Source organism: Corvus cornix, chromosome 1A (assembly GCF_000738735.6).
Source record: "Corvus cornix cornix isolate S_Up_H32 chromosome 1A, ASM73873v5, whole genome shotgun sequence".
Taxonomy (NCBI): domain Eukaryota; kingdom Metazoa; phylum Chordata; class Aves; order Passeriformes; family Corvidae; genus Corvus; species Corvus cornix.
The window spans coordinates 70,403,383-70,525,278 of record NC_047057.1 but is presented as its reverse complement, the minus strand read 5'-3'; the positions used below and the strand labels follow the sequence as shown (position 1 = coordinate 70,525,278).

Sequence of the window (121,896 nt, the reverse complement as noted above, 5' to 3'; positions counted from 1 at the left end):
GAAAAAGCAAACGTGTTTGGCCTGAAAGGTACTGGTCACCTGTGACTTCAGGAACCAGCAGTAAGGACCCTGTCCTCTTCTGGCAGTGAACCAGAGTGTTCTAAGTGCACTCACGAGGCAGACACAAGCCATGGAGCAGCTCCCCCTCCATGCTGCCCAGCCCTGTCCCACCGCCTGAGAAGCTCCACGCTGAGGTCCAGCTAAGCAGCGCTCCTGAGGCCACTGTTGCTGCACAGTCACACAGATTCCAAGGGCTTCCACAAAGCCCAGCGTGCTGCAGAGGTACTGATGGCTTCCTGCTGCTCTCCAGGAAAACGTGCTGCAGGACAACCCAAGCCACTGGTGCCTGATGGAGGAGAGCAGCCCTCGAGTAGCAGGGGGAACAGAACACACACCCAGGAGCAGGCTGGTGCTTCATGCTGGGGGAGAGCGCTGCTGTGAGGAGAGAATTGCTGTATCATCCCTCAAATTAGTCCAAGAGAGAGAGAACAAAGATAATTACACAAAACATTAATAAGATTTGAAGTCCTTCTGGTAATAACCAGTGAAAGCAAAGCAACCACGGCTGATGAACATCAGTGTGGAGTTGCTGAGAAAAACTGCAGGGCACAAGGTGAGGATCCTCAGGCCCCAAATGAGTCACTGAAAATGAACTTACTGCTGATGCCCAGCCTGCTGTGTGCGCTTACTGCAAGCATGTGCTTGCAGCAGGTGGCTCTGGCCTCGACAGGGAGGGAAAAGAGTGTCCCTGAACAACTCCTTGGAGAGCCTCTCTTAAATGCCTGAAATTCCTGCTTGTTCTCTGCCTCCCTTTCAGTGAAAGAGCACAACTGTGCTGTCATTCCGTGGGATATTTATTAGACAACGGACAGCAAATCACTTTCATTACAGCAACCAAAGGCAAAGCTTCGACTGATGCAAAGACCTTTCAAGTTTACCGGCAGCACTTCCAGAGGAAGAGAAAGTGAGTGTGAATTTAGTTTTGCTCTTTGCATCCTGTCATCCCTCAACATCCAAAGGCTTCAAGCTTGCTGCAGTTGGACTGTTGAGGACCCCCACAGATTAACACGAAGCCAGGAGACGGCGAGAGATGATCAGACGGCAGCCGCAGAAACAGCTGCTTAAAGGAGCTTTTCATTTCACCGGGTGACAGACCCAAAATGCTAATTGAAACAATGTCTGCCTTTGCTCCCACCATTTTAAACCACCAAAGCTTCGTTTCTGACGCAGGCACAACAAACATAAAGTCCTCTTCAAAAGAGTGGCAGTGACCTCATTCAGACACATCCGTTTTCATGAGAGGTAAATACGGCAGACAAAGCGGTGATGTGAGCGGTTTGTTCCTGGCAAGTGAGGAAGGGGGGAAGAAAAATCATCACATAGTTTGTCTTTCCACCAGGCCGATTTCCTTTAGCAGCCTGAATAAGCAATTGGCCACTAGCCAGCTGTGGTGAATTTGTCCCATGTTTGCAAGATCAGTCAGTGAGCAAAGCTGTTTTCAGTTAATAAATATTTGATTTACAAGGTACAGTAAGTAACAGAAAGGGAAGGGAGTTTAGCTGCTGGGAGATTTGTTTAGCACTTTAGTGGGGATAACTAACAACCAGCTTTGGTTGTTTTTTCTCCTTCACATGGCCAGTAGGCAACCAACTTTATCAGTCTTGCTGCATTACAACTGGTAGCAAGCAGAACTAACACTGAGCAAAACAAGTGGACTGGGACATACACCGTGCCTTGACAGAAACACAGCTGAAGGGAACACTCTTAGATTCTCCTTTCTTCTTCTCTGCAAGTAACCTGTGATAAATATTGCATTTCTCAGTATCGTTGGGAAAAATCAAAACTGTTTGATCCTTTCCATATGATATAGGTAGCTATATATGAGAGGGGGAAAGATATAAAGTAGCAGGTACAGAAGAGCCAGCAGCATTTTATCAAAGGAGAAAAGACCCCAGAAGACACCAATCAGCCAACTACACAGTCCTGGGTATTTTGGATAGAGCTGGAAAACAAAGTGGGCATGCACAGAGAAAACAAGGAGAAGAAAAAAAAAAAGAAAATGAAAGGGCAGTGTTTAAAAAAGAAGCCCAAATAATCTATGATGGAAGAGGTAGCGTTTTTTTTTTCACCTTTTGATTTCTTCGTAGAGTACTGAACCTCTAGGTGGGGATGTGGTAATGTGGGCAAGGCAGGGAAGAGAGCACCAGGAGGCCTGAGGTGCAGTGCTGAGCACAGGTGAGCTCTGCATGCTGAAGGAGCCGACACTTCTGTTCTCGGTCTCAGGTGCAGAGCAGCCCTCCCTCCCTCCCGTGTGACACTGGGCACATCACCGAGTCTGTCAGATCTCCAGTTCCCCCAGCTGGAAGAACACTGACTATCCTACCCACTGCTCAGGCACATCAGGTTGTTTCGTGCAGGCTCTGAAAGGGAATTTTGAGTTGTGTAGCAGTCAGTAAGTAAAGAAGTGCAGATTATTATTGTCAGAGTTGTGGCTGTTCATCGCAGATCAAGGACTCCACCAGAAGAGTAAGAGCTTCCTTCTAGAGGCTCAGAACAGCAGAAAGTGTGTCCACACAGCCTCACCAGAAATGCCACGCATAGCCAGAGCTACTGATTTCCAGGATGCTGTCAGGAGTTTCTTCCCAGTAACTACCAGTAGGAGAGAACAAAGTGTTTTCTCTGACAAATAAAAAACTCCTCAGAGTTCTAACTCCTCAGTCTGTACAACTTTGCACTCTTTTGTACTGCTTTGCATTTGACCCCAGAGATATTCCTGGTATATGCCTTGCAAGAACACAAAGCCTGGCTTGGACAGCCTGCAGGGAGGGACAGACCCCAGGTCTTTCAAAGCAGGCTCTGGAAAATCAGCCCTTTCACCATTCTCTGCCATACTGAGAGGTCTCAGCACCTGGAGAGGACAGCAAAAGGCATCCCTGGATACCCCCACATTGCTGTGGAGGACACAGACACTCTGGACAGCCCAGCTGAGTGACCCAGGGCCCTTCACAGCCGTGGAGGAAAGTCCGTGTTCACTTTTCTGCCAGCACAGAAAGTCTGCCTTTAAATTCCATCCCACGCGTCAGGAAAACTTCATGCCAGGAGTTTCATCAAAGCATATGCTTCTGCAAAAGAGCTTTAATGAATCAATGTTTCCTGACAAAAAATGGCTTTTGCCAGAAATCCAGTCCAGCTCCCCTATTCAGTTATCTATCTCTAAAGACCACAGTCCTCGGTCTGCAAAACAAGGATGAGAATTCTGCCTTATTTTTATGAAGCACATTAGGATCTAGGGGCGAGCAGCTCACAAAATAAGGAGCTATTAAAAATCTGGTGCTTTCACAAACGGATCTGAGAGCTGCCTCACTCTAATATTGGACAATAGTATTCAAATGGGCCAGACATAGCAGCAATTTTGGCATGAACAAACCTACATTACATTATTTTAAGATATGCAGGCATTCCCCTGCAATTGGAGTCCAAGGGTGACGCCAAGTGCTTTGGGGAAAGCGGGGAGCAGGAGGAGGCTGTATTTCTTTCGTATGTGCTTTACTTTTTAATAGCTGTTGGGATAGCTGTTAAACTAAACTGCAATAGCTGTTTATTGTAATAACAGCAACATTATAAAACTGATCAGTTCCATTCCTCAGAAACAGGCTGTGCCTCTGTTTGTTTTTCTGTTGAGAAGGGACGTGTCCCAGAGGATCTCCCTTTGGGAACCCCTGTCTCAGCATGAAATGAGTAACACGATTTATGTAGACACTGCCAGCTTCTTTCCCTCCTCAGACAGAAAATGGCTTTATCTAGTCAGGTAATGTCACAATAAAGTAGTACAGTAGAAATTTCATCACTGAATGGTCTAAAAGAGACAGATCACCCAATCTATATTTTCACTGGCAAACAACGTGCTGTGCTCAAACGGCAGCAAGCAGCAAAGAGAGGGGGGAAAAAACCCCAAACAACCACAATACCAAACTCCTGATGCTAAACCACAGATTTTAAGCCCAATATTTTCATGAGGGACTGATTACAGCCTTATCAAAGTTGGATAAACAGGAATGAGATCAATGCAATGTGCTGATCAGATTTAGAGGCTCTATTAGGCTTGCTTTTGGTGAGGTTTTCAGAACAATTCTTGATTTATTGTCCGTTTAACCACGCAGGGTTTGAGTTCAGAGGACAGGGCTGACAAGCCCCTGCTAACAGCATTCAGTAGGATGCTAACATCTCTCTAGCACACCTGCACACATCCCACCTTTCCTCTCCAGCTCAGACTGGGGCTTGTCCCACTGTATTTGCAGATGCAGAGATTATTATTATGGGGATTATTAATAGCTGATTTTTTAATAAAGAGGGAAACATGGCAAAGTGGGGTTTTTCGCTACACTTGCTTTAATCACATTTTTCCTCAGTCAGAGCCTGATGGTGGGTACAAAGCACCCTGTCCAGGCAATGGCCAGCAGCGTCACTAATGCTCACCTCTTGCATCTAACCTGGCACATCCCTCTCATCTCTGTGACTAAGTAAAACACTGTCACTTTGATGTCTTCTTGTCTTTGAATACCTGAATACAGAGCCTTAACAAACCCCCTACAGCCAACACTAAGTACATAATGCTATTGTCACATCAGTGTCCTGAAGCTCCACTCACCATTTCAGCATAACAAGGTTTCTCAGCCTAAGAAAAGCCCCAGTGGATGCAGTTTTAGAGAAAAGAACACCATGTACGATGCAGTTGGTTTGAGCCACTTTTGCTCTGTCAGGAAAAGACCAATTAGTGCCTCAGAAAATAAGTTCCTTCCAAAAAATCCAGACTTTTCTTGCAGCTCATATCAGTAACTCTGTACCACATTGTCAGTGCCAAAGAGGGATGGGAATGCAGGAACTGGTGATGGGATTTAGTAAATGAAGGGAAAGGAGGTGTGTCACCACCTACAGAGACTTTTAGTTGTTTTCAGAGGTGTGAGTGTTTACAAGCTCCCTGCCCTCAAAAGTCAAAGCAGATATAAAACAAAACTGTGTAAGTCACTACTGTCTCCACTGATTTAGGCAGCTGTTGTTGCTGGTGGTATTTTTGCATCTCAACATTCATGAATAAATTCCTTCATCTTAAACCTTATAAACATGTAAGTTCATGAAAGAAACCCACATGACTCCTTTTATTTTGAGGAGACTGAATAAAATATTTATATCCCTCTGTGTCCCAAATATCAATTACTTCCTTCACCAAAAAAAGTATACATGCAACGTGATTAAAAATTTACCCTACTACAAAACAATATACAGTTAACTCATACATTTCCAACTTGCCTTGACAGACACGTACTGTACACATCCACATCCATCCTGTTTAAACCACACACACCATCAATTCAGCCTTTCAAATCTGACAGGTAAGTAAAAAATACAGCTATTATCAGACAATGCATCCACATGATCTCCTGACAGTGACAAGCACACACAGCAGCTACCACTGGAAGAAGTCAACACACTAATGTGTGTTGGATACCAGTCTGATTTTCCTAGATTATAAGATTCCTAAAGTACTTCAGTTTCAGAATTAATTTTTAGAGAAATTTAGACAAACACAAATTCTGAAATGTCCATCTATTTTCTTCTTTCTTGTGACAACTTCCGTCTTCCCGAAAAGAATATCCAGCAAAACTCCTTAAAACGTTGTCCCAGTAAAGCTTTCAATTTTTTTCTCTTCATCTGAAAGAAAGAACATGGAATTCAATAGCAACGTTTGCTTTCATCACTGCGGTTTACATGAGAGAGATGAGGAAATTAAAATCTTATTTAGAAATGGTTTTTAAATGCCTCTGCAATAATCTTACAATAACAGCCATGAAGATCAGTGGTATTAAAAAAAATTGCATAAAAAATACTAGTTAAAAAACCCAATCCAATCAACAAATCCAACCAGGAAATCAATGCTCACAAAGCAGAAGCAGCACTGAAAAGCTGTGTTGTTTTTTTTTTTAATCCTACATCATCCTCAAAATGTTTCTTTTTAGAAAGTGTCCTGAATTGCTCTAAAAATTAACTCTACTGATATGTTAATATTCAGACCTTAGGAGTCAAGAAAGGCAGAAAAGAATAATGAAATATGCATTGAAATGCTGTTTATGAAGACCAGATCCTGCAGCAAAATACAACAGCTAGCCAAAATTTGATTTGCAGCACAGAAAGCTGAGGGGTTATTTCAATTATTTTTTAAAATTAAATAGCTCTGATACAATCAAGCATCAACTGGTCACACTTAAATCAGCATAAACGAATGTAGATCTTCTTCTAGTGTGGAAAACCTTTTATAGCAGCAGCAGATTTTTGTTTGTACCAATAGGAAAGGGACCCTACAGCTCTCATATGAGACATACTGAAAGAGCTACACATTCTTGTCTTCAAAAAGTGCTCCAGCTTCATAAAAGTAAAGGTTTTGTTGGTCTTGGGTTTTTTTTTACAGATACTTAGTGACGTCACCTGGCTAAGCAGAGCCTCCAGGAAAGACCCAGTACTGCTTCTGTCACTTCTGCTGCCCCCTAAGATGTAACTTTTGTAGTTAATAAGGGCTCAGGCCAATGTTAGAGGAACCACAAGTTTCTCAAGCAGAGGAAAACAGAAAAAACATGGGAGAAGGAGAGAAGAATTTTTGAGAAAGTAACTGCCCAAGTGTCCCTGTTGATCTGCATCCATACAACCACCCACACCTGCAGGGTGTTGTGCATTTAATTCCTGAGTTTTCTCAGCTGTGGATCTGGTGTGGCCATCATTTCCAAGATGAGAGGAGCTGCCTGACCTGTTGGATACTCCCCCTGCAATGGAGAAAATAAGCATTAAAAAGTGGATCAGGGCTCACAGTAGAATGACTCTACAGATAGAACTGAGCTCCTACTGAAGTCAGGAAGCAGTAAAACTTCTCAAGTTCTCCTGGGAGGTTGATTACATTCCTCTTGTATTCATTTTTGGAAGATGGCAAGACTGTCTCCACTTCCCTATTTCTGGCTTCCTACAGCCTCTGCTAACATAAAATAGAAGGACTTCCCATCTGGATGGGTCTTCTGACAAGCAATAACAGCATATGACTTGATGATTTCCAGCAGGAGCATGGAAGAATGCACAGTGGAAAAATGTATCTTTGAATTCAGCATTTTGGAAGTGTTTTTCATTCTCATTCTATGAAAAATTCATTTGTGCTATTAAAAACTGTTATGGCGGAAACCCAAAAACCCAAGCCAATTTCATAATGGAAGGCAATTAAGTTGATTGCTGAATGATAAACACCACATCTTTCTTCAATGGGATACTGTTTTTGAGTAAGCAAACTGCTTTTCTGTTCATGATTTTAAGAGAATGCATCACAAATCTCTCTCTCAAAAGTTCAATGGGAAGCAAACATTCATTAGAGTGTTCTTTAAAATCTCAGCCAATTAAAGAGGTTATACACCAATACTGGAGGCACAAAAAAAGCAAAGTTACTCTTGTGCAAAACTATTGGAATTAGAAAAAGCACCTCTATGAATCATGACCTATATTTTTGCTTTCCAGGTGTCTAGTCATTTTTAAAACATCTTCCTCTAGATTCTGTAGGTTGATTTAAGATTGGAACGAGGGAGTTACTGCAAAAGAAGTAATTATTTCTTTGCATGTACTTAAATGGCAAAGTTTGTTTCTCAAGCAGGACCACAAATATGCAATAGAAGATGGCAAGGCTATCTCCACTTCCCTATTGATTTATTGATTTATTCCCTCGGTCTAGCCTATGTGAACTGTATAGGTTAAGATCCTTTATTCTGAAAATCAAACCAACCCCCATCAAGAATTGACTCTACCAAGCTAGGAGTTCATAAGGAGCACAGATAAACTTAGTGCTAGGCAAACCTGAAGAGAAAAATACAAGATCAAATCTGCAGTAGAGATTAGTTTTGAAAGCAAAGTCAGGTAAGAGTTGGGGGCAATAATTATAATTTGATTCCTAAACTTCAGGATTTTGCTGCTGCAGTAAAATCATCAAAGACAAAATGCCAGACCTGACTTTGCTTTGATCATAATAATCTAAGGTTAGTTCCTGTCTTCTGTAAACCATATACATTACAGGTAAAATGTAGGAATTGTAAAAAACCCAAACCCAACAGCAATAGTAAACAGAACCTTATAGCAATGTTAGGACTTTATATGGTTGAAAATCTCCATAGATCATACAGATAGGTTGGAAAAGACATCTTAGGCCATCAAGTCCAACCTTCAGGCACACCCAGATGCTCATAAATGACTAAGTCAAGCCAGGCAGCAGAATGAAACCAGGTATTAAACCCTAAACAAGGGCCCAGTGCAGTCATTATTCTCATGATCTAGAACAGGCAGCAGTCACCAGCAGCTGAGGGAAAACTCAAACCACATAGAGTGATGTTATCAAATGGCATTAGCTGGAGAAAAATTTCAATTGGTTGGGATACGTGAGGTTTTCCTCTTGTTTCTCAGAATTCTGGTTTTAGTGTTTCCTAAGGCACCGACAAGTTCCTGAGGTTAGAGATTCTCCATCTGTGGTATTTGAACAACACAGAGAAGCCAACCCTGCACGTGATCTGAATCTTTGGACACACTCAGGAAAGTAACAGTGACACTAAAAAAAGGTGACTATTCCCAGCAAGCTGCTCCTCCCTTCAACTCTCTTTTGTACAGGTGAGGCTAAATGTTGACTAAGAATAATACACTATTAAAAAAAAAAAAAGTATTTCATGGTTCCATTGGGAAAGCCCAAGGTTTTTGATGCTTTGAAGTGTCAAGAGAGAGGAGAAGCTCCTGGAATTATGTATTTAAAAAGAGACTAAATTAGAAATATTTTGTGAAGCTGTAAGTGTGGATGGAATGTGGTAAACAGTAAACAGTGCAAGCTCCAGCCAGGCTACAGTGTGTGGAAATGCCGGATGATTAAGCACAGCAGATTGCAAGGAAGGTATTCCAAGTCAGGAGCCCCAAAGCCTGCATGAGGATATGATCATTTTTAACACCAAGAAATCTGAAAATGTTTTGTGGGGAATGCTGGCTTACAGAGGGGTGGCAAATGGGATCTGGGTGTTCCAGGTGATATTTCACCAGAGCTCGACTTTCACAGGGTGCTGGTGACTCCTGGAGATCACACCTCCTCCTAAAGGGCAGCCCAAATGGGCATTTTGACTGGAAGGTCCTGCCAGAGCCATGGAAATGATCCTAGACCTTCCCCTCTTGTTGCAGCAGTCAACTGGCTGCGGTGAATTTGAGGAAGATCAGTACCTTCAGCAGTTGAACTCAATCTTTGAGATCTCTCTTTCAAAAGACTTGCCTCAATTCCATTTATTTTAACCAATGCAATCCTCTGCAAGCTGCAGCTCCCTCATCAGGCCTCCATTTGGGCAAAGACTGTGCTTAAGTAATTTGTGAAGCTCTTAAAAGACATAACAGTCAGCCAGATAATTAAAAAAATAAAAAAGTGGCAGCCTGACATGACTCAGCAGTCAAATATTTTCATTCAGAGATATTTAGCATTAAAATTCAAACAGACTCAGGTGCCATTAGTTATTTATGAGGGAAAGAATCTCAATTAAGTATCCTTGATTTGTTCAGAATTCAAGTTACAACGAAGCTTTTATTTCCTTTTAATTGTAAGCAAACAATATTATTAGTACTCAAGGCAGACAAAACAGCAGTATTATCATTACTCATTTCTCACTGTTACTAAAAAGTATAAGAAAAAGCAACAGAAGCCCCCCAACCTCAATCTCTTCCTCCACCCCTCAAGATATCCTTTCTAATCCTATAATAGCATCTGTCTTTGATTTCAAGTGGAGTACCTGCTGTGCAGGATGCAATGCCAATCCAATTTGTGTGCAACAAAACCAAATGGGTTGAAATGAACTCTGCATTTTAAAGATGTTTTTGTTTAATCATTACCATCACTCCTCTTTAATGAATACATTAATCAAGCAAAACTTCAAGCGCAAACGGAAAGGCTCATCTCGAGAAACAAAAAAACAAACAAAAAACCCTCCCCCAATCCTCACGACATCCGCTGCTACTGTCAAACCCTGCTACGCTTCCCCTTGGCAGAACTTCAAATGCACATTAGTGATGGCTCTTGGGAGGCACCAGGCAGGAGCAGCAGCTCCCTCCAGAAGGAAGTGGAGGAGGACACAGGTGAGCTGCTGCCCAGGCCCTGCTCCTCAGCTGATTAATGGCCCGCTGCACAGGATGGACAGCCCAGAGCTTTCCTGACAACCCCCCCAAATGTCCAGAATTCCACTTTATTTTGAGGAAATAATAACAGTCTCCACTGCAACACGGAAAGGCCACGCACATAGCGTTTATTCAGACCTTTGAAATGTATTTCGTTCAAAAGTTGGTATCGGTAGGAACAATTCAACATTCGAAAGATTTCCACCAGACAGTAAAAAGCACATGGCTTTGGCCTATAGACAAAGTTGTTTTTAAAAATTAGGCTTTGTAACTGCTCACTTCTGACATAAATTCGGTCACACCCATTGTTTAGCTTATAGATGTTCATCCACACTTTTGAAGCAGGGGTTGAAGATGATTTTGCGTGGGGAAATACCAGCAGAGAAAGTGAGAGAGCACCACAGCTTTTCCAGTCTGGTATTCCCACCATCTCCATCACCCAGGAAAAATTAAGGGTTTGTTGAAATTTAACCATCCTGGTACACTGGAAAAAGCAATTATTTCACAAATAAAGTAGAGGTAATTCAATAAAGTTTGCTTAAGGCAAATGCATATTAGATAATTATTTTTCCTTTATATGAGTTTGCCTTGTTGAAATTACCATACTCTTCCACCAAGGTAAAATTTAAAATCCATGACTTCTTTCTTGCTCTATTTGTGCATCATATTTTTTACAAATGATTCAAGCATTTTGGCTGGTCACTGCCACCATGCAAACCTAGGGAAAAGAATTGCTGTACCAAAGTTGCAGTGTTCCTTTGGAAGGCTTTGTTCCAGAGCTAGATCTTTTCCAGGAGGAAATATCATACTGCACTCCATTAAAAGATCATAAAACTTTTAAAGACATTTTATGATTAGGCCAGTGACCTTTGCTGGAATTTCTCCCATGGCCTCCACAAATTTTGTCTCAACGTGGGAACAGTAAACAGCAGAGGAACAATTGTGTTGTTTAAATTAATTTGTAATTTGACAACAAAATAAAGGCAGTGTTTCCACTTGCAGATAGACTAAAAGAAATGTAGTTTTATACAGGATTACAATAAATTAATTTTAAAATAAGTTAAGATATTTATGTGCTCTCTCAATCCCTGGAGGGTTCATACTCTTTTTTTTTTTAACATTTCTGAAAAAAATGAGGGAATAGATTTGACCACAGTGATGCACAGCAGAAAGACATTTTGCTATCCTGATGCTAAGATCAGCTTGTGCCATTTTTGGAGTCACCAAGAAAGCAAAGGACAGTTGGATCCTCTGCATGACTATAAAACAAATTAAATATATATATTCAATTAATTTAAATTGATTAAACTCAATTTAACAAATTAAATATATATATATACACATGCAGTACAAATTTAGCAGGACAGGATAAGAAACATCTTCCATCCTCTGATGGAAGGGTCTGGAATTCACAGTTATGCTATATTGTGACAACCACAGAACAGGTCTATTTTTATTTGTGTATTTTAAAATCTATCTTGTTCAGAATCATTCCAGAAAAAAACCACTCAGTGGGGAAAATGGGAGGCTCTGCTTCCGCAATGAGCAGGGACTGAATCTGATCACTGCCAAGCTCAGAAAAGGGAAGGAGACAGCTCCTCTCAGCCTCATTACAGACACCAGATGAACCAAGGTGCACATGCATTATGCATGAGGTAATTTGAAAAAGTTGTATAAAAAGTTTAAGTTGTGATTATTTGTCATCACTTTAAAAAAAAAAAAATCCCTGTCACCACTAGCAATAACATTTATTTACCAGTTATTCCAGTGTTATGCATTCAAAACAATAGCTATATTTTCTTTACTCTTTCTTCCAAATCCTCAATTTGAAAAGCAATTAAAAGATATCCCCAGATATTTGTCTGCAAGAGACTCAACTTCCTGATTTCTGCTGCTGATAGATATGAGGCAACATCACATAGGGGGAAGAAAAAGACGAGAGAAAACAAGTCATCCCAACCTTCTGTCAGACACTTTACAGCATAATGAGCTATGATGAAAAACAAGTCAAACGCTGAGAAAACAAGAAAGCTTGGAAATCTGATCTCCCTGACGGGATCGGGAGTAATTAATTATAACCCATGTGACCACTGGATGTCCCCACTGTTCCTGGAATGCAGCGCAGACACCAATTCCCTGGCAGTTCCAAACCCGAGGGACCTGACAAAGAGCAGTGAGTGTGCAAGGACACGGGCACCGACGATTCCTACAGCAATCGAATTCCCACTGCACACAGATGCACACGTGGGAGCAGAGCAGAGACCAGGGGAACAGCAGGTCACGCGCACACACTCTTGGAATACAGTTTCCACCAGGTTCACTTAGTGTCTACTTGATGGTTAATAATGCAACACCGAGTGAGGCTGGGTGACAGATCCTCAGAGGGAGCCAGGAAAGCAGAATTACTTCTGAGGAGATGTGAAAGAAGCCTGGATTAGAGCACTGCGTGCCATGGGGCAGACAAAAAAAGAGCCTTGTGCCATAACAGGTGAGAGGAAAGGTGAGCAGGAGCAGGGATGCCAGCACAAGGCCACCGAGAGCTGCCTGTCAAAAGCAGCCAAAAGAGCTGAAAAAACAAGGAGAACATCTGTAACACCCTGGGGTGCTCCTCATATCAAAGCTTTGAGGGCACTGGTGGATGAAAGCTGGGGAAGGCAAAGGAAAACAAAAACAAACCCCCAAATACACTAGGAAGACTACTTGTACACATCCTTCTTTTGAGGTCAGGTCACAAGAGGCTTAAGTTCATGTGAAGGAATAGAAGCCAAGGTGTAAGCATCAACTCATTTTTATTTATTTTCCCATGTGACAAAAAGCTAGACCTAATTCTTCCATCAAAGAAGACCCAAGTGCCTTGCTCGCTATGATAAAAAGGAAAGATCCCATCCTATTTTTAAAAGAAGGAATTTCCTACAAATGGATTCGAAAGCTAACTTCAAATCAGCCACGTGTCTATTTTGTGGACCTAGAAAGCTCAAGCTCTGATAACTTATGACTTAATTCACTCTTGAAATGAGAGGTTACACTGCAAAAAGCACCAGATCTGTCCCCAGCTCCTTTCATTAGCACAGCTCCCTGATGTTAGATGTTGAACTACAAAGCCAAGGGAAGGGCAGCGGAGACTCAGACAAAATAATATTTGAAGAGTGAGCACTCTGTGAAGGTGATGTGCAAGTTCATTCTCTCTCCTCCATCCGAAATCCCCTTCCTACTACTTGTAGAAACCTGATCAGTGAAGTGTCTGGCCCACAGCTGGTTTCACCTTGGACTTCAAAATGAAAGGCATAAAAACCCCAAGAGCAAAAGCACTAGCAGAAAGATACTAAAAACAGATGTAAACTGAGAACAAGTACCTGAATTGCACATTAAACTAGATCATGCCAAACTGGCAATTAGCATTATGTTCAGCTATTGTTTGTATTCTGATTAGTTACAGAGGCTATCAGGACAAGCGGAAACACAGAAGTAAAGGTATCTCCTTCAGCTTGGCTTCCTGGAAGGGTTTCCTCAGAAGGCTTTTGTGTTTTGTCCTTTATTTTTCCCCCCTCACTCTCTGTGTAAGAAGGATGACTGGTCTGACACACTGTGGATACTCTTTTGTTCAGATTTCAGATGTTCACAAAACAGAGCTGCACTGAAAAGGAAGGGGTTTTTTAGGGGGAGAGCCCTGGGGGAGGGAAGTACATGAATATATTTGAATAATAAACTAATTTGAGAATTTCATGGTTTGGAATTAAATTAATTAGGCACTCTGACTTGCTGGACAGTGAATCTTCAAGCTTGTTCTGCTTGTTTTGAAGTGATGCATATGCGCAAATGTGCCAGAAAACCCAGATAACTTTTGTTCCCTCCCCTTGATCTCATCTGTACTTTCAGATCAGTGGCTGACCACAATACAGACATTTCTATGAAGAATAAAATGGGTAAAGAGATTTGCTGAGATTTCACAATAATAAAAAAAATATTGTTACCTGTTAGGCTGACTTCTGGTAGTCACCACTCTCTTTTGCAGCATGTTGTCTGACAGACAGAAATCATTGTGTACATCTCAGCCTTCCAAAAAGTAGAGTTACTATCGTGGCTCTTCATCCAAAGATCTGAGATTGCTTAAAAATGTCAGGGATTCTTTATGACAGCTGCTCAAATTCTGAGTAGTTTCTTTATAGCTTTTGGCTCTCAGAGAGGATAAGTAACATATCTAATCCTGAGACCTGATTACTTTCCCAGGTGTGAAAGGGAAACTGTGCACTCTCATTTTCAGACTCACTGTTGGAAAGCTGGTTCTCTGGCACCTCCTTCACTCTCAAAACATTACATCTCCACTTGACTCCAAGCTGAAGTCAAGTAAGAGGGCTCTGAACTCTTCAGTGGTCAGCTTTTTGCATCTTAATCAGGTGCTACAATTACATAGGCCTTAATTATGGCTAACTTGTAAATTTAGGAGAAAATAGTAGCAAAAATAATTTCAAGAAACAGTCAAAATCCTTTGAGCCAAATATTTTGGACACAAAAGTTCAAGATTCCATCCAGTCTCTTGGCCCTACAGCCCAGAGAAGGAAGAGTTTAATTACTCTTATGTGAGGAAAACAGAGATTATTGATGCACTGCTAACGGTCCTTTCCAGTGCCTCCACAGGAAAGGTTTTGCCCATGCAAGCCAATGCCAATTAAATGGAGAAGTGTTAAAAGGTGTCCACAGAAGAAAAATAAAGACAAGACTTCGGCCAAGTTTATTCATACCTTTATTCTGTGGCATTTTTCCCTTATCAGTCATTAACTTAGCAGGGAAAAATTTGGTCCAGAGTTGCTACATTGTTCTCTGATTAATGTTTTAGCTAGTCATCAGTGATATAAAATTTGTGTCTGAAAGGGCTGTGTAGTCCAGCCCCAAACACTCACACTGCCTTCCTAGAGCCCTGATAAATCAGAACAAGACTACATAGTAAATCCTGTCTTGCACTAAGGAGTCTCACAAATTTGGTTTTGATTTTTATAAACAGATTGCTTCTTGAGTTGTCATTATTAGTGTGAGCTGGACAGCTTGAATTAGAGAATAATTTATTCCCTGTGCATTTCTAATTACAGAAAGGAGGTTCACTCACTGACACACTTGTCCGTCTTGTTCTTTCCTGTCTTTCAGGCATGGCTGATTGCAGCTAAATAGACAGACCAGCACAAACTGCACGAGAAACACAACTCTGTCAAAAAAGGACTGAAGTGTTACCATTAATTATTCTGGACCATGTGCTCATTTACAACAGATCTAACATGAGAAATATTCTCAGAGGTGTCAAACAGCCTCAGTTTCATAGGTGCATGGGGGTAGCACTGACTAAATGTTTGACTGACTGGTAGGATGTGACCTGCCAGAGACCCTTGAAGCTTGGGGATTTCATGTGCAATTTGTGTTTCAGCATTCAATAGATAATTTAAATTGGGCCGCTCTCTCTGAGCATTTCTGAAGGATCTACATGCCTGAGCCTGTGTCAGAACTGCACAAGTATCTAAAAAAACCCGCAGCAACCCCCCCTGAAAAGCAAACAAACAAACAAACCCACCCCAAAACACTTATGAACATCTGTGCAAGTGATTGTTTGGAACTCACTGCGTCTTGAAAAGGCTTGAAGAAAGTGAAAATGCCATTTAGTAAAGAATGCTGAAAAGTAGGAGTAACAATCACCGGGTGCATAGGAAGAGAGCTTGAAAATGCTAACTGGGGGAAAAGCACAAACCCCAATCACCTTGCTTTAGTTAACCCTTGCTAAAACAGAGGCTGTTGATTTAAATAACCGAGTAGAGAATAGTCCATTTCAGGCATTAATCAGATGAGCAAACTTTGCAAAGGCAAGAAGCAGTTGACTGGTAATTCACATTGGAACTGACAGGAGAAGCAGCACTGGATTTACTAAGTTATACCCTTCCACTACTTAAGCCAGAACTACAAAAGCACCCTTTTCTGGTCTTCTTTTTTTTTTTTTTAATTTAAATTTTTAAGTACAATATATATACTTTAGGTGTGCCCTTACTGCCACTGTGTTTAGTCTTTTTAACACCTGTGCAGTCTAACAGACAAGAACTCCCTCCACTCTCATGTGTTCTCATAAACATGAATTTCCTATCCCAAAGAGCAGCAATCAAAAGCTTCAAGGAATAAAGTAACACCATTTTCAAATGGCTAATAATCACCTCCCTCCCCTCTTCATACAGTTTGCTTTTTTTTTCAAGACCTGCACAATTTCTCTATTTGTATCTTTGCAATGAAGTTTCTTCCTTAAAGTTACAGGCATTCCCTAGTTCTTTTTTACAGAACATGTAAGGCTGCATAATATTTCTGCTGTTAAGGTGTTACACAATATTCTCACCTTTAAAGTTTAGTTTACAAACAGCTTAAGTTTAAAGAACGTTTCCACTAAATGACAGCTCCTTATAACCAGTGACAAAGCTTGTTGAGGGGGTTATCATCTGTCAGCATGATACTGAGATCTCTCAGGTTTTTCTCCTGAACACTTTAAAAGGGAACAATTTCAAGACAACAACAAAACTCTATGAACCAAGATGAAGAAATTCAGAATTGCTTGTAATGCTGGGTTCACTTTCAAGCAGCATCCTCTTGTAACCTTCGGTTTACTATTCAACATTAGCTTTGAATTTATGATTTTGCTTGTTATCAAAGGTTGCTCCATCCTGCCAGCTAAACAGGCAGTATCTTCATATCACAGTCATTGACCATGCAATAAATGAAACTGAGGTAACTCACTGTGCCTTTTTATTAAGTGCTACTCTGACTACTACCCCCACTCTCATGGCAATCTTGCTTCTGAAGTTCACACAGCATGACAATAAAACCATTCAGGATCTGGTTTCAAAAGATGCTTTTTACCAGGCTACAAAGCAGGTAGGACAAACATCAACTGCTTTAAGGTTTGTTGATGTCCCTGCTGACTCCTTCTCGGTGATTGGGTTTTTTGGATTGTTTGTTAAGTGTTTCAGCTTTCAAAACATGTCTTCTGATCCAAAAGGGAAAAGAATATATATATTTAAATAATGAAAGGAGAATCCAGAAAATATGTATAACCTGCATTCAACTCCAACTGGTCAGCACACACTGCTGGGTATTCAAGATTCAGTTTCAAAACCTCTGTTCAAAGCTAAGCTCCTCCAGACGTGACAGTGCAACCACTTGAACAGGAGTTTCCCATCTTAACAGGAAAGAAGCCTAACCCTCAAAAATGTAAAGCCAATATCTGCAGTATTTTCTAGACTTGAGCATTTTCTCAGGCGTGAGTTAGAAAGGAATGAGAATATTTCGGCTCTACAAAAAATTGTGGTGTTTGGAAAGGTGCTGGACTACTCCCCAGTCAACTGGAGATGCACATACTCCGGTTCCTTTATTTAAGCTGGGGAGAACAAACAACAGAATTCAGCCTCAAAACAAAACAAACAAAATCAAAGTAGGAAAAGATGCTGGTCATACAGTATGTTAAAAAAACTTCCTGCTAATTTTATTTCTGAGAGTGTGTATCTCCCAACAAAATATAACTTGCTAGTCTTAGGGTGCAACATCCAGCACTCTGTAGAGATAAAATATCTCCAAAACACGCAAAAATCCCTGTCAGAACTGTTTCTTTTGCTCTTATTACTACTATTAGAACACATTAACTTTAAAGAGTCAGCACCCACACAAGGAGACTTCATAAGGTTCAGATGTCAACCTTCTGTGATTCAAGGAAATCTGTATTTAAAGTTACAGACAGAGGTTGAAACTAGAATAATCTAAAGTACTACACCACCAGAATGTGACTTCTGTGGTGAGACTTTCTAGAGACCGGGAAGGTAGAAAGGAAAAGGCAGTTTTTATTCTGTTCAGAACAGAGAAATCACGAGGAAACTTGTGAATTTCCTTTTCTTTTCAGATGAAAAAAAAGCAGACTATCAAAACATCCTCTGGAAGGTAGCTGCATTTACCCTTGCCGAGGCAAATCTAGTACATGTTATAGCAAACAGACACCAAGCTTAAGTTAAAAGCTTTAGTTCTGCTCTGTACTTCTACTCTAAAATGCCACAAGGAAGGAATTCTCCTACCTCCCCTTTCCACTCACAGTTCCCACAGGACCTGAACAAGACTGATTTTCATGTCTAGTGGATCATGCACCTCTTTCCTCCATCACTGGCAGAAACAAATGGTTCTAGAAAATTTTCAAGAACTTTCAAGATGCGATAGTAACTTCAACTAAAAGAAGGGAAAAGCACAGAACAAGACAGCTCAGTTTAGTGCGGTAAAATTACCCCCAAGGTACTTTGATCAGACATTCTCAGAGTTCTTCACAAAAAAAAAAAAAAAAAAAGAATGTCATTCTTTCTTTCATACATTCCTAGGGAATCTGATTCAAACAAATTAAGTAACTTGCACAAGGACACTCAAAGCCTCTGTAATGTCTAATCTGGGTTCTACCTTCTGACTACCACTGCTGAGCCTTAACAACTCCCTCTTTCCTCCACAAAGCTGCAGGCTTCAGCAAACAAAGCATTCCTTATAGCTAATTGGTATTACATAGAAACTCAACTGCTCTTATTTACAAAACTACAGATTTATGTCAAGCAAAGCCAATTATGCTTAATGTTTAAACTATTGCAGGTGCTCAATGACATTGTTGCTAGGCAGTAGAAGTGAAATTGCTCTTTTAATGCATCTTGTTCCAACTGGGAGCATGTGTTTTATCATCAGTGCAAACTTAACAGATGGAGATCTTAATCCTTTCCATCGAGTTTTCTTCAGCCCCCCCCCGCACACAAAATGGTGTCCCATGCATTTAGGCATAACTGAGGTGGTCTATGAACTGTCTGGGACAGAACTTGCTTTTTTTTTTTTTTTTTTTTTTTTAATGTGTGTACGTGATTACAGTATAAAACATGCATTTAACCACTAAAAAGACACCCCCAAAATGTACCAGCAGTAATCAGCAGTACATCTGGTTATTCAAGGCTAGTAATGACCTCTGATGAGCACAGCACCTATTCAGTTATAACCAGAACTGCCCAAAAGCAACTTCTTCCAAAGTCAAGTCTGAATCTAGACTTCTTTATACTAATTCCACTCTGTGTTGGGAGAACAGTTAGAAAATTTAGGCAGTAATCAAACAGAAAACTGAAGTGGAATGTTTCTGGTCACTCCTAATCTCCTCTAGGAGGCAACTTCTTCCACAATACGTTTCAGAACTATAAACCTTTATGGTGAGGATTAAAGCATGCATATTCTGAATTTACTTTGTGCAGAGCAATGCAGAATGGCAACAGGTGACCTCAAACACAAGCGATCAGATCTGAGTGCTTTGTTAGCTCCCATGAAAACTGCCACATATCAACAAAAGGCTGAACAAAAGAAGGCTCTCCTAACGTTTTCCAGCTGTTTATTGCATCACTTTGTATGCACACACATCCTTATTTTTTCTGTCCTTTAATGGTTTTTTTAATGTTAAAAGTCTCTAAACTTTTCAGAAGTGAAGGGCAGCTTCCTTCAAAGTCAAGGCCAAACCTTTAGAGTTCTTTATGCTGATTTCACTGTGTGCTGGCACAAGACTTATATAATTTAGGCAATGCCCTGTATGTACAAAGGATTCCATCAGCTTTGACTGGAGTCCTAGATGCTTCAGTTCAAGAAAAATCCCTGTCTGTTGGTTTTAAGTGCGAAATTGCTCTGTCATAACAGTGAGATTGATTGACAGATTTTTGCATGTAGATTCCTCTGCTCCACCAACTGAGCTAAGCCAAAATTCAGCAACCAGTGCTCCCTTTTCTTCTGCCATCCATCTAAAAGGCCAAACTCTTTATTAAATCTGATAGAAAAAGCTTTTCTCCAGTCTGTGTGAAGAAGGCATCGAGCCTTCAGTAGTCAACTCTTCATCCCAAAGCCCATTCTAACTCACTGTCTTCCAGAGTACCTGTTTATGCAAGCTGCCCAACTGCTTCCTTCATTGCTGAAAGCCTTTCTTGCATGAGTGCATGCCAGGCAAGTCCTATCCAGGGAGTTAACTAATCCTCTTTTTCTTGCAGAATTATCTTCATCAGACAATTCAACTCAAATGGCTGCATTCTGTTATCAGCTGTCATCTATTCTCATGCTTCAGTTTCTGAGGAGAAAAAAAAAAAAAGAAACAAACTGGTCTCGGGAAGGTTGAAGCCTTTCAGCCTGAGAATGCAGCAGAGGAAACATTTTACCTTAAAACAGAGTTTCTTGTTCTCCTGTTCTTGATGTAAATGGTTCCAAACCACTGCTACTTTTGCAGTTTAAAAAAATAAATATTTATCAGTAGTTGTTAAAAGCATCTCCAGCCCAATCCTTTTCACTGGCCCAAATTTTAATTTTTACACCTTTATTACACAGTTTTTCTCCTTTGTATATAACTCTCAAATGCATTGAGAGCAATCACATCCCTCCTGTCAGCAGACTCCAGCCAGCGTTTTTGTAGCTTTTCTGTGCAAGGACAAAGGTCAAGTATTCAAGAATTTCTCAGGAAAGAAACTAGTTTTTTTCATGGCTTAAGCCTGGGTCTATTGCAGTACAAATATGATTTAGAAAATAATACCTTACAAGCAAATAACTCTCAGGTGTCATGGATAAATTTACTCAAATATGTAGAAATTAGCCTGTCTTGCACTTTCCAGTGCCCTCAGAGAATAGACCCTTCAGCCTTTTGCTTTCTCTCCTCTCTCACAGCCCCAGTTCCAGCCCAGCTTGTGGAGCCACCTTGGGAAAACAAGTCTGTCCCTTGCTGGGAAGGGGTGTATTCACTACATTTTTCTCCCACTCCCACAATGCCCAGCCTAAAGTTACAGCATTAAGCGTGGTTAATGGTGCAGAAGAGATTTCCTTTACCAGCTCTTTTACAGTTTCAGCTCACAAATTGTGTCCCTTCAGTACATTATATCCTTTTAATGTAACTTCTCCTGCGGTAGAGCATTCCTCATACCTAGCAAGCATTCTGACTTAGCTGCCCCTTCTGTTAGGAACATCTTGATATCAAAGTGCTCCTTTAGTTTTTTTGGGTTTGTTTCCTTATCACAGAAAAGACCCCACTTCCATCATCACTCTTTTTAGTAATATGACTTTTAAAAGACATGTTAAGTGTTAGATTATTATCTCCCACAATAACAAAATCAGCCAATTTTGGGAGTGTTTAACACTGTGTGGATCTTTAAACTGGAATGCATTTTACCAATAATTTTTTCCCCCCATCTCCAGATGCATCTACCCTTTCCCAATCTTCTTTCCCTAATTCCCTTCACCCCCTTTTAACCGGGCTGCAATTAGTAATTTTGATGTTAATATATTCCAGTCTCCTGTTCTCCTACTAGCAATTTTCTTTTTATCATCCTTTAGGAATGGCAAATCCCAGTGTTGCTGCCCAATAAGACTGGATGCCTCAGCATCCAGCATTTCAAGACACACTTTATGGACTGATGACTGGTATCTTGTTTCTAGGGTATTTTTGGTAGATCTCAAAGCAATTTGCAAAGAAGGTTGATATGCCTGTGTCCATTCCACTGACAGGGAAACTTAAAGGAGCACCTTGCTAAAGGCTGGGGAGTAGATCAGCAAGAGCCCAGAACAGCACACAAGACTCCCACCATTGCAAATATCAACCAGCCAACAGCAGATTCCAAAATTATTTGTAAATGATACTGTCACAAAGACATTTGCTAAACATACCTGCACATTTATTAATTTTTAACCATTCCTTAGTACAAATATATGTGCATGCCTGTTTCCATATAAAGATTAAAAGCCTCTCTCCATCAGCCATGACAGGCAGTGAGGTCTCATTGGCCTTGATGTGAATTATGACAGTGCAGCCTCCTTTGAGGCCAAACCCTATGAAGAATGCTATTTTGTTAACTTATAATAACATTATTATTCATCAGATAATTCATAAATACCAGGACATAGTTCCACTTAAGTACGCTGGGTAATTCATCATTAGAGAGCTGGTGGATAACACAATCAAAATTTAGTCCAACAAGGGTGACATTTTATCAGGTTTTCTCCATAGGAGACAGAATGGGAGAACTTTCCAGGACAGCATTATAATGCTTGATGGCTTTTTCATACTTCAAAAGTTTTTCTCCAGGAAGACATCCTCTGAATTCATTGGTGCAATCCTGATGCAGATTGTTGTATCTGGGGGAGATGATACAGTAGGAAAATAACAAAATAATCACCCTTTAAGGTTTTAGCTTCACCCATTGTTTATTAGACAATACTTTGTAAGTTATAGTGCCTTCCGAATCCTGGACTTCAAGGCAGCCAAAAAACAGGACAATGACATGCATTTTCCTAGAGCCTTTCAGAACTTCATGATGAGAAGTACCAAAGTGGGTGCAGATGTTATCAATACCTGTTCTGTGTCTTTTTAAAAAAAATTAATAATGAACATGCTTTCCCCCCCCCCAAGAAATTTTAGTGTATCTTTCCTAATTCAGAGTTTTAAAATATGATTTCCCCCCCCATGTCTAAATCAGTGTTTATCTCAATAGTCCTCACTTTTTTCTCCCCTGTGGGTTCTTATTCACCAAAAAATGAAACAATTACGTTTGACTTCAAAAACCATATTTCTTTTATGTTTTGGTTATCTTATTGAAAAATGAGGTACCATGAGATTCTGAAGAGAAATGTTGATTTGAAATAAATTTTTTAAACCGTTTGTTTTTCTATTTTTAGGAAGATTGGAGGTCAACATATTTCCTCATAAAAACATGTTAAGATGTGGTGGAAATTTTTTTTTCAGTTTAAACCAATTTTATGTTAATTTTTTGACAACCAAAACCTTTTCGTTTTCAGCAGTAAATGTCACAAATGAAAATTTCAATTTACAGAAGAATAAAATCCCATTTCATAAGGAGAATACAAAGTACATGCAGGAGAAATGTTTTAGTTGCTTAAACGTTTTTTAGTTGTGACCCAGCCCACATTCAAAATAAGGAAATCACATTGGAATAATCCACAAGATGCTACGGTAAACTTTGGTGCTGCAAAGCTGGTGCTCTATGCAGTAGAAAAAGCAATATTTTTGTCAAGAGTTCCAGAAGCGCACTGGCCTTGGAAGTTTTCTATTGCTCTCATCATCATATCCTTGCTTCATCAAGGTTCCTGCAGGATTCACATAGAACTGCCTCCCAAAGCCTAAGAGCCACTTGCACGTGACCCCTCCCACCAGTGGTGGCACAGGCTGCTTTCCCTCCCTCTTCTTGCCTTGAAGGGTTACTTTAACGCTGACAATAGAAAGTTAAGGGGGATTAAATGCTCCGGAGTTGTGAGGTCCTTGCATTTCGAAGGCAATACACAGGGATTAAACCTAGGCTCTATAGGTGGCATAAAGCTGCTTCCTGTGAGGGGGCTGAGAAATCCTGTTGTCTCTGGCTGGAAGTTGCTTCCATCCCATGCCCAGTGTCAGAAGATATCTGGGGGTTGTTGTGTTGAAACTGCTGCATGCAGCATTAACCTGCAGTGATGTGCTGCTTTCTCACCACCCCTCTGCCTGCTATCCTACACTCAGGATGTGAGCTCATTGAGAGACAGCAATGCTTTCTATAAATTGGTACAAAACCAAGGGCAGTGGAGCTCAGTTCCATGGCCAGTATAGCTTTAGGCTCCCCTCGAAACTCCGTGCCAACATATTCACACCCTTCTGTAAAGAATATGATGCTCTCCCTTTCTTTGAGGCTTTTTATAATAATGAGACTCCTTAAATATTTAAGGCTAATTGCATCAGTCTTTTTTTTTTTAAACCTCTCCGCATTTTTCCTGTGAAACCTCTTTCCACATATGATCTATCACTAGCAACTCTTTATTACACACTAGTTCACAGAGTTTACAAGAACTTCTTCCTGCACCTACAGACAAAACATCAAGCTTCCATTTTCTCACATGTACCTGTGTGCAATGGTCCAGAACCCCAGGGTGTTCACCATCATTAAGGAAGCCAAGAAGAAGAAGAATCTCTCCAATTTACCTTCATGCAGCAAGTGTGGAAACCAGTTGCCTGGTAAAGCAGATATTTGAAGCAGAATTAGTTTGCCTTGCAGCATGAGATGTGGCTCACATGGAAGATACAAAGATAACTTATTGTGAGACACAATCCCCACAGGTGCTCTGACCCTCCCATAGGTATTGGTACAGATTTCATTCTCACAGCATCCATTGGGGATTTTTGAGCCCCATGTACTTTTGCTCTTGCTTTGCAGACAGGCAGTAGAGATCTAAAGAAACTAAAGAACTTCCCTAATAAATCTGAAGTGTACTGGAAAACCTAATCCTGCACAGCTACTGCTGTAATGACTGGACCACTTTCTGTCTGTATTGTTTTGTGAACGCAGCTAAATGAAAGTCAACTGTGAACATTTTAGGAAGGGCTAGAATTAAGGTGGTCTGTAGAAATCCTTACTTGTATCTCTCATTCTTTCAATAGTCTCTTCTTAATAAAAATTAAGAAAAAAAATTAAAACTCAAAACATTAAAAACACTCACTCCATTACCAAGATACTACCTGACAATTTACTTTACCTTTCTTTATAGCTGCCTTTAGCCATGAGTCTGTAAGGTGTCCTTTTCCTTCATTCAGTGTTTATTTACACAAATCAGAGCTTTTTCAACCAGGGTTTTTGGCAGTAGTGTCTGGGACATTTGGGCACTCCATTCAGCAGAGGACAGTACCACCTATATGCACATTGAGAAGCTTCCCTGCCTGTCTATTCCTGTGCACTCCAGTTTGTGCTGTAATGGTTTCAGTGTTGCTCACTGGAACCAGTCTGCAAACAAGCTCAGGTGGCAAATAACTATAGAAATCAAAATGGTTAAAAACAAAGCCAGCCCCGTCAGTCTGCAATTGAAGACAATCAGTACCTGAAGTGCCATAATCAACTACAGCAAAACCATCAAACCGAGGTGAAAAAAAAAGTTACAGTAGAAACTGAAGTTACAGAATATCAGAGACCTCTACAGTGCTGTAATGGCTGTTTACATGATTTGGGAATACAGGATATTTATTGCCTTTGAAGAAGGCAGATAGACTGTTTTCATTAGCAATTAATGAACAAACACAGGGTGTGAAACAGCTGGTGCAGAGAATGTGATGACCACACTCTCCACAGCTCAGGAGGGTTCACATCAGAGCAGCTCCCACTAACAGCTGGAACATATTAGACATGAGCTTTTTTTTTTCTTAGTTCCATCTAAAAGGAATTCAGTTGTTTTCATGCTCCAAGATCATTCTGTGATGTAAATTGGAGATTATCAAGATATTTAGATTAAAAGCACACCTCTGGATCTGAACTACACCAGCATCAATGTGCCCAAAGTCACCTTTCTGTGCTGCATGAAAGTCTGGTGTCAAATCCTGCCCATCTAGTGTCGCTATTCACCCCTTGGGATGGGGGAAGAAGGAAACCCAGCCTTCTTACCCCAGCAGTATTGTAAAAACCTGATGGTCTTAACAGATCTTTTGGCCACTAATGCCACTTTTACCCACTGAATGCTATCCTCAGATTATTAATATTTTTCTGATTAGAGACAAAGAGCAGTTCCACAGCGCAGAAGAGACACCAAAAGATTACACCCTGCCAAACACACATTCACGTATTTACATTTTACTCTTCCCTCCACATTTCAGAGTTGTAAACACATTTCTTTTCAGAGCTGTTGCCTTTAGCTCTCCTGGGATTAACAGAGAACGACTGCTGTCAGTGCAGCAGTTTTCCCAAACTCCTCCACAGTTGTCTCCATGCCCTGTTACCTTTGTGCTTGTCACAGAGAAGAACCACCACACCTCTGCCTGCTCCCTTCCTTTTGTAGTGTTATCTCAGAGCCAGTTTTAAAAATCTATCATCTTACACTGTAAGTGACTGAGCTCCTAGGTGCTGTAACTTCATTTTAGTAGCTTATAAACTTTTACTGTCATAATTCACAATCAAGTAGTTTTTCATTTTGCATCCCCCAGGGCCCAATAGAAGGCAGAGAGAGAGCATGTGGATGCGATGAAAGAGAAAACATGCACGGGGGTCTGCACTGCAGCTTGCCAAAGCAGAGCTCACATTGTCTGCTGGGTTATTCACCTTGGCTGGGCTAACTACAGGAGCAGCAGGAGCTTCCTAATGGAATGGCATCAACAGTGGAACCTGAACAGAAAACATATACTTAAAAAAATTAATAAAAACCATTTTGCTGCTTCTGAGCTTCAAAGGTCCATTTGCACCATCCTCTGTCTTATCACTGATAAAGGCACCAGATAAAAGCACTGGAACTGGGCTTGTTGGTTCTATGAGGGTAGGAGGGCAGCCCAGCAAGCAGGAGATCTGGATTCTACTCCCGCTACACCATGGGTCTCCTCCACGGCCTGGGTCAAAGATCCTTGCTCTGCCTCCTCCCTGCTTCTTTCAGGAATTGCCATTGTTTAAACAGGGAGGCCAGGACAATGCCAGAGAGCCTCTGGTAAATCTAGATGAACAACAGCAAGGCAGGGACAAAATCAGATAGGATATGGCAAGGCTCCAGCTGCCATAGAGCAGCACACTTTTCCCTCTAGTTTCCTGCTCTGTCCAAACCAAGAGGTAAGATCAAGGCTTCCTTTTCCTTTCAGAGAGGGACAACAGGGTTTGTTAGGGGTAGGCCTTCCTCTACAGAGGAACAAGGATGGCAGCAGCCCTAAGGTTATCCAGACTATAATCCTTCCAATACACATTCTAATATATCAATGGATGCAGCAAAAATTAATATAACCATTTCCTACTTTCAGCCAAAAAAAAATTACTTCTCACTCTTTTTTCTTTCATTAATTTTCCTTTTTATTTTTTTTTCCCATGAAAGAGGGGATAAACCTGGACTACATTTACTTCTACTTACACTCGCTTCACAGAGAATCCTCTCCTCTGCTTGCAGGAAGCCTTGAGAGAAGAGTCATCTGTGCTAAAACATCACCCACGTGTTTCAGGCACCAAAACTCCCTTCAGATGCTTTCACCCCGACCCTACTAACACCTCCCACAAGCTGTCTGCAGACTCCAGCACCCTCCACTGACTGCCTTTGGGGTTCATACTTAGAGGATCTTACTCTCAGCCATGAACATCAGGGACCCCCTGGGCCAGTCTGTTTGGTTTTGCTGGAGTTTCCAACCCTGGGCACCGCTGTGTTTGAAGAGTCCAGCACCTTCCCATCCTCGACTCAGCATGCAATATGCAACAATTCACTTTCCCCCAAAAGAGACTGCCTTTGGGCTCTGTGCATCCTTTACTTTTCTATGGAGATTGCCAACAGAAGTGGCAATTACAAGGTTGGTTTGTCACACAGATAATTGCTCACTGGGAATTAACTTTCCACAACGAGCTCCTGATTTCCATTTTTATACCAACAATAGAAATACTTCATAGCATGAATCACCACAAAGAAACAAATTTCCTTTAGGTGTATTATTTTAAACAGATTTTTCTACTGGTTAGAGGTGAATTGGTTATGTATTTTACAGCAAATTTAGAACAAGTTGGAAAATGAAGTCTAGGCAGAATCAGTTCCTCAAGTCTGCTCTACAATCATGGAAATAAAGCTCCTGGTAAAATTTCACTGACGTTTTGGAGTCCTATCAATTTTGCATCAAAATCACTCCGTTAGTTCAAGAAGAATGAATATTATACAATACCAAGAGGAAACAACTGATCCTACTAAAACAGACGGAGGTGGTGGTGAAGCAGAGATTAGGACATGGACAAAAACTTTCCTGGGCTGTTTCTGGTGGATGACTGACAGCAAGGAGCTGCTGACAGCAGCAGCCATCAAAGAAAACCTGAAAAGGGCTGTAAGCCAGTCTTTGACAAATATTAGTGCACACAAGATATCTGCTACTGTGGTGGCACCCTCAGAGAGCTCAAGGGAAAGTTGCACAGGGAGGCATCCAGGATTTTTCGCTGAATAACTCTATCCTATTTTATTATGAGGAAAACCTTGAAGAAAAAACAAGTCAGTCATATGACAGAAGTTACTTTACCCTGTGCCATTCCTGTATTTTTGCAGCTATCCTGAAACCCATGCTATGACTATAGAAAACATTTAATTCATGTTTTAGAAAAGGCTTGTATTGCCTTCCTTCATTTCATCAACTTAGTGGGCATATATTTAGTGTTTAATCATATCCAAATTAAAGTCTCACTCTGCCTCTAATCCCTATTAGCTAAGTAGGCACCAGTGGACACCACCATCTGGACTGCAAGAAATATCCTTTAGCTTTATCATCTTTGGTATTTAGAATCACACAAGACTAAAATGAAAAAAACAACAAAAAAACCCCAACAAAACCCAACCCAAAAAGCCCAACAAACCCAAACCACAAAAAAACCACCAACGATCCTCTAACTGCAAGCAGGAAATCTGTGTCTGGGGCAGTTTCCTTCCTCTGACCTTTTTTAATTTTTATTTCTTTCTTACGTATTTATATTAATATTTCTAGAGAAATATATTCTGAAATGATTGGCATAGGAGGACAGGTTTTGTCTTGCATCTTCTTCCGTTAAAATGTTAGGAGAGGTAAGAGATCCAAAAGAAAGCAGTTTCCCAGCTTGTACTGAAAATATCACTGTCACCCATCATCTGTTTGCACTCGTCAGATTTTTAAAAAAAGTCTTATTTTATCATATTCACACCATCCTCCATAGATGCGTTAAAAATGATTAATGCAGCTTTGACTGTGACTGATATCTGATCAACTTTGCCAATAAAAACCCAAATAAAATTCTAAACTAGTGACATAAAATAGGATATAAAAATGTTTAAATTTTGTCAACACCCTCTGTGCTCCAACACTTCAAAATACACACTGGAGGATCTACTTCGCTGCAGGAACATAGAAAACATGGTCTCAATTGCTTAGAGATGGGAGAACCAGAAATAGTCTTGGCTCAGGTTTTAGTGATACAGGAACCATGGGACAAGACAAAAGCATTCATAGCTTGTATTAAGAGTCACTTACCAAGCCTTGTTAAAGCTTACAGAACCATTTCGTGAACACTATCCTCTCTTTCAGCTAAAGAGGAAGAACTTGCTCTTCCAATATAAATAAATTAGCAAATTAGCTGAGCTTATTTTTAGGAAGAAAAACAAAAAAGGGTTCTGGCTGGTTTGCTTTACTTCCGGCTCCATAAATTGTCCAGATACCAAATATTTACAAGCTCTTTAAACAGATCTGAAAAAAATACCAAATGTGACCAATAATAAAGCTTAATTTGTGTCATTGGACTGTAATTTGACCTAAGAGAGGTCACAAATTCGTTCCCTACAGCAGTGTCATCTCTAGAGGGATCATTAGGCAACCACTAGGGGTTAATAAATTAAAAAAAAAATATTATTTTGTTGATTGCCATGAGCACCAAAGTCCACTGTAAGAAGCACAATTGGAAAAATACAGATGGAGCAAAAAATTAGTGTGTATAATGTTTCTTACCGAACTAGGAGAAAACCAAAACTGAGCCTAAAATGAGCTTTTCGTTTTGCTATAGTCTATGCCCACCTACAAAAGTCTGATCCCAAATCTACTTTGATTTAGGAGTCAGCAGGACAAGAGCCTGGCACGAGCAGAGGAGTGTTATAACACAAGTGAACTTACAGGAATATCACCATCATTTGCAAGCTGTGTATTGAATGAATTGTGGTAACTTGGAATAATTAATCTTATTCAAGCAAGGAACACTGGGAAAGAGACATCCAGCGAGATCCCAATTATTTTTAAAAATAAAAAGTGAGAGCCCAGTAATATGTTGTTTACATATTAACAGGGCAAGTAATCTCTAACACTCTTCTAACTAGAGCAACAGAGCAATCACTGAGCATTTTTCACTTTACTCTCCCTGAAGCTTTTCAAGTTTTGCAGAGGACTTTTCCTCCTTAGCAGTAGTCATTCCCGTTATAGCACCTGAATCTGAATACAGACTTTCACTGATTCCCTTGGAAATTTCACAGTGACTTTTGCTCAGGATAATGGTGCAGTTAATTCCACCTACAGGAACAGCAGGTCTGACAACATTAAACAAAGACAAGTTATAGCTTTGGGGGAGAAAAAAAAAAAAGCTAAGTTAAGAAGTTTGCCACCCAACTTTCTAAGAGTGAAGAATATTTTAGCCAGGAAATTTTTCAGTTTGCTCAAAAATCTTGAGCAAAAGGGGTTAGAACGTTACAACTGCAGCCTGTGGAGAATTTAGAGAGTTCAGCCTTCTTGGTCTCAGCCAGGAAAAGAATTTGTAATCTCTGTTAAAACAGTATTTCTGGCAAGAAAAGAACGTTTCCTTTTTTGAATCAATTAAATGTTTTCATACAGACTCACAGAAAAATAATTAATCACCTTGATAGAAAACCAGACAAAAATCTACTGAATTGCAAACCAAATGCAAAAATTGGTTTCCTCTATCACTTTGTATAGAAATACTCTGTAAAGAAATTAATTACATAATAGTGACACAACATAGACAAAATATTTTGGTGCTGACATTATGCTTAATTATTTTATAATTAATTATTTTATAATTTAATTATTTCAAAAGTCAAATTGCAGTAAAATATGTCAGTTTTACTAAACATTGCAATCTCAAAAATTAATAGTTTTCATATTTTGGGAGGAAAGAAAAAAAGTCAGCAACACAGTCTGTCTTAAACTGTTTGTTTCATTGAACCCATATTGCACTGAACTCACAGTAATGAAAAACAGCCTTTTCCACTGGGGGATATTTGAGGAGATCACTTCTCCACACTGAATGCCTTGGTGCTTAATAGTTCTTTGCCCGATTCATTTGTGTAAACATTCCTGTTTTTTACCCATCTCCAGGTGATGTTTTTGTACCTCGTGATAAAACTTTAATTGAATTTTTAACTGAAAAACAGTACTGCATGACAAAGCATCATTTGTTTGTTCAGATCTTGCAAGTAGGAATAAAAATTTCTTGTCACACTTTCAAAACACCCACTTTCGCTTGTTTTTAAATTACATGATTCTTTACACAGGAAAGAAAAGGACCCAAAACTTAACCCTAAACAGTCACAAAATCCTGCAGCCGTGGCAATTGCAATGGTGTCATGCATTGGGGCCAGCAGCTGTGGTCTTTAAAGAACAGTTCTCTGTAACAGTTCCACCAGAGCTTATTGATAGCACATTAAGAAATATTCCTTCAGCACGTGGGACTATTTCAAATTTATGAACAAAGGGAGACTCTTGTCCCTCAGTTCAAGAACTCAAGTGCTTCACTTGTTAGATTTACTCGTGAAACAAGTCTGTTCTGTATTGAACAAAGATTCATCAGCAAAGGAAAAATGACTTTAAGAAATTCCTGGCTTTTCTTGAAAGTCAATAACCCAGGAAAAACTCCAGTTCAGGGCTTACACTAAATACACCTCAACAGAAGGCTGAAGTGCATCTGAAATAACTCCTTTGGAAACAGGAAGTTTTCCGGGAATTGCAGCATGCATCTGCAAAAGGGCAAGCCCTCAGTGGGACTGTATTGTCACAGAATCTGGATCTTCCAACAGCTGGGCAAAGGCAGAGGTGTAAAGAAGGCAGGAGAGAACTGATCCAGGAAAATGAGCTCCCCAGACAAGTTTGAAACCCTCAACCCAACCTCATTTTCCCTACAGCCCAGTGGGACAGACAGAAGGGAATATTCTCCATTCTTTAAAGCACCAATCTTGCTCTGGAGGCCAGAGGCTTCCATGTAAGTGTGAATATCATGAATGTACTTCTTCATGAACATAAAAAGGTGCTTCCTAGCCAATTTATTTTCAGCCTTCCAGAACGGAAGTAGAGAGATTGGACAGGAGGACTTCCTGCAAGATGCCATCCTCTAATTACTCCGACTATCAAAACTAAGATGACTCATTAAAATTGGATGAATACAGCTGGAAGGCTATTTCCTATCTTAATTCCATCTTAATTGTGAGATCAAATCAATAAAACTTTGGCATCCCTTTTAATTCTGCTGCCTGATTCTCCAAATCAATAATATTAGAAAACTGCTCAGGAACACCCGTCATGAGCATACTCTTACCTTGAGTGCCTGTGTGGGCTGTCTGAACAAAGAAAGCTCCCATAAAGCAGCCAGCTCCATTAAAGAGAGCTAAAAAATGCATGGAAATCCCTCTCATTCTTTCAGGCACAAGCCAGAATGAAAGTAAGGAACCTTAGAAAGGAAGCAGATACAGTTACAAGTTAAAAAAGGAAAAAAAAAAAGAAGCTAAGTGTTGGTAGAACATCGATAACAAAAAACAAACAAACAAAAAAAAAATCATCAAAGCGTCTCTATTAGTGAATTTCCATATTTTATACAGAGAATGTACTTGCTGCAGAAGAGCAATCAGATGTGTTAGTATGCACCCTATAACCTCCTTAAATGAATATCTGTAATAAACCACCCCCATCCAACTATCCACGTTCCACAAGTACACCAAGATCTTTCCCCCAGACAGTTGCTTGCACCTTTTAAAGCCTCAGACATAAGCAAGAGCAGAGAAACACCACCATGTAAGCATGAAGACAGTGGATGTGATATTTAACTGCAGGACAGCAGGACCTTCTATCCCAGAGTCAGTGCAGCACAGCCATTGTTTGGAAGCAAATACCTCCAAAATCTAGAGCTCTGCCTTAATTTGGACAGTTAGCTTGCTTTACCTTAAGGCTGGACAATGCCTCTCGTCCCCAGAGTGCAACCCCCAGGCTCACTGGCTCATTTTTAAGACATCATTCTTCACTTTCTTGCCAGAAGCCTAAACCAGAAGCAGCAACAGCTTTGGTGGTGAGGGGAAGCTGTAGCATGCTGTTGTAGCATGGATGACTACAAATTATCCCACCAGCTGTAATTTGGCTGTAACAGCAAGACTTTATGGTAGCTGTTCTTTTTGTGCAATTTTCACTGATCATCAAAAACTTTTGTTTCCTAATTTCACTCCTTGAGTTCTCATCCACACTTTATCCTCCCAAAACCAGAGCGTCCCCACCTGCTTTATTAGTTGAATTAGAATGCCCTCCAGCTTGAAAAACTTGCCAGCAGAGGATCCTATTTGGACACTGAGTTGCCTGAAGCACCTCTGAATACAAATGAAACTTTGCAATCACCACCTTTCACCATTTTTAATTCGGATGTCCAAATGAGAGCTTTGAAAACACATGAAAGAAAAAATAGCACAGACAGTGTTTTCTCCCTCATTCACAATAGGAACCAGAACCCTGAGGTCAAGAGAAAGCAGGTGAGCCTGGGACACCATCTGTAGCAAGTCTGAAGCGCTGCACAGCTAATCTGAGCCATTAACAGACTTTAAAGTTTCTGGTTGTTCCTCCTTTCTAAAAGCAGGGGTGCAAAACATGCATCTTGGTCAAATTCAGCCTGGGTAATTGCATCCTACTTACCTAAATTGCCCCTGCTGTTTCAATAGCCTACTCCAATCCTCCCTTTCCCCACGGTGCTGCTGGGAACTATTAAACAGCTGCTGCATTTCCCCCTGGAAGCTACTGCATTTCATCGGTGGCTGAAGCCATCCCCAATATATCCTCTAACTAACAGAGCTGTAGTTTCCTGGTTTAAACCAAGCTAGGGCTACATATTCAGCCTGTCAAAGGCTCGTGAGAACTTTGTAGCACTGTGGAGGAGAGCAATACAATTGTTTTATTTTATTTTTAAGACTTCCTTAGTGGTAGAGGAATATTGAAGGCAGATATACTTCTAAGAGATGCTCACGCCACTTGAAGCAGGTGATTGTTCAAATCACCTATCAATAAGATAATGAAACATATTGTATAAACACAGTTCTAAGTATCAGGGAGCAAATAATAGAATAGCTTGGGTTGGAAGGGACTTTAAAGATCACCCAGTTCCAATCCCACTGCTGTGGGCAAGGACACCTCCCGCAAAACAAGGTTACTCAGAGCCCAACCTGGCCTTGAACACTGCCAGGGATGGGAGAGTCACAGCTTCTCTGGGTAACCTGCGCCGGTGCCTCACCACTCACAGTAAAGAATTTTCCTCCTGATAACTAATCTAAACCTACTCTCAGTTTGAAGCCATTCCCCTTTGTCCTGTCACTACATGCCCTTGTAAATAATCTCTCTCCGTCTTTCTTGTAGGCTCTTGTCAAGTACTGAAATGACACAATTAGGTCACCTTGAAGCCTTGTCTTTTCCAGGCTGAACAATCCCAATAAGAGGTCTTAATGAAGACAGAGAGTTCAATGTGCCAAATCTAACTTCTCTAACCAAGCTCTTCAGAAATGAGGAATCTTCTTTCTTCCCTCTGCTTAAGAGTGAGCATTTCCCTGTTAAGCTTGGATCATGTACTTTAAGGTCCAGTAAATTATCATGATAATTGAATTTGACCTTCTGCATAAGAAAGGCAGTAAAGCATCAGGAAAGGTGAAACAGCTCTGTAAGTATCTAGGCTGTCATTAACATCCACGGAGATCCACTGAACAGCTCCTGAACAGCAATTCCGTTCAAATTGACGTAGAAAGCTAGAGCTCAGATCAGCAGCCTGAATGCAGAGGCTTGGTACTGCTGGAGATGATTCAGTGGACCTCAGCCACCTGCACCGGGCTGCCTGATACAGTGCAAGACCTGGTGGAAAACCAGGCTCTTTGTCCAGCAGCAGCTGGAGGTCACAGAAGGTAGAGAGCGTGCTTGCCCTGCCTGCCCAGCTGAGACACTCCATGACAAACAGGGCCAGACAACAATTTGTGGGCAAGGGAACAGAAGCCTTCTTCCCCATCAGCTAAGCAATATGCTATTTCAGGCACCTCCCTTCAGCTTTTTACATGCAAGTCTCACGTTCAGACTTAGTCCCATTTAGCTGGGGCTTTAAGTCACACCTCTCACTGCAGCTCTAAGCACGATGCTTAATCTCTACTTAAATGGGGAAGGACAGCTTTTCTTCCTAAGAAATTCTAACCACAACCCTTTAAAAAGATCTTAGAAAAAAAAAAAAAAAAGGGACGAAAACCGCCAAGATGGAGTTTTATCTCTTTTCTAAAGGCTAATGTAATCTTCCAGTCATTGGACTCCAGTTGTGTCCCAGTGTGCTAGATTAAAAAGCCTTATTCTACCAGCAATATTCTTCTCATGCTTTTGCATGAGAAGACTGTAAGCAAGTCACCTCCTAACCTCTTTTTTGTTAAGCTAAACAGAGAAGGTCACAGTTTTCAGTTACACTTAGCCTGTAACCTAGAAACCAAATTACCTGCCTAGAAACCTGTCTCAGTTAAGTACTTGAGAGCTATCAGATGAAGAGGCATTATGAAAGTGCTAAGTATTTAAAACTAGGGAAAATTACCTTTTTAGTGACAGACTGTGACCCACAGCTCTCAGTAGTCTGAGTATAGGAATGAAGCTGAGATACTGAAGTTATTTCCTACTCTTAAATAAAAACCTGAACATTTCTGGGGTTGTACTAGAACAAGAGACTCAACCCATAGAATTAAATGCCTGCAGAGATCAGCCCATCAAGTACTTTACCTGTGTCTCTAAGTGAATGTTGCTTAGATTATTTTTATAATACTAACTTTTTTTTTAAAGCTCTGCAAGGTAAAAACACTGGTAAGCACTCTGCATGCTCCTCAGAAGAAAATAAGCCTCAAAAATGTCAGTGTAGACACAGAAAAGTAAATTATGGAAAGCAGAAAATGTTCACACTCACAATCAAGAGTATATGTGGATATACATAGTGCATGGATGGCAGGCACAAGCTGAGCTCTGCCTGTGCTCTGAAAAACAGGGGTGTTTATCTCTGGCTCCATGTCACAAGCTAGGACATGATGATCTGTGGAGGCATGTTCTCATGACTCCTGATTGGAGCAGTAACAAAAATCTGGCAGCTGCCTACACCATTCTCTAGGTTAACCTGTCACTGTTACCTGCCCACATATGCTCTGTGCCAGTGGAAAACACGTAACAATTCTATTAGCTGGGCCCACAAATGAAAGGTGTTAAATTGCTTCACCTTGCTCTGACTGTGGCCTTTACAGTGGTCACAGAGCATAACCCCAGCTCAGCTCTCATGTTTTTGTTCCATCTCAATAAAAACATCACAGGGGAGCTCAGGTCAGAAGGGACTTCAGGAGCTCATCCAGTCCAGCCCCTGCCTGCAGCAGGTTCAGCTCCAAGACCAAACGGGGGGTTGTGCCCCCCAGGGGCCTGACTGGACCGTGCTGCCTTCCAGTTAATCTGGAACATCACTGCTCATCCTGAGCTACAGCCAGCAAGACAAATTATGCTTCTCTGAAACAGGTAAAGCACAGATCTGCTCATTAAGCCCGTGGAAAAGAGCCAGGGATAAAATATCAGATGCCGGTAATTATTTTTAGGAAACTGATATAGTTCTCTGAGAATCAGGACACTCTTGCTTTAGCCAATTTGATTTTACTTACAGGAGGGAGTTACCAAGGCTTCAGCCACTCCAAGCAGGATGTACTGAGGAGCTAAGTGGAAGCAAGGCATGGAGGAGACCAGGAGAACCTCCTCAGAGAGCGTCTGCTCCACCTGAGGGAAGCGCTTTCGGTGCATTTCAGAGAAGCCAGCAACCATCACGGAAAGTGCAGCAGATAAGTGACCTACAACTGGGTAAATAGCACAGAGAGCATTCACCAAGGCTGTGGTTACAGTACCATCATGTGTTTAGATTAAAGAAAAGTCCTAAGAAATGCAAAAGAAGCTTCCTAGCCCCATCCCAAATCATTTTTTCTGAACATCTAAACACGGATAAAGAGTGCTTGCCATATATATATATATGGCAAAAGGACACCAGCTCAGCACAGAGACAATTTTAGAGTGCAGAATAAAAGAAAGGAAGAAGTTTTCTGAAGACTGAAATCAAAAAGAAGAACTTTTTACTTCTATTCTTGAAGATTGAGGGAGAAAAGGAAGGAGAAAAGAAAGAAAAGGCAAACATCCTTCCAGATACTACAAGAGAATGGGTAGGAACAACACTATCAGGCAGCAGGGAATTCTTCCAAAATTCAGATGTATTAAAACTACCCCACACTTCACCCATCACACAGAGGGTACTATTAAAATATATTATTTTATATTTTTTGGTGTTGACAGTATGAAATGGTTGTATCCTCTCAAAAAAGAAAAACAAAGCAAGAAATGCTTCCAAGTAAGTCTCTGAACATGAATTATCTATATTTCTCACAGTTTGAGCTCCCATTAATTTTGACTAAATTTCTTATTTGTCAGCATTTCTAAGCCATAATGTGAGGAGAATTTGGTTGCTTTCGACAGTGTTGGCTCAAATGCTTGGACTATGTTTTTCTCACAAAGCCTTCATGGTAATTGTTGCACTTACTAGATTAAACATCAACAGTCAAGAGCTTTTGTTTCATATTTATAACATATACACACTTAGTCTTTTTTACCGTCAGGACAGAAGAGATGTAAAACCTCACGTAGCTAAGTGGCCTTAGCCTTGTTATGTTTTTGCAGCCTCTGTGTTTCTTCTCTCGCCACCAAGCTCTCACACCCTTCCTCTAGCTCAGTTTTCCTCCGTGTTCACAGCTTTAAATATCCTATCCCCACTGCCTAACCTGAACCTTGGAAGCTGTTTAGGCTCCTCTAGTGCTTAATGAGAATATTGATGAATTATTGCTTGAAAATTGATGACAGGAGGGAATTCAACAGCGTTTTCTAGCCAATGCACCTTATCAAAACCAGGTATAAAGCCCTCAAGGAGCTTCTTGTAGTCATCCAAAGCAAGAGGTCTCCTAGTGAAAAATTATGTTGGTACTAAAGGAACCTCCAGCAGTTCAGTATTCCTAGCAGTGCTATACTTGAAGCATTTGCCTTACTAAAAGCCAAGACATTTCAGAAAAAGTAACCTATGAGTGCCCAAAAATTTCTACTTTTTTTTTCCTTTTTTCCCCCAAGATTTTATGTGGCAGAGGAAGAAACCGAGACCCTTAGAGCTTTGGTTTTTGCCTTTACTCTTCTCCCTTCAGTCCTCTTTAAAACAAGTGTGTCGGAACAACTGTCTGAGGCTTTGGTTTTATAGGACAACAGGCTGTTTTGTTAACATTTAGGGGTGATTGTGCAACAGGGTTGTTTATGTTATCTAGAGACTAAGGTTGTATTGGACCTAAGTCCTGATCTCGCATCCTGAGTAATGGAAGTCAAAAGCTTTCCTGTTCAAAGTAGAATGTGCTCAGGGAGAAATGGCAATCAGCCTCCGAATCACCTCAAATCAGACTGAGGGCTTGCTTTTGTGTGCTGTACTGAGAGCTGTTCTCCATATCAATCATGGATGGAGTAAATCCAAGACCAAGACAACATCCCAGTATAATCAGGCATGAAGAATATTACAGAAAGAACTTCTATGCCTTAGGTGTTTCATCTAGAGCCTCTTTCCTGTAGCTGATGGACAACTATTCAGCAGACACACTATTTCAGTTCTCTACTGAATCTTCTACATTACTGACCAAATCACACAGCAAAAAAACACATTAAAAAAACTCCAAACTAAACCCTCAACAAACAAAAACCCCACAAATATACAACTGGAAAACTGGAGAAGCTTTAAGTCTATCAAATACTCACATTTTTCATAAATAACTCCAGATACTCACCGTATTTGGGACACAATCTAAATTCACGTTAAGATTTTAATGTTTTTTAGGTCATACCTAATTTATGAATAAACCAACAGCTATAGAGAGTAACAGATTACAGTTTTTATGTAGACACTTAATACAGAGCAATCAGGTATCTCAGTTCAATATTGTCTACGTGGTTCATCCTTGACAACTGTTACTCTTAACATACTGAAAATTTCCAGAAAACTATTTAAAATTTCTTCTTCTTACAAGAGTTGAATTAAAATATAGTTATAGGCTGGCTTAACACCAACTGCCTATTTATACTTCCAATTTTGTTGCTGAAAATAATTGAGAACCTAATTAACTGTTGGCAAAAATATTGGCACTTAGAGGTCTACCATACTTGCAGGTGCAGTCATATACTTGGATATCTAAAGCCATTGCCTGCACTCACAGGTATTTTTATGCCTCAGGTAGTTTATCACCCCTAACAGGAGGCTATTTTGATAAATGAACCTATTAAGAATAAACCACTGCATATATTCTACTGCTGTTCAACATAACAGGATAGAACATTAATACTAACTTGAAATTTCCATGGTTTAAAGGAAAATGATTATCTGAATGTGCTTTTTGTGTTTTAATGGAGATGTTATTTTAAAAACTAGGCTAATTGCAACCTGCTGTGTTATACGCTTCTGGTTTGTATAAAACTTAATAACACTCTTAATTAGGCTAATTTAGTCAGATTAATACCTCTGTGTGTGTCAGTACTCACTGTGCTGCCTGCCATGGGGCACTGAATTAATAGCAGCACACTGAGAAAATAGCGGTTTATAAATATTTTCATCCGAGGTTTGCAATGCAGACTGGAAGATAAAAAATGTAGGAAGTTTAATGAGAGTATCTATGAAAGGGAATAGTTTTAAGTGAATATGGAATGGAAGATGCTTTTCTGCTGGTACTACATGTAGCTGATGTCTGAAGAGTGTTGCAGAGGATCCCTCCAGATCCTAGAACACAAGAGGTTTGGGGGTAATGAAAAAACAAATAAATAAAAGAAACCACATCAGTGTCAGGAGAAGGCAGCCCAACTCTTATTAAAGTTATCATTGCTTCTAAGCTATGAATTTCTCTGAAACAAGTGTCAGTCTACAACAGGGAAGACTTCCTTTTACCACTCCTGTGAGAAAGAGGTAACAACTTCACCTTTGGAGGTCCCTTTTTGCCGTGACTGAATGTACAATGAGGATTTTAATAATGAGAATACTAATCACTTGAGCAATTATCTCATGTTAGATATTCTAATGAAAACTCTGGTGCTGGGGAGGAAGGCTGTAACCTCTCCAAGTAACCTTCCACCTGTGAAATATTCAGCCTGTTCAATGGGAACAGCAGCCAGTGATACACACCCATTTGTTTTGCACAGTTTTCTGCATGTTTTCTTTTGCTCCTCCATTCTAAAAACTCCTATTGCACATAGAGAATTAGCCTAGATACTTTTATTTCATTTATGACACAACTTCAGAGCCTGGAAGAAACTGTGCTAATGGTAATACCGTTTCCCTCTTATGAGCTGCAGTCCTAACAACAACACACAGCATAAAAATCACAGCAAAACAAAGCCTCTATTCTTAACTGAGTTATCTGAATCCAGGCTCCTCATTTTGAGCAACACATTTCTCCAGTATCAGAGAGCAACTAACTGAAGGAATTTTTACTTTCTAAAAAAGTCTTTGATTGTAAATTAACTTTCCAAAAGGCGATGGATAAAGAAATATATTGAAGATAACCAGGTCAAAATAATTCTCAGGCATAAATAGTTAAAACTGCTTCTCCCCAATACCAATTCCTTTGGATGATCCCTAGTGCCTCAAAATTTTTATTGGTTAGAGGAATCTGTCCTACACAAAACCTTTACATTTTTCCTTACTATCTAGTAAGTGTTTTCAGGACTGTTTTTTTCCAATAATTCCTTTGATACATATTTACTTCTGAGCATCATCCCAAAACAAGTCCATCTTAACATTTATAGTCCGATATAATTGTCTAGGATCATCCATTACACTGAAATTTCTTTCAAAAACAGAAGACATATTAAAACTGTATAAACACATGTATTTTATACATACCAATGTAAATTGTTGGAGAATGTCCATTGTCCTTGGAGCTAAAGAGCCATGAGTTAATGCATTCCAAAATAGGAACAAGAATCAGTAGTGGCACGATGCTTATCACATTCATTGCTGCAACTGGCAAGACAAATCCACTGAAGTGCAAGTTGGAATTCATGGTTTGGAGATAATATCCTGAAGGAATCTGTATTGAAGGACAAAACCACAATCCATGGATAAGATTTTCACTATATTTGGAAATCTCTCCAAGTTTTTCCTTCTGAAGGAGTCACATTAAACCAAATACCTGCTGGCAAAAAAGGAATGATCATTCATGAATAAAGCCTTTCAGAGAGTGACAATATTGTTCTCTGCCAGAACATAACATTTCCCTTTTATAACATTTTCTCCTATATTTTACAGATTAAGCAACAGTCTATAAGTTTATTTGATCACCTCTGATTAGAGCCATCAGCCAATATACTAAATGGTTCCACCCCATACTTCAGTCACTTCACCCAGTGTTTAACAGAAGAGAATCTTAAAATAGCAAAATCCAGAGTGATTTTATTTCAGAATTGCAAGGCACAGAGTGATTTTGGACTTATGATTGTGTGCTCAAGGTAGGACTCATTCTTAAGAGCACTTTCCAAGCTACAGGGAAGGAAGATTTGGGTACAGTCTTAGAACCAGCTTCATGCAACTCACAGCCAGAGCACCTATAGAGGACTTCCTTTTACTTGGGGGAATGGAAAACCAAAGACAAAAAGAAGCAGATGAGGAACATCCCTATGGCAGTCAACAGGGTACACAATTAAGTAGATTTGTAAGACTGTCTCACTACAAAAGCAAACAATTCCTCCTGCTTGTGTGAGGCTACCCAGAAGAGCTGTTGAGTTTATTAAAAAGTGTAAAATCAAAATCCTGGTGGCTTCTACCAACAGATTTACAGATTTTTCAGTGGGTTTTTTTGTTTGTTTTTCTGGGTTTTGAGAAAGGTTGATTAACTAATTTCATGTGCAGCAGGGAACCATAATCCACTCTTTTACAGGCTAGGAAACTCCAGCTCAAGCAATTCACAGAGTACAGTCATGCCAGAACTCAATGTAGAACTGGATTCTTTACTCTGTTTTTACTGAGTTCTGGATTCCTGCAGCATCCTGCACACTCTTTGCTATGACCAGTAATTTCAACCTCAGGCAGGATATTGCTGCTTTATAGCTGTCTGAAATTAATGTATCGTTATTAACTGAGCTCATGTAGGGTTACTCACCAATGTTATAGTCAGCCCTACCCACCATGAGTCTGTTCAGTGCTCAAGAACTATTCAAATGCTAGCTCTTAACAAAAATATTTTTCACCTACATTCCACCTCCAAAAGGAAATATAAATTGTAAAAGGGAGAATAAATAGCAACCAAGCTATGTATGTTAAAACAGAGTCAAATTTGGTTGATTCCTTTTTTCCAATGCCTATTGCAAATAAGAATTGACTTCTTAATAGGAATTAAAGTATCATCAACATGAATCACAGGCACTGAAAGCTTTAAATTTAATGTGAAGAAAATACTATTAATCTTTACAAAAGAGATACTGATCTATCTCTTAGTTTGAAAAAGGGCCTCAAACTTATTGGAAATTCTGCCAAAGGATTAATTTCTTTCAGCAGTGGAAAGACATCTATATTTTCTAGATAAATACTTCATAATAAACTTGATAAATGATAATAACTGTTTAATTTTCATCTGGTCACTAATGCACAACCTTGGTCATGCATGTGTGTTTGTTGGTTTGGAATGGTTTTTTTTTTGTTTGTTTGCTTGGGATTTTTTTGTGCTTTTGAGGGGAGGGGAGGAACCAGGGAGGGAAGAGGAGAAAGAACGAGGCAGATGGATGGGAACATAGAATGATGGCAACAGGAAGTGTCAGTGAAGCAGTATATGCCACATATTTGTAAGAATTTCCTTAAGCAGCATTTTAACACCAATGACTAAAAATGCATTTCCGAGCCAGCTCATAAACTTGTTATTCCAGTTGCCAAAGGGTAAGCTACCTCCAACTCCTGCTTAGCCAGGATCATCCAGGCAGAAAGGAATCTGAAGGAATCATGTCAGCTTAAGGAGCTTCTTGACACATTTACATTTATATCACACACACACACAAGTGAAAAGAACCACACAGCCTGACAGAGGGGCTGTGAAAGGACTGCTGCTTTCCCCAAATGGAAACCCACCCACTTCCACTGTAGGTACAACAGCCACACAATCCTGTCAAAACAGTAGGAGAAACATGCAATCAAAACAGCAAATAAAGATTTTCTACCTCTCCCCAAGAGTGATTGAACACTTACGAAGTTGGGAAATTACATTTTTCAGGAATGCTAAGCCTAAGGCTCAGTGTTGATAACTGGCACAGCAGTATGAGGAGCACAGGACTCTCACACAAGATGGTTCAGCCAGTAAAAAGGTTCCAAGAAAGGAGTAACAAGCACTCACACAAGCTTCTTAATGAGTCCTGACCAAGTCAATTTTCATTATTTGAGGAGACCAGAGGCTATAGCAAGGTATATTCTTAGGCAATTAAAACTACTCTGCAAGGTTGCTCAGCTGGCAAAGCCACAGTTAGAAAAAAGCACACCTAGAGACACGGTATTAAACAACGCGTCACGGTCTGTTGTGAGATCTTTGTTTAAAAGCTGTGTACCCACCTGCATAATGCATGTTCTGTACAGAATCTGGAAAGTAAACAATGGGAAGAGTCTGGCAAGTGACTTTGTGCCTTCCACCTGAGTCTCACTGTACTGACCACCGTGGTTTTCCTTGGCATGGTCCAGCCAGTTGGTCACGCCTGTGCTAAAGTAGCGATACCGCACACAGCACGCTTTCAGGGCACTACAAATGACCCCAAAAGTCGTCAGCAGGGAACTGTCTGCAAACAATCAGAGAAATTAGACATTGGTATGTTTTTGCCTGCTGCCAAAATAAACAAGACGAGACAAAACACTTTGGGAGGGAAAATATAAGCTGGTATACTCGCCTTTCTGTGTTTTTAGGGAGGGGAAAGGTAATAACAGTCTGGATTTATTTAAAAATATTTTTTTAACCCAATTGGTTCACAACCTAATTGTTACAAAAGCAATCCTGTCCAACAGCCACCAGAGACGAGTGCCTTTTATTACCAGTTATTTAACACAGCACAATGTGTTTCTCTGGTTGAGCAGGTAAAGTATTAATTTCCTTTGTTTTTTCTTTCAATTTGTTGAATGTATGTTGAAGTCCAGTGGCAAGGGAAGGGCAGCAGCAAAGTGAGAAGGAAAAGGAGTTTAAAAAAAAGTTGATGAATTAAGAGAATTTTCGTGGATGAATTTCAAAGCCAGAATTATCATCTCAGGTGTTCCAAGTAGTATGCAGGACAGAAGAAGAGTTTCCACTCTACTACTTGGCATTTTAAAACTTGTTCACTAGGTTCAGGAATTGCTAACTTGGTAAGAAATAGAAGTAGAATGAGCACCAAACTGTTAGCATCAGGCTTGGGAACGCAGGTTCATTTACCTTTGGCAAATTACCATCCATGCAAATAGGGGTTATGGCATTTCTCTGCTTTTCTGAGTGCTGAAGCACTACACTAAGTTGGGTATCTATAAATAAATACTTCCCAAAAGCCAAGGCGAACTAAGATTGCAGAATGAAAATATCTCCCTACTATCTCTGATGTGGAAATTGTTTTCTAGAAATATCCATTGACACCTACTGGAAGCACTTGCTTTAAAGTACTAAGTAAAGGCATTTTATTAGGTAAACTAATATTTCAAACTCCCTGGCTGTGTAGTATTAACCTGCAGACTGTTGCCACTATGGAATAAAATCTGAGATAGCATATCAAAACCTGAAAACACAGAGCTGGTAGAGTTTTTATTGTTCTCTAGGACTGTACTAGGCAACTATTCTCACCACTCACTGTAAGTGATGTTTAAGTTTCAGACCTAGAAAATTTTAAGATCAACTCTGAAGACTAAAAGACAAAAAAGTGCAGAATTCCAGAGTGACTTGACAAAGAAGCTAACCAGAAAACAAGTAGGACTTGGGGCTCTTCTCAAAGCAGAGCTAGTTTCAGAAGTAAATACAAGGTAACAGAACATTTGATATCAGCTCAATTCATTGGCAGAGCTTGTAATGAAATGTTTTAAGTTAGAGAAATGTTATTTTGCTTTGCCCTACACTAGAGATTGGACATTCACAGAAAGGGAATAAGAAGCAGTAATGTGGAGTTACTGCTCTGCAAGGGTTTGAACCCAGTCAGGCTTGAAATTAGAAGATGGAGTGCTCCATGACAAGCCCAGCAGAGAGCTCAACAAAGCAGCAGCATGGCTGTGCCCTGGCTCATCTGACCTGGTCTCAAAGATGGTCATGGCCATCTCCTTTCCTCCGGAATGTAAGGGGTTGTGCAGACAAAAGGTTGAACCAAATGTGACAAAATCAATTCCACCAGCAGCAGGCATAGCACACCTCTTCCTGCATAGGCAAAGGCTGTGACACATGCCCTGGCGTGACAGAAAACATACACGAGTTTCCCAGACACTGCTTCCCACTTTTACAGCCTACCCAGAATCTCCAGGTTTGTCTTTGCAGAGGATATAATTTCTCACATGCAGATTTTGGAGGGCTAAAACCCAAGGATCTCCAACCAAACAGGGCAGAGTTATGGAAGAAATAGTTTAGATATGCAAGTTGATTTCTTCTGTGAAAGTAATCTCTAAAGATATTTCCTAAGACAGAGTTGCCTCTTACCTGTTTTGGGTTTGTAAATCATTTCACCCCGAACCATGTGAACTGTGATCATACCCATAAGCCCAGACACAAATGGGATGAGAAAGCCAAGGTTCCTGGCCACAGACTGCTGGATGTAAGAAATGCTGACAAAGACAACTGCTGAGTTCAAGTTAACCAGCCAATGAAACCTGGTACACAGAGACAAGAGAGAGAAAAGCTGAGAGGCTGAATAATATAAAAGCCTGTACAGAAGATTAAAACATCCAATTAAAGGCATGGTTAAGTATAGTAATCATGGACAGCATCAGTACCATGCACACATTAACACAGCAATTAAAACAGATTTTCACTCAAATGTCTCAGCTCCAAGAGGTATATGATTAAAGTAAGTGTACTAAGGCAGTAGAGCTGAACAAATTATCAGTGTAGTACTGGAAATATTCTAGTGGGTGACATTAATTAAATACATCAACATTTACCATTTACACATTTAATATCTGGCAACAAGCTTTGTGTATGAAATATCATCAAATCATATGTTTCAAGTTTAAGAGAGAAATGTCTTAATGCCACCACCCCTTCGTTAAGAAACATTAAATGTTAAAAAATGTAAGAAATATTAAAATTTGATTTATCAGTTACTAGTTGCAAGGCTCAGTTTGAATTTTTGTTGGCTTCTGGAATATCTTGGTAAGGAGGTTCCCCAACACAGTTTTCTCTTAGACTGTAATTGGTAGTAGAGGTGCTTCCCAAGTCCTGAGCCCCTCCTAATCACAGAAGATATTGAAAGGATAAATCCCACACACTTGGAAGCAGATGGCATACCACTAGTGATAGATCTACTGCAGTTTGGAACCCCTGAAAATAGCACAATTATTGAGCAGTACTGCCCCAGTGTGTCAAAGATTACAGTTTGAAAGCAACTGCAAGAAGAGAATCCTTTGCCTTTGCTGAAGCCATTTTCATTTAAAGGTGAAATACACATCAATACATAATTGTACAGCTTAATACATACTACTGTAAGAAGCCAAGCTCCTTTTCTAGTTCAGTGTAACTTCTGCCTCATGCATGCTATTTCAACTTGAGTATTTGGGCTAATGAATCTAGAATTGTCTACAGTGACAAGAGATTTGGAATTAAGTTACTCGATGATGATACAGTTGGAGGGATTTTGTGCATAAAAATATTGACCCATTCAACTAAGGCTTTTAAAAAAATATAACTACATGATTCATTTAACTAGAACTTGTGTAGAAGTTTTCAATCAATTCTTAAGTGACAATTTTTAAGTTAGACGCTTCAGTGGCTGTTTTCCAAACTTTCCAAAGAAGTGTGCCTGAGCTACCTGAAGTCCTGACATTCTTCATGACTCTATGAGTGTTTGACTGGAAATAGGAGCATCCAAAGAAAACCCTGGAGTACAGGAGAGCACTTTCATTTTTCGCTGCTGAGTAGCAATGTACTTTAAGACTGAAATGTAAAGTAAAATGTAAAAAATGAGAAGAAAAAAACCCCAACCAATGTGTTTAGCAATCCCTATGGCCAAAACACGAAAGATGAACTAACCTCAACACACATATGAGAATTATGGGCTGTGCTCATATCATACTGACAGCAGCAGATAGGTATTCGGGCCTTCATTACCTAAAGAGTCTCAGAGCTCACATCAGGGCATAGCAGATTTAGTTAGATACATCAAACTGAATATCCTGTCCAGCTTTGCAGGGAAGAGCTCCTTCCTGAAGCTTCAGCACTCTGAGATCTCTTCACAATGAAAGCCAAAAACCAACTTGAGAGGTTCATTTCAAGAATGCAGACCAGATAAACTTAAAAGCTACTGTGACAAGCCTACATAAACCCAATGATTTCCTTAAATCATTTTACAGAAATGTATTTGTTGTGAAAACTTTAAAGTAGTAACATCCAGGTGATTCTTATTGAAAAGCATTGTTTATGTTTATACATCTTTGTAGGAGGAGGTCAGTTTTTTCAGAATGACTGTGGAGTTCTCTGCAAAAACAAAGTGGGGGAGAAAATCCCAAAGAAGTAGAAAAAGTCTTTAAAAAGTCAAAGAAAAGTGTTTTGAGGAAAATGGCAGAAATTGATCTGCAATACATGGAAACAAAAAAGAGATTGAGGATGGAAAACATCATTGGTTCTATGTTCTCGGCAGGTTTTTTTTGCAGCAAGTCTGTAAAACAAGGTACAGCTCTGCTAACTCTCACCCCTCATCTAGATTGTACCCTTAGCTCTCATTCCCTGCCCCAACAAACAGAAAGTATTTCTCCTGCTGCAAAATAGTACCAGTCCATAATCTTAACCTTGGAAATGCAGAAGGCCTTGGAAAAACTTAATCCAACAGAATCCAAGTTACTTCTTCACTTAGAATTGGTATATTCTGTTTTTTTATGAGGTCAGAGCCATAGTACATACTGCACATTAGAACCAAGCCCTAAGATGTGCAAAGCAATCTTCTTGAAGGATTGAATTAGAAAACAGGTAATTACCAGGACTTTTAAGCCAATCTTTAATTCAGTAATTCTGATTGTTTAAACAGAACTTGGCCAAGACCAGACTCAAACTCATCAAGAGTATGCCATCTCATTTTATATCATTTTAAAATTCAATCCCACAACAAACACCCACCAAGAGAGACAAGGCTACTGAGGAAAAGTGATTATATTCTGAGGGTTTTAATGAGATTAAAAATGCTTAGAATGAACCCCTCATTTTTCTAAATTTTGAGATTACATTCCAACGGCTCCTCCTTGGGTGCCAGTGCAAAAATTAAATTTTTTGGCATTGGACATGTGCCTTTCTTGATATTTCCAAAGTTCCAAGAACTTACCCATTTGGATTCCCCCAAGGAACTTTTTATTCATATTATATCTCCTTTGTAATCAACACTGAGAAATGTCACTTTGATTAAACACAATTCTGAATGGCTAAGACCACTGTACAATAAACTCTCCAGAGCTATCTTTCAGAACAACTGATTGCTCTCCAGTCTTAATTCCCCAGAGTCTTATTTAATCAAAATGATGTTGCTAATTAAGGATTAAAACTCAGAATAGAGTAAAAAAGAAGGATTTTTTTTCTCTTCTCTCCTATGGGCAGGTCAAGGAGGCAGAATCTGCTCTAGGGAACTAAACATCTCATCCACCTTTGGTAAAGCTACTTTATTCACTGAAGTTTGGATTTAATTCAAAACTCTTTGATATTAACATAATTGGAAGAAAAAAGAATAGCCAGGAAAGATATCCCCAAAGGAGGAGAGATCTGATTCACCAAGATCTTCACTGATTCTTCAGCATTGCATTGTTAATATGCAAATGTGCTCAGTTTTTATTTTAGTAACTGCATGCAAAGGAGAGAAAAGGGGGCAGTTTAGGGCTTGCTTTCACCCTGCCTTGAAGCAGGAATATGGAGATTCCCACTGCAATTTCCTCACTACACAGTTTAACCAGAAAATATATCACTCTGTATAGGGCTACAGAAAGGGCAAATAAGGGCAAACAAATCATCAAAAATTACCTCCCTGATGCATGGAGAAAGAAATAGTTCTTAGGAAAAAAAAAAAATCCAAACCCTGATTTTTAAGAAGCATTTTAAGAGCAACTTTTCCTAAAGAATGGAAAAAGAAATTCAACCAAAATACAAATGTTAAGTGGTTTATCAGATGCCAGAACTTCCCAGGAACAAAGCTGAAACAATACAGGAGATCCCTACCACTGAGCTTAGTTTGAGACTACTCACAATCCTGACTTCCAGCAAACCAGCAGTCTACTGCTTCCCATCGCTGCTAAAAACTTACCCTGATGTAAATCCCAAAATATCATTGAATTTTGCCACTGTTAGGGAGCAACAGCAAAGTATCCTAAAGGCATAGCCTTGTTAAAGGCAGGAAACCAAATGGAAAATGTTGTTCCAACAGCAAATAGGGCAGCAAGTCTTTTGAGTATTTGGGCAAATTGTTTAATCTTGAATACTCTGACTGAATACTTCTGTAGGAGGCCAAAATAGATTATCATCTACTAGCAAAAGGAAAAAGTCAGGAAAAGTTTTAACTGAACCTCTTGAAACTCTTCCAAAATCTAAAAGTTGTGCCGTTAAAAGCAAAACCACAAACCCCACCATCCACAGGATCTGTGAATTTCAGCAGTGAATTTCAAGGCAATGCTCCATGATTCCCAACAGATATTTAGCCAACATTAAATTACAAACCAGTTGAAAAATGAAAGCAGTTCCTTTGGCCCACAGTCCTCGAGGCTGTACGCACTTAGTGGACACACTATAGCTCTTATTCCTCCTATTCCCAGACTGGCTGTGAGAAGGGCAAAGTAGAACACAATTTTCTCCTCCCTTTTGGGTAGAGTGTGAAGAATATGTCGTCTGTCGATGTAAACATCTTCAAAGGGGAATGACACCACAGGTAATAGTGCTGTGCCTGGAATGGAAAGAAAATTGTCATTTGAAAGGAATTAGAATCAGATGAATAAGATGTATATTTTTTAGAGCAGGTATGTTGAAAAGACAGATGGAAAATCAAAGATGCACAACAGAAAAGTGCAGAGAGGGAGACGCATAATTCTGTAGAGAGGCAGAAACTTTTTGGATGTTGCTATGAAAATTAAGGCAATACCATTATGGACCCCCAAGAAACCAAATTTCCTCTGAAATGCTTGTAAGGATTCAGGTTCTTCTATCAATTGAACCACCAATTAATCAAAAAAAACCCCACAAACCATCCCACAGTGGAGTGCAGCTTTTTTTTGCGTCATCTAAAACCCCAGAATTGTAATAGGAATGATAATTAAGAAATAAATTCTCAAAACTTTTGTTGACAATTTCCTTTTTTCCTGCAGCAGCTTCATAGAAAATACGATTTCCAGAAAATTTAACTATCAAAGCACTGCCATGAATTGCATTTGCCACTTCTAGTCTTCAAAGCAAGTCTTACAGATTTAATCCGCTACTGATTTTTCAAGTTTTAATGGACACTAAGCTTAAAATATATTGATATGTCAACAACACCAACATCAGCCAATGCTATGACTGTGCATCAAATTTTAATACATCTGGAGTGTTTAATGATTTATCTTCAAAGGAAGAAATGTTCTAGTTATAACAATACCCAAGTGCATCAAATTGTGTTTGTGTCTCCAATCTTCTACTTTCAGAAACGCACTGAAAGGACAAGTGGCAGAAAGAGATTTAAACCAGAATACCAGAGGAGAAACAGTAGAACACAGCAGCAAACATTTTTCCAGACTGCTTGAATAATGGTTTTGCAATCAGCTCAAGAACATTTCAGGAATGACTCTGATTTTTTTCACTTCCTTTCTTGTGTATCTAAATAACAACGTGGCCAGCTATTGTAGCAGTCAGACTTGCTCAACAACCAGTTCAAGAAAGAAATATTTTTATCAACTTGGTGTATGTAAATTGACAGAGTAACCACCAGATGCACCACCAGTGCATGGGAGATGCACTAAATGCTACAGAACAGGTGCATTTTGTTTGAGCAGTGGTTTTTTATGTAAAAGGTGTTCAGAATAATACCCAGGGAAGATTCAGAATGTGCCAACAGAAGGCAGGCCCTCAGTGGAGGTATTAGGACACTTAAGACAAACTTTGTTTATACTGGTGTGTTCTTAAATGCTTTTCCTCTTGTCCAAACACAAAAGTCATGCACCTTTACATATAATCTTATTTCTAGCAGCAGGGAAGCAGTTCCTAAATTCTCTCTCTGACTGAAGCCTTGCATTTGTGCAAAACACTTGCTAAAGGGACCAATTTTAAGAGTTGAACATCCATGCTCTCAACAGCTGACCCACTTCAGAAGAGTCAAGTTTGTGCACCAGCACCACAAGGTGCCCACACAAATGTTGCTTTATCTTCTTGAAAGCACTGCCTCAGAAAACTGCAAAGGTGAAAACACTGCAGTGCATTTTGCAGAGGAGTAGCTAAGTAATTAGGTGTTAGAGAAAGTTGGGGAAAACAGATGCCAAACACAATGCTCAAGAGCACGTTTCTGCAAGAGAATTAGTAAAACGTGACATAGCCAGCAGGGAGTCACCCACCTAGGAAGTGTAGGAACATGCAGATGCACACCAGCTTGATCCTCCCCACAAGGTATTCGGCGAGCCAGCCCACCAGCACTGGAGTCAGCGTGGAGCTGCCCACAAAGCACATATTGACAATGGCTGCCTGGTAGCTGCGATAGCCGAGCTTGACAGTGCAGAAGAGGATCATGTTGCACACGATGCCGAAGAACGTGAATCGCTCGCACAGCTCCACCAGCAGCACACAGACAGCCTCTTGGAGCTTCTTCTCAGGTTGAGGCAGTTTGCCAGCATGGCTGCTTCCCCCAGGTAGGGGTGCTTGCTCCTTGTCAGCCATGTGGTTCAAAAATCCCTTCTCCTGCATATCTCTTCTGTCTGCATCAGGCATGCTTGTCTCTTTTTTTTGGAGTATGACTGAGTAGATCAGCTTAAGTTACAGGTATACTTCTGTGCTCCTGCACTGTCATCAGCAAACTGGTAAGACTCTCGCTTTGAATTCCACACTTTGCTACTACAATTTCTTAGGGCACCTGTCACTTTTGAGATATTACATATAGGATCAAAGAGTATTAAAAAAAAGGCAAAACACCCAAACAAAAAAAAAAAAAAAATCAAAGAACTATATGAACGTTTCAGCTTCTGAATTTAGCAACACTAGGAAGTTAAGTAGTTTATTTAATTAGTTCATTTGGGGGTGAACAATATTTTTCCCCAGAATTATATTACCTATTAAATTATGTGAATCCAATACTGTATGCTAAACTCAATCTGTATGTTAAAGATAAAGGTTTAAACACAGATGAAAGCTAGCATTTTCAGCAGAATTCAAATAACAGATTGAGAAAATAATTTGGTTAAAATAATCCAATACTTTAATTAGACAACAAGTGAAAAACGGCAAGTAGATAAAGACAGGGATTTTTTTTTTAAGGTTAACATTCTCCAATCATTGTGAAATTTCTTTCTATTTCTGGTTGAAATTCAGATAAAGGTAATTATAAAAATAAGTAATGCTACTAGGTTTAAGCTAGAAAAACAAATTTTAAAAGAAAGTAAGTTGAATTTATTATCAAAAGAAAAAAAAGAGCAATCTAGAAGCAGCCTAACCCACAACTGTTCCTCTAGGCAGATTCTGCCCTGTAGCTACAATGCATCAGAAGGGGCAGGGGCACTGGCAGTGCTCTCTCAGATCAAACAAAAGCTATTACAACCTTGAAAGGGAATTAGGAAGAGCCAAACTCACAGCACTTTATAATGTTCCTGCTGCTTTATCCACAGCGAATTTGCTGATTTCCCAGGTCAGTTTCTCCATTTTGTGGAGCTCATTAAGATCACTAACACCTGTTCAAAATGCTTCCACCTGCAAATGGAAGCATCCCACATCTATCTCGTGCAGGTGTAAATGCATACACATGTTACAAGGAAGTGGAAAACCAGGTCAGCTTCTCTAAACAGAGCTCTCAGTGTTTCTGATGGCATTTTTTGAGACATAGGTTCTGCTGTTTGCTTCCACCTGTCCTTATAACTACTCAAATTTGGCCTCTTAAGATCCGTTTAGAATATGAAGGCTACTACATCACAAAGCAGAAGCACAATAGTATATAACCAGTAGGGATAAAGATTCCAAGATTACCCAGAAAAGCCCCAAAACCAACCATGATTCAAACACAAAGCCTAGAAACTCTGAAGCTTAAATCTAAGCAGTAATAGGCTGTTTCCTAAAATTAAATGTATTTTTGAACCTATTACAGGTCTAAAGCAAAAACTCAGACAGCAAAAACCTCTCAGTTTTCAGAGACATTCTAATGGGGATGAAAACAGCTGTGATTGGTAACATGTCAAGAACTGTATCTGTCTTCTAATCCATGATAGCCAAAATGATCCTCCTTTGGACAAACCAACCAGAGAAATCAAGAGTATAACTCAGCTTAGTTTCTTCATCAAAGCCTAAAAAAGCCAATCTCAGGACAGAGAAAAGTATTTTAACTCTTCTGTTGCATAAAGCTACTTTTACCTAACTGTTCATAAAGAAAATGATTTCCCTTTTCTTTTAATTTTTTCCTTTTTTAAGCAAATGCAACCAATTTTTAACATCAGATAGAAAACATAAGGACAAATAAACTCTTGCTCCAATAGACACTTGAATGTAAAATAGTCTGTTTTCCTTTAGAGTGCCAAGTTTACCTGTTCTCATGGGTGCTTGCAGCTCACAGTGGATTATATGATGGGAACCAGCACAGAGAGCAGGGCTCTTAGTCCTCTTGTGGTTTCATTTACCCAAATTTGGGGTTACAAGCTGGGAAAAAGGAATAATTGACTGAGCCTTATAAATGCTGTAGAAAGCAGGAGGTGGGTGATTTTCATAATTACTTTTGAATTGCCTTTGCATGTGATTAATAAGGGTGTGGTGGTGACAGTCAAAGATCAATCAGTACATGAGTTAACATGCTCAATGCTAAGAGAATAAGCTACATATGACAACAGGATCTATATTGATTTACTTTCTTAATCACTTCTGCAGCAATTATAGGTGGTCATTCTATTTACTTGACATAGTTTTTAGTGAATTCTGGTTGACTTGCATGGCATTCAATTGGCTTATTCTTACTTATTCTTACACAAGGTAATAGAACTGCATAAAGCCCATAAAAACCTCTATTATTTGCATTAACATATGTAGAGCTCTATGTATACCGAAGCTCCTAGAAACTGGACACACAAAATAACTGCTGTTTCAAAATCCAGCCCTTCTGGCAGTACTTCTGCCTTCCAGTAAGGACTTTGAATGTTTTTTAAACACATCCTGTTTAAAGATCTGAAAATGTGGCAGTCAGATCTTGGTTTATAAAAATACTTGTTCTCACATGATGGTGTCAGCCCACTAGAGGTCTGGCGTTAAAGAGTTGCTATTTGGTGCCCTACCACCCAAGGCTAAAGGTTACTTCTTCTCATACTAGAACCTATACATGAGCATCAGGCAAGTGAATTAAGCGGGACAGGTTGGAACTGAAATTTTCTCCTAATTTTCTCTGACAAGGGATAGTTGTCAGTGTTTTTATTGTAGAGGTAGTTTATTGGAACTGAAGAGGCAGAACTTCAGTGTCCAGCACAACATTTCCTCTGGCTAAAGGGTAGTAGTGGTGTTAGAACTCAGTTTGTGCTCTAGAAAGGTCAGTCTCTCTAATGCTATAGTAAATTTAATTCAGCTTTACTCTTAGTCTTTTAAAGAGCATGTGAGACGTGTTACCCTTCATCATAGCAGTGGCTGTGGTTCCTGCTAAATATCTGGGGTGGAAACATAATTGACATGGACAAGGCTGACAGTGCAACACAAGAATTTTGACACTTGTAAATAAAAAATTACGTGGGTCAACTCTTTCTAGGCAGCATTAGGATTCACATTAAACTGTATGGGCTGAGAACCTGGCACAACGACCACTGACTTGAGGACTGGAATTTAAAAGGCAGAAGAAATGTAGAGCAAAATTTTAATAGCTAAAAAATTTAATAAAAATTTAGCTTCTAGGATGAACTCTTTTTCTATTAGCTTTCTTATTCTTTTTTTTTTGTTCCGTTTTTTTCATCTTTAGGTGTCACATTGGACAATGTGTTAATTCCTATGTCCTATATCCTATTTCACAGGTGAATAATGAAAATTCTGTTTAAAATGTTACCTCAGACAACCACTTTAGTGATTTCTGCACTGCCTGTCACTGTAGTCTCAGAGTACTCTGACCTGAACAGAACTGTGACAGAATATGGCTTCTTTAGGAGTTCCCAACATTTCAAACCCATATCTGATACTTGTGAGAAACTCCAGAGCAATAAATACATGTAAAACCCAAGTGCTTTGTGAAGCATGTAAAAGGTCGATTAAGAAAGTGAAATGTAGTCATCATGAGTTTGAGAAATCCAATTTATGAAATTTGTTATGTTAGCAAATCCACTAAAATAAAATTGTTTTATGTTTTATAAAGATCTCTCAAATGTTTTAAAAAGACACTTCGAAGGCTGAAAAATAGCATCTATGAAATAACCAGTTCTTAAAATTACTGATTATATGAGAAATGCTCTGAGAAGTTCTGGAACCACGGTACCACATCAACTTGGAATAATTTTATTTTCCCTTCAGTAAGTATTTTTGCAGAAGTGTCAACACTTTAGCCAGATGTTAACTGGTAACATTACCCAGTTCTGCCTTGCTGCAGAATGGATGTTATTATATCTGTCTTGTTCCATGGCCACTTTTGTGTGTGAAAGTGCAAGACCAAGGTGAGACTTTAAATTTAGGGAAAAGCGTTATTTTAAGAAGTATATTTGTTTTTTCCTAATATAGTAATAATCAAAAATAATGTGGGAAAGCCATTTTCTTCATTTTGCTGAAATGCAGCATACCAAGAAAGAGAATTAAATCCTTCTCCCAAGAATGCCCCAGAGGTCCTGGTGAAGAGTGCAGGTAGGACCTCTCTGTTAGAAGCTTTATTTTCTCAGCTTGTCCTCCAAAAGCCTGTCTTCTCCCTGAATCCTACTTTTCCCCTGGTGTAATTTTTTTCCCTTTCTCTTACTTAAGCAGGGAGTGTGGCAAAAGCACAGAACTGACACCAAGCAAGAATTCCATAGATTTTTCCATGGTACCTAAAGCAGTACAAGGATGTACAAGACATGAACATACTGGAGTGAGTCCAGTGAAGGGCCATGAAGATGCTGAGGGGACTGAAGCATCCCTCGTACGACCAGAGGCTGAGAGAGCTGGCACTGTTCAGCCTGGAGAAGAGAAGGCTCAGGGGGCCCTTATTAGACTATAAAAATACTTGAAGGGAGGGTTCAAAGAGGACAGAGACAGGCTCTCTTCAGTGTGCCCAGCGACAGGGCAAGAGGCAACGGGCACAGAATGAAAAAAAGGGAACTCAGTTTAGGAATAATTAAAAACTTGTGGGGTTTTCAAATGCTGAAAGAGGTCGCCCAGAGAGGATGGAGTGGAATCTTCATTCCTAAAGATATTAAAAGCCTGACTGGAGGCAGTGCTGAGCAACCTGCTGCAGGTGACTCTGCCCTGAGCAGGTGGGGTAGACAATTGCCAGACGTGCCTTCCAACCTCAACCATTCTGTGATGCTGAGCAGCAACACTGAATACTTTGGCAAAGTAGACTCTAAGGAAGATGATAGAAGAAAATTTTTCTTGCCCAGTTGCTGGGCATGACCTCTCTGAGTGAGAAATTTACTTTACACTCTATGAGTGCTAATTTATTTTGATAATTTTTTTTCCAGGGAGATGGTTTTAAAATTGCTGATCCTCAAACCTTTACTGTAAATGAGAATTATTTTGGCATGATTACCCTGTTCCTTCAAACCACACATGTTTTATTTTGGGGATTTTGTTCAAACATATATAATTATCTATGCTAAGCAGTTTATCATATGTTCCAAGGCTTTTGTCTTTTTTGCACCTAGCTGACAGTTTTATAATTCAGGAGTAATTGAATTGCAATTATTTTTCATGATGCATGGTGTGGTTTTATATCATGTTGTTGGCAGATATTCTTTATGGTGTCGTTTGGTCTAATGGGAAAATTAGAAGTAGCTCTATCATATAGAAAGATGGCTTTTTTGTGTCATGTTATGGTTTGTAGATGGCACCCAGGATATTTTCTTTTGACATATAGATTTTTAGGTAGAGGCTGAAATGAGATTCTACAGCAGAGTTCACAGTTGAGACAATATTATCTGTACATCCAAGATGATTTCAACTATTCTCCCATAGTGACAGTTCATTTATATTCAAGTCCATTTAATAGACTATGGTTAGTATTCTAAAATACATATATAAGTACTATGTGGTTGCAGAGTTTCTGCTCTATATTCATCCCTGATCCAACATAACTGGTTTCAGAGAAGCCAGGAAAAGGCAAACATTCGTCAGAGCAGGGGATTGACAGCAGATCTCCCACCTCACTGAAGAGCTTTCCAGCCACTGGTGTGCCCAGACAGTCTTTTAATCTCTCCTGCTGGAGCTTTACAGTGTGTAAAGCTTTGTGAGCTGCATGGGAGCTGACTTTGTAACCTAGAGATTCGGGCTGCTCTCCCTATGGAATTTGGGAAGAGTCAAATTCAAGGCTCCATGTCAATGAATAGTTAATTATGTCTACAAAAGAGATAGTCTTCACCAGACAGGAGAGAGAAAGCTCAATCTGAGAAAAGTACAGTTTTGGCCCAAGAGTGGGAGAAAATGAGAGCTGCATGCTGGAGCCAGCAGAGCATCCTTTTCCAAAGGGAAAAGTATTACTTTAAAGTTTCTGGTTTCATCCACAAAATAATATCTGGAGTCTCACAAATCTGCATGGGATGTGTCAATGGTCATATGAACCCCAGATTGTCTGCCCATATAAAATTCTCATACACAGATGATCACATAAAGGTTGATGGCAGGACGTTTCAGGCAGTCATCTTGAAACCTTTTTTATTGCTCTTATCTGTTCATACACATTTCTGCCTTGTAAACTGGTACAGGAAGTAGTGTAACACAATTTTATTTACTCATCTGCAAACTTGAACGTCCACAAGCTGAGAACTGTGTGAGTCACTACAGACCCTGTCTACAGTGCCTTGTGTGGCTTTTTTGAGGGAGAAACTGGCAGAATTTAAAATGCTTCTCTCCTAATGGCCGATATTTTCCTATCTAAAACTGATTTTAGTCGAGTTTTTGGTCTTCATGAAAGGTGTCAGCATGGTCAGCAGGTTAAGGGAGGTGATCCTTCCACTCAACACTGATGAGGAGACATCCGGAGCACCAGGTACAATGTCCTCTATTGTCAGCAATTTGCCTAAAATGAGTGAAACTGAAGTTACACTCCTAATCTGGGGATAAGTACAGTAGAACTGTTTCAAAATTAGCTTCAACTGAAATACACTGGATTAACTTTTTCAACTCCATTTACTGTTAAACCTGGCTGGTTCTGACCAAAACAGATGACAGAGGGCTCACGTAATCCTTTCTACTGCTGAAATGGGTGGGTGCTGGGATGTCTTCAGCCAGAGGTTTATGAAGGCAGGGAGGTTTTCCCATGCCTCAAATGCTGATAACAACACATCATGTAACTTTATAGCTGGCTGTACCTCTGGGCCTCAACTATTTGATGATGTGAATACACTTTTTCCTGACTGCATACGGCTCTTTAAAGACATCCCTGAGTTTTCCAAAGTACAGTTACTCCCACTTAGATTGCGGTCTGTGAGATCTGAATTTGTATTTGGAAACGCTGTTTTAAATTTCCACTTAAAAATCACACTTCAGCCATCAGTGGCTCTTGCATCTGCTATTCAGTGCTCACATAGAATATTTGTCATGCTCAATACAAGAGATGTCTGCAACATCTGCCCAGGCAGTTTTGAAAGTATGGAAGCAATTTAAGAGAAAAAACCCTAGAATAATTATTATTAACTTTATTTATATTTGGTACAACTTTAAGATTAGGAGTTATTGTTTTTTAAACACTGAACTTTAAATTTCAGTTTAAGTGCTGGTGTGTGAATTTCAGGATAGAAATACAATTGCTTACATGGAGTACTCTGAGTTTAAAAATAATCCTCCTCCATTTTGAGACATGCAATATAGTACATTTTGAAAAATTCATTTTTTTTAGAGAGGTGCACCTGAATGTGCGATTCCAAAACAATATAATCAGACCAAATAGCTTTATCAAAGATAGCAATTCAAAGCTTTTAGTGCAAATGCATCACAAATGCTCGCACTTAGAAATTCTCTTTCTAAGGTCGCGTTTACAGACTCTGCCACAATAAAAGAACAAAAATATCTTTGATGATTTAGCAGAGAAAAGGGTGGTACTGAAAAAGACATGAGAAAGAATGGGATGCAAGACACTATTGAAAAATAATTGATACTGTTGCAGGAAGAAAGCCTGAACTCAAAAAGAAAGACAGAAAGGGAATAATAGTGAAATAAATTTGGTATTAGGTGCTCACATTTTACAGTTAGATACGTAAGTGTTTGTACATCAGTAGTTCTGTCACATTCATAATGCACATTGACCTAAACCCACATCTGAGTTTCTCAGCTTTCTCCCTATTGCTTTCTCCTTGACAGACGTTTTGAAGATCTTAGATATGAGATCTCTTAGCGAGACGAACATCGAGTAATTATATTTGTGGCAGATGAGATGAAGGTGGAGGAATGCAAACCAGGTTTTGGCTATCACACTAGGATCTGACAGGAAAAGAAAAACACAAGGACACCCTAATTTCCTCACCCAGCTCCCCTGGCTGAGCTGGAATGGTGAAGGAGAAGCCCATGTGCCAAGTGATGTGCAAGGAGACCACCCGGGCTGCAGTGTTTAACAGTGATACAGCCATGTCACCAGAATGTTTGCCTTTCTCCACGTGTAACAGTGGGCATCAGTTTCAGAGGGAAGACCTCAAGCTGTGACAGAAAAAAAGTTTGGCAAGTGTTTCAAGGGATGAGAGAGACACCTTTGGTTTCAGTGTCTTTTCATAAATTCAAGTTCCCGTTCCATGGAAGAGTTGCAATGAGTTTATGTCTCTCAGATTACCACAGCACACTACCTGAAAATAAACACTGCATTCAGATCAGTTCTTACATTTACTTATGGATGATAGAGCACACAAATTGGTCTGGCTCCTTCCAAGAGAAGAGAATCATGCTTCCTGCTACAAAAAATGGTAGGGAGATGTTTAATATGATTGCAACTAACTGTTAAAATCCAGGGAGCTGACAGAAGAAAAAAACAGCAGAGTTATATTGTCCCACTGCAGAGATGTCACATTTATAAGATAATCTCCAGCACAGTGCTCGTAGCTCATGTTTGTTCACATACTTCAGAGGAATGTTTTCTAATCATCCAGAGAAGTTTACAGCGCTCTGTTGAGTTAACACCAGTGGAAATCAGGTCAGCAAGCAAGAGATCCATCATGAAACAGCTGTATAGCACCTGTGTGTGCTGTGCAAGTGGCTGCTGCTTCCAGTTTGGTGAAGAAATCACAATAGGTATTTTTCACAGTGAAGGATTTTGGCAGTCACACAAGCACGCTTCCATGGAGTTGTAAAATCCTGATGGAGCTCTAAAATCCTGAGTAGATCTAAGCTTGAATTTGAAGTTTTAAAATTCTTTCTTACTCGTGGTCCGTAGTGTTTCACCTCTGGATTTTGCAGGTGGGATGGACAGCGTTTGCCCTTCTCTGCTAGACAAAATGGAAAAATTCTACCAGAGTAGGTAGAATTTCAAGTCTTTGGCATTGAATAAGGGAAAGAATTAGGTTTCAAAATATGTGCATGAAAGTAACCATTAATATATTTGCTGTGATATGCAGTAATGTGTTTAAAATGCATCTTATCAGTGCACCAACTGTTTTTCAAGTTATTTGTGAATTTTCACTGTGAATGTGTATCCAGAGGCTCAACCTGATAGTCTTGAAGAGCGTCAGTTTTCACAGGATGTCTCTAACCAGTCACTTCTGAAAACATTGTCTGTTGCTAATTAAGTCTGGCACGTTTCTGTCAGATAGGCAAGGAATGTTATTTGCCACGCTAGAGACGGGTCAGTTATGGCACAGAGAAACTCTGGCTCCCTTGCAAATTAATAGTGGGGCCAAATATAGAAATGAAGAATCCTAAAGAAGATCAGAGGAAAAAACTAAGATCCTAAATAATGACTCTACTTACATAAGGATGAATCAAAGCCACTACAGAATTTTACACTGGAGAGGAAAAAAAAAAGAAGCCTTTTCAAAATATTCAACAGTGTGACAATCAGACCATGGGCTTTACATGTGGGGCACAGCATGTAAAGCCTTTCTGTCACGATACTGAACATTATGCTGATATTTGTCTTGCTGGGAGAATAACCCACAGAACCCACAGAAATTTTCCAGGCAGATATTCTCTAAATTGCTCTGGCTTGCAAAGAGGCAATTAACTTAAGTGAATCTGATTTTTTGAAATCAGACATTAAAATAAGATTTACCCAGCTGTAGTCCTTATTGGAAACCCTTTGCAAGAACAGTTTTTCACTGCTTATTTGAAATCAGAAAACAAATACTATACTCCAAGTGCTGCAAGATATTTGGAAATTTTTAACCATGGCCCAAACTTCCGTTCTCAGGAGTGACTTCATGGTGACAATGTGACTTCTGATAGAAAACAAAATGGTCTTAATTCTGCAATAGCTGGATGCTAAGACATCCTTCTGTGCTCAGTGATAAGGCTGCTGATGCTACTGCCACAAACCTTGTATTTTTCCTGTCTTGGTGAAATGTTTTTGCCACACTCTTGTCATTGTTAATGATATTTAACACGGACTATAATGTGCTACCATTATCCCCGGCCACAGGAAAATGTAGTTTATACCTGAAGCTGCCCACAATCTTTCTGATTTAGGCTTTATCTACACTCAAGACCTCTCCCAGCATAACATTTTTGTTGCCTTTTTTTTTCTTTTAGACGTAACTGTAACATCAATAAAAAGCTTCAGTGTGCATTACAGTACAAAATCACCCTGCTCCCCTTGCTATACAGGGACAAGTACATGACAGAATGGTGTTTTACAGGGCTGTAACAACAGCCAATGGGTTGTAGCACTTTAATTACAGCGGTATATTTAAAGTGGCACAATTTTGGAGCACAGACAAAGCCTTATTTACCACTCGAGGTATAACAGCTGCATAAAAAATTATACTCCATAGATAAATCACCCCGTGACGGTGGCAAAACACTGTGTTTAGCATCTCTCTGTGCCTGTAGGAGTCTCAGCAAAGCTTCAGACAACTGCTAATGGAAAAATAGAGAGGCTGCTTATTTTTATTACCTTCAAAGTTTTTGTGATACTAAGCTTTGGATGTATCAGGAATTACTGATTTTATTCCCCCTGTGGAAATTCGAAATTTGCTGAAAAAGAAAGAAGTAACTCCCAGTGATTTCCTGATTTTCTTAACAAGCTGTTATACTGAGCTTTTGTATTCCCTAGCCCAAATCTGTGCTGACCATATCTCAGGAGACATTAATGAGGGGAAAAAAATTGAGCTGCATTGTCCCCACCCTATGTGCATTTTTTTGCCACAGAGAGACAGAGTACTTGTCCCTGAGTGTCAGGTAGGTCCCTCATGCAGTCAGGTTCCCAAAGTAAATACAAACTTCCCAATGGTGTGGTAGTGTCTATCATTTGGGAACAGCTGGTGTATGAAAAGATCTCTTAATTTTCCTTGTTTTTTCCTTCTTTTTCAAAAATTCAAAGGGGATTTTGGGGTTTCCTGGAGATTCATTTTTCTTTTATCTACCATCTGTCCCACCAGTTAGTTACTTAAACAGACAAAACTTAAGAAAATACTGCCCAAGCATGTTTTCGTTATTTTGAAAGCAGTTTAGACTATATTCTGTTTTTCACATCAGAAAAGTGAGCTGAAATCATGTGACACATTGGAAAGCACAGCTATACTTCCTCTTTTTTTAACTCCTTGTGTCTTCAAGCTATTCAGTACCTCTTTTAGTGCACAGCTTGCACTCAGAAAGAGAAATGAGGGGATCATTGCTGCTAGTTATAGAAGTTCAGCATGGCAGGACTCCAGAGCAAGCAAGTGCATGGCAGTGGCACCTATTCCTGCTGGCTGCCAACATTCCTGTACAACTCATACCAGCTTTACCAAATCAGCAGAAGGAATTTGTTTTGATTAGTGATGCATTCAATATTGCTTCTTCCAGGTCATAATCATTCCATTGATGTCCCACTGAAAATTTCCACTCAGCAGGCGTTTGCCACGTGCCTGCTGTCCCCTTCCCCACCTGGCTGGGGATGGCTGGGCCACGGAGGAAAAGACCAACATGGAAGTTTTGAATCCCATGGAGCACCACCACCTCATTTCCAGTGTGCCCCACTGGTACAACAAGGGAGCTTCCTACTAATACAAGGTTTCAAGGTGAGATATGTCTTCAGGAAGTAAGGCTAATAAACAGAATTTAAGTGGTTTTAGAGCTTTGTTAAAGTTTTAGTTCACTTTCCATTTTTACTCAGCTGATTCTTTCTACTTCAGCAGATAGCAAGGATGTAGTGCAACTCTAGCCTTGAGACAGAAAGGTACTGACTAGAAAGTGAAAAGCTATCAGCCTCAGCAAGCCTGCAGACATTATGGTTCACTGCCTAAATTGCATTCATACAGCTCTCATCATAAGAAATACGCTGGGTAAGTTCAGGGGCAGGTTAACCTGCCATTGATGTATAAACTTTCTAATTAGTTATTGCTGGTTTTGTTTTGCATGTAACAGTTACTAGAAAAGAGTTTGATTGTATTTTTAAAGAAGTTCTGAAGTAAGCTAGATATCAGTGAAAGCTGTCAAATTGATGCTTTATTTTTTTTTATTATTATTATTTTTCTCCTTTTAACAGAATAAGAAGAAATAAGTTCTGCAATAAATCGTCATTTGGTGTTTTTAAATGCTGGTCAGGATAAGCCTCCTCCAGCAGTTTAAATTCCTGTAGTGCATTCAGCTTTCTGCCTGTTGGCCACAGTTGGCCAAGGGTTATTTACTGAGTGCCAATTGTGACAGGACATTTTGCAGTGCTGAAGAACCAAAGGGCACAGCACAACTTGCTTTGAGAAAAATGCCTCATCTTAATCGGGGAGTTTGTGAAGGAAAAAAAATCCAGCCACCAAAAAACAACTGGTATTGAGCACCTTCTGCCTGATAAAGACTGGAAAATATTTTAAACCTCATTAGAAAAGTAAAATTTGCCTATTTCTCATGTTTCATACACTGTGCAGGAAAGGAACACATATGCTGTCACATTCATATTTTACGGGCTCTTTTTTTCCCCCAAACCTTCGTACCTCAGATTTGAACTTTAAACTTGTGACAGTGTTATGTTCATTAGAATAAAAATCACTTGCTATTTCCATTGCAAAGCTCCCCCCCAGAGGTTATCTTAGCTGTTTTATAAATCATATCAGGAGGAAAGCTGGCATAAAGGTTGACAGCTCACTCTAGATAATCACTTCCTCTTCTCTTAAGTGACTTTAAGCAGAAAGGAGCATGTAGCTTGCCAGTTCAGTTTTTAGTGGTCAAGCATCCACATCTAACCACCACCAACACACTGACTAAATTACATTGTAAGTATTTTACTGAAATGCAGGAAAATCATAATCCTGCTCAGGAGAAAGAATCTCAAACCTTCATCAGCTATCACGGTGTATTTTCTCTGTCCTTCCAGGGCAGAGCTCATTACACAGAATGACATGAACGCCAAAGCCCTTTGACACAGGGTCCTTGAAGGGAACCTGACCTTCAGATTACTGTTGATTTATCAGCTTCCTCAAGAGCTGGACTGATTAGACTAATGGTTTATAGGGGATATGATTTCAACATTGAAGTCCTGTATCATGGAGGCAGACAAATGAAACAAGTTAGATCGTGTAATAAACAGAATCTACAACTCAGGGCAACAACCCATTAAGTAGAAACTTAAAGGGAATAAACACACACCGAAAGAATCCTGGGTTTAGGAGGAAAGGTCAGCTTATGTATTATAATTTTTCTACATAAACCAATAAAACTAAATCCTAATCCTCTCTCAGAGAGACTGAAGCAGTCTGGAAATGGTGCCAAATCTTCCCAGGCTGAGTCAGAAGAGAAAAAAATCAAGAAAACTATCCCTTTAACACATCACTTCCCCGTGACCTGGTTACAGGCATTTTGCAATCAATAGGGACCTTCCACTGTTTCCACTGGACTTTGGAAGCAGTGTGCTTGGAAGAGAAAGGGTTAACTCTAAAAGGTAAAGTGGGGGAGGGGGCACAGGAAGCAGATGGAAAGCCTTTCTTGGAAGTTGGTTGTGATAGAAGCAAATATTAAGGAAGGAAAGAACTGAGAATATTAGCCTGAAACATAAGTTATGATTCAACTGCTAATCACTCCATCTATCCCTGAAACTGTTGTCTCTTAGTTAAATAAGGATAATAAGACTGTCCTTTCTAAAACAGATAATCCTGAAAGTGTGTATCAGTAACAAAGATATAGGGAGCTTATTTTCTCACTGTCTCATAACACAGAATCAGAAGACAAATTCAGCTCAATGCCATTAGGAAGAATAAAGTCCAAGCCTGAGAAAACAATACTTTTTTACTCAGCTTATAATTGGACTTTGACATTAATTTCTCTTGGAAGCCAAGAACTTGACAAGGTACAAAAAGGGACTGGATATTTATGCAGACAATGAAAATTATCTATAGAATTATTAATTTTGAGGAACAAAAGTTAGGAAAGCTATTAAATTTTATGCTTCAGATATTTGGCAACTATTTTAAACTGAGCAGCTTAAGCTGACAAAGAGTAGTTAATTTGGTTGCCCCCAACTAAATAGTTAACTGTAGTGTTGTGGAAATAAAGGAACTTCTGAAAGTAGAGCAAAATCTGAATCTTTGGCAATAACTTGCATGAAATACTTCCAGTTAAGAGATGTTACACAAAGCACTACACATTGCAGTTGTTACTGCTTCTCAGTCTTCCCGTACTTTTATTAGGCTGATCTCAGCTTGTACAACACCCCCAGGAACCAGATGAACCTTATATCTAGTACACCCTGGTAGCTTCAGAACTCGGCAGCCTCTTTACAATGATGAAAGTTATTATTAAGTTTACACAAACAAATCTTAAAAAGGCAAAGGAGTACATGAGACACCACCCAGCAAAGTGGGTCAGAGTTGAAGGTGTGTTTGTGGGTAGGTGGGAGGACACTGAACTTCTTTCATTACCAGATTCTTGCTACATGGTACTGGGTCTTCATTCTTCAGACCTGTCAGGTTCCCTCAGGTCCACATGAAGGAGATGTTGTAAAATGCAGATATTCCTAGTCTGGTGCAAAACCACTGAGTAATGATTACCTGATTTTCTGACATGGGAATTGTCCTTAGCCATCGCAGAGCCGGATGTGCACTGGCTGTTAAGCAGATATCGTGCCTTGCTCTCACCTGTCACTGGGTTCAATGCCCAGAAACAGAACTGGGAGGCAGCTAGAAAGTCAATATTGTGTTTGCTCTAAAGGAAGCAAAGACGTGTGGAAACTCAGAACCAAAACCTCTGCATTGTGTATTCCACCTGTCTTCATGCTTACTGGATGCAAATATTTGGGAATGGAACATGGGAACTGTTAAAAAAGAGGCAATGGTTGAGGGAAGAAGGACCATGTTTGATTTCTAGTGAAACTACCTTTAGGAGAAAAGTAGTTAGAACTAGCTTAATTTTTCATGTAGCCATTAACTTCTTTAATGAGAATGGAACAAAGATGCAGCTATTCCAGAGCCTGGGTGAGCGTTGTTATTGCATTTAAAACCAAAGTGTGCTTTTAATTTTGCAGCTTGTGATGAAAGAAAGTTGTTGCATCAGTGAGAGTTCCTGGCAATACTCAGCTTCCCAGAGAAGAGCTTGTCTTGGGTAATCTCACAGAAAAAGGAACAGTGGCTGGGTTCCAAGGTAAGTGACAAGCTTAGGGCACAAAATAAGAATCAACTGGGTCCATTGTCCCCAGGAGCACAAGGGACATAAAGCATCTTTCAAGAAGCCAGAATACTCTTCTCCCACTGGGAAACCAATTTTGCCCTGTTTTGCTGCTTATTTTAGCTTTGGTCAGAGATGTGAGAAGGCATGGGGTGGTGCTCACTCCTCCTGTGCACCCTCCTGGCAGTTTCTAATGGCAGAGTTTCATTTCACCACGTGGGACAGAGAGACCATTCATGGGTGCTGGTAATTGCTTGGGGCAAGAAACGCCCGGGAAGCAGCCAATTGTGTGTGCATATGTCCATTTCAACAAGAATTAAACATTAGTGCATCAAGAAGGCCGTTCCCATTTTGCCTTTGATTTGGACTCTGGAGATATTCTTATAACGATGTAATTTCTGCAGAATACTTTCTGAAAGTATCAACATGTGCTGTGGGATGAAGATATTGCCTTGTTTCCTCCAGACTCACCTTAACCTGGCCCCAATTTTACGCAGTCTTTTTGCATTTTGCTGTTGGAGATGCTAAGCCATTAGTGTGACTACCCTGTTGTACGAACCTGAAATTATTAAATTAAATGTTTATGAATTTGGCTGTATTTCCTTGCTTCTTGAATGTGGACAGTTCAATACAATTTCTAACCTGCACATGCTTGCAGCCTGGGGGCTGTGAGTCATGTTTGCTTTAAAAGAGGCAGCACTCACAGACTGTCACTCACCTGGGTTATTAGAAACAGAGCACTTTAAGAATTACTCTGCCACCTCCTCGCCTCTAAATATAGCTGGTGTGCGTGGGTCTTAAGCGATTTAGCTAGTCTGAGAAAAGGCCTCATTCCAAATAATCAATTAAAAATCCATCATTTTAAGAACTATGTGGGCCTCAGGCCAAATGCATCTTGGATGTAATACCTTTGACTGTTTAATGCTGATATTAATTATTTGTATTACAGCTGCAGATCCTAACTCAGAATGAAATTTCTCTGCACTGCCCAGCAGCAAGTCCTGTTCCAAAGAGTGCACTACTTAAGTAGGCATGATGGACAAAGAGCAGCAGCAGAAAATCATCATTATTCCCTGCTTCACGGATGGGAAACTGAAAGACAGATTCAATGACCGTCCAAGGGTCACACAGGAAAAGGAGTAATTCATAAATCCCAGTACAAGGTCTTAAACCATGAGATTTCCTCTCATTCTTTAATCAATAATAAAACACCACAGATGTCTAAGAATCTAATATCTGCAAAACTGCTCCAAGGTCTATAGGCATGATACAATTAATTTCCATTAAGAGCAATGTGATGTGAGGGCACTCTGTACTGACCAGAAAAGTAGGCCTTGCAGACTTTGCAGGTTTTTAATACTGTTTTAATAGACAATATAAAAATCAGGGATAGTCTAATTAAAATAAAAATATGGGGAAACAGTTGCCAAACCTCTGACCCAAGCTGAAACCAAAGGAACTGATTCAGGAAGTAAACAAATGCATAAAAAAAAATCAGGTCTAGAAAAGGCAAAGTCTGTAAGTGAAAATATTTATAATAGATTTTCCCTTTTTGAATGAGGGTTATGTTTCCCAGTGTTATGTGTGTTGTTGTTTGACCTTTAGGGCTATACTCAGCCACATTTTTTAACTCCCTCCTCCCCTACTAGCACAAAGGATTAGCAAGAGAGATTCTCAGAGATTCGCCTGCCTGAAGGATTTGGATTTCAGGAAAAACATCGAGTATCAAAGAACTTGCAACATGATCACAAGCACCAGCAAAGCTGAGTTGCATAAGACAACACCTGCAGGTTACAAGGAAGAAGTTAAGCGCTGTGGGAAAAGTTCACCTTGCTCAGGCCCCGTAAGACCAACACACGGAGCTTCCATAAATACCTCAAGTCCTTCTATCCAAATCCCTCCGCAATTTCTTTTAAGTATTCACACAAATGTAACAGGAATCATCACTAGGATGTGCAATACATTATCAGGCCTCAGAGGTACAACTTTTGAATCTTCCCATCACCATCTCTTATTGTTTGTTAAACAAGTAGAAAAAATAAAATTTAAAAATGATTCCTGCTCCAATAAGCCTGAACGTTGCAGTGAGTTACGGTCATGTCTAAATTTTTGTGCAATATACACATTACTGACATTAATGCAATTGCACAGTTAAGCATATATATCCATTTTTAGGTGTTGTGACAGGTCTGACTTCTATTTTATGCGTTTGAAGCATGTAGCTAAACTGGAACCTGTATTGCTCCGGTTAAAACATCAAGCAACAGTACTCATACTAATTTTAATAAAGCATGCTACACTTAGAGCATTGACACCACCAAAAAAGTAGAGAAATTAAACTTGTTTACAACCTGCCTTAAACCTCCAACATTCCCAATATGTAAATCAAACTGACAAAACATTAAGAAAACCTCTGGCTAGTACATTTTAACCCCCATTCTGAAGAAATGTAGAAATTCTGGTTTAACCATTCATTCTGTAGAAAGACATTACAATACAACACAACACAACACAACACAATACAATTTTCCTTTCTTCCAGTGCTACACAAAGAACTTTGATACCCTAAGCAATTTGCACAGGGAGTCACCCACTATTCTTCATTAAAACTGTTGCACAAAAGTACAGAAGTGAAAAATTAAGTTCACTGCTTTATCAGAGGTGCCAAATTTACTGGCTGGCATGGACTGACTAGGTGGAAACTTTGGCCCATCAGTGTTTATTCTGATAAGTTATCTCCAGTTGTTGTAAAGTTCTCAGAAAATAGATGCCATTGCTGTTGCTTTCTGTACTTGTGAGAGGTGAGCTGCAGATAGGCCCTACTCATTAAACATCCACTCAGAATCTTCTTTATCAACAGGAAAATTCAGCTTTAAAGGAGGTGCCACTACTTGTGACTGGGGTTACTTTTCAGAAGCATGAAAATGAGTGAAATCCTTGTGTGCCACTTAAGCTGAGTGTGAGCCATATCCCAAAAATTAGGAAAAAAAATCTGTTGGTCTCAATAGGACTTGGATTGGGTCTATTGCAGTGGAAGAAACAAATCAACTACATTTATTTCTGCAAGAAGAGTAGTCAAAAAACTTGAATTCAAGTCAGTATAGCTTATTAAGAAATAGCTATACTTTAGGTGTTTCTGAACATATTGTAGAAGATGATGCAACTTTGTAGGTGGCTTGTTTATTGAATAAAATTTAGTGAAGGAAGGAAACTTGCACTGCTCCTCACAGAATTAATGGAATGTCCACAGAGTTTAACAGCACCTTTTGTGGAAGGCCAGTAGCAGAAAGACTGCATTCAGGCAAATCAGGCCACTCTAATGTGCCCTTGACCTCCCTTATGTAGCATTGTATATCAATTTATCTGCCTTGTCAAGGGAAGAGTAGAGGGAATACTGAGTGACAAGAATGAGTGATAAGAGTGGTTTCAAAAGTAGAGGGGGCATAATTTCAGAGAGGCTTTTCAGAGGCTAAAAATGAGATGGTGCACCTGAAATTTCAGAATTGAATGACTGAAGCAACTTCATGAAAGTTTTAAAGAAAATGAGAATGAAATGTATTGGTGAACATATATAAAATCTAAGAATGTGGGCTAGAATTTGCCCTTGGCTTAGAAGGTTATGCAGGGCAGCTAAAGAGGTTTCCTTATGCTCCTGAGCAGCTCTTTGCTTTGGCTGCTCTGAACTGGGAAGGCAATGAAGCGTCTGAGTGTATCACGCAGTGCCATGTTAACAGCTGGAAAAAAATGATAAAAGGATGGACAAATCCTACACGTCCAAACCAAGGTTAATGACTTAACTCTGTGAAAAGTTAACTAAGTACATTATGAAGTTAAGGGGCAAATCCTGCAGTCTTGCCCAGGAGGAGCAGTCAGCTCCACTCAAGGAAAAGACAGAACTTGACTTCCATCCTCCATCTGAAGCTTCCTCTTCAAAAGGCTTCTCTCACCTCTTCTTCTAGATCATTCAGGTCATTGTTGAGGTAGGAGTCCAGATCACAATCTGCATACTCTGGGAGAGTTTTGCCAGGGCAGTATGACATGGACTGGGAGGAGGTGGCATGTCAGGGATCTTTGCTTTGATCTTTTCTTAGGATACAGTCAAGCACATTTCTTCAACTTGCTTCAACCTGTAATCCCATGAAAATCCTTTACTCCGCTTCACAAGGAAGTAATTTTTCTTGTACAAAGACAGTTAATGCTACCATTGGAGGCCAACATTGCCTTTTGCAAATAGGCACTTGTGTGGAAATTAGGATAGGGTGAAAAGCATCAAGAGATCAGTTCCAAATGGTCTTGGTGCAGCTGCCAGGGTGGGAAGCCAACCTTCCACAAAAAGGAGAAAAATCCTGCTGTTCTTAAAGTGGGAAGATGCTCACTTTTAGGAACCCTTTCTCATTCTCTCTTGCTGCACAGCTCCTACACTCATTCTATACATATGTATATATTGATGATTCACTAGAGCTACTGTCAAAGACACATTTTCCCCTCAGATTCAGTACACCCAAATATGTAGTAAAATGCCTTCTCCAGTAGGAAAGTGGCTCATTCCTGCTGGAAGAAGGCAAGGTTACTGCTTTGCCATCCCTCCCACGTAAGGAGGCACAGACATGACTTTTCACGGCTCAGAAAAGCATTGTTTTGCTCCATGAGGAAGTGACCTGCCCCAGATCTGTAACACCTCACATTGCGATGACTTCTCGCCCACTCTTGAATTCAGCACTCCTTGTCATAGTGCTGGGAATAGAAAAGAGGTGAATTCAAGGTCTTTCCCTTCTGCATGGTAGAAAGAGGCTCTGTTCCTCCTGCTTGCTTTCACCCCAGGCAAGGCCTGTGGATGCCTTCCCTGCAGAAGGGCACAAGGAAGTATTTCAGAGCTCCTGTGTGCCATGCAGACAGGTCAGAAAAACCTGGCCTAAATGTGAAAAGACAGATTATAGTGAAGAAAAAACAACAACCCCACAAAAACTTGCACAGCTCCCAGAATTATGTTATTGAGGACGCTATTTGTCATCTGCTGTATAATAGAGCATACATTTTGAAACAGGCTGGCAATTCCATTTCATTCACTCTTCTCTTTCCTATTCCACAAGTGTCATTGAAGGTAAGCAGCAAAGTCACCCTCTTCATGAATTTCTCAAACTGAAATGCTCTCCTGAGGATTGTTATCCTGCTGCTATGTGATCTAGTCTGGAAGGCTGCATGTACCAAATTAGAGACAACTCTATGAATCAAAGCTGAGAGACTCGGTACTGAGATATATAATGAGCACAAGAGCACATGAGGCCCAGTCCTGCTCCCACAGAAATGAGCAGCAAGGGTCTGATTCTGATTCTGCTGATCCAGCTATAAATCAAGAGCAACTTCAATGAAGCTCACATGAGTAAAAAGTGAACAAGCAGTCTTTCAGCTGCTAAATTCCCAACATATCACGCACTGTATTTTGTACAAAACATTGTCCCAGCTTGACTTTGCCTGCATGGCCATCCTGGGACAAAATGGTGAGGATATATTCAAAGTGTGTCTTAAGAGAAAAGCAGTTATGATACAGCAGAGGAGTGGGTTAGCAGAGCCCATTGAGCCCCCACCAACTGCCCAGCTGAATTAAAAAGAAACAGGGAGACTCTGAGAGTTGAAACTAAGCAAGCGTACTTCTCTTCCCCTGCTGTACTGGCAGATCCTCTTAAGTCCTGAGCTGGAGCCAGGATTTGATGTCCAGATACCTATTAAGAGATTCCATAAAATGTTATGTGTTTATGAGCACTCTTTATTCAAGCAAAATTGACAGTGCTGCTGAAAATCCCTTTGTATTTTGAGACTTAAAACAACTGAGATCATCAAGCTAAGCCACAATATGTTGTATCAGCCAAAAGATTTTCACCAGGACTAGTTAGAATTGCAATGGCAAGGAAATTAGTTTCAGCAGAGCGTAACAGAGAAAGACTGATTATAGTGGCTTGGAGGGGAAAAAGATATAAATGGTATTTTTGTTAAGGCATGGTATTCATCAGAATGGCAAGGCTGAATCTTTGAGAAAGAAAATTGCCCATATTTACCAGAGGAATGTATGATTTTGTGATGTTCTTTGTAAACAGGATTGCACCAAAGCAGATCATCTCTACTGGAGAGAATAATTACATCTTATCACCTTTTTATCTTTTTAATGAGAATTGCCTGGCAAAGAACTGTACACTGGGTCACAACACTGCCCAAGAGGATTTGTGTTTGAGTAGTGACTGTGTATGTATTTGTAGCCTATTATTACTGGGCATTATATGGACCACTAAATGAAAAATGGTCCCTGTCCCAATTAACTTCTAAACCAATTACACAACTCCTTTTTTCTACAAGCTAAAAGATGGAGTAAGATGCAGACTTTTGTCTTGCTCCTGTGGCTTGTTTGTTTTTATTTCCCATCCCAGGCCTTTAGGGAGTGTGTTTCTGCTAAGTATTTCTGCAGCTGTTCAAAAGCAATCTTATTGCACAATACAGTATCTGAATAATTGTCTCGGGTGACTATTAAAGTCTACTGCTGCCCCATAAAACCACGAGGAGTAATCTTGCACCACAGCAGAAAATATCCAAGAGACTACCCTGTGGAGTGTCATTTCTGTTAGGAGAGAGCTACTGCAACTGAGTGGAGATTCAGGAAGGCAGAAAAAGCACGGGGACGGCTCTGGACCTTAAATTGTTTCTTTTCTTGCCGACTAAGCAAAGCTGCTGATTGTTAAATATTGAATTGTCTGTATTCATCCCCGGCCAGCTGAAGTCAATGGACAGACATAGAGGAGGACTTTAACCTGTTACACATGAAATGTTTGTCTTCTTTGCCTCTCTGTCTCTCCTTACAGCCTTTTATACCCTGCACTAAAGGAACCCCTTTAAAGCCTAATGTATGGTAATACAGTTTAATTGTTGGGCTGTTGGGGATAAAATGTGCTGGTTCCAAGTAATTTTGCTGACTCTAAACTTGGCTCTGTATAGAGAGCTGGAGGAGGGGAGATTGCTAATAAAAATAGCTGTGCTACCTGGGGAAGCTCTGCATACTGCAAAGGTACTGTAGGACTAGGCCCTATAATTGCAGTTAATTGATTTTTTAAAACAGTGATGTTTGCCTCACACTGACTACACAGCCTGCCTCTTAGCCCTTACATAGGAACAATTCACACACAGGGGTAAGTCCCAGACAAGCACTCTCCAGGCACTCTTTTCTAACTTAGCAAAATCTACTCACTTTGTGTTCATTACACAACTCCTTTCAATCTGTGAGTTGGACACAGCTGAGTGGTTGAAGGCAGAAATCTCCTGTCTTCCTTTCCTGCAGGATGAAAACAGACACCCCAAATCTGGGGGCCCTCTTTCTTCTCCCCACATCCTCTGATGTAAAATGTCCACTGAATCCCATGCATAGCCCATCAGATAGTGATACCTGCCTGTTGGAAGGATGAGTGGTTACTACTGATCAGTATTTTGCTTACACTGAACATTTAATTCTTTCAGATGGTTACTCCTCAAGAATAACCACCTGGGCATTAGTACCCCTCTTCTTCCCTGCTTTCAGCTCTCACAATCATCACCAAAATGCCAGGCAGGAGCTGCTCTATTAGCTAAACATGGTTCACATCCCATCAGTGATATATATATATATACACGCACATAAAGTGTTAAGAAACTCCAATTTTAGATGACTAATAATGTGCACTAGGACCATTTAGCCTACTGATATTCAACTGTGATATGAATCCAGTCAAGGTTAACAGACACCAAAGGTTCAGGCCATCCAAGCGTAGCATAGAACCCTCATGAGAAAACGAGCTTGCTTCAATCCACAGGGCCAAACTCTTTCACTGCCTTACATAAATACTTATATCTATACAAGTAGTACAATGCATGATCTGGGAGAGTTTCAAAAATCAACTTTATCACTTTACCAATTTATCTACAGACATACAGGGTCTGTCTGTTTACAGGTATTTCCAATAACTGTAAAGCTTTTGCTTGTTTACTTAGAGAAATATCTTGCCTGCAGAGATAAGTTGGCAACTTCTTGCTAGATACTTTTTTTCATCTCAGTAGCTCACTCAAGCCTTCTGTGTGCAGTTGGAGTGTCACTGTGGCAAGAAATCTTCCAGTCTGGTCTCCAGCTTTGTAATTTCCTTGTGTCTCTGGAGCAGAGAAGTAGTACAATAACAAGTAAAACCCACTGGACTCTTATATAAATGATCAAAACCTCGATGTCTTAAAAATCATTTTGCTCTCTACACTCTTGTCAGTCCAATCTGTGAAGTGAAATTTGAAAAGCATTCTGCTTTTATAGTGAATACTTTCTCCTTCTGCTACTTCAGTGTTATTTTAAAGGATCAGATTTTGTTCTGTGAGCTGTATGTAATAATGTTTAACAAATAACCCTCTCATTGGATTAGTTTAAAAGAAAAGTTACTATGGTGGCTGAAAACTCTGCTTTGTGGGCACATATCCACTCTCCCATGTCCTTTAATAACAATAATATCTTGCTTTCCTAATAAAAGCAACTGTACAGCTCAAATAGCATGACAAAAGCTGAGTGAAGCTTTCCCCTTCAGCACAGGGCTTTAAACACCTCGCCACACATGCATTACTGCCAGCTGCAAAGGTGGTTCTGTGCTGCAGACCTATTTTCAGAAGCAAGACTGCAAGATGTTGCAGTATTCTTGTGCAGTGAAAGAGGAATCAAGGCAAAATAAAGGTCCATTTATAGACCTACTAAAAAGGTTTTCCTATATGCCCACCAATCCCTTTCTGAGTTGTTCCTCAAGTGGGACACCAAGCTGGCAGGGCACAGGTTACAGATCATTTACTTGTGTTGGGGTTTTATGATTGCTCTGCACCTGACTTTTGATCTGGAAGACTGTAGCAGCTTTAGATGATAGCTTGATAATGACCAGTAAATGGGCTTTGTGGGGTCTCTGCATAATGTATAAATGAAGTATAACTGGGCAGATAACCAGCAGATATCACCACTCCTGTGCTTTCTGGAGTTTGTACCCTTTTCTCTCCCTGCTTGTTGGTCACCACCCACTGTGACTGGTCACTTCAATTGTTTCCTATTGTTTCTGTCTCACAAATAAGCATCTGGAATTCTGTAAAAATGGCAAATTCCAATACTGGGAACTGCTGTCCTCTAAACAGTGGCACGGATAAAAGAGACAGATGGATGGACACTGCTCTTTCGGTGTTAGAAGCTCAGCTGAAAGGCAACTTGTGCCAGAGAACCCTTCACTGAGCTATACCCAGCAGGAAGCATTCCCAATGGAACAACGATCCTTTCTTGCTGTTTTTGAAGCAGTTCCCTAGAGAAACCAGACAGCAGCTTGAGATCTTATGAAGAAGTGTGTGAATCACAGCGAAATTACATAGGTGTCAACATTTGATACAGTGAAAGTGCTTCCGAACCAGAAGCTGCAGGTTTTAATTGAGCAGCACAAAAAATGACTCTGGTCCGTCATACTAAACATTTTTGTAACACTTTTCTTGTGGTATTTAAACAGCATTTCAGATTTTAACTTAAAATATGGATTGAATCTTAGTGTTCATGATTTGTTTTACTCTGTAAAGCACTGGTTTATTTCATGAAGCAGGCATAATTTGCCAATTTTACTTGAAGGAACGCCTAATTTATATTACTAAGGGGATGTTGAACAAAAGCTTGAGGCGTGGTGAAAGTGTACTCTTGCTGCCTTCTTTGCCACTCTAATTATGGTGAATAAATGGAGCCAGAGAAGGAGACAGGACAGAACAAGTCTGATCAATACGTGCCTCTCTTTTGCCCTCCCTGCAGTTAAAAGAGAATGATTGCACTTATCTGGCCTTCTTGGGGAGTATCCATTCCTTGCTGGAGGTTAAATGAAAAACTCTTTTATTCCTACTTTTATGCTGACCCTAAACTTGTGTCCTGAGTCTACTGTCTCTGGCTACATGGATAGTTCTTCAAGTCGATGGGAAAATTGCCATGAAAAAGAGTTGCTCACACGAATGAGGTTTGCAAGATCAAACCCTTCATGATCGGTATAACCCTGGGCACTGGGCTGATACGGCAGCCCTGATTTACAAGAGTATTCCTATTAGCATCCAAGGGACAATTCACATGAGTAAGGACGGTGGGAATGGGCCCCTCAGGAGCAACTATCACCACAGTTATGCATCCAGCCTCACTTAGATCACAGCAGTTTTCAAACGTTCTACAGGCACTTTATGCTGCTACTGAACTTTGAGAAGAAAATAGACCTTGGGCACAAGTTCACTTCTGCTTTACAGACTATGGCTCCACTTTTTCTCTCTTCTTATTCTCTGCCCTCGAAGAGTCTTTGCTCTAAGGATCTGAACCTTTTAAGTGGATCAGGGTCTGCAAGAAATCTTGGCTTTTCTTGCTTCTTTCTTTTTCCCTTCTACCTTTCTTTTTTTCCCCCTTTTTTCCAGTCTTGCTTTTTAATTTTTAAAAAAATTCTCCTTTCCTTTTTCGTTTTCTCTATTTTTTTCTGATTTAATTTCCTTGTTTAATATTTTCTATTTTTATTTTTTATTCCCTTTTTTCTTTTATCTTTTCTTTTTCTCCTTTCTCTTATCTTCTGTTGCCTTCTCCTGCTCTTCTTAACTTTCTTTTTAAAGTCTTTTTCTCTCTTTTCTATTTTTTCCCTACCTTGCTTTTTTTAAAAAAAATTCTTTCTCTTTTCTCCTTCTTTCTTCTTTTTCTTCCCTTCCTGTCCTTCTCCCTTCCTCCTAATCTTCTTTCTCAGAATTAGGGGTATTCAAAGAAGGTAGGAAAAAATTAACAAGTTGTTTCCCTCAAAATTCAAAGACTGGGAGAATAGCAGCTTTCCCAGTTTCAGAAGTGCTTTTTTAAAGTCACATAAATCAATCTGAATTTCCAGAATCTGAAAAACTGGAATGTAAAATTCAAAGGAAAGCGTGGAAATTGTAGAATTTCTACATGCATTTATGCTTCTTTTTATATCTTACCTACAGCAAATGAAAAGCACCTTTTTTTCTGGCTTTCTGGTGTTTCCAGGTGTAGTTCTGAGAACTTGTATAAATCAATTACCAGCTTTTCCTCTCAAGTGTAATAATGTGTGTTTAGTTTAACTGTTAACTTAATAGGTTTACCTGCTTTTAAAACTGACTGCAGATAAGGATTAGAATGCCAAACAATCAAAAAGGCAGTACTAGAAGATAATTACAGTTTTATTTCAGTCACACCATGTGATTATGATATGTGTTATGTGTGGTAAAAAAAAAAAAAGGATGAAAATAAAATTCCTGGCTTGAACTAAGTCATGAGCTGCAGAAATGCTTCCATGTTTTTTGAAAAAAATCTGTTCCCTGGGATGGACCCATGCTCCTGTGAGTTTTTTGTTGACTTCAGCAGAAACACTATTTGCTGTGTTCTTAATGAGAACAAGGGTTGTTGAACCCAACTCCTACTAACATTTAAAAACAGTTCTGATACTACAGTTCTTGCTCAAATGGGTTTTTCTGCATTTTATGACTTTAAGAAGAGTTACACAGGTATTTGACGTGACGTGACATGACAGGATATGACACAAAGCACAGAAGTACCATCAGTGAATGCTGAATATACATAGCTAAGAGGAGAGATTTTTCTGTAAGAATGCAGTTTTAAAAATTGTATCCCTTTCTGACCACGTGCACGTCTTTAGGATTAGTTTTGAAACCTTTGCTGGGCATCTGAGTACATTTATCTCTATATTCTTCAGTCTTGCTTATCATGAGCTGCTTAGTCACAAGCATTGCTCCTGTTGATGAGGAGTGCTGTGGGACTAGAATAATTCTCTCTGAAGAAGCACTGGGAAGCTCAGGAACGCCAGGTTCCCTCTGTTCATCACATTGTAGCACACTGGTAGGACAAGTCTGTGGCCAGCTGCGGAGTTCCTTAATTTTCTGTTTCACTTTGTGAAGAAACACGATGCATCTGTATTGGAACAGTGCTGATGGCTTGGCAATACAAGCGTGTTTAATTTTTTCCACTTTGGTAAAAGTTAAGGCCCGCCAGAACAACGGAGGGCCCGAAATACTGAGACCTCAGGTACTTTCAGATTAGCTTTGAGCCCTCTTGGGAATTTGCACAGTCGCTGAACTTGGCTGTCACTACCAGCGCCCGCCTGGGCCACAGCCTTTGGTTTCCCCCTGTCCAAGGGTGGTGAGACAGGAGGGCTTTCCCTTGCTCGTTTTCACACGCTTTCCTTCTCTTTCTCCCGGGTTTGCTGGGCTCCGAGCCTGTCCCGCCGCTCCCGGGTGACCGCCCCGAGCCCGCGGGGCACCGCGGCTCCGTGAGGGCGGCCCGGGCGGGACCCGCCTCCGCGGCCGGCGGGGCGAGGCGGGGCCGGGCCGGGCCGCGGCGCAGTGTCCGCCCGGGAGCAGCGGGGCTCGGATCGCCGCGGGCAAGGCCGAGGTGTGGGCGCTGCGCGGTGGCGGCGGGTGCCGGGAGCGATCCCCGCCGCGGGTGCGGGAGGGCGGCGCGGGAGTGGGGCTGTCCCCGGGAGCGCCGGTGTGAGGGGGCGGCGCGGCGGGGACGCGGTGGCGCGGCGGGGGCATCTCCCGCGGGGCCGGGCCGGGAACCAGCGGCGGCCGGGGGAGCGGAGCCTGCGGCGGGAGCGCGCTTGGAGAAGGAGCATTTGAAGCACGCACAAACGAGGGGCCCGGGGACACGCGTGGCGAGGGCGGCGGGAGGGTCATATCATATACATACATAACATATCATTGTTACTATTATTGTTATTGCCCATGTAGATCAGGCTGTTTGTAACCGTAATGAGCAAATCCCTTAAAACCCTGTGCTGTTTGCGTGTTTGGGGTTTGTTTTTTTGCATTTCTGCTGGTGCTGACACCCCGGTTTTTCGGTGCCCTTCCATTTTGTACTGAAGGCAGGCCCCGGGCATTCTGGGAGCTCGGGCAGGCCACGGTGCGGCGAGGGAAGATGGATAAATGTGGTGGAGCGCCAAAGGTGCTGGGGAACAGTTTCCCTCTGCATCGTTCTTGGATGTATTTTCAGCGTCGCTTGGGGAAATGTGCTCTGACGCCGTGGATTTACTTTGTTTTTGTTGTGTGAAACACCGTGTGCTTTTTGCTGTGATACAAAGTTAAAAGTAGTAGGACAGTTCTGTTAAAACGTGTTAACAAGATTGTTAAAGTAAGCAGAAACAATTGCTGTCCATTTCTGAGAGAAGCCTTCGCTGAGTCGCTGTTTATCTCGAACTGGACTGTAATGTGAGAGGAGGGAGAGTTACACTGAATTAATTTCCCATGGTCCATAGACCCCTGTGCTAGACCCAGTGACCCAAGCACTGCTTTAGAAAGGATAAGAGAGGGAGCAAAATCCCATCACCACAGCAGACAGGTGCAGGCAAGGCTAGATTTGTTTTCACTGAGCAAACAGCTGCTTACCTCCATCCTGCCCACTTCCTCACCGAGGATGTGCCTTCAGAGGAAGTCTTCTATAGTGCTCTTGGCTCATCAAGTTCCCCTTGTTCGGCAACAGCTGACTGTGCTGAACACAAGATGAGAGATTGTTAAAACTGAAATCAAGTGAATATTAACATTTTTATTACTATTGTTAAAATTATATCACAGGAAGTAAGTTATTTGTAACAAAAAAAATTCATTTATTTCGGTCTCTAGTGAAGCTAAGACATCCTAATTCTGTGGATTCCTAGTCACTAAGTGCATGGTTGAAGCACTTGGTGAGGCAAAAGCCTGGTTCTGTGCAGAGCAAAAATTGAATGTGCATGGGGATGTGTTTTTTTTTTTTTTTTCACGTGCATTCACTCCTCAGTACCTCTTAACTTTCTGGGTTGATAAAAAATGTACCGTGTCCATAGGATTGTGGGTTTGGTACGGTCTCATTGGAAGGAGACTTCATTAATTTAAACCTCCCATGATAAAAGCAGAAATAGTCCTCTCCTTTTTGTCACTACAACTTAATCTTTGCCTGTGAGTCATGCTAAAAGCAATTTTTAAGAACAAGGTCTCAAAGGGGAAAAGTGCATGTTCAACTCGGTTTGATCACAAGTTACTGCTGGGTAGGAAGATCCTGGTTAGTTCGAAAGCTGAAGTGCAATTATAATTGTGCCATTTTACACAAAAAAGAGTAGGCAATACTAATTTTTCTCTTCACACAGTGTAGTGTTCATAGTATTGTCGCACACTCCTTCTATCCCGGTAGCTGCTTAGGGAAATTTGCTAGTTCGAATGAATTGGTCTAAAATTGGTCTAACTCCTTGTGTTATTTCAAAGGAGTACTAATTTCTGTGACTAAGTGTTGTTTCTGCAATTGCATTAAATATTTTGGTAGTTTGTACTTTGATAGTTTAATAAGCAGTTATAATGGAAGCCAAATGGTATAATTTATCATCTTAAGGTATGATATTATGCTATTGTGAAAAAAAAAATAGAAAAGGGGGTGAAATTGTTTTAAAAGAAACTTTCCACGGTAGCAATATCGTGCTGTCATTGCAGTGATGCTAAAAAACAAGGCTATTAAGACAACGTTGTTGTCAGAATTTTGGATTGCAATGATAGCATTAACTAACTTTAATGTTTTTTAAAGGTCGTCTGTGAGAAGGGGAGAAATGGCTAAAGCCACCCAGTTAATTGACAATGAAGTCTTCCGGGCTTACGCCACTTACACAGCCATTGTTCTTCTAAAAATGATGCTAATGAGTCTGATAACAGCGTACTTCAGGATCACAAGGAAGGTAATCATTTGGAAATACTGGCTGGGAGAATAGATTGGCGTTTGTACTGAAATACAGAGATATCACAGCTATGTCTTTTCAGCTTCCAAATACTGCTGCTATTCATTTTCTTTCTCCCTGTTCTAGAGAGATTCTGAGTGTGGTGCTCTGCTGGTCTCAAATGGATGATGTTTTTAACCTAATTATGAGATAATTATGGAACTGAATTGTACTTGCATTTGACTTACTCTACTCTTCTAAAACATTTCTGTTATTTTTAAAAAAGAGTTTTTCATAACTGTAATTTCCATTGTCTTCTGCAGAAAGCTCATGTCCAGGGTACCCAATTTATAAAGCAAAAAAAGTGTGATATGGAGCCATATTACATGAATAACCAACTGGTAGGGTCAGAAGAGGGGATAGATTTTTATTCACCTATAACCCTTTCATCCAGTAATTCAAAAGCTTTTTGCATTCTCTCATTGTTATAGTCTTCCCATTGCAGGTAGGTCAGTATCTGAAAAGAAATTTTTTTTTTCTAGAGTGAGAGGCAGGCTGAAAATTGGATTTTCAATTCTGAAAATACCTGAAAACATTTGAAAATATTTGAAAATCTGTGGTCTGGTGTTTAGGCTAGATAAAAATATGAAAGATCCACTGAGGTTTACTAAATAGTGTAGAAGCTGCATCTACCTTAGAAGAAAGTGCTCATGGGAAACGTGTTGTGTTTGCACTGTTCCTGGTCTTCTCTAGGCATCTTCTCATGGTCTCTGTAGGAAACACTTGGTCCTTGGCTGAAAGAGCCCTGAGTGTGCCTCATATGGCTGTTTTTGTGAGATCTGCTTCTGCAAGATGCTGTGTGCTTCAAGGATTTTGGTGCAGTCCTTTTGTTGAAATGCTGCTTTTTGTTCCTGCTTGTTGCAAGAGAACCCAGCTGAACTGCTCTGTGGTTCCAGGTGGATGTAGATGACAATAGGGCCTTCATTAATTTGGAGTGCTTGGTTTTATTATGTTAGTAATATTACAAACACAAAAAATCAGTAAAGTAATTTTAACTTTCTACTTATTATAAATATTCTATTTAAAATAAAAAAAAGTCCTGAAAGAAGAAAACAGAGGAAAGCAGTGAAGCAAGAGAATGCAAAGTGTTGCTGATGATACTGTTAACACACCTCTAGAATTCTGAGGCTGAGGACAGTTCACAAATAGGGATCAAGGCTGCCCTAGGAAGCAATCATGTAGCTCTCCTAAAATCAGAAGATTTTCTTGACTTATATCTGCATAGCCTGAACAGTCCACAGACTGCATATGTTACTACATGTGTCAGCAGGGAGAGATCTGCTGCAGTCTGCACTGCCTGAATTAAATGTTGTTTTCAAGTAGTGTCTTGCAGTATTTTGAGGTACTAATGGGTCATATAAGTGTAAGAATTTATACCTAAGAGGAAAGGGAGACACTTACTTGGTCATAAATGAGGATGAGAATAAGGCTGTTGGATGCTATTGATGTGTAGACTTCTGTAGAAGGAAGGGATCCAAAAGGACTTTCAGATAATTTGTCAGGAATGGTGAAAAAGAGATTTGGGCAGTACAGACCTTCTACCTTGTAGGTGCCTGTGTTCTGCCAGCCCACTGGCTTTACTGCAGGCTTGTCCATCTCACAAGAAGGGTTTATCTAAATGCATAAATTACATTATATTAATTTGTCAGCACACAAACTGTACAGTCTGGGCTCAAGAAAACAGTAATGCAGTGAACATTGTGTTCCCTGTGCTTTTAACTTCAGGTGAGTTAAGTGGTAAAAAGAGTGACCTTTATAGCAAGCTGTCTTGACTGGATAAAACATTTTGGCTTCTAATGTCTCTTGTGTTCTTGTGTTTGAAACAGGCATTTGTCAACCCAGAAGATACAGCATCATTTGGAAAAGGGGAGAGTGCTAAGAAGTACCTGAGGACTGATCCGGATGTTGAACGCGTACGCAGGTAATGCACAGGAACCTTTCAAAGTTATTTTAAATAGCAGAATAATATTGAATCAAGGAATTTATTTCACCCTGTTCTCTGTCAAGCCTGTGTGTGTTTTATGTTGCTTTATGTAGTAATCTAATGCATTAATTAGTTTAAATGAACAAACCTGTCCACATTTAAATGGTCAGTGTGCATAGTAAAAGCAATAAGCCATTGTCTGGTTATAATAACTAACTCTCGGGTAGTGTCCTTTCTGCACGGGCAAAGTGATGAGAACACTGTAACATATGACCACAAGTCAATGTAGCTCATGGCAAAATTTTCTGTTTCCAAAATCATAACTTTCAGGATGCTGTTTGATACACCTGTGCTAACAAGGAGAGCTTTAACAGAATGCTTTCCACATCATAATTCTTTGATGAGGCTAAGTTTATTTTTATACCAAAAACTTGAATGTGAGTGAACTCTTCTCATTTAAACCTCCATTAGGGAACATCTTGAAAATATATACCAGCTCTGATTTAAGAACACTGCATCCTTGCAAATGACAGCTGTTGTTTCATAAAGTATATTTTTGTATGTCTCTTATGCATTAAAATCTTAGAAAGAAGAGTCTAATCTCAGTGGGCTGTAAAGATGTTCTGCTCCTTCCTTTTCTGCCCCTGAGTAGTTCATGGAGTTGTTGCTTAATTTCATGGGTGTTACACAAAAATGGAGACCTTTTGGTGAGGGGTAATTCCTTTCTCTTTGTACATTTTAAGAGGCCAGCTAAGTTGAGACTAACTTTATGACCCATTTAACTCAAATTGGTATGGCAGAGAAATGACAACCACCTCAGTCATTTTCACAGATTAGATTTTTAAAACACTGTATTACCAAATCCTGTGTTGCTGTTTTGTGGAGTTTTTCAGACATCCCCAGATCTAGTAACTCAGCTTGGTTATAGTTACTCTGTTGGTGTTGCAGCATCCATATTTTCCTCCCAACAATGGTTCTTAGTGGATGTTTACTATATTTTCTTCTGCAAGCTTCATGGCAATAGATAATGCCACATAGATTTAGCATGGCTTCTCTTCTGTATAAGTGACTGGATGTGTTCTGTTTATGGATATAGAAAAAAAGATTGCTTTCTTCAGAGTACTTTTAGGGGGAATAAGAATAAAAAACCTGGAGGGATTATGTTTCCTTGTAATGATAAATACATTTAAAAAGCACCTGCAAGACAGTGCCATGACCTGATTCCAGCTGGCTCTGAAATTTGACATCATTAGTAAGGCTTAGACATTGTTTCAATCAGTAAATTTGGCTGGAAGTATAATTTATCTAAAGAGGTGACAGGAGCTGGGAAAATTTAGGAAGGTATGTGAAAGAATGCTTCAAGATACAGAGTTCTCAACACATTTTTAGTAAATTACACTATGGTTGCAAAATTTCAAACATTTTTTCAGCTATTTTAGTGCTGAGAGTGAAAAAAATGAACGAAAAGCGTAACTGTCACACCTGTTAGATGTTCAAAAATAACCTTCTTCAAGATGATGGAACTTCATGAACATTTGATAGAACGGTTCCTATGTAGGATGTTTCATATTTTCTTTATGGAGACCACAAACTGGATTTATGGGATTAGAGTAGATCAACTGGGCCATGAACTCTAATAGTTTGTCACAGGCCTCCAGTTAATTGATGTTAATTGAGTGAGGCTCCAAGAAAATAACAGCTACCTCTCTTCCTCCCTGACTTCACACTCTTGCACACCCAGGTGCACTCAGACACCTCATGTAAGTCCTTAATATTATCAAGATCCTGGGGAAAAACGAAGACCTTTCATACAGAAGATTAAAAGCTTAAAAACGTGGGATGCAGCAGGAGAGACCAGCGTGGTGTCAGGTGAACATGCCAAAATTGTTTCAGTAGCTGAATCAAGTCCCTTCTGCAGAGGAAGCCAGGAAATGTTTTAGGGCCTGAGTAGTAGCATGCTCTGAAGATGCTGAAAAATAATGAGGCTTGAAGTGGTTTATTCAACAAAATGTAACACTTTAAAATAACTTTGCTTCTTTCTCCAGAGGCCACCTGAATGACCTTGAAAATATTGTCCCATTTGTTGGCATTGGACTGCTGTATGCTCTGAGTGGCCCCGAGCTGTCCACAGCCTTGCTGCATTTCAGGATCTTCACAGGGGCTAGGATCCTTCACACTTTTGCATACTTGATCCCTCTTCCCCAGCCTGGCAGAGGTTTGTCTTGGGCAGTTGGCTACTCAGTGACCTTCTCCATGGCATACAAAGTCCTGAAGACAGCGTGGCTCCTGTAGCAGAGCTGTAGCTTCCGTGTCCCCTTCGACATTCCACACAAAGTTTCCAGCGCTGTACGTTGATGTCTTGAGTGAGCCAATGAGTCTTCTGTGGTAACTGGAATTCTTTTTTTTTTTTAACAAAAGCTTTTTGTTCCTGTTCAGGAGTGTTTCTTTTTGGAGGAAAAAGAATCCTTCTCCGTGTATTCCCTGTTCATGGGTTGCACTGCCAAATACTAGATTGGATGTTCCCTTTGTGATCTGTCAAGTGCTTACAATTCTAAACATGCAATGATGCTGTACTGATAGCCTGTTTGATAATTTTCTACAGATGCGCTATTTTTGGCTGTAGCTCTGAAGTCTAAATCAATAAAGACAAGATTTAAAAAAAAGCCTGTTTGTATTTTTGTTTTCATTTTGACTCTTCTCACTGCAGCCAGCAAATAGCATGTCACTATGTATCAGGAAGAGATTCCAATCATAGAGTTCTTTGAAGAAAGCTTACCTTAATAATAAGATATAACCAGTAATGCTGGTCTTTTTGTAAAAAAATCTTTGATGAAAATGTTTTTATAATCCACTTTGGGATTAAAAAACCTAAACCATTGCAGCTCCATTTCTTTCAGTTGAATAGATTAAAAAGAAAGAAAGTATTTGTGCTAAATTCTGTTTGGAGACTCTGGTGAAAATTTGAAGTAATTATTTCCGTTGGAGTTGCAGCAAACGTAGGTTTTGTGACTGGATAAAATGTAGACCCTTTGTAGAGGATTTTCTTTTCATTTTTGAATAAATTCAGCATAAAATGAGTGACACTTGCAAATGTAGATATCAAGTACTTCAGATTTACATATATAATTAGTTTGTGTGTCATACTGTCATAAATATGTTTCTGATAGGAAATCTTGCTCTTTGCTTACATCTTTCTATGATGTATTAGTTTGGAATATATTCTTTAAAGACTTTTCCTTGGTTTCTTTTTGTTTGGTTGGTTTTTTTGGGGTTCTTTAGTAGCTCTGGCTTAAATAATAGCGTGAGATTTCAAGTGACCCAGAAAAACCTTTATATCACAGTGTGCTGGTAATTGAGAAGTTTTAAATGGCAGAAGTCAGAGCACAACACATTTGGTTTCCTTTCCTACCCCAGAAGCTGTGCTCCTAAGGGGTGGCCCAGAGAGGGGCTGGAGAGTTCCCTCTGCTGCCTCCATACGTCAAAGATTTTGTTTTGCTTTTTGCATGGGAGCAGTAGTTGTAGTACTGCAAGAAGTAACACTGAAGAGCTTTCCTACCTACCCACAGTTGTGAGGTGGAAGTTGGTGCAGTGTTATGTAAAGCAACTCAGAAGGGTGGCAGAAGGGATAGGGAAGAATTCAGAGAGACTGGTTTAATCCAAAGAAAGAAGATTTTTGTTACAATTCAAGTGTAGTGTTTAAGTCATGTCTACTAAGGAAGAGAGGGTGGAACTTGAAATCAAGATGTTAACATTGATTTACGAAAGGTTAAATCTTAACTAATGGGTAAAATAAAGAGCTGGAACCTGTAGAAGGAGGATGAGAGGAGATGGTGATTAAAAGTTGAACATTGTGGAGCTTCAACTCCTGACATGGCAGAGTAAGCACACATCGGCACCTCTGGGTTAGCAGAGGCTCCAACAGGAAACGTGGGCTTTTGTTTCTTCTGCCATCTTTCTCCACCACTTCCAACCTGTGCTGTTTTCCTCCTGTTCTTTCTTCCTCTGCTAGCTTTTTATGGGCTCTTGAGAGCAGCTACCTTGGAATGTATCATTGTAACAAAGGCCATCAGCTCTTCTGGTTTGAGAAGGACCAGTGATGGAGGGTGGAGGAGCAAGGCTGCAGCCTGGAACTGTGTCCCAAACCAGTCGTTGTCACAGTCAACCTGCCATCTCTCATCAGTCTGTGGCTGCTCTTTTTCCCTTATATCACAAAAACAGCATCTAGAGCTCAATTTCCCTCACTACATTGTAGCTTGTCTCTTATTACGAGCTGTGTGTCTTTCCATCCATTTAGAACAAAGGGAATGTAGCCATTGTGCAGAGGGCCCATCTGAAATTCAGCAGCAGAGCGAGTCCTCTCCTTTAGCATGGAAAAGGCTCTTCAGACAAGCCCGGTTGTCAATGCCAGGCATATGCAGGAACAGCATTTTTAACTCCTTCTGCATCAAGCTTCTGTACAGAGATCTCATTCCTGGAGCCTTTCTTTAATTCTGTGATCTTATATTTGAAACATAACTAGTTTTAAATCCCTTCCATTTGCTAAGTGGTTTCAAAGCTCAGAACATACACTCGCTATGTGCTGAGAAGTAGAAAAGATAGATGGAAACCCTTAGAAATACCTAGAGTGATTCAATATTATTCTGTGTTTCTCTTGCATTTATTTTAAACCTATATTTTATTTTCCTTTGCTCCCACAAATACCATCTGTGCATCTGGGCGGGGTACGTGCTCAATCTGGGAAATGTGCCTTACCAGATTCCGTCAAACGCCGACTGCCAGCTCCGCATAAACTGTGTTGGAGTGGTCCTTGTCACACAGCTCTTGCATTTCTCTGGTCCCTGCCCTGGAGAGGTGCACTGTACCTGTTGTACAGCTGTAAATTTTAGAAGGCTGGCATATTTCAGGAGAGCTAGCATAGGAGAAGGAGTGTGTTAGTGGAGTTTATTACTGAGCTAAACTGAATTTTCACCTTTTAAAACATGCACATGTGGATTTCAGACTGCTGTTATCAAGTTCTCTTGCAAAATTTTTAAATGAAGTAACCTGTAAATGATGAAACAACTGACTGTTATCAGCAGGTGTGCTGCCTTTGACCTGGTGAAAGTACAGAAAGGGCTGGTCTATGGGAGACACGTAAAAAGAGGTCAAACCGTCATCATCTGTGCTTCATTTCTGTTCATTATGCCCCTTATTCCCATCACCAGTCTTGGGCAACCAGAGAAACTGCAGGGTTTCTTCTCTTTGCTCATTATTCCTGGCATTTTGTGTTCTTCTCCCAAGTACGTTTTGTATCTTTGAAGTGGCTCTGACAGTTGACCGTGAAGCACTTCAAAATGCCAGCTGATGTAACCTGGTTAGCTGACTTCATCTCTGAGGGAATTTCATGGGCTGCTTTGTTTTCAGAAGTGTAAACCTGAGCAATTCCTCTATTTATTTTTTGTCTCTATGGGTAAATGCTTACACACCTTTGGCCAAAATTACTCTGTGCTGGTTTCCTGGCTGCAGACACATGCACTGAAGGCAATGAATTGTTGGGAGAGATGGTGACTGGTGAAGAGCTCTGAGCTAGGACTTACTGTTTGATCATGACTTTTTGTCCTGTCACAATGAAGAATGTGTTTAAAACCATAAATGATACATTAAACATTTCCTTGAATTTTCAGAAACAAGTGTATGTCTGAGCTTCACCGCCTTCGAGGTATTTATTTTGAGAAGCTGGGTCAATGTTTTTGAAAGTGATGGAATTGCTTGTCATCAAAATACAGAAGAAGAAAAGCCTGGGCTCTTAGCTCAAATCACTTTGGGATTTGGAAAAATTCTATTTACCTGAAGCCAATTATTGCTTAGCTGTGCCTATTCCTAGTTATTTACAGAAACAAATTCAATCTAGATTTTTCATGGAAAATGCTTGTAATGGATGTAATTTCTAAGAGCAAAAAATAAAAAGCAAACCTTTTATAATACCTTTTTTAAAGTGACTAGAATGTCATTATTCAAGATAATGGAGTTTTCATTTCAAGGTTGAGGTTTAAGAAGAACTTTTCTCTTTTCCAAACGTTGTCCTGCCAACTGAGATGGCACCAAGTGCTTTCTGAAAGGTTGTATTGACATGTGTTAAAATACTCTCATGATTAAATGTCTCTGGCTGGTGGACACTTAGAAATCTAATACCTCTTTGTGATTCACTTTAAGTGGTATTCAGGCTTCCAAGTCTTGATTAGTGACTCCCACTCATAGATTCTGAAGGCTAAAATAGATCATTAGTTCCTTCAGCCTGACCTCTAGTGGAAAAGATGCCATGGAGTGGCTGCCCTTCTGCTGAGGTTAGTTCCATCACAGCATGGCTTCCAGAAAGGTGTGTGATCCTCATTCAGAGACTATGGAAAACAGGCATTGATTCACTCTTTTCCGTGACATTGGTTCTCTCTGGTGTATATGTACACTAAACTTAGGCTTTAAAACACCATAATTTGTTTTTGTTGGCTTTTTCTGTTGTTTTGTTTTTGTTTTTTTTTAAATTGAGGCAGTTCTTAATAGATTATTGCAGTGCAAGGTGGAATATGAACTATTTTAATCAGGAACTTTCCTCCTACAAAGCACTCTGCTCCAGTTTGGCAGTGACCATATAACCTCCAGAACTGAATGCTTTTACACGTGGTTCTTTGCTGGCAGGCCCCGGTGTGCATCACTACTGACAGCATCTTTCTTTTATTCTCCTGTGTGCTGGAGAACTTGGAGAGAGCTTAAGAAGAGGAAGTTCCAAGGTACCTGTCTTTTTACTACAAAAAAACCAAACAAAAGAGACAAAAAGAAGACTGCTTGTCCCGTGGGTACTGCTTGTCCAGTGAGGGGGAATAAATTCAGAAGATACTGTCAGTCCTGTAGAAAAAGTAAGGAGGGGAAAAAAAGGGAGAACCGAAGGGAGGGAAATCCTTTAATGATAGCTTAGAACAGCATCAAGGAGCAAACTGGGTGAAGACTGGTAGATGAAGAGTGGTATGAGAGGCAGGTATCTTTCTGCTTAATAAAATTGCTTTACTATCTGTTTAAAACAAGTTAGTTTTTAAGAATATTTTTCTTTGTGTATCCAGTCATTAAATATCTGCAAAGAGGATTATAAATACCTCAAATGAGCATGGAGAAGACCTGTGGGCTGTGTAGCTGATTCTGTTTAATCAGTTTCCTTAAGGCACCTGTGGTACACAGACCACTGCAGTGGGAGACAGCACTTGACATTGTGTGACTATAAAACTGCCCCCAAAATGGCATCACAGCTACAACAGGGAAAGGAGAGTTACTTCCTTTTTGCCTGGAAAGTCTTATAAATGGCACTTTCTTTCAAATTTATGGAAAAGAATTCATTTTCACTACAATACTTTTGTGGAAATCAGAAAAGACCTTCAGAAGGGTGAGTCTGGGAGCTGGGCAGAAAGGGATCAGCTCTGGAGGTTGTCCCACATTTCTTGGAAGAATTTCTGGGCTTCATCTCTAACCCTCACTGTAGGAGCTGTAGGGATTAGTGCATGTGGAATTGCCACAGAAGTGCTCAAGGTAGGTTTAAATTCTTAATCTCTAAGTATCTAAGAGACCTAAATAATTGCTATAAAGGTAGAACTTAATCTGCTTCCTTTTCTGATAGAAAGTGACACTAAAACCTCAATTTTCCTTAAAGAGCCTGCAGTTATGTTCTAGCGTGCATGACTGCCTCATTTATTTAATACTGGCAACTATACAGTGCAAAGTTGTTTACTATGGGATTTGCACATCAAACCAGGTGTGGTCCTTTTTACAGGCTGCATTTCTCAGAGAGCAGGGCTGGCAACTCCCATTCTCTTCATGTGAGAGTTCCTTCTGTGCTCTAGGAAGGGTGTTTTCATAGGGAGTTGTGAGTACTCTGGTACTAAAGTTGGCTGGGACCATGCAGCTCATGAGCTTTTGTTGTCTCTCTAGCAATTTGGAGTTTGCTGTTGATCTCTCCTTGTCTTCAGCTGGGAGAGGGTTCCAGTGCTGCTGATCTGCCTCGTTAGTTGACAGATGGCTTATTCCACTAATTTTGCATGAGTACTTCATGGTGATTATAATGACATGTTCACTGCTAATAAATGATAAGCACTATCTTATCATTTGCTCATTGGGTGAGCGTTCAGAGGTTTTGTCAAACTGAAATTCAGTTTCAGTTGATGCTTGGCCCTTGGCTGGAGTTTCATGTACCTACTTTCAAGGGAAATGAAATTTATTCTGCAGATCCTCTTGGTTTTCCTGGGGATTATTTTGCAAGTGAAAGCCAAGGTACAGTTTCCTTAATTGAATCTGGGGTTCAGTGGCAGCATTGTTTGAATATGGCACATTCATTTAGATTCAGTTCATTTAGAGGAATCCAACATTGTTCAAACAGATCAGACTCACTGAGAAGACTGTTAAATCTTTTATTTTGCTTCATCTTTCTGCTTTGACCAAATGCAGTTTTGTGTTATTGACACTTACAGTGGCAATGTGTTAGAAAAGAATAAAATACATGGATTTCTCCTTTCTGTTATTTTGGTCTTCCCGTCGACCTTTCCTCGTTCCCAATGAGAAAACCACCAGTTATCTCAGATCCATGGGCATGGCAGTAGGTTTTTCCTCCCTCTGCTCATTCCTAATTTCGTGCATGGTACCACTAGATGTCCCTCTTTGGCTTTCTTTTATTAGATTTCAGGCCTGGACCTGTGAAAAGTAACTGTGCTCTGCATCTCTGGCAGATTAAGTTGTAAGGGGAAAATATTTTGCTAGATTTAAAGAAGACATTCATAATAGATATTAAGGCAAAAGAGTGTCCCTGTACAGTAAACTTGTACTAAAAAAACTTCATAGAAAAAGTGACCTTTGTGAAAACAGAATATGTAACCTGTGGCTGAAACATTAGCATGTTTTGTACTGTTTTTCTGTTCTAAATTAACAAGGCACCAGGTAACTGCAACATCTGAGTTCTTCTACCGAGGTTCCTAGAGAACGATGCAATTTGTATTTTAATTGCCTGCTATTGTTTCTGATAGGTAAACACATTTTACGATTTGTATTTAGCAGTAGAGTAAACTGAATGGGACTGAGGCTGTGCAAAAACTTGAACTGAGTAAAGAAGCAGAAGTAAAACTCAGAAGCTGTGTCTGTCTGCCACAATATCCAGAGGAGAGACTCAGCACAAATAGTTTACTTGAAATTACCTTGATAGGTACAAAATTCAACTTGGGAATTTAAAGGTGCTGTAAAAAATGTTGCTTGTATTTGAAAAAACTGGGATGCTCTATAAAGCAATGTGTGCACAGCAGATTTACTTGTCACACAAAATGCCAGGGAAGTGGTGGGGGGCATCTTTGAGTGATCCACTTGGCACAGAGGTGGAGTACAGTGTCAGCATAATGAATAGGAGCTTGCTTGGTGGATGGAAAATATTTTAAATTGAGTTTTTATTTAATGGATTTGAACTTTTCATGCCCAATTACCTTTTTGCTGAAAGAGAACAATAATAATAATAATAATAAAGTGCAAAGGTTTAGTTTCATTCTAGAAATGGGGAAATGTGCTTGGCGAGCTGTCAAAAGGCACAGTCAGATCTCAGGAGCTTGGAGCAAGGTAGCTAATGCTCTGGAGTGAATGTCCATCAACTTCTTTTGTGGCTTTATGTGTCCTTGTAAATGGTAATGTGGCAGAATGGGATGAGTCGTGTACAGGGACAGATGGCAACAACGAGTCGGTTAAGGTCAGAGGAAGGATGTCCTTGCAAGGGGGTTTATATTATTTCTTTAATTTGTCCAGTTAAGTCCTGTAGGTGCATGAATTATGGGGGAACCCACCCTCCGAAACAAGCTAGCAGGATTTAGGGAAACTCTTCCAGGATATACATAAATAAATCCTTCCCACAGAAACCTTAATCCACCCTATAGCAGGAATGTAAGAAGGACGAAGTAAAGCAACAATCCCTGTGAAATTCTGTAGGTATTTTCCTTCTGGAGTAATAGGCTGTTCTCAGTGAACTTCCATTGCAGGAATATTTATCTCCAGGTACATGTACATGGCTGAAGAGAAGGTTGGCCCTGATGTGTTCAAGTGTACTAAATAAAAGTGTATTTTTATGAATGTGTGTAATGAAAGAGGACACTGTATGTAAATTATTTAGTTCTCGTTGCTATGATACCTGGATACAATGTATTGACCACACACCTAATTCAGCAACCAGTGATTTGAACAGAACTGTTCCCAGTGACTTTCACAGGCTTTGTACCTAGACAAATAATCTCTGCCATATTCCATTCATTTAACTAAGTATGTGCACAATACAGCTTGCACTAAAATATTTACTGCCAGCAACAGTGTCCAGAGAAAATACTGTATTTTGTAAAATTTCAGAGAAAAAAACCTGTCAGCTAGATGCCACCTAACTTCAGCTTTAGCTCTGCTGTAACCACTCCTAGAAGTGGCTGCTCCATTGTTTACATATTCTTGATCACAGCAAGAGCTTTATTGATGCTTGGCCTTTGACTTGGCGTTACTGATGGCTCATATGGTGCAATCCTCAGCGGGGGACATGAGAGAGCACCACTTTAAAACAGACCCTGCTGGCCATGTGGTGCTGTTTTTGTTCTGTGCACTGCTAAAAGGGCCGCTGTCAACTGGAAATCTGGTCAATTAAAAACAAACAGGCTAATAGGACATGTCCCCAAGTCCTTTCACCAGTTTCTGTGGGATTGCAATCAAGAGTATCGTGTTTTCCTCATTCTTGTTGGTGGCTTTTTCTGTGTGTGTGTGAAAGCAAACAACTTCACTGACATGGAAGTGAAGGAGTGGATATGACCAAACCCAAAGCACACTAAGTAAATAATCCACGATTTCTTTGTGTGTTTCAGAAAGTGGGATTAAAAGGTATTTTTCCGTTAGCTCTTTCTGTTACTAAAAATTTTGTCTGAAAATTTGTATGGAATGAGCTCAGCTGTAGGATCGACAAACTGAGTGGAATTTATGGCAACCTCTAAAAATAGTAATTTTAGAAACTGAATAAAGTTTGTTAGCTCTGAATAAACATTTTAAACAGTTTTTGAAACAAAAATTTTTAAAAAGTCATTAAATTTCTCTGATTAGAGAAATCAAAGTATTTTCTTTTGTAGAACTCGACATTTTAATACTTTTACAATGGATGGATTTTCTACGCACTTACCTGCAGATAGCATTTACCTATGTTTTTACAAACTTCTCTTTTATCTAGGACCACTCTCTCTAATTTAATAGTTCCAACAATTCTTAAAATTGGAGTCTGGAGCTGCTGTTTGACCCGTGTTTGGTCACACAGTGGGCTATATACTGGGGAATGCCGTGGATGCGGGAAAGGGGTCGTCATTAAGGGACTGATTTGGAGGCATTGAGGATCATCAGTTTGCATGGGCTGCAGGGCAAGTTGGCAGCATCCAGCACTTTAGTTTGAGGGTGGGCTCAGGTCAGAACTAGTGGTGTGGGATATTGGAGGACTCTTGGGCTGTACTCTGTTCAGAGCACCAGATGACTTCTGGAGAGCTACCCAAGCACCACCAACAAATGCAACACAACCTGTGGACAGCACATATTACACCCATTGAAGACCAGGGATATCAGTGCAGAAGATACCAACTACTCAGTCATACACTGAGAACCCCATCACACAGCTGAAATAATTTTTCAACTGCTAATTTAACTGCTGTTTCTCTTCAAAACAGAGGAGAGAGAAAATTCATGATCAAACTTGAAGTTTTAAAGTGAGACTAGCAAACATACCAGAGAGTGGTCTGAGAGCCTCATATTCTCCAAGGTGTGGGCAATGCAAAGTCCATTGCAGCCTTGGCAGAGGCAGCTGATGGAGTGGTTAATGATGCAATACTTTTTTTAGTAATGTGTCTCATTTGGACACCACAGCACATCCTGTTTGTATTTCATCTCCTTTCCCTGGTATTTTATCTATGTCTACTTTGCTCGCATTTTGACCCAAGGGACTTGTATTTTAATCATTTGCTGTTCCTACCTGAACTTTCTTCTACATACTTAATATTACTTTACTTGGGACTTGAACATATGGAACAGATATTTTTAATTCTCACAGTTAACGCTTGACTGCTTAAAAGATATATTTTTCTACTTTCAAAGAAAGCATTTAAAATCTCCTGTATTATGCTTGCTACCCAGAAAAATGTTTAGTGCTGACCAGGAATGCATACAAAGTGAAACATGTTTGATTTTTTTTTTGGTCCCTGGCAGGACAATAACTGACTTTAGTAAATGAGGAAGTTTTATCCAGTGGGGTCTTGAAGCTTCTTTTCAGGAATGTAGGATCATTTGGCCTACTCGTGGAGCTGTTTTATGCTGTTGGGGAAGTACCAAACACTGGCAGGTATGTTTTGTTAGCAGGACCTTGGTGCTGTGACAATCAGGTTACAGGTAGCTCTGACCAAGAGTAGCAGTTACTTGCTTCTGCTCATAAAATCTAAAATGTTTATAACTGCAGCACCAAAAGGCCTGTATTCTATCCCAATTCTATTTTTGACCAAGTCAGGTAACAGGTCTGTGCTTCTGTTTCCAGTCTCCAAACTTCTATTAATAAAATAATTAATGCTTAAACAAATGCTAAGTGCTGAAATTGCCTGTTTACATGTTGGCAGAGTCGTATATCACACACACTCACACATAAGAAAAAACGTTCAGCTGCAAGATAAGAGGAGACGTAAAGGCAAAGTGCCAAAGAAAATGTAAAGCAATGTGATACCTTGGACTTGGAATTGGGAAACTTCTTCTGCTTTGGACGTGAGACACAAGCTGGGCCGCTTCTTTTTGCTTTGATTTTGTTTCTGTCACCTTTCTTTTGGGAGTTTTGAGCAAGTGACTGTATCTTTTTAACAGTGAGGTTTGTACAGAACCTTCTCTAACAGGATCATGTTTCTGGTGGAAGCTGCAATTTTAATTTGTTGCTATAGGTGGTACTGTAATATTAATACATCATATAAAAGAATCATACATAATATAGAAGAATAATACATAATATTAAAAAAGAAGAGGAAATAATAAAAAGGTGAGAACAATCAATAAAATGAATGGTAGCAAATGCTGATGATTCATACTAAGTTCCAGCTGCGTTGATTATAAAGCTTGAAGGGGACATAGTCAGTTTCATGTGGTGGCTTTTAATCTGAGTAGTGCATGTCTGTAGGATACTTTCTCTGTTTTCAGATCTCTTCCACCAAATCTCACAGAACCACAGTTCACACCCTGCTCCCTTCTCCTCACCTGGTGACTGACTGCGACAAAACCCTGAGAACTTGCCAAAAAGATAACCAGGAAAATTTGAGGTAAGACATGAAAGTTGGAAGATGCTCTTCAAAATGAAGAAGGTTCTTGATATTTAGGGAGCCAAAAAAAGTTTGAGTGGAGTCTCATCCATAAGACAAAATTTAATCTCTGCAATCTTTTCCAGCCTCACCTTGAGCAGCTTTCCCTCTCACGTAGCTTTTCTAGACTGTGTTGCTTTACTTACAGAGAAGCACTACTTAGTTTTCCTTCATTTTATAATATTGCTGTTTTCAAGTCCATGTAGTGGTTAGAAAGTCCAAAGAAGAACTCTGAAATAGAGTAAGACTTGTGCAAAAATCCCTTCTGAGAGAGTTCTGTAGCTCTCCCACTTCAAGTTATTCTTTGTGATACATGTTCCTTTGGCCAGAAGTGTGAATGTCGGTATCAAGCTCTCCAGCTTTTCCTTGGTTACTAAATTTGGGAATGCAGTACCATGAATCAGTATTCAAGGCAGCTGGATTTTCTCAAAGCTGCTATTCTGACAGGATAATGCTTACTGATCTTCTATAGCAGCATCCGTAATAACACATTCTCGAGGAGCAGTTACTGTACAATAAAGGTGATTCTTTAGGCTGTTGAGGTCAGCATGGGTCTCCTGCCTTGTCCTACAACCCCAGTGTTTGGAGTTCTCCCATACTGAACAGGCTCTGAGTTGCAAGGGAGCAAAGGATAAGTTGTGTGAGCCAGCTCAGCCTTGAACATCTCCAAGGGTGGAGTCTTCACACTTCCATTGGCAACCAGAAGCATTAATTACTGAAGTCCTGTTATCAAAAGTTATTTACCGAAGCTTTTAAAAAATAGGATTACCTTCTCTCAGCACTTCTACTGGAGATGACCAAAATGTAGAGGGGCCACTTTGTGTGTATAAAGGAAGGAACAGAAGGTGGGAGGGAGAAATTTTCTTGAGGCTTAAGGTCGTCTCTTTTTTTTTTTGAGCTGTCCTGCTGTGAGATGGAGAGCTACATTCCTTGTAATCCCTCCTGGCTGCCACACCATAGACGTACAGGAGTTCCTGTACGGAAGATCTGGAGAGATAGTGTCCAAAATAACAGAGTTCTGATGAGCTTGTGCAAAGCCATGCATAGGGAAGACAAGATGTAGGTTCAAGTTCCAGCTGATCCACCGCCTCCTTTTCCCTTAGACCAGTAATGTGGGACCTCAGTTACTTGGAGATTCACTACTTAACTGGAGCAAGCCTGTGCTCTTCTCTGCTCCTCATTCCTGTTTAGTGCAACACAGATGGTGAAACCTTTACCTGTTTTGCTTACCTGTATCCCAGGGTCTTTGGGACAGATAATATTCCTAATTATACAGTAATTCACTTGCAGGCTACCATGACATTAATGATAATAATAACAGGAACCATCTTTCAGCACATGATTGTGCATTTCAGCATAGACAAAATGTTGTAGAGAAGGTATTCCACAGTGCAAAATGTTTATAGTAAAATCTGAGAGGTCTGTCTTTTTGTGGCATGTGAGGTTTTTCAGATATAGCTGTGTTTACTCAGTACTGCCTGTAAAATATATTTGAACCTTCTCCCTCAAAATATGCTTCACTGCATCACTATAATATCCTTGTGAAACAAACATTTGGATTTTTTTAACATCCAAACCCATCGTTTCACAAGGCTTTATACAAACGGGAAACATAGTTAAGATTTATTTATTATGTAAAATGGCAGGGATTATTATGTTCATTACTTTAAAATTGCACAATGCTTTTACATTAGGATCAATTTTAGAGCACAGGATTAGCTGCTAAACTACTGGCAGTTTTGGTGCCTTATTACCTTCTATTATATTTTGAAGTAATTTTCATTTATTTAATTTAAACTTCTGTCATTCTGCTTTTTCAAACCTTAACGTCTCTGCTTCTAAAAATCCAGTTGGTGTTTTCTATCTCCACTGCTAAAGAGGAGCTGTTATTAAGTGATTCGATGGCTTGTTTAGTCCCTTGACTATTCCAAGGCTCACTTTGCTTAATTTAACTACTGTACTTGCCTGCTCCCTCTCTCCTCCCCCCCGCCCCTTTTTTGTTCTTAATTGTTTTCAGAGTACTCAACTTCCTGTGGGGAATCAGTCAGCATGCCAGACTTCAAAGCACTTGTTACAGTAGACCAATTTGGCAATATGCTAATTTAAACCTATTTTTATATCTTTCTACGTTGTTTCTACGCAAACAAAGACCATTTTGGACATTAGTGAAAGAGGGAGGTCTTTGGAGATTTTTTTATCGCCTCAGATCTTATTGGGGGGAAAGAGGGAGTGACTCTTAGCTGTTGGAGATGGAAAATACCTGTAGGGTCTCATTTAATACATCCTTCTCTTAATTATGTACTCCATTTTATTTGCTTTGCCTGATCCAGTCCTGGTCCTTCAAGTGAATCCACATACATTGGATGTGGATTGGCTTTAAATCAAGGTAACTGGGGTACAGCTCTTACCAAAATGGCCCTGACATGTGGGGCTGAGAGGCCTCAGCTGTGCTAACCATTATGGGTTCACAAAATGGAAATATCTGAAAAATAAAGGAATGATGAATTAGGCATTTTGGACCCCTGAAATTTCTGATGACAGTGAAACATGTTGAATCTATGAAGTTTTTAAGTGGGCTGGGCAAAAACATCACATCTGTAATGACATGCACGTTTACTGACACTGTACAGTTTGAGCTATCAGGCACCTGACAGGTGAACCTAGGAGTTGCATACAAAACCAAACTTTCTCTACCTCCTCCCCGACAGTGGCATAGCAGAACAGGGAATGGGGCCTGTGGTCAGTTCACCACACATCATCTTTGCTGCTCCTTCTTCCTCGGAGGGATGACTCCTCACATCCTGCCCCATCTCCAGCCTGGGTCCCTCCCATGTGATGTAGTCCTTCAGGAACAGACTGGTCCAGCGTGGGTCCTGTACGGGGTCACATATCCTGCCAGCAAACCTGCTCCAGTGTGGGCTCCTCTCTCCATGGGGTCATCGGTCCTGCCAGGACCCTGCTCCAGCACAGGGTCACAGCTTCCTTTGGGCGTCCACCTGCTCCAGCACCCACCACAGGCTGTGGGTGGATCTCTGCATCCCTGTGGCTCTCCATGGTTTGCACCAAAGGCTGCAAAGGAATCTCTGCTCCAGCACCTGGAGCATCTTCTGCCTGTCCTTCCTCACTTACCTGGCTATCTGCAGAGCTGTTGCTCTCACCTATTCTCACTCCTCCCTGCAGGTGCAGTTGCTGTTGTGCAGGTTTTTTCTTCTCTTCTTAAATCTGTTAGCCCAGAGATGCTGTCACTGCCACTGGTGGGCTCAGCATTGGCCAGTGGCAGATCTGTCTTGGAGTTATCTGTCGTTGCCACTGCTGGACATGGGGGAAGCTTCTGGCAGCTTCTCAAAAAAATTTCCCCTGTAGCCCCTCAACTACCAAAGCTTTACCATACAAACCCAATACAGGGTGGTTCGGACATAATACAAATAAGATCTTTTGGGCTTTTTTAAAACTTAGCATCATACATCATCTCAGCAAAGTCAATGAAGTCATAGTTCCAGCTTCATCCATACTGCCTGCGTGCATCTTTGAGTTGGCTATCTGTAAAGACTTGGTCTGGATCCATCACAAAACTGTCATTAGGGCTATTTCTGGTAAGATAATGAGAGCTACCAGGTTTGTGCTTTGTGCTGGTTGCAGGGTAGAGGATAGATGATCTGGCGTGAAGTATACTGGGATGATTTTTTGAATGTATTTTAACGGGCAAGACAAGTTCACGTAGGGTCTGGAAAGCACAGCATTTTTATGTTATTGGGGCCCAGTGTGTCTTGTAGAACCATGACCTTGGATTTATCATCTACTTATAGCTGGACAAGTTTAGCTTTTCAATGGGATTATTTGATGACAGAGAGAGAAATCCTGATAGATGGAGATTCTGTAAGTCTTCAGTGACATCAGAATCTCATTCAAGGCTGTTATTAGCTTAGTGTTTTGTAATCAATGCCTTTGCAGTTCTTGATTATGGTAATTTCATTAGTGATACTGTTCCAAAATGGCATGGATTGATTTTCACAAGGAGAGTCTTGTATACAAGGAAAGAACAGGAATTCCTTTATTCCCATATTCATTTTTCATCAGCACACTGAGGAGTGCATTTTCAAACTGTGCTCTCCATTTAAGAAGGCACTTCTGTGCTGGAGGGCTTCAGCCATGAATGAGGAGGCTGCTGTGGCAGCAGAGGCTGTGTGCTCATAAAGGGCACAGGCAGGTCATGTTGTGAAGAGTTATCAGGAGTCTCTTACGTGGAGCATATAATTTTTATTTGAGAAGGCAGTGAGCATGAACTGAGTGTTGAGTGCTGGCACAAGGACCCTTCCATGAAGGCTGCAAAGAAGATTCTTGCATCACCTTCCCTCTGCAGAGGGAGCACTGTACAAATCCTGGAAAAGCCAATGTGAAAGCTACATCAGAAGATTGTCCAGCTACCAGCTGAAAAATTATCTTGATCTTGTGGCCTGAGATCATATTAAGTTCTTAGAGACTTCCATAAACTAAATGTAAGGTCTAGCCCTTTGGAGGATCTGATTTGTTGCTGTTGCTGTAATCCCGCCTTTTTGTGTGGGTGTGGTCTAAAGGTGTTCTTTTTGTTCACAATCTTGGTTGAAAAATGGAAATAAGTGATGGTTAATTACCAAAGAGAATTCTATTTGAGCTTTCCTACTATAAAGAAAAAAATTAAAGAGACATGTAACCTGTAATTTCTCTTTTAAAATAAAATTTACCTCCTTAAATTCTTATAATAAATAGTAAAAGTTGGTGGATTGTAAAGCGAAAATTCAATTTGTAAACTATAGGTTGAAATACATAAAACAAAATAATTTTTAACTTTTAATATTTTTAAATTATTTCCTTATAGCCAAAACTTCTGTCTGAATTCTGTCTCTCTGTTAAACAGTTTCAGACTCTCTAAAATGGTATTTCTCGTTAGTTATGCCATTTGCATTTGCAATATGTACATTGCTCCAGCACAGTGTTTCTTTAAAAAGTGGTTTATTATCCATTTAGCCACATCTATAAGGTGGAGTGATGCCTGCATATGCAAAAGATCAAACTATAATAACATCTTTGGAAATGGATGATAGCAGACTCTCAAGTAGCTCTCATTAGTGGAATTATATAGTTATAGCTAAGGAAATTATTATCTGAATACTACAGATGGTTCAATGGCTTCTTAGTGCAGGGACAGAGTGAAAAAAAATCATAAGCAAAACATGCTGGGAATGACTAAATGGAAAATGAGAATTTTTTTCTGATTCCTAGTAGAAATGGCTCCAAGTCAAAATGTCAGATTCAGATAGCTGCAGACCTTAAGGCTAATGAGATCTGGATCTGTATTTTGTATCTTGCATCTATAGTTTAAAGTGAATTTGAGATCTAAATTTATACATGTGATGGAGTTTAATATCATTTGAATCTCTGGTTCTGGTTTCAAAGGTCTCTCTTAAACAGTGATGGCGATGGAACATACATCTCACGTTTTGCCCTAGTCTTTAAAATCAGATGTTACATTCTTTAGGAATATGAATGCACAGAAGTGTCTATATTGTACAAGTGTAGGAAAGTAAAACAACTTCTTTCATAGTGAAAGTTTCGGTCTTGTCCAGTAGATGTTTGTTGTTATTTATTGAATTTTGCTGTATTGATTTCTGTAACTCTGACTATTTATCTTTCTACTGCAACACACATTTCAGTAAAAACTCTTTACAGGGCAAAAGGCTAGAGTGAAGTCTTTGCATGGCTTATCTCTAAAGTAGGAAGGGAGAGACTCAGAAGCTGCACCTGCAAAAAACAGTGGGGATTCTTTGATGTCTCTCTTAATGTGCTGGGTTTAGATTACTTTGTGAGTACAAAAAGGGTGAAAGGTTTGAGGATACTTTCAACTAAGTCTTAGGATCATGGTTTGTCCATGGGGTAGTTTTTAACAGAGTGGATACAAGGGGATGGGCTATCAGATGCAGTGTCTTGCGGCTGAAATCTGGTCTCTGTCCACAGAAAACTCTCATGACCCAAAGATGTGTGATATTTTCAATATCATACTTCTTTCAAAGAAAAAAAAATGGCCACAGCATGGGATATTTTTTCTCAGTTTTTTCAGCCCTCTCAAGTTATTTTCTATAACTGAGAGCACATCATCCCCCCCTTTTCAATTTTTTGTTAATTATGCAGATGACTCCAAGATGTCTTAGTGTAGAACATGAGGTACCACAATGTCATTGGAGCAGGTCCATAAAGTAGGGGATTTAGTAGGCACCCCTCAGTGCTGTGAAAGTGAAGTATGTTTAGAAGAGTTCCTGTCCTATGCCGATGAGTTGACTGTTCTTTGTTCACCATCTCCTTCATTATCCATAAGTTTTTGCTTTAATGCAGACATTTTTAATCAGAAGAATTCTAAAGATAAACCATTAAATTAATTTTTGAACTGGTTACTTTTTCAGCTGAGCCTGATCGTTCTCATTTGGAGCAAATTTATTCAGTAACAAAATGTAAAGTAGTGAGACAAAGTTTAAATTTCGGAGAGGGAATTTTAAGACAAATAGTAATTTTCTGAGTTTTGCACAGGACAAGAGCATTCAAATTCCCACATACTGTGAGTCCCCTCATTCATGCTATGAGTAATAACATAATTGGGGCTTAAACTTTACAGGGGGGCCAAATTCTGTCCCTTCATGTTCTTCCACCTGTAGAGGACAATAGAATACAGTGTTAATAGGCCCACACTCTTCTGACATCCTAATTAAACCCCCAAGACTTTCTAATAAGCTGCCAATCCTATGGCATATTTATTTTTGCAATAATGCCAGACTCACAAGGTGTATCTTTTGCTGTTAGATATTCCCTAAAGGCAACAAATGAGGTTTTTACGCTATATGACACTGCCCTTGGCTGACTAAGACCTGGTTTAGGTGCATTGTTTTTAGTTCTGACCTAGGGCTTTCAACCCATAAGTAATTGCTTCAAGAAGTTTAAGCTGATGTTACTGACGGATTCCTGACAAGTAAAGAAGTACAGTGAAGTAAGCAAATAAAAAATTTCATGGAGAATGATCCTGTGTGGTCACAATGCTGATAGGAAGCCTAAAGCTCTTATCAAAATTTTCCTTATAGAAAATCTGAAATCATTATTAAAATCAGTCTATCCCAGATATACAGCTACATAACTTGGATCAGAACCTAGCTTTGGATATTCCACTGGTTTCTCCACTCTGTTCACAGAAGGAATTGATAATTTCTGCTCTTCTTTTTCAGATAGAAATGTCATATTTTCACTCTGAATAAATGGATTAAGTATTTGTCAGGCCAATTTTGCAGCTTTCTTTCAAGAAATTCACAAACTTTTAAAATGTCATATTGCTTTCATGCATTAAAATGTCTTAAAGATCTGCCTAGGGAAAGGATGCGCATTATTTATGACTTTCCTAGATATTTTGGTTTCAAATATTTAAATCTACTAATAACTGGAAGAAATAGACAGCTGTGGTTTCTGAGGAACTTAAGAATTTGTTAGTGTGGTGACAATGAACCCCAGATAATTATAGACTAATTTATGAGCTAGTTATACAGGCTGAAAATTCTTCCTTTTAGAACCATTTTGGGCAGACTTGGTTACACAGGAATCTTCTACTACCTACTCATATCTCATTTGTCACTGTCCTATTCCCCATGTTAGGAGAAATAGGGGAGAGCAGAGTTTCTCCTTTCAACATTTCCAGGACTGCTTCTGGAAAAAGCAGGGCAGCAGTGGCCCAATTCTCTTCCACAAAGGGATGGATGTACCCCTCCCAGCAGAGGAGCTGGAGAGGACACTGATGTGCTGCTGACCTGAAAGTGTGTGAGGGACACAGGAAGAATGTCATTACCTACATTGTCAATGGTGTTGAACTGCAGGGTTCTTTTTCCCCCCCTCAGTGCAATGCCATCATTTTCTTTACGTTTTCCAGAATTCTCATATAGCGGCCACCATATTCAATAGACGATTTGAATATGGATTGTTCCATAATTGAAGCTAAGCTAGGACACTAATTAATCCCTCTTCTGCAGTTCTGTAATGAGTTGGCTGGCTTACAAATACCACTGACCTCTAATGGATGGAAGCAGAACTGTTCAGTCATTTGTCATGTCTCATAGGGCACAACTCATGCCCAATCTGCTTTAAGTTGAATAGTAAGGGCTTGTGCTTTTGAGTCAGGAGAATCTAATTTCAAGCTCAGACACTGCCAGGAATTTCTGAGTGGTTGTGGTCTCCAGCTCAAGATTAGGGTATCATTAGTGAGCCCAAACGAGTGAGCAGTTACTCGCAGGAATGAGTTAATGCTTTGCTTGCCACTGTAAGAAAGTTTGCAGTCTGTCCACAGTAACAAATGGGAAGCTGTAGGTGGTGAGAAATTTGTTATACTATATAAACAAAACATTTCAGAGCTATTATAAAAGTTGAGATTTTGGTGAGCAGAGCTCTTTATTATGTCTTTGTTCGTTGTGGGCTAGCTAGCCGTGATTCATGGAATATTACTGTACATCTGATTTTAGTAGTTGCCCATTACATCATGTTAACATATTTCAGTAAGTGATCAATTCAGCTTTTGGTATGCTGCTTTAATTCAGGTTTCATTCCTTGCCTGGTATTTATTTTTGGAGGGATGTTGTCCATCTTTGTCTGAGATCATACTGCCCTTTTTGCAGTAAACATTTTAGGATAAAATGCTTAATAAGATTTGCATTTAAAAAATGAACTAAAAGAACTGGACCCCCTCCAGCGAGGAACAAGTAATTATATCATTTGTATTGCAAAACAGGAGCAGCTATAAAACATCAGTATACTTTTCAAGATTGATATTCTTGAGAAGCATTACATTACATACAAAATAACAGGCCAGGCAGCAGGGAGAAGCTTTTCCAGTGGAAGTAACCCACAGACTCAAGGCAGAGACATGGGATTTGTTCTGGATTCTGCTTAATCAAGAATTACAAATTTACCACTTCTAGTTTTTGCCTTTTACTTCCATGATAGCCTGGTTGGAAAAGCTAGTGAGCAACACTGATAGATTTTGTTGTAATCAGAACAACTTTTTGAGAGATTCATTTCAGAAAACCACCCAAGTGTCGCATAACACATTCAGAAGTCTTTTGTCTGGGTAGTTTATTTTAGATTTCTTCTCTCCACCCCTGCTGAATTATGAGCCACTGGAAGGTTTCTCTGCATAGCTGTGCAGACGGGTTCAGCTACGGCGTATCTTGTGATGTTTGTTAATGTGGCAAGAAATATTTCACGTAGCATAGATGCTCCTGGCCTTAAGACCTCTTGTTCCAAGTAAAAGTACAGGAATTGTTCTTCCTGTTTGGATGACTAAACCAGTTTAAATAGTCTTCAGGCAAAGCACTGTCTGTGCTCAACCCCACGTAACGTTTTGTGAATCTCAAATAGAAATCCTCATCAGATTTTCAACTGCTTGTGAATAATAGGTAATCTCATGAACCAGAATCATGTGTTTGGCATTTTATTAATGAAAATATTCCCAAATCAGTGTCTGTTAGCTCATTTAAATATTCAGTGACTTCTACCCTGAATACAGACCATTTTCAAAAGGCTGTTAGGTGAATATTAATAAATTAATATGTTAATTAAGTCTGCATCTGTGTACAGGCTTTATTACTGTTTGCTTTGCATCTTTCTAAAGCTTTTTGAGCTTTTATTTTTGTGTGTAGCAAACTTTGCATTAGAGTTGGTCAATCTATTCTCATATTGGCAGAAGGGGATTTTCATTGATCGTTTTCTCTGTATTTGCCTTTTTTCCTCCCTCTCTAAACCCTAGTGCTGTAATACAGAAGATTTATTGTCAATGATTTATTAAAATGTAATTCTAAGGTGACTCCTTATCGTGAAAGTAATCTGCAGGCTATCTTTGTTTAAACTTGCAACCCGCTTTGTCAAAGAAAACAGCCTATGAAATTTTCATTATAACAGACAGGTTTTTATAATGAACTGGGAAAAAGCCATTATGACCAAAAAAGCAAATTGTTAGGAAACTTATGCATTGAAACAATATGCTCATTAATTGTAATTTTTTGGGGAGGGTGAACAATTCTGTTTAATGGTTACATTTTTCAGGCTTATAAATTAATTTGAATTACCCAATATCACTTAATTTTTCCCTAGGAAAGCTTCTGCTTGCCCGAGCAATATTATAACTGCTAATTCAATTACACTGAAATTGTTTAATAGAAAATATAATTGCTTATTCATACAGAATACCCATTAAAGAAGTGCAAAGGCCTATACCCTAGGGTTACTACATATTAGTACTTTGGGAATTCAGAGGGGATTGCTGGGTAGGGAAGGTGCTGACTGATCTTTAATTGTTCATCACCTGCCTCCAAAATAATATGAATGGACCCAAACTAAATGACCACTCATTACAAGTTTCAATTTAGGAGCTTGGCTGAGGTCAGCAGATTGCTTATGCTGATCGCAATGATTTGAAGTTGTGATTACCATAAGCAATTTAAATTTTATTGATCTACCCTTCTGAAAGTTGTAATTGAGCATAGATGTTGGACCCGTAGCTCTCCAAACTAAATTGTACTCTGAAGCCCTTGCTGGATTACTGCAAGAATCAATAAGCAGTCAGTCACATTAACAATGAAATAGCTCCATTAACATACAGTGCTACTGGTGAAACTTTATTTAGGAGGGGTGTTAGTTCACTTCATTGTTTTATCAATGAATTTCAGTTGTACAGGGAAAAGTATAGCTTGTGTATGCCTAATGAGCTTGCACAATGATAATCTTATATGCTTTAACTATGGGTCTTTTTATGGGAAAGAAAGATTATTTTTTTCTGTGACAGATTTGCTTTATTATGAACAGAGGAACTATGGAGCTGGAATTACAGTTTGTTAACTGTGATGCACTGAAATAACTTGGCGCCAAAGAGTTTTCTACTGTGACATATGTTCACTATTAGTGGGTTTCACACAAAAGGTCATGTCTCAAACAAGAACACAGACACACAGTGAGTTTGTAATTTATATATATTTGGAACTTCCAAGTGGAGTCTAGTGATCAGCCTTCTAAACAGCCTCCCAAGTTCTCTGCAGCTCTGTGGCATTGCTGAGGAGGTTTGAACAGTGACCAGGGAAAGTCTGGTTGTTCCTACATAATGCAGACAGTAGGAACAACACAGCGGGGGTGAGAGTGAGATGGATACAGACCTGTCTGGATTGTGTGAAAAAATGGTTTCCTGTGACTTAAAAGTGACTCAAAATTTTGAAAAGAGGACACACAAACTGGGCAGTTTGAAGTATGGTGTGGCAGGAAAGACAGAAATATCTTGGATTAGATGTCTCATGTATCCCTTTGTGCTTTATCTCTGCTTTTTCTGTATCTACTGTCATACTTAGTTTGTCATGACTTTTAACGCTTCTCAAAATCTGCTTTACTGTTGTACCTCGAAGCCCTCATTGCAATACAACCTGTTTCCCTTCCCTCCAAACCAGATTTTAAATGAGCAATGAACCAGTATTGGTTGACTTGTTTGGCAGTGGTGGTGTGCTAATTGAGTAAACTTGGTTTTGGGAAAGTGCTGTCTTTGTATTCATCAAAATGACAGTAGAAGATCCATTTAATGTAAAATTTATAAATTATTTATATTTATACATCTTTACTACATGAAGTATTGCTGATTTCATACTATCCCAAACAGTTCTCCTGGCAACTCATTCATGAAGAAAAGACAGCCACTGGCAGTCTGCTGGACCTAGTTTAGACACTGGTGGAAACCACCCTTAATCCTTGACTTGAATAACCCTTGTAAAGCACAAACTATAATTTCAGCGCCTCAGTGCTGCAGAACTTGTGGCCTCACAATCACTCCACAGTGAAAATGCCTGATATATAGCTATACAGACCTGCCACAACTACTTTTGCAATAAGGGCTCATTCCTTAAAATTTAGAAGTAGATCAGCTTTTGTAATCTAGGACAAATCCTTTGGATCAGTAAGACCAGAAACCCTGAAGGCTGCAGGCATCCCACAGTGGTGAGCCTACACAGCCCCTTTCTAGGAAAATGCTCCTGAATTTTTATATGAGCTGGTTTTTAGTGTAGGACAGTTCAACCAGTTCTTTGCAGCTATAACAACAGAAACAAATATCTGGTCTGTCCTATGGGTGTAAAATATCCATGATATTTTTGCTGCCTTCTGAGGAATTTATTTTCTCTGTGTTTTCTGCCACATCTCACTGAGATGATAAACAGTTTTTTTCCCTAGGTCTTTTTTTCTCAAGGATTGAAAGTAATGCATGTGTACTGTGATCCAGTGATCCAGCTCTTGGAATTCCTCTCTCACTCAGCAACTCAATTGGCACGGTTTATGTGCTGTTCTTACTCAGGCCCACATCGACTTTATGAAACTCATGCAGAGGGTGAATCAAAGAACACATAAATCCTTTGTCATTCCTTCAGCTGAGGCAGTGTTGTTATCCTGGGGAAATCATGTGGAACAAAAGTATATGCTACTTACATATAATTTCTATACCAGCTTCTGACGCAGAGCAGACACAGAACAATGTATGATGTGGCATTGATTCATAATAGCCTTAATCTGAATGGTCACTTTCAAGTATAGCAACATGTTTGCAACTCCAAGATGCCCTAAAAAAAGACGTAGCTTATCTTTATATAGGAAACTTCAGCAAAAGAAATGTTCAGTGAAAGCTGTCTTGTGGAAATTACAGTTCTTCAGATAAGAAATGATACTAATTAGAAGAGGACTTAAGTATTTTATAAACTATAAGATCACTTGAAAAATTGATAATCAGATACATGCTCAATTTTCAAAAGACATTTTTGGATGTGGTGTTCTACTGCTAATATATTTGTTGCAGAAAATCTGAGAAAAACGTGTCTGATCTATATCCTACATAAAATGTCATGCATCAAGAAAATTCCACATGTGCTCTCTAAGTGTTACGTTGAAGGGATGAAGAGTTCTCTGTCATGATAGTCTGATTATGAGATATTACATATTAAATTACATTGAGGAAAGAAGATTCTCTTTTAATGCTTGCAATTCTGATCTCTTTATCATCTATTTTATGTTAAAGAGCTCTGGGTTTTCAGGTCATTTCTGTGAGGATATCTAACCAACAAAATAAAATAAAATATCCTTTAATTGAGAGCCCCTTACACTAAAAAACAATTAAATTTTGAGATCCATTTAATTTTTACTTATTTTAAGCACCATCGTGAACATCTGCCACCTGGCATAGAAATTGGTTCATATGGCAGGTGGGAAGATGAGATTTATTTAAAAGTTCTTTGTCTTTGATACTTCTCCCTACTGTATTTTCCAGTGGAGTAATTTGAAACTGATGGCATTTAAACAACCATTTATTGCCATAATAGAAGAATACAGTTAAAAATATGTGGAGAAATTGCTGTCATTCCAATATAAGAATACAGCAGAAGGTATAATGGAGCGAACCATCTTCAGTCTAGTTTGGCCTCCAGCCATAACATTGGCCAACACTTTGATCATTCAGAAAAAAATAGAATTCCTTCCCCCTCTTTTCTGTGCATATATATAATGCATTAATTGATAAATTTATTAACCTGGACAAAAAAAGTTCTCTTTTTCCCTCTGTATATAGTGCTTAAATCAGTAAGCTGATTGTATTCAGTTTTTAACTCCTCCACAAAATCAAAATGAGCTTTGTGTCCTTCTCTGGAAAGCGCAATGTACGCGTGGAACCGCTTTCCCATGAGCTGCAACCTGAGCTGTTCCAAATATTCCCTCCCTTACAGCCTTCTTCAGTATTTTTTTTTTGATATGACAGAAATTCCAAATCAATTTAGGAAGATTAAGCCTTTCCCTTGATAATTTGCAGCAGTGTTACAAAATAAGCACAAGAGGTGGGGATAGAAATTAAAGGGAAGACAAGTTCTGCTTATCTTTTCCCTGCTCTGGCTTCCTTCATATTCTTGCATACATTTTGTGTGGCATTTTATGGACAAAAAAAAGAAAGATATTTTCTATTGTCCTTCTCACCAGACTTTTGACCTCCAAAGTGGAATCATCTCATAAGATCATTTGTTCTTGCAAAATTTGAAACATCTTGAGCAAATAACCTCATCTGAACAGTTTAACCTGCAGAATTCTTGCTGACTCTCTTAGGTCCATATGATCTTAATGCAGAACTAAGACCTTATAAATAGAGTGAAGAAAATTTGCAAAAAGCTCTAAGTGCACTCTTAGCAAGTATAAAATTATGAAACATTGCTTTAAATGCAACACTTGATTCTTGTGCCAGTAACTTCCCACAGCTGAGTCTGACTGCAAAGCAGTATTTTATATCTGATTCATATTTTGTTCCCTCTTACATTCAAAGTGGTCCTAAAAGTCCTTCCAAGTACTGAGGGGAGGAGGGGGAGTGAAGAGACTAATGTATGCATTGTAATCCTGTGAATTTTGGATAGCTTACTGATCCCTCTCTGACTTTTGAATCATGTGTTTTTAAAATTCACTCTGTCTATACTACCATTCAATAAATATTCCTGTGATTCTATTCATTTGCTGACCAGGAATTTCAAGGAAACAACAAAACATGGATATATAATAGAAAATATTTTTGAGCAGCAAATTGTAAAGTCGGTGACATGAAAATTTTCAGCAAAGGTCTGGTCTCTCAGTTCTCTGACATCTCATTTTGAGTGCACATAACCTACTCATTGTGACTAATCCAGAGATCAAAATTTGCCAAAATTATTGGGAAAAGAATTTTGAGCAAGAACTAAACCTGAGGAAAATAAAATAGTGTTTAAATGGAGGGTTCACTTCATGTTCAGCTACCACATTTTGTCCTGTTCTCTTCTTTTTCTCCCAAATCTCTGACAAAACCAAAACTGAATATAAGTCATTGCCTTATATTATCATTAAAGATTCCTGATTGCTCTTTATTTTTAACTGCTGAGGGAACTGGGCAGATATACTCATTATGGCATTCAAATCAATTCCCCAGCATCTTCCTCAGAGGTTTCAATAACGTCCATTGTCCAAGGACCTCATTCCTGGACCATCAGCGTGGGAACCTAGATTTGTTTTGGCCAGCAGCTGTAAGCTTGCCATTCTTCATCTGCTCTTTGCTTTCCCTTCAGAGCCAGAACTGAAATGTCCTGCAACTAAAAATCATTCTAAATTGAACCATTGTCAAATTTAACTACTTTCATCAATTTTTTTTGTTCGAGTCATTAGTAAATACCAAAGGCAGACCAGGGAAAAGCCAAGTTTCCTACTCATTTTGGAGAAAAGTGAGGTTCAGGCTTTTTTATGTAGCCTTTTGGACATTCAGGTCTAGTTCTCTCTGCTACTACTTTTATTAAGGAGGTTAATCAGTCAAAGCTACATTTTAAAATGTTCAAATTTAGCCACTGCAACAGCAGTTAAGCTATTGGACTGATCTTGGAAACTGAATTTGGAAATAAGTGCTTGTGCAGTACCTCCATCTGGCCCATATTCTCAGCTATATTTCAGTTTTTGGTTCCTATTGATCTCTGATAACCTTTAAGCTTCTGGCACTTAATTGTGTTTTGTTGCAAGGCTGTGTTGTAAGTCTGAAGCTAGATGAGGATTATTTGTTTTTATCATAACAGACAGAACAAAATTACGGATCTAAGTAATCGACAGCACTGATTGTGGAGTGTTCAAGACCAGATGCACTGAATTTTGCATGGAAGCTTCACTTTCAATGTTAATTTCAGTATAACCCATAGTCCTTTTCTCATTTTATCGACCCAACCATGATCATGTATGTTCTTGAACTATATTTTATGTCTCAGCATTTAAAAAGTTTAAATAATCAGAGGTTAGAGGGGTCTTTTTTCTTGTTATTAGAAGTATTTCAAAACATTTATTTTTTAAATTTAAGACCTTTTTTTTTTACCTGAAGTGCTTTAAATTTTATTAGGATAAATATTTCTGAGAGAAGAAATATCCATTTTCTTTATTGGTTTTTTTTTTTTCAAACCAGGTAGAAGTTTGTGATCTTGATGCAGTATATTCTACTATAACACTCATAGTATCTGCTTTATACATGGAAATATTAAAATATGTAATTGCTAAAGTAGTGTGGTTTATGTGGCAAATCAATCTCTTGCCTGCATAAAAATAACTGTGAATAACCTTACGTAAAAGCACTTGATAATTTGTTAGATAAATAATAGCATATGAGATATTAGATCATTAATATATATATATATCAAAATCTGAACTTGAAAGTCTGAGCCTGTTCTGATAAAAAAAACCCCACTTTCAGCTGGTGTAAATTGTTATAGGTGCTTTTATCTCTGAGTAACCTCCCTGTGTGGCCTAAGAAACCACATGGGCTGCAAGTTCTGAAGGTGAAACTGCCACTGTTAGTGGGGGCCTTGTGTTGTTCCCTCCTGTCTTTTACTCACTCTAGGGTACTGTGGGGTAGACCTCAGGGCTGGAGGAAAGATTAGGAGGATGGAAAATAAACGAGCCAAGAGAAGTTTGGAGAGCAGCTGATTGGAGAGGATACGACAACATCTAAAGGAAAGACAAAGAGGATGATGAAGTAGAATGAAAATACAATTTCTCCCATAGTGCAGATCATATCTTAGTAGAGATATTAGTTATGATTTTCCACTGACTTGAAGGGGTATAACTGGTGTACACACTGTGACGGATTTTGCATGGAATTGTGATAATTTCTGCCCTTTGACGATATGGAACATAGTTTTGGGGCCTAAGAAGTAGGCCTAATAACCTATTTGCTGTCCTTTTGTATAACAGCAGTCCTTTGAAGAGTAGACTTTGTGACTCTTCTCCTAACTGCTTTTTAAAATCTTTTTCTGATGAAGTTCTTCAACAGCCTTTGAAACAGCTGGAATTAACCAGAAAAGGGTAAATGCTCAGTTCACTCTAACTCACTGCATTGGCAATGGTTGCCAGAACATTATAGTGATTATTAGAACCACAAAACTCCTACTTTATGGGTTCTGTTAATTCTCCTAAGCACAAGGCTGCCCTTTTACCAATCTACTTTGACTTTTACCAATCTACTTTGATTACTTTCAACCTTTACATTTCACAGTCCTAAAATAACTATTTCATACCCATTTCTCTTCCATTTCTTTTTCTTATATATAAAAAATACTTATTCACAACATTATTTCAGGTAGTGAGATACACAGTTTGTGCTGAAGCGACTTCTAGTAAGTCAGAAATCTGAAATATAACTGGATGCTTTATGTAATTAGAGAGCGGTAAATGAATGGTATTTCCTTATTTTACTATTGCAACAACCTGACAGCCTGGAGACCAAGAAAATAAGACCCTGGAAAGCTCAGGTTTTAAATAATAAGTAAACCTGAGAATTTACTCAATGGGAAGTTTCTAAATAAAAATTAAAATTTTCTCTTAGGAACATAGGAGGAGGAAACAGGATCTCCCTCTAGGTATTAAAGATATTTATTGTTTTCTTTTTGTTAAGGAATTTGCTGAGAAATTATTCTTATTTCTTTTTCAACCTACCCTCTGAAATACTCATTTGTATAAAGAGGTACCTCTCCTCAGTTGTCTTCTGTGGTGCTTAAGTAGCTTTGTGTTTCCTGTGTCTTGTAACACAGAACAAATTTAGCTCCTCTCCCTTCCAGCTGCACCCTTGAGGACCACACCACCCAAGGAAGGCCTGCTAAAGTACTTATGAAAACAGATGGCATCAATTGTTCCTGTAAAACAAAAGATTAAAAGAAAATGTCTGTCTGAGTTAGATTACATCCCAGAGATCTGACCCAGCTGAGCACGGGCAGTCTCTGCACCAGGGTTGTCAGAATGACCGTGATCCAAAATCACATTGTACTTCAGTAACAGGATTCTCCAAGAGATACCTTTTGAAACGGAGCGTTGTGTTGGACCAGATGGTTGGCCTGAATTTCCATTGTTCCTCTTGGCTCTCTGGTGATATGCAGATTTCTGTATTGCTTTATATTTTCTCACAGCACTGCCTAGTATTTACATTCAGTTAACTCTGATGGAGAAAATGAAAAAGCCAAGCATAAAGAAGCTACAGAGCACTTGTTTGTCTCTGAAGTGTACACATTAAGGGTGATATTAAAGGTGTACTAAATAGGTTTTAATCCTGTTTACTTTTTCTTTTTTTTTCTTTATATATATATTTTTTTAAACATTGTACATGAAAGCTGGCATGATTGGGATAAGAGTGAAATGAACATAAGTATGATAAATGATAAAGTGTTCCTGGGAGTAAATATACCACTCAGAAAGAGCATTGCTAATCAAGCAGTGCAGCCAGCTAATGCTGTCTAAGAGCAAGCACCTCAAAAAGATTCTAAATTTGAAACATTGAAGACTGGCATTTAGCTTGAGTAGCTTCTGCTTTAAGATGAAACTGCTGCACCAGGGGAATCACAGTTGCAAAATGAAACCTTGGAAGGGGCAGTGGACTGAAGTATTAAATGACCAATAAGATTAAAAGGAAAAAAGAGAGCTAAAAGTGGAATTTGCTACTTGGTGTGTACTGACTGAGAGTTTGGGAAGTAAATGGAATTAGGGACAGGCACGGATAAACTCTGTCCAGCTTGGATTCGCAATAGATGTGTAACCCTGGCTGTCCACCAAGCTGACTGAGAAGCAGCTTTGTCACAGCTGTATCCTTGGAGGGCATTTGTGACTGCCTTGGTGCAGCTTGGTAGCCCAGGTGCCTAAAGGACTTTGCTCTGGCACACGAATGCAGGCGGCTTGCATTGATTTTAGAGAGTGCAGCATATGTTCTGCTTATGAATTTCATCTGCCACCCACTCTTCAGGAGTGTAACACTGCCCACACTTCTTGCCTGAATGATTTGGAAAATATATTTTTATTTCCAACTGTTACTCAAAGTTAGAACTATCTAAGCTATGATGGGTCAGGGAAATCATGCAGGAAGGCTCCTCTGTTTTTTGAAGGAGCAAAAAAATTATTCCTTTTGCATGAGTAAACTGTACATAACTCTATAATGTGTTTTGAGTGACCGTTAGGGAAGGATTTGACAGTATTTATCTAAAAAACTTTGCAGTTATTTTATGTGTTTGTCAATGTTTAAAAAATTGCACATAAGAAGTTGCAAATGTGACTATGAACCCATCTAAATGTTTCAGAAAATTTTTGAGTTTTACCTGATATTTATTCAACCTCACTGAATCTTGTGAATCGGCTGTTTCATAACTCCAAGAATGATAGGAGTTCCTCGTGGTGTCTTGTCTGATCCTACTGTGTGACATGGAAGGAAACAGGATAGCAAGCAGTAACTGAAATGTGGTCGCATTGGGTCTAAATTTTTAAGTTTTCCATTTTAATCTGTATTTCTTGGTCAGGGAAGTGCTTGTTTATTATTGTATTTTGTAGCCTCCCCTAAGGACATCCTAGTGGTCATCTGTAGTGTGAAGCCCCCTTCTTTCCATCTCCTTGGGCTTGCCTTGCTTGAGAGCTTGTTGTGAGGTAGAGCTTCCCTTGGCTGCATGGAAGAGGGAGCTTTGAAGTCTCTTTTTACCTTTCTGAAGCAAAACAAACCAGTCAGAAACTTTTGTAGGAGTCACAGACCAGTTTGTATAGAGTTTTTACTTTGAAAAATTCTTAAGTTCAGTTCCCTTAGAATCAGGTTCAAAGAGGGAATTTGTACTAGAAATGAGATGATTTTGTATTAGTGTTACTGGTTATATTGTGGACACTTAAAAATAGAGAAAAACTAGAGACACTGCAATAATAAATTCTTTTTTTGTATATCAAAATGAACAATTGAAGTGACTTTTTAAGAAAATTTTAATATTTATTTTTGCAGTTTTCTTGAAGAAGGTAAGACTAAACTGCTGTAGCAGATGAGCTGCAGATCTGGGCACACTTACCCAAAATATTTTTCCTTCTGGTTTTATCATTAAAACCTCCTAAAACGTTTTCTATTAATATGAAGATATTTTAAGCTGGAGCACTGACATTTTCCAACGTTGGCCCTTACTTAAGTACAGTTGAGAAAGTTGCTGCATGTTCAATTACTTCACATAGCATAGGCTGTTAGTAAGAGGGACCAAGATCTGGCAGCTTGTAACTCTGTATTAGCTTAGTTTGTGTTATAGCCAATTGCTGCCTGACCTCTCCACACTGCGGAGGAAATGCAGTGCCATCTGTATATCTCTTAGTCACATTAAATTATGTCATTTATATTCCTTTGGAATGCAGGGTTTACTTTCTGCTTTGCGGCAAAATTAGCAGAAGTAATGAGATAGAAGCAGAAGCGCAGAGGTGAAAATTTGTGGGGCCTGTTTCTGTCCAGCTCGCTTTGTTAATGCCAGGTGTTGAAATTAGGGAGGGAGGAAGGTTGTTTAAATCTTTGGAGGTGTTAACATGTGCAAATGTTTATAGGTCTTAAACACCCACTGATCTCAGGCAAGACTTCCACGCGTTTGGTGGTGCAGGATCAAGTCCTTACTCTTGCTACATTGCAGCCCTAGAAACAAGAACAGAAGAGGAGGGGTGAAAAGCACATGGAAACTCAAAAACTGATACAAAATTTATAAAATATACGAGGTATTGAACAAGAATTTTTGTACTTTAAAAACCAGCTTCAAGTTAACACTACCTGATAAACAAGGACTCTTGAAGTGTCTCCATGACTATGTCAAGCTTACACTCTCTGAGTACAGTCCTGAGGATTTTTGGCTAAAAGAAGATAAAAGGAACCAGGATTTCTCCCCAGAAGGCCTGTTCCAACTCCCATGGAAGTCGATAGAAAAACTTTTACAGATTTGAGTGGAACTGGATCCTACACGTAATTTTTGTGTCTTATGTTTTCACAACTGAATTTCTCTCAAAATATACACCTATGGATCCACCATCAACTGTTCAAATAAAGTATCACTCTGCCCAGAATATGAGTTACATTCCACATGGAATAGCTTCCAGAAGAAACCACTCTTTTACTGTCGTTTACTGTAAAATGGAAAGGCAATAAGACTGTCAATTACTTGGTGGAGCTCATGCAGGCTGAAACAGGATCCAGCTGCTCTTTGGACATTTATTGCTTCAGTCCTTTCCTGTTAAATGTCCACTGTCATTTTGGTTTTATGTGAAACCCTTGGTTCAAAAATATGATCACAGGAAAGGAGGACTCTTAAAACAAAAAAAAAAGGTTTTCTATGTGCTAGCTGATAATAAAGCTTGACTATGGCTGGCTTGATAGGCTTAAAGAAATTTTAAATGTTAATTTATGTCCAAAATATGTCCAAAATATTTATAAGTGGTGAAAATTTATATGAATCTTTGACATAAGTCATCCCGTATTTTGTTTTATAAACATTCAGAAACTGTTCATGAGGAAACAGGATGTGCACTGTCTGAGGAGATTTCTGCTCTTTCCATAAAAGGATCTGCTACATGCATGTTATGCAGAGCTGTTGTATATCACTTTAGTCTTAAAAAGATGTGTGTACATAGAAAGGCTGAGGATAAAATCCTTGAATCCCGGAATTCAATAAGAAAACTCTTATTGATTTAATTGGAACAAAGATTTCACCTCGAATCCTCAAATGTTGAAAGCTAGCATAACTTTATTGAAGATGATGAACAAAGCTGAAGGATGCTCTAGTTTGATTATAGCTGAGGATCTGGTCCTCAGAATGCATGTTTTCTTAGGATAAGAAAGCAGTCAAGAGGAAATATCTCAGAAGACAAGTAAATGATTCAAATTTAGTTTGCAAGTTTGAGCCTGGGCTAAAGAACAGAGCAAAGCCTGTGCTGTAGCCCTCTGCTAGACATCTGTACAGGAGTGACTGTCATTTTAAGTGAACAAAGTAAGATAAACTTGTGTTCACGTCAGATTTATATCCTCATTTGCAATACATTAACAAATAAAGTGAAAATGTATTTATACACATTATTTAAGCTGGTTCGAAATCCTGATGTATGAACCCACAAATTTATGAATTATACTTGTAAATCAATGTAAATTGCTTGGTGAGGGTGTTCATGCCTTGCGATCATAGAAATTAGACACAGAAAGGGCTGATTCATTTACCTAGATCATCTCCCCGCCAGTGAAGGATTATTCCTGTTCATTGTAATCTCTTCTAGTCTGAGGTCCAGCGTAATTTTGAAAGACTCAACAACTAGGATTTTTTTATTTCCCTATCAGATATAGATTTTATTTTTGTTATGTCATGATAATTTCAGCTGAAATAGGTCTCCAAAGCACCTATACCATTCAAGACCAGGAAAGAACAGTACAATTAGCACATAAAAATGCAAAGTTAAAATGTGAGCTACATAACTAGCATACCTCTCTTAGTCCATGGCTACAGCCCCTCAGTGATAGAAAACTTTTACCACTGCTTTCAAAAACTGGATTATTTCCATTTCAGAACTTGAGATGCAAAGAATTCAATAAACAGGTGGTAAAGTAAAGCAAAACCTGTAGTTCTGAAGTGGAAGCATTATTGTCTTGACTGAGGCCCTTAACACTAGGGGCATATTTATTTATCTCTCTCTCATTTGCACAGATTCCATTTCCCAAGTCTGGATTTAACTCTGGAGGCTGTAGAGAGGGATCTGACACCCATCTCTACCTGGCTGTTGAATCTTGGCAACAGAGTCCATTAACCCTGTAGCATCATGTACTTCTGGAGTCTGCTTGGGAGTTGTGTGCAGCAGACTTTACAGGTAAATGAGCAAACTGTGAGGCAAACAAGTCCTGCAGCTGCTTCTGGCACTGCCTGAGCAGAGGCTTTGTCCTCGTCTGTTTCTGCACCATGGGAAGTTTTGCTTGTTACGATGAGTTATGATCATGATATCATGGGCTTATCACGAATTTATCCAGAACACAAGAAGTAAATGAAACAATCACTGGAAAACTGTGGAGCTGGTTTTTCAGTGATCGAACTCTCCCTGATGAGAAGGTTTGTACCCATGTGGTAGCTGGCCATCAATTTATAAAATGGTCCCATTTAAATCCCTGAACCGAACAAGAATGTGATTTAGATGCAAGACTGGATCAGGAGATCCAGGCCCTCATCCTGCTTCTGGTGCAGCTTGGTTGGATCTGATTAGTGTTTCTAGAAGTATCCACTGGAGTTCATAGCACCCAGTCAGGGGAATTGTTAGCCAGATTTTTCAGAAACTGTGAATGTTCATTCTTCCCATTCATTTTCTGGAATTTTTTTTAGTGTAATGCTCTTCTGAAGTTCTGGCTCTTTTGATATGGTTTAGAAGTGGGGCTCCCCAACAATATATGGGATTCTAAAAATGATGTCCTGAATCATTACGTCTTGCATCCTCATTATCTCCAAATAGATATAATGCTTTCCTTAAAGGAGTGAAGTTGACATAATTTAAGATGGTAAATTGTGTTGAGGTCTTTAGATGGAGAGAGAAAAATACCAACTCTTTATTTTTTTTCCCCCCATTTTTCTTCTGTATATGTTAATATATTATGTGCTTTTGAACTGATTTCGGCTCTCTGGCTTGGGACTATTCCTCTTCTGAGAATTAAGTAATTTAGTACAACAAAATGAGCTTAGTAATGCACACGATTCTTTGATGGAAGGCTACTCTACTCTAATCACCAACGCATCATCATTCATTACAATGCTTCATATCTGATTCGCTTTTCATTTCGAGTGGCACAAATCAGGAATAATGGCAATGAAGTCTGTGGTGTAACTAAAGTGAAGTGTGTGGTGGCAAACTGATGTAAGTGAGGATATTCAGGCTTTCCTTCTGTTCAGCCCTCCTTCCTCTGACATGTAAATTGACTACCTTTTTACAATAGAAGCCATTTAGGAGTAAATTTCCAGTGTGCTGTATGATCATTTGGTATGTAATTCATGTGTGCCATTTTGAAAATGCCAGTGCCCCTTTGAAAGGGTATGAAGGAAAAATGGTTACTTCTGTAATGTTGCTTAAAAGGCTTCTGTTTATCAAAACCTCATTGTGTCATGAAGGTAGTGTTCATGCTTACTGCAGAAAAAAGCACACTTGTCTTTGTGACTGATCTATGGAACAACTCTTGAATAATGGAAACCTGTTTTGTACATGTAAGAAGGATATATAATCCTCCCCCAGCCGCTTGGAAAAACTAGAAAATTTGGCTTTGCTATTTCTGAATTTAATCTTAATCTTCAGAGCACTAAAACTCTCCAGTGGGGCTAGTGGTTGAACTGAGCTACTGACTGTTGCCTGCAGAAATTTATTGCAAGATTGAATAATACAGTATTTTCTCCATACTGTTTTAACCCATTGTGTACTATTAAGACAGAAATTTGGAGTTGGGGAATGGGAGTTGTCACTTCCTGCACATAGCATTTTCATTTTGGGTGCAACAAAATAATATGCGATCATAGTTCTCCTCTCCCTGTTGTATTTTTCCTTCTTGGAAACAAAGTATGATTCCTGATGCAGAAGTGGCTGCAGTTTGGGTAGCAGTTTGGCTGCAGTGTTTCACATGTTCAAATACAAAAGTAATTGCTGTGGTTGTTAACAGAATTAATTTCCTTACTTG

At 39.5% G+C, this 121,896-nt stretch overlaps 2 protein-coding genes and 1 long non-coding RNA gene across 4 annotated transcripts; 2 read left to right on the top strand and 1 right to left on the bottom strand.

Moving 5' to 3' along the window:
• Nucleotides 1-21,901: 21,901 nt before the first annotated feature.
• On the bottom strand, nucleotides 21,902-52,311 carry SLC15A5 (solute carrier family 15 member 5). Its single transcript, XM_019288629.3, has 9 exons — nucleotides 51,759-52,311; nucleotides 49,900-50,122; nucleotides 45,694-45,863; nucleotides 43,614-43,834; nucleotides 40,926-41,112; nucleotides 36,631-36,819; nucleotides 32,271-32,402; nucleotides 24,136-24,244; nucleotides 21,902-22,383 (listed from the first exon to the last, which is right to left on the bottom strand). The coding sequence occupies exons 1-9, from the start codon at nucleotides 52,126-52,128 to the stop codon at nucleotides 22,239-22,241; spliced, it is 1,746 nt and encodes a 581-aa protein (XP_019144174.2). The 5' UTR covers nucleotides 52,129-52,311; the 3' UTR covers nucleotides 21,902-22,238.
• LOC109145235 lies at nucleotides 51,966-69,332 on the top strand. 2 transcript variants are annotated; one of them, XR_002046519.3, is made up of 5 exons: nucleotides 51,966-52,049; nucleotides 63,466-63,680; nucleotides 63,798-63,944; nucleotides 67,112-67,227; nucleotides 68,201-69,332. It is a non-coding gene; the product is annotated as an uncharacterized LOC109145235 (long non-coding RNA). The 2 variants fall into 2 exon arrangements; XR_002046521.3 differs by having other exon boundaries at nucleotides 63,795-63,944.
• A 10,277-nt stretch (nucleotides 69,333-79,609) lies between these two features.
• MGST1 (microsomal glutathione S-transferase 1) lies at nucleotides 79,610-89,921 on the top strand. The gene is made up of 4 exons (XM_039571220.1): nucleotides 79,610-79,693; nucleotides 81,848-81,995; nucleotides 83,861-83,955; nucleotides 86,004-89,921. Exons 2-4 carry the CDS (start codon nucleotides 81,870-81,872, stop codon nucleotides 86,248-86,250), a joined length of 468 nt encoding a protein of 155 aa, XP_039427154.1. The 5' UTR covers nucleotides 79,610-79,693; nucleotides 81,848-81,869; the 3' UTR covers nucleotides 86,251-89,921.
• The last annotated feature ends 31,975 nt before the right edge of the window (nucleotides 89,922-121,896 follow it).

Excerpts from the sequence above, each read along its gene's own strand:
- MGST1 (XM_039571220.1), top strand. The coding sequence starts at position 81,870 with ATGGCTAAAGCCACCCAGTTAATTGACAATGAAGTCTTCCGGGCTTAC. Across the intron at positions 81,996-83,860 it reads ACTTCAGGATCACAAGGAAG|GCATTTGTCAACCCAGAAGA; the intron begins GTAATCATTTGG and ends TGTTTGAAACAG. Across the intron at positions 83,956-86,003 it reads GATGTTGAACGCGTACGCAG|AGGCCACCTGAATGACCTTG; the intron begins GTAATGCACAGG and ends TTCTTTCTCCAG.
- SLC15A5 (XM_019288629.3), bottom strand. The coding sequence starts at position 52,128 with ATGCCTGATGCAGACAGAAGAGATATGCAGGAGAAGGGATTTTTGAAC. Across the intron at positions 45,864-49,899 it reads CTGCTTTCATTTTTCAACTG|GTTTCATTGGCTGGTTAACT; the intron begins GTTTGTAATTTA and ends TCTGTGTACCAG. Across the intron at positions 36,820-40,925 it reads TTCTCCAACAATTTACATTG|TTGTAGGTCACTTATCTGCT; the intron begins GTATGTATAAAA and ends CTATTTACCCAG.